The sequence below is a fragment of the Cupressus sempervirens genome, chromosome 1, assembly GCF_028749045.1.
Source record: "Cupressus sempervirens isolate cs-2001-9-10 chromosome 1, ASM2874904v1, whole genome shotgun sequence".
Classification (NCBI taxonomy): Eukaryota; Viridiplantae; Streptophyta; class Pinopsida; order Cupressales; family Cupressaceae; genus Cupressus; species Cupressus sempervirens.
The window spans coordinates 642074600-642218778 of record NC_143118.1 but is presented as its reverse complement, the minus strand read 5'-3'; the positions used below and the strand labels follow the sequence as shown (position 1 = coordinate 642218778).

General features: G+C 34.8%; 1 protein-coding gene across 1 annotated transcript; it reads right to left on the bottom strand.

The window, feature by feature from the left end:
• Window positions 1–64716: 64716 nt before the first annotated feature.
• LOC149579552 (F-box/kelch-repeat protein At1g80440-like) lies at window positions 64717–128395 on the bottom strand. Its single transcript, XM_089810160.1, has 4 exons — window positions 128013–128395; window positions 127773–127876; window positions 66258–66522; window positions 64717–65968 (listed from the first exon to the last, which is right to left on the bottom strand). The coding sequence occupies exons 3-4, from the start codon at window positions 66474–66476 to the stop codon at window positions 64985–64987; spliced, it is 1203 nt and encodes a 400-aa protein (XP_089666286.1). The 5' UTR covers window positions 66477–66522; window positions 127773–127876; window positions 128013–128395; the 3' UTR covers window positions 64717–64984.
• Between the last annotated feature and the right edge of the window lie 15784 nt (window positions 128396–144179).

The window sequence follows — 144179 nt, the reverse complement described above, 5'->3', positions numbered from 1 at the left end:
GCTTTACTAATTTATCTTGAATTGTATCTACCTTCATGTTCCTCCATCAAATCTTGTATTTAGGTTTGTTTCAACAATCTTCCTTACATTCTTCTCATTTATAGGATTGCATCCCTCATTACTTAGTCGTGTGACCTTGTGAATTAGGTCATTATCAATTGTGACATGTGCATCTCCTATCCAAAACATTTCATCATGTACCCTACTCAGAATGATTTGGGTCCATTCATGATTATCAAACCCTATATAAAACATATACTTCACTAGGTTTAACTCGTTCAAGTGTACATACTCATACTTCAAAGTTAGGTCATTATTACACATGAATCCTAAGTCCTTGTGTATGTCTTCATCTCCTATATGCTCAATCTTTCAATGGATATAACTTCTAATATCTTCAACATGAAGTGCATTCTATAGGATTTGTGAAAATGCACCTAATAGATCATCCACAAGAGAAAAAAATAGATGTTCTTGAATACATATCTCAGTCTATCACTAACATCATAAATTTACTATCTAGACATTGTATCCCTGATTGTATGCACTGAAAACTTAATTCGAGCTCTATAAGATACCTTAAAATTATGTTTAGGGCTTTTGCAACTTTGCAATTTAAGAATCTCTTTTTGCACTCCAAATTGTTGTCAAATTTCACTTCAATTTTCTCTAGACACTTTGCATGATCAAATGGTACTCACAATCTTGTTTGTGATCCTTAGGTCATTTCAAATCACACTACACATGAAATGCGTATCTACCATAAATTCACAAACTATCTCTATTTATGAGTAACTTTTTTTTCTTTCTCAAATCTTCCTAAGATTGTATCTGTTCTTGCACACTCTACCATAGCTTCCTTTCTATGTCTTCAATCTTTTGTTAACCATGCAAATTCTAATCCTTTCTCTATCATTAGTTCTTACCAACTAATGCATTTTCTCTACTGCAACTTCTCAATTTAGATAGGATGAATAAAAAACAATTGCTGACTTTAATATCTCATCATGTGCATTGAAATATTCTTCCTCCAAAATTGTATAAGAACTTTCTGGATCCTTATCTTTCACAAATGCTTCCTTTAATTCATCAACATGTTCCTTGATTGCTTCATTTTGATTGTTATCACTTCCATTTCCATTCCTTCTATCATTTCTATTATTGTACCTTCTATTATTAGGATTTCTATTGAAATTCATTCTATCCATTCTACAATATCTCACTATGTGTCCAAAGTTATTATATTACAAACATACAATTGCATTCCTTCTCTAATTGGTTCCATTCTAACTATTAGGTGCTCTACAATTCTTGCAATGTGTCCAATTTTTTACACTTGTAACACACAAGTTGTTTCTTTTCTTAATTATATCTCCCTCCATCTTTAGGTATGCCCTATGATCTCCCTCTTTCTTTACCTATAGGGTTAGTGTTCCTAAACATTCTACTATTTTCATTATTACCATTAAATATAGGTTTCTTTCAATCTATTGCTTTATTTTCATAATCATGACAATTATAACAATATAAATTACTAATAGGTTTAAAAGACTTACATGTACAATCTCTTTTCATATGACCAACATCATTGCATATGAAAAATCTACCTCTAGACTCATGTCTCACTTCCTTGGGTGGTTCATCTTGATTAGGTTTATCAACTTGCTCTATTTTCTTAGATTCATCATGTTTTGCTGACAAATCAACTAATTCAATCTCTTTTGATGATTCAATAGTTGTGCTTGATTCTACCTTACTCAGATCAGATTCTTTAGGAGATTCAACAATTGGATCTAGTTCTCTTCTGATTTCAACTTTCTTGGTTGATTTCTCTCCTATAAGATATCCAAGTCCTGTATTATCATAAGAAGGTCTCTAGTGAAATATTTGTTCATCAATCTTCTCACTATTGAAATAAAGTTTTTCTAATTGTTGCTTAGCTTGTGTCAATTCTCCTTTTACAATGATATTGTATTTTTCTAATTCTATATACTCAATTTTAATAGAATCTAATTGAGATGTTACTTGACTCAACTAGGATCTAAGGTTTGCATTTTCAGATTTTAGACTAGGTTCACTCTTACTACCATCTTTCTTAAGAATAAACTTAAGTTCAACAATTTTTAGCTCATGTTTCAAGATCTCATTTTCTTTCTTGAGATTTCCTACTTCATCATTGTCATTAATGTGCACCAATTATTCCTTGATAGTTTTTAGATCATCAATCTTGTTCTTTAGTTTGCAAATGTAAACTTTTACATCTTTATACCTATCTTTTAGGTTATCTCTTTCTTTTGTAAGAAGGTCAATCTATTCAAGAGCTTCTTCAAGATTTCTCTTTAACTATTCCATATCCATAGGGATCTCACTCAAGTTGATAAGCTTCTTCAAAGTAACTGGGCTCTGATACAAATTTTTAGAAATAGATAATACTGAGAGAGGGGGGGTGAATTAATATTCTACAAACTTTTGCCCATAATTGAATATTGTTCATTACTTTATAACTTGCATATGAAAGTAAAACAACAATGTTGACTAGTAAATATAACCAATACACATAGAGAACTCATAAAACCATTATTTATTAACTAGGGAAACCCTAGCCAAGGGAAATCCCTAGTGGGGATGATACCCACGAGATGATTCACTAAACAAAAAGGATCTTGTTGAGGATCTTATTGAGGATATTGACCCTATTAGGAGTCTATGAAGTACATATAGTGTCTTGAGTCCTTATTAGAGGACTAGGCCTTGTTAAAAGCCTCAACCTTGTTAGGAGTTGCTTCAACCCTATTAGAAGTTGGTAGATCAAATACAATGTATGTGTTATGCTCAAAATATTGGGGCAAAAATACAACAAATTTTTTTTTAAAGTTAAATAATCCACTACATGCTATACTGAATAGGTCATGGAAAGTTTTAAAAGGAGTAAAAGTGAGTTTCAATTACATTTCATAAAGATGCAAAGTTGACATTCTATCCACACTATATGGGTTCAGAACATTTAAATCAAGGTGTTATAGGAACACCAAGATTAGGTTTACTAAACCCTAATTGTTGATTAGGTCAACCTTACTTGACAACTTACCATTTTGAAATAGTATGTTAATTAAATTTATTAATATAAATTAGGTTATCAAGTTATCTCATATTCATCTAGTGTATCGGTTCCATCTCCTACGTAAACCAGTTTCATCATTTTAGAAAATTCATCTAATTAACTTATTACTTTATTTTCCATTATTAAAATAAAATTTTAAACTAGTTAAAATCATTAAATATTTATTATTAAATTATTCATGATATTCATTTCATCCCTCAATCATATTTCTCACCTGAATCAAGAAATCAAACTATGATTCCTTCAATACCTCTTCATTCCTATAACCCTTGAAATCTGAATTGAATGAACTTTTAAGTAAATGTATAAAAATATTTAAATACAATATTTAAATTACCTTTCAAATAATAAAATATAATTTCATATATTAAATCAACATTTAATACCAATCCAACCTTTAATCCTAGTTATCTATCATAATTTTCTACATGCAACCCTAATCTGATTTAACCTTATTACTAACCCCATAGAATAATGTTCTTGGTTATTTATTCAACGTCATTTAATCTATTAAATTCAATAATAACCATGAAAATAAAATCATAAATGTGTAATAAAATATTTAAATATCAAATGTCCCATAAGAATAATAAAATTAAAAATAAATTCTAACATATCACTTCTAACCATATTCCTAACATAACTAAACTTGTCCCTTACTCCACATTCATTTCAAAAATAATTAAATATTTAAAATGAAGCAAGATTTACAGCTTATTTATAACCATTATATTCTAAAAATTAATCTCAACTTTAAAATGTCCTATAGAAAGAAATATAAAAAAACCCACAAACAACCATAACATTAGTCTTCTAATTATCTAACTAAACTTACTTTATATTCTACTATCTTTTAATCCTTCACCTTTATTAAATTTTAAAGAAGCTACTAATTGGATCTACTAACCTAAACTAATATTAATTATCTCTTAACAATTTCCTAACTACTAATTAAATCCAACTAACATAATGTAACTAATCATCCCTAACTAACCCTCACCTACTAACATTCTAACTTACCCTTAACCCTTCCTTTCTAACCCCATGACTTGGGCAGTTCCCAAGATTCTTAACACTAGCCAAGGCCTTTTTTGCTGCAAGCCTTGTCCCCCTCCACCCCCCCAAGTGAATGACAAGGCCTCCAAAGATGAGCGCCTGGAAAAGGAGGAAGTGGGTAAAGTTTGAAGAGCTTTATTATATTTTTTTTTCTACTTTGTCTTTTCATTTTATTTTTTCTTTAAGAAAAAACATTTCCTACCTCCTTTCTCCATGGAAAAATTCCAAGTGGGCTGAAAATGTATGCATGTCATAAGGAAATTGAATTGGGATAACCCAAACACCTTTTTGGAGTTATGACGAAAAGTTTATTAGGTGAGGGAAAAGGATAGAATTTTTTTTTTATAGGAGATTATTTAAAATGTTTAAGGATTTAAATTGTGACATGATGTCCATCCAAAGTAATACAATATAATACCTTTATGAATGTCAAGGGATTTTGGAAATAAATTATTTTTCCCTATACAAAGGATAGCATCTAGGTGGATGTTTTGACAATTTTGAGAATTTTTGGAAGAAAATTTGCATAAGATTTCTAATCAAGTTTTTGGCTATTTCTTCACTTAGGGAACATTATATGAGTGAATTTTATAGACCTACGGGGATGCTTAATAGTTAAAGTGTGTATTCTAGAGTTGAGTTCAATAATCTTATTTCATTACCATTAAAATATATTAGGTGTTTTTTTTTAATATGCAAAATACATAGGATGCAGTTACATTTTAACATTGAATATACTTAGGAGTTTCATAATACATTATTTTTATTGAATTGTAAACTCCTTGTATTACTTGATATTCATTTGAATGCAATTCCCTCTAACACATAACCATAATCAAATTGAAAACTTTGTATAACTTCATTATATATATTACAATTGATCATTTGCATTTAGAATGAATTTTTAGTACAAAGAATGTCATAAGAAATGAATTACTTTTTTTCTTTAAACATAAGTGCACTAGCCACTTCACACACACACACACACACACACACACACACACATATATATATATATATATAATATAAAAACCTGATTAGGACTCAATCGAGAAATAAATAGGGAAGAAAACTTGATATCATTGTCATTACAAATATAAAGTTAATAATGAATTTTACATTAGGATAATTTTCCTAAGGAGAAGTCTTTGTAGCATTTGACTCAAGAACACCAAAATTCTAAATCTAGTTTTGATCCATAGTAAGGTATCAACTAAGCAATCTACAAATTTACATAAAGATAACCATGGAGAACCGAAACTGACTAGGTGACATTCAAATTCAAACACATAGACACATTCAAAAAACTAATCCCATCCCAAGTTTTCACAGCAAGTTCCATAAAGAATCAAGACTAAGGAGAAGGTGTATTTTTCTAGGGTAGGATATGTCGATCACAACACCAAAATATATGCCTCTTCTAGGGCTAATAATCACAAGAACTTTTGTTCCTTCACTCCTTATCTCCCTAAATATAAAATTGTTTGTATTGATAAGTAGGGGCCCATAACACCCTACTTTATCACTCTCCTCATCATGAGGAGAGACTCTGCACTAACCCAGAGTCCAATTAAGGCCCTCCTCCTGTACATGATCACTTCTACCCTATCTAAGGGTGAGTAATGCTAATACACCCTTAACAATTTTCCCCATAAAATAAAATGGGAAACAAGAAAGGAAAACAAATAAGATACCCACAATAAATCATCTCTCACATGTTTCATCACACATACAAAATATACACACATGAAAGAGGTTTACTTAAGCAAATAAAACCAAAGCATGAAGAACAAAGCCATGAAGAATCCTACCTTCACAAATGGTTATGGCAATGGAGTTTTTGAGAAGAGCTAATCCTTCTTCCTCTTCAATTCCAAGCTTAACTTTCTCTAAATGTAGAAAATGGGTGAACACCCTTCAACCCTCCAAAATGAAAACTAAATATGCTTTTAAACTCACCCACCTAAAATGAAATAACTCCATACATGACTTAATCCTTCTAGGGTCTTCCCACTTGATCCTACCATTAAGAAAACCTTTTAGGAGAAGTGTAAACTTGACTAACCTTATGGGAATGTTCAATTTTTGCAGTAAAGGAAAAATGAGATATTTGAAGGGTCATAAAAGTTAACAAAAGGGTCTAAAAGGGTAGAAAATGTCCCCAACCCATACACATACCCCTTAGACACTTGGATTGCATTAAATTTGGCCTCTAGGATCATTTTAGGACCTATTTAATTGGCCTAAAAATTTTGATCTTTTAAAACCTTAAAAATTATATTTTTCCACTAAACCCTATTTAGGGTAATTAATCTAGGTTATAACTAATTAGTCTTAGGTTACTAACTTAAGAAATCTTAGATTAATGGGTTACACTACTAAACCTAATTAATATGATGATATACATACAAATTATGAGTGTCAAGTGACACCATAAGATTCATTGTTACGTGATATTAAACATGATACACACATTCAGATTATGATACAAATAAAATACAAAACAATGGGGTCTACATCTCTTCATTAGAATCAACCTTGGGTTTCACAGATTGAACATAGGGCTGATTTTTTATCCTTCATTAGATCCCATGGTTAATAATCCTACACACTCAATTCACACATTAGTAGCTCGACAAAAATCACATGCATATATTTAAAACTCATTTGGATAATCACATAAATCAAAACATCAAACTTCCATTTAAATAACCTTTATCTCATTTTCTCACACATTGAGTTAGAAATGGTTGCATAGTTACGATATTTAACATATTCATAATTATGAATCATTTACTAAATTATATCATCATAATGCATGTCTACACATAAACATCAAATAACAAGATTAAGCATTTTAAAATTAAAGCATCACATTACATAAAATAATATAATAATGTCTAGTCCATCAGATAATTTTTCAAGATATCAAGTCATAATGTGTCAAAATAAAATGTATTAGATGTGCTATGATGGATCAGGGTGAGGCCTCACAATATGCAAGAAGAGCTCACTTCCCTAACATGCATTTGTACAATAAAGTTCTTCACAAGAATAAATATACATATAATACTTTCTCACTCTTGTAATCTTCACTTTCTCTAATCATACATCAGATCTTGCATCACATAAGGCTCTTACAACTTTCAAGTTTTCTATACAATCATTTGCATATCATATATCATCTCATCAACTTCACATTCTTTGCGCAAGATGAGATCTATACTTATACTTTGCAAATTAATAACTCTTTGCTCAGTCATCCTTCATGTGTTCACATATTTGATATAATATAAATAACTTATGGAATAATATCCACAAAGCTGTCTGATCATGACTTCATAATTATTTTGTTACAAAAATAATCCCTTAAGTCATACAACTCAATTCTCTGCTATGCTCTATTTTGCTTTGCCAAATACCCATACTAGTATTTCAAATTTAACTTGTGTCATACTATATGTACACATTTGTGCACTTAACTATGGCATCATGGCATTGTCATAAATTCATCCTTAGCTATGCATAAGCAAATTCAAAGTGTGTCATTTGTACACATCGTATCTGTCTTTGTGCTACTATAAAATATCTAACACTTTGACAATTTTTTAACTCTAAATATATAAATGAAATATTGAATATATATTTCCATAAATTACAACACTCAAGACATATTATTGACTATATTTCCAACACATTTAGACTTATCCTTCCTTCTCTCTATACTTATTTTGTTTTCTACTTCAGTTTGCTTCTATTTACATACACACTCAACATTTTGATCCTTAATAGAGAATCCTAGAAAGTTCTAAATTAGGATCAACAATCAATATTTCATCTTTTTTTAATTTTTCATTCTAGTTTTCTAATTGGTTAATATTTTTTTCTAGTGATTAATGTCATCTAAAAAAATGCATAATCTCCTTCTTAGTTGTCTCTAAGATCTTTATGTCATGTAGAGGTCAGCTAGAATAATTTACATAAGTGTTTGTACAATTAAAAACTCATATGTCAATACTGGTTTTTTCAGCACTTGAATATTCTAATGCTTGGTCATAACTAACATTCATATTGTCACTCATCATCTACTCACTCAACATATTAGGTTCACTTGGCAATAACTTACTTTCTACTTGCTATGTCTCAATTGTGTTATTGGACTTATATCCTTGCTCAGTATCAACTAGGCTTCTCATAAACCTTTGACTTTCTTGGCATGAGAAAACATGTCCTTTGTAGCTTGGCCTTATCTGAATGGCTTGGTCAAAGTGATGACCATCCAATGTTGCCTTGGAAATGACTAATTGTTAGACACTAGTAGAAAAATTAGGCTTCAAGATCAACAATCTCCCCCTTTTACATTAGTGGAAAAATACTTTGTCATGACTTAGCTTTCCATGCAAAAACTAATAATACTCCCCCTAAGACTGTAATACAGTCTACAAAAGAAAATAAAAAATCTCTATTATATAGTATATATTGGTAGAATATATAGTCCACTAATATAACTAAGAGTGTGGGGTGAATCATTTATCCAACTTATAACACAATTATCAACCTTTAACAATCTTAACCATATGAGAAATATAAATTGAAACCACAACAAGATACGCATACACAATAACACTAGATATGTTAACTAGGGAAACCCTTTATCAAAGGAAAAACCCCAATGGGAATAGTACCCACAAGATGATGTACTAATGTAAATATCCCTCGTTAGATGATAGACCCTATTAAGAGTATGTTACAACATTTAGTACATACGAGTCCCTGTTAGGAGACTTTGAATCCATGTTAGGAGATTCCAACCCTATTAGGAGTTGTGTCAACTTTGTTAGGAGTTGTGGGAGATAAATGGACCCATTGCCCAAATAGCTTCAGGGCAAGACCAATGAACCCACTATCCAAGTGATCTTTGCATTATTCCTTGTAGAATAATAGAATGGTATTGTACTATTCCTTCCTCTTTCTCTCTCCTATCAACCAGGCCTCTTATTATTTTGATCTTGTAACTAGATCACAAATCTCACATCTAATAATCCCTTGGATCTCTTACACACATTCAATAAGCACTCTACTCCTTTTTGAACTTCACACTTCTTGCAACAATAGATAAACTTTACAATCAAGGAAAACATCTTTCCTTTATACCATATCTTCATAATAATTCCTTGATTGGCCTTGAGGCTTCCCCACTTAATTATAATAAGATAATTAATTAATTACAATTACAATAGTACTGTTGGCTCATAGTCTATACAAAACTTCACACATGTGATACTAAGGCTTGAGCATTCATTGATGTCATCCATTGATTATCCTCTATCACTTAGACTCTACACACTTGACCACATCATTAAGACACTATGTCAGATATGTTCATAACTATGCATCACCAGATAGTCAAACCATTGTTTGTACCATCAAGATCTATGTTTGTTGCTCAACTAGTCTTTATAGAAACCATGTTATGTTGGCATCAATGACAAACACAGTCATGAATGCAACATGTCAATACTCTCCAATGCTCAGGATACTCCTCAAAGTAGTATCATTAGATTCGTGCTAACAATCTCCCTCTTTGGCATTGATGGCAACATTGATGAAAAAAGATCTAAGTTCCAAGAATACCAAATAATACTATGTTGTTGCTTCTTTCTTCCTTTCATGAATCTTTCTAAATCTCTCTAAAAGGATATCTCTCCCCCATACCTTAGGAGATGTTTTTCTCATGCATCATAGTCTTCCCCATTGGCATCAATGTCAAAGGCCTCAAACACATACAAAAGTACCAATTGTTATAACTATATCTTTAACTATTCAACCAACTTAAGTGTCCAAAGACACTATTCAATAGAAAATACTAAGAGTCCTCAATGACTCAGTACATACCAAATACTCCCCCATACGGGAAGCATCAACATTCAGGACAGGCTAACAATAGTGCTCTATATCACTGAACTAATGCACTCTCTACATCTTCTAATCAAAAGCACATAGGGGCATAACCCAAAGCATACCTCTCAATTACTCAAAAGTATCATTAGGAAAAGGTTTCATAAAGATATATTCAATCTAATCTTAAATACTTACATACTCCAATATGATCTTCTTTTCTATTTCTTTCTCTCTTAACACATGATACTTAATATATATATGATTAGTCTTAGAAAGAAATACAATATTCTTAGACATACTCACTATACTTGTGTTATCATGGTAAATGACAATAGGTTCTTCAAACTCAATTCTGATATCCTTCAACATCTGTTGCATCCACATAACTTGATTATCGTTATTTGTTGCTGCAACATACTCTACCTTAGTAGTGCTCTGCAAAATACAATCTTGCTTCTTATTTAACCAAGAAACCAATCTTCCTCCAAGAAAGAATGCTCCACCATTGGTGTTCTTTTTGTCATCTATATTGTCTGCCCAATTTACATCAGTGTATGCACATAGAGTGAAATCACTCGATCTATCATACCAAATTCCATAGTCAGATTTCCCTTTCATATATTTGAATATTCTTTTTACTACTACAAAATGATATTACTTGGGATCAGCTTGAAATATAGATACAATCCAAACTGCGTTTGCTATATCTAGTCTAGTGCAAGTCAGATACTACAAACCTCCAATCATGGATCTGTACTTCTTCTGCTCTATTGTAGGTGTCTCATCTTTGTTGGATAACTTGTGACCAATTATTAGAGGTGTACCAATAGGTTTACAACTTTCTAAACCAAACCTTTTCAACAAGTCTTTCAAGTACTTAGGTTGTGAAATGAAAATACCATCACTATTATGTACAATTTGCAATCCTAGGAAAAACTTCATTTCTCCTATCATGCTCATTTCAAATTCATTCTTCATCTCTTCTAAAAATGTATCACTTGCTTCATCATTACCTCCTAAAATGATGTCATCAACAAATATTACAATAATCAAAAAACTATTTTCAACTTCTTTCAATTACAAATTATTGTCTTTTGTACCTTTAGCAAATCCAAGCTTTGCTAAATAACTATCCAACCTTGCATACTAGGTTCTAGGTGTTTTCTTTAGACCATATAAATCTTTCTTTAATTTTCATACCATGTCTTTTCCTTTTGATAAAGGAAAACCTCTAAACTACTCAATATATACCTCTTCCTTAAGTTATCCATTCAAAAAAGATGATTTAACATCCATCTGATAAACCTTGAACTTCTTATTTATTGTGTAAGCTAGGAATATCCTTACTACTTTCATTCTAGCTATAGGTGCATATGTGTCCTCATAGTCTATTCCTTCTTGCTATGAATATTCCTTGCATACAAGTCTAGCCTTGTTCCTCACAACTTCGCCTTGTTCATTCATCTTGTTCCTATATACCCACTTGGTTCCTATCATATTCTTGTCTTTAGGTCTAGGAACTAACTCTCATGTATCATTCTTCAATATCTGATCCAATTCTTCCTTCATTGCTTGAATCCAATGATCATCTTTAACTGCTTCATCTATGCTATTAGGTTCAACTTGAGATATCAGACATATCTCCTTATTTACTCTTTTCCTTATCATCACTTCTTTATCTTTTCTTCCAATTATCTACTGAGGAGGGTGATCCTTTTTCAAATTCCTATTAGGGGTAGGAGTTGACATCTCAACTCTTATCTCTTCTCTTAGTTCAAATCTTTATTCTCCTCTTTGCTCAATAGTTAGCACATCATTCTACAAATCATTGTTAGTCTCAACAAAAACTTCAACATTTTCATGGTTAGACTTTGTACCAACAATAGTTACCAAAGCTATCTCTTCTACTACTTCCTTTTTCTTAACTAATTAAGGCTCATTATCACAATCATTTAAGAATATTTCCATACTTGCTTTAAATTCTTCATCTTCATCAGAAAATGAACTCTTTGTAGTTTTTCTTACTCTTATAGGACATCTAGATGCATAATGACCAAACTCTTTACATGTCCAACAATAAAAAATTCCCATACCTTTTGGCTCTCCTCTCATAAGTAGATCAATACCTTCTTTTATCTTAATGTCTTCTTTGGATCTAAATACATCTTTACTTTTGCTTCTATTCTTTTGTATGCAACAAAAGGCTTCTAGATTTCGAAACTCAATGCTCAATTCTTTACACATTTATCATGTCTCACAAAGAAGCTCCATCTTTTGGGTGTCAAAATTTCCCCATCAAACTTAGGATTATCTTTTCTGAAATGACTCACCATTAATCTCCCAAGTCTATTAAGCTTATCCTTCAAGTACCTAATGCTTTGATACCAATTGTTAGAATATATAGTTTGCTAATATAACTAAGAGAGGGGGTGAATCAGTTATCCAACTAATAATACAATTATTAACCTTAAACAATCTTAACCATATTATAAATATAAATTGAAACCACAACAAGATACACATACACAATAACACTAGATATGTTAACTAGGGAAACCCTTGATCAAAGGGAAAACCCTAGTGGGGATGGTACCCAAAAGATGATGTAATAATATATATATTCCTTGTTAGAGGATAGACACTATTAGGAATCTGTTACAAAATTCAATACATCTAAGTCCCTATTAGGAGACTTTGAATCCCTATTAGGAGATTCCAACCCTATTAGGAGTTGTGCCAACCCTGTTAGCAGTTGTGGAAGGTAGCTGGACCCACTGCCCAAACAACTTTAAGGGCAAGACCAATGACCCCACTATCCAAATGATCTCTATATTATTCCTTGTAGAATAATAGAATGGTACTATATTTTTCCTTCCTCTTTCTTTGTCCTATCAATTGGACCTCTGCTCCTTCTAATCTTGTAACCAAATCATGAATCTCACATCTAATAATCCCTTGGATTTCTTACAAGCATTCAATAAGAACTCTACTCCTTTTCACACTTTGTACTTCTTGCAACAATAGATACACTTTAAAATCATGGAAAACATCTTTCCTTTATACCATATCTTCATAATAATCCCTTGACTTAGCCTTTAGACTTTCCCAATTAATTAAATAAGATAATTAATTAATTATAGTTACAATAGCACTCTTGGCTCACAATTTATACAAAACATCGCATGTGATACTTAGGCTTGCACACTCACTGACATCATACATTGACTTTCCTCTATCATTTTCTAACTATGCATATCTTCATTACACCTTAGATGTAAGATAGCCAACAACCATTAGGAACTACTTACCCAATACTATGTCTCTGACCTTCTCTCTATAAATTAATTACATCTTTTGTACATCTTTGACTTAGACTATGCACAACTTGACCATGTGATTAAGACACTATGTCAAACATGTCCATAACCATGCATTATTAGACAATCAAACCATTTTTTGTACCATCAAGATCTATGTCTTCTACTCAGATAATCTTTATAGAAACCATGCTATGTTGACATCAATGATAAATACAGTCATAAATGCAATGTGTCAATACTCTCCAATTCTTAGGATACTCCCCAAAGTAGTATCATCAGCATTCATGCTAACATATACATATCTAAAATATCTAATGTTATTCCATGTGATAATGTTGTCTCTAATTTTTTTCATCTTCTATATTTCCCTTTCTCTTATGTGTCATGTAGATATTTCTCCCTTGTTTTCTATAGACATTTCCCCCTTATTTTTTCACTTATGAATTTGGACTTGTTTGGGTGAGCTTGTACTTATCAAAAAATACTTGATGAGTAGCCATATTTTCTTTAAGTCCTGTATTCCATTTGTCTTTAATGGATTCCATAACTTGAATGTGAATCTCTAGCTTGGTAGCTAGATGAATTAAGCTCCCAACACTTGAAAAATGTGTATCTTTCTTCAATAGACTTTGAGCTATAGATAATTCCCTTTGAATGATCTCCAAATGTGGTAGTAGCATGCATTTTCAATTTTTTCATTGTGCCATTGTCTCTAGCCAGTAACTTGGCTAACCTCTATTGACCAAATGTCAACTTATTATATGAAGGTGAGCTTAAACATGCATCCTTTTTCAATGAATGTGAACATGCCTTCATATCTTCCTAAATCATATCAATTGATCATTAATTATCCAATGTGAATAATTCAACATCACAAAGTTTCATATATAAAGAATGAATAGGCTTCAAAATTTCATGCAGTTGTTTGACTAGTTTAGAAAGTTCTACTTGCCTATTTGTAAGTTCCCTAGAGACTCTCTCCAAAACTTTGTGTTCTAACTTCTTCTTATACCATTGCATCAGTTTATCATTGGTTCAATATCATTTTCTTGAACTTTTTCAATTGTGTACACTAGCTAATCCAAAATTGGATACTGACTATTAACGTTAGTGATTCCAAACACATCAACAAAAAATTCTTTAATGGTATGCAATACCTATGATGCAGGAGCATCCTAGGCTTCCTTGTAGTCCTGCACATTTTTTTAGTTTCTAGTTCCTATTGAGTGCCAATTTCTAATGTGTGTCAAGTTCTAGTGTGTGTAGAGTTGTCCAATGTGTGCCAAGTTATCTAGTATGTGCCAAGTTACCCTTCATGTGCCAAGTTACCCAGTGTATGTTGAGTGACCCTTCATGTGCCGAGTTACCCAATGTATGTTGAGTGTCAGCATTTGGATGTGATTTTTGTGAGCTAACTTGAGGGACTTATTTTGATTGCAATATTAATGTTAAGATCTTTTCTTAGGATGTGTCTTGAATGGTTGTTAGGTCGACCTTCCTATTTTGTATGTTCTAGAATGTTCTATAAGCCATTTTGGCAAGTATAAATAAGGGTCTTGTTGAGTCTTTTGGTAGTGAAATTTTTGGGGAGGAAGTAGATGCAAATTTTAAAGAGCTAGGGTTGTGGCTTGAGAACTAAAGGATCTCTTGGTGGACCTACAGGTACAAGTGTGGATTCTTCTTAGTGTTCTTATCCAATTGTGTATCTAGGCTAGCTAGGATTAGATTTGTAAGTTGGATCTTGTGGATCTTACAAAATTGATTTTTGTAATTGTTGTTTGTAGTTGGCCCTAACCCAGAAGACCTTACAGTCAGGCATATTGCATGTAATCATTTATATCTATGAAAAAAGAGTTGTGAATTGGTATCAGATCTTGCATTATTTTTGTTTTGTGTTGTGTTTTTACTATGTGGTTTTATTACTGGGGGCTAGGACATCTCCTTTGGGGATTCTCCTACCTTACACTACATTACGTGGTATCAAAGAGAAGGTTGTTCCTGAGTGTGTAGACAGATCACCAAAGTTGAGGCAGTTTGCACCAAGACTTGGGTTGAAGAAGGTTGATCTTGCAGCTAATTGATCATCTTGATTGGTGGATTTTGTTGCTTAGGGTTTGCTAAGTTTTGGAAGATGCCTCCAATAATATTGGAACCTAGGGAAATTGTTAATCTTAGTGATGTTGTAGAAGAATGGATCTCATAGAAGATGAGAGCAGATTTTAGATCTAAGATTGCATTAATGAAGAGTGACATGATTGCTAAAATTGTAAGTGCTCTAAGAGGTGTACCTAGGAATATGGGTACTAAAGGAAGTTATGAGGAAGTTGCTAAAGACTTTGAAGCTACTTGATCTAGTGGTGAGGCCAAAATTGATCATATGGAGAGACCTATGGGAAATAAGGTTGGTTAGTTTTCTAGACCTAGATCTCAGTTCAAGCTAAAGCACAAGATGGAGGTTTCTATTTTCTTAGGTACTTTGAATCATAAAGACTTGATTGATTGGATTGGTGAATTGGAAGACTACTTTGAACTTGAGGATATTAAGGATCTACTTAAAGTAAGGTTGGGACAAAAAAAGTTGAAGGGACATGTTGCTCTTTGGTGGAAGGAACTGCAAAGAGACAGAGAAGAGGAAGGTGAAATGAAGATCACTAGATGGAAATTGATGGTGACTAAGTTGAAGGCTAAGTTCATTCTTGGTGATTATGAACTTGAGCTATTCAAGTGGTTACAAAATCTAAAATAGAAGGATATGACTATGAAAGATTATATAGAGGAGTTCTACAAATTGACTATTCAGTCTGGGCATAGAGAATTGTCAAAAGAGAAGGTAGCATAGTATATTAATTTTAATATTTAGGATGAGGTTAGTATGCTGAATATTTCTTTAGTTAAGGATTCTTATCAGTATACTTTGAGAGTAGAGGAGAAGCTAAAGAGGAAGAATCAAGGTAGTTCCCGAGGGAAGGAGAAGTAGGATAGTTCAGCACAAGCTAAACTGAAAGTAGAAGGTGAAAGAAAACCTGTTGAATAGAAAAAAAGGGCAAGTGGAGGTGGGTTCAAAAATAATTTTTTCAAGTGGGGTTAAGAAGGGCATAGATCTTTTGAATGTCCAATTGGTAGGACAACTGCTGTTGTAAATGAGGTTGAAGTCCAAGACAATCAGCCTGAGCAAGGAGAAAGTTTGTTGGCTCGATGAGTACTAGTTGGTGAGAGGGAATTAGATCCTTGTCAAAGGACTAGTTTGTTCAGACTTGTTGTAAGTTAGGTGGTAAAGTTGGAAAGGTGATTGTGGATGGTGGTAGTAATGATAACCTTGCTGTTGAGGAGATGGTTTAGAAACTTGGTTTGAAGAGAGTAAGACATCCTTATCCTTATAGGATTGGTTGGTTGCAAGGTGAACATTCTTTGGTAGTGAGGGAGCAATGCCTTGTTGATTTCTAGATTGGGAAATATAAGGATCAAGTGTTGTGTGATATTGTGGACATGAACAGTTGTCATGTGTTGCTTGGTAGAACTTGGTAGTATGATTGTAGGGCTATGCATGATTGTGTCAAGAATGTGTTTACTATTGAGAAAGGTGGTAGGAAGTTTTCCCTAATTCCTTTGCAAAATGAAGAGCTTGGTAGGAGGAACTTGAGTATTGGTAGCCAAGTTGAGTTGGTAGATCTTGACAAGGTTGGAGATTAGTATGGAAAGTAGACCTATAGCACACCTCAGATGGATGTGACGAAGCAGAAGAAGAACAAGGAAAGGAGTGTACAAGTTGAAGATTTGGAGCATATGAATATGAAGAACCAATTTGGGATTTATGTGTTGAATCCTAGAAGATGTTCTTCTAGCTATTAGAACATCTTTGTGAACCTGGGGTGTCTAATGTAGGAGGATCCTAGGCTTCCTTGTAATCCTGCACTTTTGTTTAGTTTCTAGTTGTTGTCAAGTCCCAGTTTCTAGTGTGTATCGAGTTCCAGTGTGTGTCGAGTTGTCTAGTGTGTGCCGAGTTATCTAGTATGTGTCAAGTTACCCTTCACATGCTAAGTTACCAACTATATGTCGAGTGACCCTCCATGTGCTGAGTTACCCAGTGTATGTTGAATTACCCTCCATGTGCTGAGTTACCCAGTGTATGCTGAGTGTCAGCATTTGGACATGATTTTTTTGAGCTAACTTGCCAGACTTATTTTGATTGCAATATTTATGTTAAGATATTTTCTTGGGATGTATCCTAACCATTTTTGGGTTGGCCTTCCTATTTTGTATGTTCTAGAATTCTTTGTAAGTCATTTTGGCAAGAATCAATAAGGGTCTTGTTGAGTCTTTTGGTAGTGAAGTTTTTGGGGAGGAAGTAGATGTGAATTTTAAAGAGCTAGGGCTACAGCTTGAGAACTAGAGAATCTCTTGGTGGAACTATAGGTACAAGTGTGGATTCTTCTTGGTGTTCTTATCTAGTTGTGTATCTGGGCTAGCTAGGATTGGATTTGTAAATTGGATCTTGTGGATCTTGCAAAACTATTTTTTCTATTTGTGGTTTGTAGTTGGCCCTAATGCAGAAGGCCTTATAGTCAGGCATATTGAATGTAATCAGTTATATCTATGAATAAAGAGTTGTGAATTGGTATCACATCTTGTATTATTCTTGTTTTTTTTTGTGTTTTTGTTGTGTGGTTTTATTGCTGGGGGCTAGGACATCTCCTTTGGGGATTCTCCTACCTTGCACTACATCAACCTACTCCTTTTTGTTCTCTCTTCTTAGATGTTCTTTCTTTTCCTTATGAATAATCAAAGTTTTCAACTCTTAAATTTGTTCCAATGTCAAATTATTTAAGTTATACATGGGTAAAGTGATGACCTCATCTAGACTTATTGACTCTTTTGTCATCTCATCTAATTGTGTCACTATTTGAGATCGAGGGATTGTATCATTGGGTAGTGATATCTACAATTGTTTACCCTTTTCAATTGATCTAGATACATATTCATGCTCATGTTGAGTAGAAATAACCTATTGTTTAGGTGTAATAGTTAATATCTTAGCTAACTTGGCACTTGGCAGTTGTATAAGAGCTTGTGTAGCCTCTTGTTCTTTAGGTTTCTCTCATTCTTTTATTGTTTCTTTCTCTTTCTCTTCTTCAACCTTCTCAACTATATGGCCAATTGGGATACAAGTAAATTGTGCAAACATAATTATATCCTTTCCTTGTTGCTCAACACTTGTATTAATAGTAACTCATGTAACTATTAGTTTTGGCACTTTCAATCCATAGATAATACTTGATTAGCAGTAGTATTAGATTGGTACTCGGTTGAGATGTATCTGATTCAACATCTTTCATGTGTTCTTTAGTCAACAAATTTTGATTTTGTGGGGATGAATTGGGAATGTCCTCAATTGTGACAACATCTTATTGTTCACACCCTTCTACCAATTGTCTAATTTCCTCTATAAGTTTTGTAACTTCTATTGCATCATCTACTTCTTCCTTAACTTATCCATCTCTTTCTTAACCATCCTCATTTTCCTTATGAACCAATGGAATAAGCAACTCAAATTCTTCCTTTCATATATATATGCTCTCTTGCTCAACTTCATGAGATTTATTCATCAAAATTTTATAAGCCCTCTCCTTAGGCATAAATTTCTTCACAAAATCTTTCAAGGCTATAGACATATGTGTCTTCCCTAAATCTTGCATTGTTTGTGCTAACGTGGTCTCCCTTATCTATCTTTCGGTGGGTAATGCCCACTTCCACTTAACATCAACTTTATCATACAATTTTTTAGGAATGCCTTGTCCTAACTCTATAGGTGTAGATTTGAATTGTATCATCATATCTATCATTTTTTTTTCAAGCTTCACTTGGTCTTCTTTACTTAAAGAATCAAAATTAATGTGTTTGAATCCTATAAAACTCAACACTAATTCACTAGTCTCTTGACATAACTTATCTAAAGTTGTTGGAGGAAGTCTTGACACAATATAAAGTTCTCTAAAATCATCAAACTTTATTTCTTCATCATCTTCTTCCTCCTATGTTACAACCAATTTTCTCTTTTTCCCTCTTAGGTAGGTTCTACTTTGGTGAACTAGTTGGTTTTTTCTTTGTTGGATTTTCTTTTAGTTTAGGAGCTAGGGGATGAGCTATCTTGGATCTTGTAATTGTTCTACTTTTCAGCTCTTGTTGTGTAAAAACCTCCTTCATGCCTTTCTTGAGATCTTCTTTAACCTTTGGATCAACAATTATCATTTTTTTGTTCTTTTTTGCCTTGGGCTTGACAACATCTAGCTCTTTTCCTTTAGATTCCTTGGCTTTCGAATGGCTCAACATTCACAACAATATCCTATGAAAAAATTGCAATCATTCCTATTGTGACTTCATCAACATTTACCCATAAGGCATCGGCCTTAACCACACAACTCTATGTAGTACAACCTAGGCATAAACAAAATTTGTGTCTACCATGAAACATATATAATCAAAATACTTATCTACAATAGATTTAGGAATCCTTATACAATTTCTCATTTTATTGATGAATTCCTCAAAATAGTTATCCATAATCATCTCAAAATTTTCTCCTAGTTGATTTATCAAGTCATCTATTTTCTCCATGGCTGGCCTACTCCTATCCCATGCTACTATGTTGACAGTAGGCAATGAATTTTGTATGTAGAAAAATATAAAAATAAATAGGGAGCCAAACTTACATGATGTATTCTTCAATTTTCTTATAGATCCAAGATTCATTCTCAATTTTTGTAGTTGCAGCTTGGCAAGATCATAACTATAATCCTTTTTAACAATTTTGTAAACTAGATCCACTTTAATGCACCGCACACTATTCAGTCAGCTTGATTGATAAAACTTATGTGCAATCACTCACTCATACTAAAAATTTGACAATAGGTTCATCAATCCCATTAATTGACATACCTTTCCCATTCCATTTATCTTTTTTCAATTTCTCAACTTTATTTCATGTTGTGCATCTCATTGTCTTCAGTCTATCTAGGGTATGGTATCTTGTTACTCAGTGTACAATGGCCTTGTTGATCTTAATAGGTCTACCTTACAACCATACCTTTGTATCATGAATATGGCTCAACACAATCTTTATCCATTCTACTTTGAAGACTTTTAGAAAACCTAGGGTAGGGGTAAGCCCTTTCTCAATGACAATCTTATACTCAGCCTTTAATAGTCCATTATCACACAACTTCTCATAAGCTATTCTTAGCTCAAAATCTTTGACTTTTCTAATTTTTCTCATATAACAAGTTCATACATCCTAATTTTTTATAACGTTTGATGGAAGTGATGACAGAGTGCCAATTTCATCTTCTATTACTTCAAAATTTGAACAATCCCTCAAATTAGGTGGAGGACACTAACCGTTCCTCACAATTTGTGTGTTTCTCTCCTTCAACATTTCACTCATGGTTGAAAATTTAGATGATTCCATTTCAAACTATGGTTTTAAAATAAAATTTTCTTTGACAATCTCATAAAACAACTAGCTCAATAAAAAATAATTATGTATTGAATTATATCAAATTGCCAACGTCACATCGTGATTCACTTGTCACTAAATTTTCTTTGATCACCTCTCAATCTCTTATGCACTTGAATTTTTTGGAATAAGTATACGGGAAACAAGATACTAAGAGGGGAGTGAATTAGGATCTTAAAGTTTTGACTTCAAAACCAATTCCATTAATTCATACCTAATTCATCTCACAGATTTATCGATAAAATTGTAATGCTAAAACATAAATGAAGTACATCACATCCATAAAATTTCAACACATAACACAATGATTTAATTACCCATAAAAACTTCAAGATGAAGGTAAAACTAGGATGGGAATGAAACCCACAAATCTTCAATATTGCAACAATAAAGTTAACCTATTAAGGTTACAATGTTTGATCATAAAACATGATCTATCCTATGAGGGGTTTTCCCAGTTAAAAGCTTAAGAGACAATTAGGTCTCACCTTGTTAAAGGATTTTACACTCACAACAAAGTAAGGACCATGTTAGGAGATTTATATAGGCCTATTAGGACCACTCTATTAAGAGATTTACCCTATCTCAATTACAAAATAATATATTTGGTACCTAAACCTCGATTTTCTTTGTAAGCTGATCTTGGGTCTCCTCTTTCCTATATCCTTGATTTGATTATCCTAATCTAAATCTATGTTCAATCCTTCATTGCTTCGATTTCTTTTTGTTGGATTTGTCTTTGAAACTTTTCCTTCACTCCTTCACAAGTTTCTAGATCTTGATCAATGACTTAAACTTCACCATCTTTTATTGTTTACATCCCTTTTTCTAATTGGTTGAATTGTATGCCTAGGGATCACTAACTTCTACAATGACATGTAATATTCATCTGAGCTGGCTCTACAAATAGAAATGTCAACCAAAATGAATTACATATGAGTTTGTGCCATTACAAACTCTTATATCAAAAATAAATTACTTAGCACTTGAATGCTCTAACGCTTGGTCATGCATAAACCTTTATGTTGTTATTTACCTTCTATATAACTATTTTCTCATCTCTTGATAACTTTTCAATATGCCCAATCTTCATTAAATTGCTTGGCTCACACTTCTGCTTGGCTCGCATATCTACTTAGTCTCTACTAAATTCTTAGCAATCACTAGCTTGCTCAATATAAGTGTTGTATTCTTGTCCTTAGCTAGATAACTTGGTTACAGTGATGACCTTGTAATATTACCTAGTAAATGACTTGCAAATAACTAAATGTTTGGATACTAATTGACAACATAGGCTTAGAGATCACCAATACCCCACTTTGACATTAGTGGTAAAAACACTTTGTCATGAAATCATTTCATTCAAAAATGTGTTCTCCCTTTGAGACCAAAAATTTTATTTTGTTCAATCTAATATACTTGATCTGTGATTCTTATCTCCCCCTTTGTTCTTTCATTCTTTCTCATCATTCCTCCTTTATCTTCATTCCTTCATTCCCCCTTGTCTTTTTCATTGATCAAACTTGGGGCTTTTGGGGCTAATTGATACTTCTCAAAGAATTTTTGATGACTTGACACAATTTTGGAATAGCCACTATTCAATCTTTCTTGTACCTAATCCAAAATCTAAAATTGAATCTCTAGCTCTGCAACTAGGTCAATAAATTTTGCAATGTTTGAAAAAATTGTCTCTTTCTAGAAAATATCTCTAGCAATAAAGATTACCTTTAGAATTATCTCTATATGTGGAAATAATTGAAGTTGAATCAATGCCAACTTGTGCCTTATCTTTACACTTTTAGCTATAATCTCGGCTAACATCTCTTGACTAAATGTTAGTTCATTGTAAGAGAATGAGCTTGAAATCATGTTCTTGCCCAATGTGAGAGTATTATCTCTCATTCTTGCATGCAATAGCTCTAATGAGTTTGTTGTGTCCACTGTAAAGAAATATATATCACACAATTTTACATATAAAGAATTGGTAGCCTTTGAAATTGTTTCTAATTATGTAATAGATATAGAAAGCTCATATTGTCTTTGTACAAGTTCATGTGAAACTTTCTGTAACACTTTATGATCCATTCTCCTTTTAGACAATTATATTAGCTTCTCATTTGTCTTTATATCATCTATTTGAATTTTGTCAACTACATATACTAGCTCATCCAAAATTTCATATTAATTATTTACGTTTTTAATTCTAAATGCATCTGTGAAAATATCTTTGATAGTATGCCATACATGTCTTCTCTTATGCTCTCTTTTTAGCCATTCTTATTTGAACTTATGGCAACAAGATTTGTAATTCTTGCATTTTCTCTAATGTGAGATTATTCAAGTCATATGTAGGTAAAGTAATTACCTCATCAAGATTCACTAACTCATCATTATCCTCCTCTACATAAGTTGCATCCTAAGATCTAAAGGGTGTATCACTTGGTAGTGATAGTTGCAATTGCTTCCCCTTTGCACTTGATATCTCCTTAGGTTGTTTCATTGGTGTAGATATCACATGTTTCATAGGCATCACATGTGTTGGTTCTGCAACCTTTGCACTTGGCAATTGAATAAGAGCTTGAGTGGAAACTTTCTCTTTATGTGTGACTTCATCCTCTGCCATTTTAGAATCTTTCTCAAAATTTATGTCCTTATTCAAAATTTTCATACAAATTGGTGGCGTATATATAATTAATTCCTTACCAAGTTTTTCAACACTTGTAGCCTCAATAACTTGTGTGACTACAGCATCATCATTCTTCTTGACTTTAAGCTTTTGATATTCAACTATCTATAACAAAATTGGGTTTGAATAGAGTTTTCTTGAGTCCTTCATTAAATCTTGAATTTTCTCTTTAGTTAGTATATCAAAATTAGGTGGAGGGATGTTAGTGTTATCCTCAATTGTAACAGTGTCCTTTTGTTCATACCCACTGACACATTGCTCAATTTCTATTGTCAGCTTGGCCACTTCTTGCTTATAATCATCTTCAATTTCTATAGCATCTCAGCCTTACCTCTCCTCTTATTTTTGTGTAAACACTCCAAATGCTTCTTTCCAAACTCTTATATTATCTTGCTCAATTTTAGGAGCTTTATCCTTCAAAATTTTATATTCCATATCCCTCAACATAAACTTCTTAATAAAATCTTTAAGAGCTATAGAAATGTGTGTCTTCCCTAAATCTGGCATAACTTGTGCCAATGTTGTTTCTCTTATTTTCTTTTTAGTGAATGATACCCATTTCCATTTGGTATACACTCTACTGTACAATCTCACTAGAAATCTTGCCCCTAATTTAGGGGTGTATGCCTAAACTTGACCATCATATCAATCACAATGATTTTAAGTTTAACTTGATCATCATTGCTCAAAAAATCATATTGTATTTCCTTGAATCCTAGAATGCTTGTAGATTCTATCAATTTTTTAGATACCTGATCTATAGTCATTGGAGGGAATCCTTTTACTACTTTTAGTTTTCTAGTCTCATCAGACTCAATTTTTTCTTTATCTTCCTCCTCTTCTTGTGCAACAATCAACTTCCTTTTCAGCTTTTCTTTCTCATCTGCCTACTTCCTTTTCTTTGATGGACTCCCAAGTAATAGCTCAATAGGTGGTTGTGCTAACCTCCTTCTGCTGATATTAATATTTCCCTTTGGCCTCTATGATGTCGCCATTTTTTTTACATTTTTCTAGAATTCTTCCTTCAACTTAGTTCAATTATAATAACCTTTATCTGTCTAGTGGCTTTTGGCTTCACAACTGCAATCTCTTTTCCTTTTTCTTCCTCAGCCTCTAAGAGTTGTCCAGGTCCTTCTATTTGTTCCATCTCACTAGCCTTGATAACATTTCTTTTCCTTTCCTTTCCTTCCTTAGGTGTGTCAGCATCTATAGTTAGCTCAACAATAACATTCTCATATTTTCCAAACTACTCAACACTAGCATCAATATCTTTTGTTAATAGTGCAGTAACTGATGTCATAACATCATCAACATTTACCTCATAAGGCATTGGCCTTTATCATGCTACCCTTGATAAAACTACTTGTGCCTATACAAAATCTATGTCCGCAATGAAACATATTTCACCATAATATTTATCTACAAAAAACTTCGAAATCCTCACTTTAACTTTGAACTCTTCAAAATAGTTTTCCATTACTGCCTCAAAATTTTGTCCCAACCTATCTATTAGGTCATTTAACTAGTCCATAGTAGTCATATTCCTATTCCATCCAATCCCTCCAATGGTAGGAAAATAACTTTGTATATAGAAAAATATGTAAACTAACAGAGAACCAAACTTATAAGATGTGTTATTCACTTTTCTTACTACTTCTATGTTCTCTACGAGTTGATGCAATTGCAGCTCAAAAAGATCGTATGAATGATATTTCTCCACAATTTTGTAGCCCAAATCAACTACTACACAAGGTATGTTGTTCAATTTTCTCAATTGATAAAACTTTTGTGCAATCACATGAATAGAAAATTCAATTAATGGATCCTCAATGTTATCTATTGAGATTCCAGGACCATTCCACTTCACCTTAGTTAGGTTCTCAATCTCGTTCTTGGTTTCACTCCTTATTCTCTTTGGTCGACCCAATGTAGGGTACCAAGTTACGCTTTAAATGATTTCCTTGTTAATCTTTAATGGTCCACCTTCCAACCAAATTTTATTGTCATGAACCTGATTGAGCACAACGTTGATCCATTCAATCTTTAAAAAAATTGTAAAACCCAGGGCACAGGTAAGCCCTTTGTCAACAACGATCTTGATTTCATCTTTCAAAATTATATCAACACATAGATTTTCATATGCTACCCTAATTTCAAAATGTCTAATCTCTACAATCTTACATTAGTAGCATGATCTAATGTCTTCCATAGTCAAGACTCTAGGTGGAATTGATGACAATGCTCCAACATCATCAACATGGGTTTCATTGTTAACTAAATTTCTAGAATTGGGTTGAGGCCTTTGATCATTCCTAATGATTTTCTCACTACTATCCTTTATCATTTTACTTCCTAAAGCCATTTTGAACTAAGATTTGAATAAACAAATCTTTCAAAAATACTTTACTCAGCATAGAGAGTAATACTTACTTCACTTCACAAATTCATTGATAACTTGATGAGGTTCTTTTCTTTTATTGTTGAAATTGATTCTATTTCCTTTAAATCCTCTTGTAAGCTCTTTGATCACTTGGTGAGTGAAAATGAATATCTAATTTTGATAAATACCTTTGATCTTTCATTTTTAGGTTTCTAATTAATGTTCTCATACTTAGATAGTGTATGACAGCTAGCTTGGTCTACCCTTTAGTTTGGTCATGATTATTCACTTGGTCATAACCATTTTACTCAATCGGTATGCAATCTTCCTTGATCACTTGATCTATACTTCATGGCTCAATCAAGATAGATCCTACCACTAATGCTTGGTACTTACTGATTTTCTAATTTTAATAGTTCTTGCATCTTTATTCATGCAGATATAACTCTTTGTTACTTTTATGATAGGAACTTATGTAAAATATATATTTGAATATACGGTTCCTACATACCTTCTTTCTTTAGTGAGATGTGGTGTGATCACCTTCTCCATTAGATTGGGTGATCACATTGTCTTCTTCTCTTTTGCTTCTAGCTCCATGTCTTCTTTCTTTCTGGTTTTTCATTTCCATTACTTGGTGTTAGTGTTGGTATCCTAGTTTTGCAATACTTACTGATGTGTCCAACTTTGAGACAACTAAAACATATTATCTCTCCATTTAGCCATTTCTTGTAATTTCCTCTTAAATCTATCTTGATACAATTCTCTAGAATGTGTCCATATTCTCCACAATAGTAACAACTATATCATGTATTGTAATCCCAATTTTTGGAGTTGTCTTTCTTTGTTGTATGAGTTTGTTTTTCAAGTGACTAGAGTGACTTCTTCTTAAGTCTACACTCATAATCTCTATGCCCAATCTTTTGACAATTGTAGCAATGACCTTTGAATCTAGGTACCTTTCTGGTTGAGTCATTGTTCTTTGATATGCATTCATGTGTTTGGTGTCCTATCTTTTTGTAATTGAAACAATTATCACTTAACTTAGGTTTAGAGATTTTCTTACCACTTTTTCCTAGAAATATTGGTTGTGTGTCCAATTTTCCCATAGTGATGACATGTATGTTTTCCTTTAGATTTTTCATTCTTTTTTTCTCCACTTTTAGATGATTCTTCTTCTTCAATAGTTGAAGATTCTTTGTTGTATCCAATTCTAGAGGTGTATTTTCTCTTGGTGACTTCATCATGTCTTCAAAGTTCTTGATTTCTTCATTTGGTTTGTTCATCCTCTCCATTTGTTCCTCTCCATTTCTTAACTCATTTTTCAATTGCTCATTTTGTAACCTTAGATTTTTTATCTCCGCATATTTTATATTTTCTTCTTGATTTGCAATTACCTTTTGATTTATCATATTAAGTTGATTGTTTGTAAGATTTTTTACTTCAAATTATGTTTCTTCAACTCTACTATCTATCCACCTTTTGTCTTCTTCAGCCATGAGCTTATCTTCCATTGCTTTCTTCTTTTGTTCAATAGCTTCACAAAGTGCAACTAGTTGAATTTCTTGTTTTGTCTTGAGATCTTTTACTTCCTTCACTAGGGAACTATTCATCTCTAGAAATTATGTCATTGGTTTATCTTTATTACTAGTTTTTCCATTCTTGAGTTGTCCTTTTATATCAACTTTTGTGTATTGAGTTTCATTTATTTGTATAGTCATCTCTCTTCTTCTCTTGAGGGATTTCCTTAACTCCTCTTTTGTTATTTCCAATTGTTGCAACATAGTCTTGATTTGAATTAACTGATTTTCAATGATCTTTCTCATCTTATACACTTCCATCTCCATGATTTAATCCTCTCATGTCATTAGGTTTCTTGACAAGAGAACTGGGCTCCTACACCAATTATTGGAATAAGTATATGGGAAACAAGATATTGAGAAGGAGGTGAATCAAGATCTTAAACTTTTGACTTCAAAACCAGCTCTATTAATTCATACCTATTTCATCTCATATATTTATTAATAAAACTATAATATTGAAACATAAATGAAGTACATCACATCCATAAAAATTCAACACATAACACAATGATTTGGTTCCCCAGAAACACTTCAAGATGAAGGTCAAACTAGGGTGGGGATGAAACTCACAAATCTTCACTATTGCAACAATAAATTTAACATGTTAAGGCTACAATATTTGATCATAAAATATGATCTACCCTATAAGGGGTCTTCCCTATTAAAAGCTTAAGAGACTATTTGGTCTCACCTTCTTAAAGGATTTTACACTCACAATAAAGTAAGGACTATGTTAGGAGATTTGCATAGCTTGTGAGGACCACTCTATTAAGAGATTTACCATATCTCGATTATAAAATAACATATTTAGTACTCAACCATTAGTTTTCTTTACAAGCTAATCCTGGGTCTCCTCTATCCTATATCTTTGATCCGATTCTCCTAATCTAATATCTCTATTCAGTCCTTCATTTCTCTAATTTCTCTCTAAAACCTTTCCTTCAATCCTTCACATGTGCATACTCCTTATGCATTTCAATATTCTTGCAATCATCTCCTTCCCTCTCTCATGATTCTAGGGTTGAATCCTACTTAAATAAATGTTCTATGAAGTTTCTATACCTTGATCAATGGATTAAACTTCACCATCTTTTTCCATTTACGACCCTTTTTTGGATTTGTTGAATTATATGCCTAGAGATCATTACCTTCTACAGTGATGTATAATCATCATGTGAACTGGTTCTATGAATAGAAATATCAACCAAAATGGTTTACATATGAGTTTGTGCCATTACAAAATCACATATCAAAATTGAATTACTTGACACTTGAATTCTCTGACACTTAGTCATGCATAGACCTTTATGTTATTATTCAGCTTCTCTATAACTATTTTCTTGGCTCTTTATAACTTTTCAATATGCTCAGTCTTCATTAAATTTCTCGGCTCACATATATGCTTGGTCTCTATTGAATGCTCAAAAATCACTATCTTGCTTAGTATAAATGTTGTATGCTCAGCCTTTACTAGATAACTCAATTACAATAATGACCTTGTAATCTTTCCTAGTAAAAGAATTGAAAATGAGTTAATGTTTGACACTAACCCAAAACTGATATATACCTTAAAAAATTTCTAATTAGGTATGCAAAAAATCTATTTTTCCTCTAATAGGTGCACAATAGTTGTGTCAACCTTTGGTGCCTCTTTTCAAATACTCGATCACTATCACCTTGCTTGATTAATACCAATTCACTGTGCCAACACATCAACTTGGTTGATGTAAGTTCTCAATCTATATTCCAATTCTTGGTCAATATAGACTACGTGCATTACTAATGCTCCACACTTGATAGTAAAACATATTTTATTTCCCAATACTTCTCTCAGATTGGTCCTAATGTATCTTGATTCATTTTGATAAGGAATTTTAAACAATGACTTGTTAGGAACTGATATATGATATTTCATTAAGTATATAGTCTCTTACATACCTTTTTTTTGTTAAGTTAGATGAGGTGTGATCACTTGATCCATTGGATTTAGTGATATCATCTTTTCTTTCTCCACTATCTATTTCCATGTTTTCTTTTCCTTGACTTTCCCTTTCCCTTTATTGTTTCCATTGTTTGGTGTTGGTGTTGGGTCCTATAGTTCTTACTAACATGTCCAACCTTAAGACAACTAAAACAAACTAGGTTTAAAATTCAACCATTTCTTATAGTTACCTCTAAGATGTGTCTTTATGCAATTCTCTGTAATGTTCCCATACTCTCCCCAATAATGAAAATTATACATTGTGTTGTAATACTAATTGTAAGAGTTACCTTTCTTAGGTGCATGTATTTTCCTTTTTGATGTGTAGTTAGATTTTTCCTTGGACCTACATTCATGAGCTCTATTTCCATATTTGTGACAATTATAACAATGTCCTTCAAATCTAGGTGTAGTGGGTGCATCACTTTTCTTTGATTTAGATTCATGTGCTTGGTGTCCTTACATCTTATAATTAAAATAGTTACAAGTAAACTTAGGTTTAGGGTTTTGCATACCAATTTTGCTCTTGCATATGTTAGCAGTGTGTCCAAGTTTACCACACTTATGACAAGTAGGTTTTCTTTTGGATTTTGCATTTCTTTATCTGCATTCTTTAATGACTCTCCTTCCTCAGTAGATGAAGAGTACTTTTCATGTCCTATATGAAAAGTATCACTGGATGGCCTTGGTGATCTCATCATTTGTTCAAAATATCTGATAGCTTCACTTGATTGTTCATTCTTTCTAGTAGTTCTTTCTTAGATCTTAACTCGTGTCTTAGTTGGTCACTTTGTAATCTCATATTTGTGATCTCCATGTCCTTTATGTTCAACTCTAAATTTTAATGAGCAATTGGTTCATCATGTCCAATTGATTGTTTGTAAGCTTCTACACCTCAAATGATCTTTCTTAAAGTCTGGCAACCATTTGTCTTTTTCCTTCTTTAGCCATGACTCTGTCTTCTTTTACTTTCTGCTTTTGTTCAGTCACTTCATATAATTTTACTAATTGAATTTATTGTTCTTTCTTGAGTTATTTGTCTAGAATGTTGTTCTTCTCTAGCAAATCTACTATTTTTGCATCATTGTCATCAGTATTCCCACTGTTAAGCAATCCTTGTGTATCAACCTCCTTATATAGTGTATCATTTTGTTGAGTGGCCATTTATTTCCTTTTCTTTAAATATTTCCTCAACTCTTCTTTTGCTCCTTCAACTTGTTGCAATATAATTTGGATTTCAATCATCTAGTTCTCAATGATTTTTCCCATCTTCAAGATCTAATCCTCTCAAGCTGTTAGATTTTTCAAGAGAACTAATCTCTGATACCAATTGTTGGAAATTGTAAGAATTTGACTAAGACAAGAATGAAATGCCAAGATCTAGAAGCTTAAGAGATAGCACAAGAGAGATAAGATATGATCAAATGAGAATGGATTAATTGGATAATTGGATGAATACATCGTAGAAGTGCCTTGTATATAAACGCAACTGATATGTCTAGGAGTCATACAAGAGATAAGGATAATGACTAAGCACATGTCCACCAAGAGTAGATTGTCCTCCATCGTGCATGAATGTATGTACAACAATGAGAGGATAAGAATATAAAGGTGTATCTCATAAAGATATGTAGTAGACAACATGTGCTCAATTGGAATGCAAACTACTGTGTTGTCAACATGACAACTCATATGAATATGCAAACTCCTAGCTGTCTATATGATAGCTAATATGAATATGCATTATCCTAAATAAAATTAAGTAAAGTATAAATAGTAAATACTTATTTACACCGACACCCCCCTTAAGTGCAACTTAGGTAAATATACTTAAGATCACAAAATCTAGATAATAATGCAAGATGGGTCCCAACTACTAGGCCATGTTAGGTACCCATGTACAAAATGCAAGTGCAAAACTTATGCAATGAAATCTCTCATAAAGTGGAGAAAGAGGGAAAACCACATGGGAAAATCCCCCTTCCAAAAAGAGAGATAAGTACAATAAAAAAAATGAGACCAAGTAGCCACCCCTCAATGTAGAATGCACACTCGTGGTAGATTCTCTAGTCTTGATTTAGAAATTGCTCCATGAGTGTAGAACAACATTTCTCCCCTTAGGAAGAAACAAAAATAAAGGTGTATGAAAGAAGCCTCTCCTATCTATGGAAGAAACCTCAAAATGTATGAAATCTCTAAATCCTACTCTAGTGTCGCCATCTTAATACTAAAAGGTGTCTCCTCCAAATTAAGTGTACTATGTCACTCTACTAAAAAAGGAAAATCAAGATCAACTAAGGATGAATGTAGAACATGTATCAAAGACTCGAGTGTCTCCTCTAAAGGGAAATTGACCTTCTCCAACTGTTGTATCAAAGGATCTACCATCATATCAACCTCAAAAGATTGATCAAGTAGAGAATGATGATGAGGGTCAAAGTGTTCCCTCACAACAACTGAAGAAAGATCATCTTCACCAAAGAGAAGATGAATTTCATCAATACTATCTCCCAAATCTACATTGTAGGACTCCATAAACAAATTGGAAATGTTTTTCAAGTAGTCATCTCATGGAACTAAGTCTAGAAGATAATAAATATTCTGTTGCACTGAATCATGTGAATCCATGACTATATATGAATACAATCATCATCAAGAACAATAGTAGATCGAATATCAGTTGGAGAAGAAGCAATGGATGGCTCAAGAACTTGATCACATGTGAGAACACCCAAGTTCAAGTAGCCAAAGGTCTCCTCAAAATCTGAATCATCACTAGAAATATGATCAAAATCTATTGGAAAATCACTATCATCATCATGACCAAAATTTGGGAAGTAGTATAGAAAAGATGCATGATCAACCACCCCTGTAACAATGATCTGTCTAGTCTCCAGGTCTCTAATAAAAATTGAATCAAATGTGAATTCCACAATCCTTCTTCTATCTCCATGAGTGAGTTGATAGATGGAAAGAGGATTATGACTTAGGTGAGCTATGCACAACACATCTTTGAAGTATCCCTCCCCTTTATCAATAGTGCCTTTCCCAACAAAATTCATGTAAGTATGATTTCCCATCAAGATAGGTGGAGTATGACAAGGATAAAATGATGAAAACATAGACTATGAAGATGCCATATGATGAGAAGCCCCTGAATCTAGAAGCCATCTCCCTGAATCTTGATTTGAAGTAGCTACTAAGGCTTGACATTTTCCCATGTGATCCTTTCCTTTATCAAAATCTAAAAATGAAGAAGAGGGTGAAGTAATCATTCTTGAAGGTAGACTAATTTTATTCTTCTTGAGAAAATTCTTGAGTTCATTAATATCCTTCTTGTAACAATGATGTTCTTCATGTCCATTCTTCTTGCAATATGCACAAGTAAGAAAATCCTTCTTGGATGATTTACCCTTATTGTTGGAGTTGTCTTGTAGTAAGGAAGATTTTTGTGTGGAGGTAGACTAATGTGTAGAGGAAGATTGTTGTGTGTCATCTTTTGGCTTGGCCTTCCATTACTTTTACTTCTTGTTATAACTTTTACCACATTGATTTCCTTGATTCCCCTTATTAGCTACCAAGTCTTTGGACTTGGAAGACTAGAGAATTCTCACACTCACTAACTTTTCATGTTCTAAGACCAACATTCCTAAAAATGACTCAAATGAAGGCTTAGTGAAGGCACTTCCCATTGTTAACTTGAAACAAAAGCTGCATATTCAAGAGGAAGATGAGTCATTACATGTTTGATCAACTTTTTATCCTTGATGGGTTCACAACAATCCTTAAGTTGTGCCCTATACATGTCTACTTTGATAAGACAATCTTTTATGGCATCAAAATTCCTAGGATCCAATTTGAGAAGATTGTCCTCAATGGTGTAGGCCATATCTTCATCTACTATCCCATATAATGCTTCAATTTTATCCCAAACTTCTATTGGATTGGTAATGTTTTTGATGTGATATTTGACAGGATCTGAGATATCCTTTAGCAAGGTTCTTAAGGCCATCTCTTATTTTGATTTCCAGTCTTCTTTATGAGATTCATCAGTATCTTCATCAGGTTTCTTTGCAACACCCATTACATAATGTAGTAAACCTTTTTTCATTTAATAGTTTCTTTATCTTTTCTTTCCAAGTAGCATAATTATGTGGTGCTAATTTAGAAAAAGAACTCATAATGGAAAATATAGAGCACAATATCAAAGAGATGGAAGAACACAAGACACACACCCCTTTCACTCAATCAAAGAATCCCCACCCAAAAAAGATGATTTGGCATTTTATATTTAGTGCATGTATAATTGACCACTTGTTAAAATAGACCAAAGTAGACTTTTGTTTTTTATGGTTACAACAGCAACTATGAAGCTATATATGACTCAACAAGATAAGACACAAGACCTCTCAAGGATCTAATTAATTACAAAATAGGCCAAAAATGACCAAATGCTAAAATTACTATGTCCACTCAAAATTACTCCAAACTGATACCAAATCTAGTAAGTGCACAAAATTTATGCACTTTAAAAAAAATAGCACATGAATATGTGTCCATATGAGCCCGGACAAAGCCTTTGAAGTTGTAAAAATTGAGATTTTCTATTTGTAGAAAACTTCAAGAAGAGAGATCACAAAATTTTACCCCAAAAAAAAAAAAAAACTCAAAAAAATGAGTTTGTATGAGGGAGATATCATTGTTTGAAAATCACCTCTGTAATTATTTTTCCTGAATCACCACTATCGCACCTCAAAAAATCAAATGACTCTAGATTTCACCTCAAATGTCTGATTTTGATGAAACAAAATTTGATTTGGGGTTTTTCTGACCTTCTGAATGTGACGCCAACATCTGATTTGCACCAGCAAGCTCCAATCTTGACCTGCAAAAAAAATTCTCTCCAAGAGCTATGCAATGAAACTCCTATGGCTCTAAAACCATGTAAGAATTTTCCTAAGGCAAGAATGAAATGCCAAGATCTAGAAGCTTAAGAGATAGCACAAGAGAGATAAGATATGATCAAATGAGAATGGATTAATTAGATAATTGGATGAATACATCATAGAAGTGCCTTGTATATAGAGGCAACTAATATTTCTAGGAGTCATACAAGAGATAAGCATAACAACTAAGCACATGTCCACCAAGAGTGGATTATCCTCCATTTTGCATGAATGTATGTGCAACAATGAGAGGATAAGAATACAAAGGTGTATCTCATAAAGAGATGTAGTAGACAACGTGTGCTCAATTGGAATGTAAACTATTGTGTTGTCAACATGACAACTCATATGAATATGCAAACTTCTAAGTGTCTATATGATAACTAATATGAATATGCCTTATCCTAAGTAAACTTAAGTAAAGTGTAAATAGTAAATACTTATTTACACCAACATAAATCTTAATGGGAAACAAGATACTAAGAGTGGGATGAATCAAGATCTATAATACTTTTCTCTGATAAAATAATTTACACCTAATCCATCTCATATCTTATACCATACAAATATAAACATGTAATGCTGAAATGAAATTGATCTAAGCATGATTTCCATGAAAATAATCAACACATAACACAATGATTTTGGTTACCCATGAACACTTGAATATGAAGGTAAAACTAGGGTGGAAATGAAACCCACAAATCTTCATTGTTATGACAACAAATTTAACATATTAGGGTTAAAATTTTGATCATATTAGATGATCTACCTTATGAGGGATCTACTCTATTAAAATAATTTGAGACTATTAAGTCTTACCCTATTAAAGGATGTTACATTTATAGTAAATTAAGGACTATGTTAAGAGATTTTAAATAGGTCTATTAGAACCACTCTATTAAAAGATTTTCCTTGACTCAATCTATTAAAACTGATTTAGTACCTAACCCTTTGGTTTTCTTTGAAAGATTATTATGGATCTCTTCTCTTCAAAATCTCAATCCGATCTACTTATCTGATATCTTTGTTAAGTCCTTCACTACTCTAGTTGCATTGTTTGAACTCCTTTTAAACTTAGCCTTCCTTCGCTCTATACTTAGTTTTTTTGCTCCTTCACTTCACCTCTATTTACATACATGCTCATCATTATAATGCTAGGGTTGGATCCCTTCTTAAACAGATAATCCTAGAAAGTTCTAGATTAGGATCAACAATCCATATTTTATCCTTTTTCCATTTTCCATTTTGATTTTCTTGTTGGTTAATCTTCTTATCTAGGGATTAATGTCATCTGAAAAAATGCATAATATCCTCCTTAATTATCCCTACGATCTTTAAATTTCATGTAGAGGTTGACTAGAATTATTTACATAAGTATTTTTGTAATTATAAACTCATATGTCAATGTTGGTTTACTCAGCAATGTTTTGACACTTGATGATAACTAACATTGATGTTGTCACTCAGCTTCTACTCACTCAACATATTTTGTTCACTCTAAAATAACTAACTTTCTATTTGCTTGGTCTCAACTGTGTTACTTGGCATATATGCTTGCTTGGTCCCAACTAGGGTGCTCGACAACCTTTGATTTTCTTGGTATGAGAAAACACATCCTTTGTAGGTTGGCCTTGTTTGGATGGGTCATTCATACTAATGACCATCCAAAGTTGACTTGGAAATGACTAAGTGTTAGACACTAGTAGGAAACTTAGGCTTAGAGATCAACAGTTTTCACATAGCATGGTGAGGATATTATCCAATTTTTGCTTAATTACTCTTTGCACATCTCTTTGTTTGTCTAGGATTTCCTAAATAATCTTCAGAGCGCATGACTTATTCAAAGACAAGGAAGAGTATTGGATTGATGTACCAAGTTTCATTATTTTTTGTGAGAGGTTTTCTTGAACCAATGAAAGATAGATGTGGTTTAAGAAAATGATGTAAAAAATTGTGAGCCTTTAAGTGTTTTGATAACCAGTGAATGGAAACCTAGAGAAAAAACTAGTGGTTGTTGTATGTCAAGACAAAGTAGGGAATGTTGTGTAAATAGTTAGGGAAGACAATAGGAATAATCATCAATGGTGAATTCTAAGGATGCACATACTCCTAATTGTCTACACTATGAAACTTGTTGTGCTAGAAAGGTACAAAAATTTCCATACTCATTAAAGTTATGAATATTGAATGTATCTAAGAAACAAAAATAAAACAAATGATGAAAATGAAATCCAACATGTATTTGAAGGTCATCCATGAAATGTCTATGCTTCTTCCACTCCTCTACTTACATTGAAAAAAAATTTCAAATTATAATTATCATTATTATTGATAGTAAATAAGGGAAAGATATTTTTTAATTTATTAGGGTATGTATAATTATTTTATAAAATAATAAAATAGACACAATTTTATGAAATTTTATTTAAATTGTTTACCAACAAGGTCATGTTATGTTTGGAATACATTAAAGGAAGTGGAATATCTAAAGGGATATATAGCCATAGAAAGAGGTAGATATCGAAGGGGGAAGCATGAGAGAAAGAGGTACGGAGAGAGTGATAAAGAGGAAGACATAGATAGAGATGGACATGGGTATGGAGGAGAGCCCTATATATGTATAGAAGGAAAGGGATAGATAAAAATGGGGGAGATAAGGATGGATAGATATGGAAGACATAAATATATATAAAGGATACATAGGGAAAGCATGCTAGAGAGGTATACAAATTAGAGAGAGAGAGAGAGAGAGAGAGAGAGAGAGAGAGAGAGAGAGAGAGAGAGAGAGAGAGAGAGAGAGAGAGAGAGAGAGAGAGAGAGATAAATATAAATATATAAAGAAGAGATAGTGACACATAAACATATAGAGAGAGGGGTGAGATATGGGAAAGAAATATGGAGATGTGGAGATTTAAAGGTATAGGAAGGGGATAATTAGGAGAGATGGATGTATAGAGAGATAGAGATAGACCAAGAGGTAAAGATAGAAATAGATCTATAGAGATAGAAATGGATACATGGAGAGGGGGAGATAGCTAGGAAGATATATAAAGAGATATAAATGGTGAGATAGATTGATTGAGAGATAACAAGGATGAATTAAGGGATATTAAAAAAATGGAGAGAGGGAGAGAAAGTGGGGGTGGGGGGGAGAGATAGGGAAAGATAAGGGTAAAAAGAGGGTGAGGTATAGTGGAAAGAGTGTACGGAGATAGAGAAATGAATGAAGATGGAGATTGAGAAGAAGAGAGATATGGAGAGGGGAGAGGAAAATATGATGGAATTTGAGAAAAATAAATAGAAAAGTAAAGATGATCAACAAAGATATGAGATATAGAGAGGATGAGAGGGAGATACACATAAAGGGAAAAATGCTTGATTGACCTTCCATATGTCTATGGCATACCCATTACACACTAAGGTGTGATTGCTAGAATAAATATCATTTATCTTTAATTTTATTAGACCACAATATTTTTTGTAGGGATGAAAATTAATTTTCTCCAACAAAAAATATCAAAAAATTTTGAGCATGATGTTAGTACATTAATATTAACATGTGATTGACAACTCATAATGAGAATTATTAGAGAAGAAAAAAAAAAGATAAAATACATTAACCATAAATGTAGATGATCTGCGGTACAATACATCGTACAATAAAGCTACAATTTCAATCCAAATAGCTCAAAATGGATCTTATATGTCCTTTTCAATATTTAGAACAATAAAATTAGCTAAGTTATGAGATAGAATTTTAAATGAAAAATAGAAAAAAAAATTAATTTCATCCTACTGCTATCATTTGAAATGGTTGAGTACCATAAGCTATTATAATTTATGATCAAACAAATAGATAATATATTTTAAAATAATTTAAAATATGTTTTTAAATTTTTAAATTTTAAGAAATGTTTATCTTCAACATTTCAAGCAATACAATAATAATTTAATATATTAATAGTATTTTATTTTTTCAATCTTAATTATTTTAATAATTATTATATTATAATATACAATAATATTATTATTTAACTTCTATAAATGTAATAAAAAAATTAAGACTATATATTATCATTTTTTATTTTAATTAAAAAATATTATAAAGTATAACTGATTTTATAACTAATTCATTAGAAGTAAGAATAGTAGGCAATACTTGTTTTTGGATTTTCAAACTTAAACTTTATAGTATTCTATGTTTGAGTATTCCATATATGTAGAATTTTTAATCTCCCCAATAGTTAAATTACTTTTAGAAGTTATTAGAAGTTGGTGAAAATGCATCAGACAATAATAACTTTAAAACAAATAGAAAAAACACACATTAAAAAATTTAAAGTTATTTTTCATAATTATTTATTGTTATTATTATTATTAAAATTGAAATGATCATATTGAACATTTAATCACAAAAACTTGCATACAAAATTATTTTTTGAGCTCTACAATTAACAACAATCTGCATCCAGATAAGAGCACTTTCAAATAAGAAAAATAGTTGGAGCAAAAAAAAGTGAAGGTGGGATCAATGAAATTTGGAAGGATTTGTAGGAAAGCATGTATATTTATCATTGTTAAAAAAATTGTGATTGTAGATTTGTCTCCATTTTAATCAACAAAGGTTGATAACAAAGAGATGGCAGAAATGACACAATGAATTAAATGAAAGCCCTTATGCTCTGATTTTTTAGACTGTCAGGTAAGTCGACATTGAGAAAACCCTATGCCCATTTTTGATTTCTCAAAAATTTGAAAGGTTTTTATCATGATTTTAGATCAATTAATTCAATAACAACAAATCTATTTTGATCACAAGAAAATCTTTAGCATCATCAATTGCTATTTTTATAATAGCATGTAAATGTCATTTACTTGATTCTTTTTGCTCATGGTAAACATTTAATAGCTGTCATCCATCCCTTCTTATGGTGTATTCTAGAAATTAAGTCTGTAGAATTATAGTTTACTTGATCTGCTAGTACCCTATAATATGCCAGAATTAAAACAAAATGATTTTTAGAGACCTATTGACTATTTAAGATGGAATTTGATGATAGCCATTGACTTTTTTAATCTAATATTATTTAGTTAACCATAATATTTTTTAAAAAATTAGAGGAATAAAATTCACATTGCATTATAGTAGTAATGATTATTTTCTATAAAAGACATAATAAAATAATAATAAAAAATTAGGAAATAAAAAATGGCAGTGATAAGTTACAAGCATCGAAGATTTATCTATATAAAAAAAAGGGGATTTGCCCTAAATTTTGCATGTAAACAATTGACGAATTTATGCAAGGGCTTCAAGGGGCTCTCAAAAAGGTTTCATTTGGATGTAGAGGGAAAATTATGCAATACCTAAAATAGTTCAATTTGTAGGATATGGCTACTTAAATAGATTCTCCATCCTTCGAGAGAATGATTCCATCCACTAACATAGATATGCAACAAATTTCATGGATCAAAATAAGTGTAATCATAAGGCATTTCAAAATCCCTTTGTTGAGGATATAATTGGTGATTCAATAATGCTATACCCTTCAAAACTTCATCATCATGACATGGAAACTTTAAGGAAATAAGAATTGTATGTCACATATCAAAGAAGGAAAAAATGAGGTGGCCTCTTCTCTGGAAAACTCTATGAATCTAGTAAATCAAAGACCTCCTACAAATTTTCCTAGGTACCATAAGAAATGCAAACAAGTATGTCTTTCTCTTCTATCAATCTCAATATTTTCACCTATTAAGTAATGGCCTTAAAGATGGGTGTGTTGAGGTCTTCTCTCATAGATCTAGGAAGAGAAGATTAAGTTTCTTTGATGGGAAAAGAAATAGACCCCTAGCTAGGTTTTCTATGGCTTGGGGAGGAAGGCAATCAAAGAAACGACCTAATTCCTTTGGCCCCCTCTAGAATTTAGAAATGGTGGATAATAAAACTTGACCAAGCCAGATTTCCTAGGACCATAGAAGGAAGGAATCCCCAACTCAAGGACTCTTGATAACTGCAAATTGCAACCAAGAAGGTGAGAAATAGGAATGGGATGAGATCTATATATCATAGCACTCAGTAAAATATGTTCAAAGCATATGCCAAGATTTGGGATTATTTTCTCGATGGATAGTTCTAGGTTTGAAGGTATGTCTTGTAGACAATTGACTTAAAAAACTCCTAGGTAAGCATATTAACTTAACAGTCATGGAAGCTTAATTCATATATTTGGCTTGTGACAACTTAGATTTAAGAAATAGACTCTTGTATGGGGAAACCCTAGTTTGGAATGATTACCCTTTAAAAAAATTAGAATGGACCCCCTTCTTCAATTCAAAGAAATTTGATAACTTTAAAGTAGAGAAAGCTATCCTACTTCCAAATATAGCAATTGAATTTCTAGTTAAGGATACACTTAGGATCATAGGTCATAAATTAGTATCTTTTGTAGGAATGATAGAAATTGATGTAGATTTCTCTAGTCCAATTATTATAGTTACAGTAAATGTAAATGTTATTGATTTTAAACCTCTAGATATTAGTATTAATGGCAATATTATCTCCATTGAGCCAAGATTCATTGAGGGCCTCTTTAGATCAGAATTAGAACTAGTAGTTTCTCTACCTCAAGATGTTTGTAATCAAATTCACCCTAGGGCTAATCCAAATATTTGAATCTCACTTAATGAAAAGAGTGGTACTTTCTCAGTTTACCTCATGGATGCTTTGCAGGAAGGAGAGATTAGGGATTTCCCTCCCCATCATAAATTGATAATTATCAGAGTGGAACATGATGAGGAAGAATGTCCCTCACTGCTTGCATCTTTACAAGAAACCCACTTTAAGGAAGGAGATAATATTATTCAAGATTTAGATGAGGATGAGGAATTTTCCAACAACTTGATCCCTCCAAAGGAAGTACCATGTGAGACTTTGGAGCAAAAAGAAGTAGAAGTCAATATGTTAATTGAAGCCCTAAATAACATGGTAGTGGATGACCTAATGAATTTATTTTTTATGAGATTTTTGATGAAGAGGAAGTGAAGCTATAGAAATCTATTCTAATCTATAAGATTCTGGGAGAAGATTAAAGGGGAGAGGAATTACTCTCTTCCATTCATAAGGAAGTATTAGATTTTAAGAACCAAGAGGTGTTTCTAAGGATGATCTAGGACCTCTAGGTTTAGGAGTTTCCCTCCCAAGTAGAAGGGATTCATATTGTGTGAAAGTTTAAAGGGAGTGAAGATGGAAATCCTTGCAGCAATTGTAATCCAAAGATGGGATAGCCAAGGGTTGAGTTGAACTCACTAATATTATTCATGCAGGGAAGGGGAAGGTCCTTCCCACATCACCATAAATATCATAACATGGAATGTTAAGGGCCTCAATACCCCTAAAACGTAGTGGCTTCTAAATTGTTACATTTCTACTACTAAGGTTGACATGATTCTTCTTCAAGAAACAAAAATAAATAGTGAAGAGATGGGTAAATTTAGTATATCTTTAAGTTGGAGGTACATAAGGGATTTCCTAGTAGAAGGTGCCTCAAGTGAACTTGCCTTGTTATGGGGCCCAAGGAATGTCTTAATTTCTTCCTTATAATTCCATAGGAACTAAATTTGTGGTTCAGCTAAAGGTAAAAGATCGAATATACGTTATAGGATTTTTAATGTCTATGGTCCAATCAAGAATCAAGACAAATCTAGCTTATGGAAGGAACTAGAGGAGAGGTTAAATTTAGAAAGTATAGGTTTATCTATCCTAGGTGGGGATTTCAATGCTATCATTCTCCCTCTAAAAAGTGAGGGTATAAATTTCCTTTCCCTAGCATTGAAGGAGCTTTCTAAGTGAGCCAATAGGCTAATTTTATTGGAATTGGAATGTTCAAATGACACCTTAACCTAGAATAATAGAAGTAAAGTCTTTAGCAATATCATAAAAAGGTTAGATAGGTTTCATATTCATGGGGATCTGCCAAGTTTTCTCATTTCATTCCATTCTAAAATGAGACCAATATCAAGATCAGATGACTTTCCTGTCAAACTCAAAATCTTGGAAGACAAATGCCCCAACAATTATCCTTTCAAATTTGAGAAAATGTGGCTTAAAGATGAAAATTATCTCAAATTAAACAAACAATGGTGGGAGGAAATAGAAGTTTTGAGTTCTAATCATTTCCAGGTTGTTAGTAAGCTAAAAGTTATCAAACATAAATTCAAGGAGTGGAAATTAGATTTCTTTGCTAATATATTTGATGATAAGCTTACTCTAGAAGAAAAAATTGAATCCTCCAATAATGAAGTTTTAAAGCATGGGATGGGAGAATCTCAATTTTTGGAAGAGAAAAAGTTGATGTAGTAGTACGAAGAAGTTCTAGCCAAAGAAGAATTCTTTTGGAGGCATAAATTGAGGGAGGTTTGGTTGGAGGTAGGTGATAAAAATACCAAACTCCTTCATAACAACTCTAAACAAAGAAGGATGTTGAATCAAATAACGACTATTATAGGGGTGGCTGGGAGTACAAAGAACCCTTTTGATGAAATCAACTTGGAGGCAATCTCCTACTTTGAAGGAATCTACAATAGTGAGACTAGTTCTAAGTTATCTTCCCAGCAAGTTGTTCTTTAAAACATCCCTAAACTTGTCTCCAAGGAACAAAATAAGCTAGTATTACAGAAAAATTCTAAAACAACAATTGAATCAACTCTTAAACACATGCATCCAGATAAATCTTTAGGTCCATATGGATTTCTTGCCTTCTTCATCCAAAAATGTTGACACTTTATTAGAGACAATATAACCAAGGCCTTGGAAGTGTCAGGAACTCTAGAAAATTGTTGCATGAATTTAATACTTTTATTTCTCTTATCCAAAAGAAGGATAGTGTGGAAAATTTTAATGACTTTAGACGTATTTCTCTCTACAATACTCTTTACAAAGATCTTGGCTTCTAGACTCAAAAAGATTTTATATGACCTTATTAGTGAGGAACAAATGACTTTTGTCCCACGTAGATATATATATGATGTAATTATCATAGTAAAGGAATCTATTCACTTAGTTTAGAATAACAAAGCCCCTAGTATTCTCATCAAGTTAAATATTAAGAAGGCATAAGATAGGGTAGATTGGCAATTTTTATGCAAATATCTAGAAGCATATGGTTTCTACAAATAACAAATAAAATTAATCATTGAATGCATTTCAACTACAAAAATATATATTCTAGTCAATAACACTTCAGTAAAAAAAAATGAGCATCTCTTGAGGACTAAGGCAAGGGGACTCAATTTTGCCCTTTCTCTTTACTCTAATGGCAGATGTATTAGAAAGATCGATCTCTCAAACTAGGCCCCTAGAGGAGATAAAGGGTTTCCCCATTACTAGTGACCTAGAACCCACTACTCACCATCATTTTTTTGATGAAACCATGTTATATAGGGAAATATTAATAAAGGAGGCCTTAGCCTTCAAAAACATCTTGAACAAATATATTGTAGTGTCAGGGCAGGAAATTGCTAAAGAAAAATCTAACAATTTCTTCTTTAACACTAAACCTAAAATGATTGCGAAAATTTGAACAATTTTGGATTTTAACAAGGGAACTTTGCCCTATAAATATTTAGGATTACTTCTAAAATCAAGTTAGCATTTATCTAGGCTTTGGGATCCTTTCATTGAGAAATTGAAACTAAGAATGGTAGAATGAAAAGGAAAGTAGCTCCCTTCTGCAGGGAGGAAGACCATGGTTTCTTCTTTCTTATTAGCTCAACCAATATATCAACTTTCTTATGTAGATATTCAAAGTGGTAAAATGACTGAGATTAATGGTTACCTTAGGTCCCTTTTTTTGGCAAGGAAATGCAAAAAAAGAAAAAGAAAGTTCCCTACTCTCTTGGGACCAGGTTTGCAAATTAAAGGAAATAGGGGGAGTGAATATTAAGAACATCAAACTTCAATGGAAGGCTTTAGGAGCTAGGTTAATCTAGAGGATGATTAGGTTCCCTAATATTAAGTGGGACAGGACATTGTCTTATAAATACCTTTCTTCTCCTAATCTAGTCAATTTGTTTAGGGAAACTAACCCCCATAAAGGCTTAAAATTTTGGAATTTCCTTCTTAAATGTAAACCTATTTTTTAGGTTAAACTAACTTGGAATCTTTGGGATGGTAGGGATGCTCTTTTCTACCATAATTCCTAAGGAGGATATAAGGCCCTGAATCTTTTTCCCTTCCTTTCTCTCACTAAGATCTATTTGGAATCAAAATGGGGCCCGTGGGCTGAGCTAAAAATGGAGAGATTTAGATTCTAAGGATATTCCTTGGGAAGGCAAAAAAAACTCCAATTAATTCTTCACTCTAGGAAGATTTCTTTCAAGGAGGTTAAGGATTCCCTAATTTGGGATGGAAGCAATAATGAAGAGTATAGCTCAAAAATGGGTTATGGGATTTTGTAATCTCAACAAGTATTTTCAAAATGTCTTCTTCCTCTTAGGTTGTGTTGGGACAAGTTTTGCCTTCCTAAAGTCATTTTCTTCTCATGATAGTTCTACACAAGAGGGCACTTATAGAGGAAAGAGTTAGAAAGTTGGGCTTTCAAGGCCCTAGTAGGTGGCCTTTGTGTGAATATGAGGAAGAATCTACCAGTCATCTCTTCCTCCCTTACTCTTCCTTCTGTTGCATTGCCTATGCTCCCAACTAGGCTTTTTTGTGGCTTTCCCTAGTTCTATCACTAGTATGCTCGCATATTGGCCCCTCTTAAGATCAGACAATATCTTTCATAAACTTTGGATCTCCTCCCCTTCCATAGTTCTTTGGGAACTATAGAAGGAGAGGAATTGAAGAATTTTTAAAGACAAAAGGATCAATGTTAAACAATCGATAATTAAGATGGAAATTTCAATCATTGAATTATCAAATAATAATTTGTTTAACTCAAACATGAAAACAACCAAGATGTCTTATTGGGATGAGAAGATGTGTGGTTGATGGAATTTTTTAAATATCCTCTCTTTCTTGGTAAGGGGAAAACCCTAGGAACATCTAAAAGGGACGAATGTGGATGGCAAGATTTGAAGATAGGATGGTTCAAGCTCAATTTTGATGGAGCTTCACAGGGAAACCTATGTAAAGAAGGCATAGGATGTCACATTCATAGTGTTAAGGGAGAAGAAATAGAAAATATAATGAAATATATAGGGGAGGCTACAAAAAATTGGGAAGAAATTTTAACTTTAGTGGAAGGACTCTCTTTACATAAAGTGTTGGGACTAACTAAATTGGAAATAGAAGGAGACTCTACAATTATTATAAATGCTTTAAGAAAATGCTCTCTTTTTTATTGGAGGTTAGATGCGAAGCTATCAGAAGGATTAGAACTTTGTAAATATTTCAATAGAGTATTATTTAACCATATTTATCAGGAGGGGACTATGAGAGAAGATGACCTAGCAAATTTGAGTATTGAATATTCCCTTGCAATCAATTAAGAAATATTAATAATCCAAACTTTAGTCTTTTAGTGGCATATTATTATCTCTAGAATTTATAAAATTTAGTACGGGGTAGCATAAATTTTATATCTTTATTTAAATAAATCCATTTCTCTTTTATCCATGTAAGATCCCCTTTATATGCATATAAATATTCTTTCTAGAGGGAAAGTATTGCTCGTTTGATGGCATTAAAATCTATCTTTGTTAGGTAACAGGAGATAGCCAGTAGGACTTAGAAGATTAATATCATCATTAAATTAAAAGGCCCTCACTCTCAAATTTCCTTTGATGAACCCATAACAGGTATTCATCTTAGAGAAGCCCTCCTAAACATGCACTTTTTAGGATGGGACGTCACCCATCCTAGTACTACTCTAGCCTAAGTGCACTTCACTATGAAGTTTCCTCCATGGCTAAACCTAAAGCTTGCAACCCCATTTGTAAAACCTTCACCAAGCTTTGTTCCTCATGAACCATTCATTAGAAATCCCCTTACACTCATCAATTGATAAGTAGGAGATAATTTCCTTAGCAAGTCAAATTGTGATATTGCTATCAGGATTTAACTATGTGATTTTGAGTCAAACTCTGTAATGATCCCATTTTTAGCTCTCACGTTCTCCAAAGTCTAAGTGGAGGATAAGAAGAAATTAAATTAATTTCTTATAAAGTCATTCAATTAAAATTAAAAGGTGACTTTGTATTTAATTAATTTAATTATTAATTACAAGGGAGTAGCTTCTAGGGTATGTATTAATTATTGGAAGGACGGAAGCCTCTCGTGATTTAATTAATGATTGCCACAGGGAGAAATTTCTAGAGAACACATTAATTATTGGAAGGAGGAAGCTTCTAGCTCTTGCAATTAATTAATGTTTTAGTTCCTTCTAGAAGGATGAAGAAAAGGATAAATAGGGCTGAAAGTCTCATTGTTGATCATCAGATTATTGTATTGGATGATTATGACTTGCATTTGATAAGAGCTTGGATGTGTGAATCACACTCCTTTTTGGCAATAGAGGACGTTCGTTCTCTGTTGTAACATTCTAGACGTCATTCTCTTAGAGTTTGGCCTTTGGAATACATCTCTTTGTACTTGATTGCAGCATTTTTAGAATTAATATAATTTCAGCAGTTGATTCAGCTTTTGGGCATTCCTGGGTGTCCATTACAGTGGTATCAGAGCTATAATTCATGCCATCCTGTGGAGCTCTTTTAGGGAATTTGGAATAGCGAGATAAAGGGAAAAGAGTTTGACAAAATGTATACCAGTCCAAATCAAGAAAATGCAATGCTTAGGTTACTTAGTTCATTAGAGGAGGGGCAATAGATGCAACAGGAGCATAATAGGCGAATGGATATGATGTTGCAACTTATGGCTAGACAGATGGGCATCAACGTTGATGATTTGTATGTTGCTCCAGAGTAGAAGGTAGTTGATTCCTCAAGTGGGATCGAGACACATATAGAGCCAGCCAGTTATGATGTTGGTGATATGGATGTTTCAGTGAAATCAGTAGAAACATGTGCGCAAAGTCAGGAGACCACATATGAAGCTTTGTCGGGAGATGGTTCTACAGTAATAGTGGGATTAGGAGAACATGAGGATACTACCATATCAGCAGCCACTTTTGTGTCAGTTGAACCATCCAATGAGGAGTTTAATGGTATAAATGCAGTGGTTGATGTATTTTCTAATGAAGCCACACATGTTGATGATTATGAGTTTTCACCATCTACAAAGATTCAGTTTTCTGTTGCAGCAGTTGGGAAGAAGAGATTTCATAGATCTTATATGGAGTTACCTTTTGGTGACATTCTGACTTCTTCACCATCAACACAAGTATTGGGTGCTAGGTTGTACGACATGTGGTTGGTCCTAATGATGTTGATTTGTAGTTGGTTTAATGTCCACAAGGATGTCACATACTACTTCAATTGGGATCCGGGTGGAGGTTGGAGTTCATTGTATTGCCAGATTGCTTGAGGACAAGCAATTTCAAGGAGGGCGGATTTGTAATGATCCCATTTTTAGCTCTCACGTTCTCCAAAGTCTAAGTGGAGGATAAGAAGAAATTAAATTAATTTCTTATAAAGTCATTCAATTAAAATTAAAAGGTGACTTTGTATTTAATTAATTTAATTATTAATTACAAGGGAGTAGCTTCTAGGGTATGTATTAATTATTGGAAGGACGAAAGCCTCTCGTGATTTAATTAATGATTGCCACAGGGAGAAATTTCTAGAGAACACATTAATTATTGGAAGGAGGAAGCTTCTAGCTCTTGCAATTAATTAATGTTTTAGTTCCTTCTAGAAGGATGAAGAAAAGGATAAATAGGGTTGAAAGTCTCATTGTTGATCATCAGATTATTGTATTGGATGATTATGACTTGCATTTGATAAGAGCTTGGATGTGTGAATCACACTCCTTTTTGGAAATAGAGGACGTTCGTTCTCTGTTGTAACATTCTAGACGTCATTCTCTTAGAGTTTGGCCTTTGGAATACATCTCTTTGTACTTGATTGCAGCATTTTTAGAATTAATATAATTTCAGCAGTTGATTCAGCTTTTGGGCATTCTTGGGTGTCCATTACAAACTCATTGACCCATCTTTCATGAGTAGTGATTCAACATGAATCCATCTCTCATGAAAATAAATGGAACACCTAGCACTCATTGGATCTAGGTGATGCTCACAGGGGTGAAGCACTGAGACTTCTTAGGAGGTCACCCATCCCAGTACTACTCCAGTCTAAGCACACTTAACTATGAAGTCTCCCCCATGGTTAAACCCAAAGCTTACAACCCCATTTGAAAAACCTTCACTAGGTGTTGTTCCTTATGAACCATTCATTAGAAATCCCCTTAAGCTCATCAATTGATAAGTAGGAGATAATTTCCATAGAAAGTCAAATTGTGATATTGTATCAAGATTTAACTATGTGATTTTGAGTTAAACTCATTGACCCATCTTTCATGAGTAGTGATTCAACATGAATCCATATATCATGAGAATAAGTGGACTACTTAGCACTCATTTGATCTACGTGATTCTCATAGGGGTGAAGTACTGACACTTCCCTAGAGGTCACCTGTCCCAATACTACTCCAGCCTGAGCACGCTTAGCTATAGAGTTTCCTCCATGGTTAAACCTAAAGCTTGCAACCGCATTTTAAAAACCTTCACCAAGTTTTTTTCCTTATGAACCATTCATTTGAAATCCTATGAAGCTCATCAATTGATAAGTAGGAGATAATTTCCACAACAAGTCAAATTGTGATATTGCTATCAAGATTTAACTGTGTGATTTTGAGTCAAACTCATTGACCCATGTCTCATGAGTAGTGATTCAACATGAATCCATCTCTCATGAGAATAAATACAAACTAGGATTCTAGAAAAAATAAATATTATGAATACAAACTAGTATAGGATTCATAGTGATATTCCAATGATGTTTCTAGTTATGGCCAGTTTGATTGGCATTGATAAAGGAAGCATGAATATGATGGTTAGACATTTTTTTAAACTAAGATACTTAGGGAATTTGGAGAAAGTTCTAGATAACATGAGAGAAGACCTCATGATTTTCAAACCATGTCACTATGGCATTCCCCAACATGGAAGAAAGCTAGTTTTTCTCTAATTGATTATTTCTTCTTTTGATCGGACCAAAGAATTTGAATGGTTTCCTATTATTCATAGGAATTTTTATTTCCTTGTCTATTTTTTGCATGTCAAGAAGACTCGAGTAAGAAGATGGATGGAGAATTATGTGGTAGAGGAGAAGATTGGAACATGGGAAAAAATAGAGGTGATCTTGGAATGTTTGGAATTTCCACCACCAGAGGAAGAGGAGGTTTCAAAAATAGAGGGCTCCCCATCCTCCTCTCATATGCCTGTAGACTAACATTCCCTCCTTATGTTCAAATGACTACTTCAATATAATGTCTTTAAAAATATTTTGGCCTATTGAATGGATGGAATGGGAGCATTCAAGTCTAGTATTACTATTTTTAGTAATCAAACATTATGTTCTTATCACTTTGTTCCAAACTCTTTTCTTCATTAAAAGTTTCTATTTTTATGGTTTTATTAACTATATCTATTGGTTTATGTTTTCTTACCCTAGCTCCCTTGATTTATGATTGTTTGTTTCTAAATTGGTATACATTTCCTTAAGTATCTTTGCATACAATCATTATTTGTAAACCCTCTAACCACCCAACAAGTAGCATGAGTATTGGTTGGTGGTTGGATATGTGTTTTTCAGGTAGCTCTAGAAGAAAGGCACACCGTTCATGAGAGGATTATATGGATCATCCCTCGAAGTTATTAATCTTAATATTTTATTGTAATCCATTAGATATCTAGTTCTATATAGGAAAGTACTGAAGGGCTATCACCCAACTTTGTCTTCTCAATACCCCTTGAGTTGGGTTGCATATATTCTATTCAACTTAATCAATGGCTTTAGCCTCTTGCTTATCCAAAAGAAAGAGTCAAAATTATCATAAATTAGATTGTGCATGTGTGATAGTTAAATTATCTATCTCAATGAAGTTCTTTTATTATTTCTTTCTATTTTACATAAAACTTTGAAAAACCCCAATCTTTTTGAAATTTTCTTCTTTTAAATAATTATTTAGAGAATTTTGTCTTCGAATAATGGTTTCTTTAATTTTCAATAGTGCCTATACAAATTTTAGAAAATTGGTATACAAATATTACAACATTTAATTGATCATCTCATCACATTAGACAACTATTTATTATCTTTTTTTTTTTTTTTATCAATCTATTAATAGGTGGAGATATTTAGTATTTCAACTATGTCTTATTTGTTATTTTTTAGTTGAAAATATAACTAATAAATATATTATTATACTGATATATTTACTTATCTCTACTTTCATTTTCATCTTATATCTCTATTTTCCTTCATTTCTAACTATTGGCAGGAACTTTGATGCATTGTGTCTCTTGTTGATCTATTGGAAGGGTGATTCCAATGAGCACATATAATTAAATGGAATTCTTACACTTAATAATGCATGTCTAAATATTTTTTTCTAGATTAATTTTAATGATCTGAAATTGGAAAAAGCTTGGCAACAATAATTACTTGATGATTTGTTTTATTTGGTCCTTTGACAATAATTTTATATTAAATTTTAATGTATATACAGATCAATAATACCTATGAGTATAAGGTAAGTGTCTACAACACAATGGTAAATTGTGAGCCTCTTATCTAGGAGGTCATGGGTTTGAGTCTACTCAAACCTAACTAATATTAAGACCTTATGAAAACTTTAAAAATGAATAAACATTTCTAGATGAATAATAATTTGTAGCTTTCCTCATGGATCCATGTCTCTTATTTAAAGTCGTGTGTATCACAACCCATGACACTTGAATTTTGTTTACTCCCTCTTGATTACTCAAATCCATACTTGGATCACACCCACACATAGTAATTAACTAATAAGCTAAGAATAACTGAAAATGCATTGATTTATTCATACTCATCATATCATGAAATAATGGAGCAACTTGAAAAATTATTCAAAATGTTGGATTCTAATTTAACAGATTTGGTAATACTAGGAGATAGCAAATAAAACAATACCTAGGGGTTAGCTACTTCCCATGATTAGTATATCCTACTTGGACGTGGGCCAACTAACAAAGTACTGATGCTTTCTACACTTTAGGCATTGTTAAGCCAAGGTGGGTCAACCTAGGATTTGACAATTATTATATAAAACTTTAATCCACATATCCCTAAAAAGAAGATTTGGTCTTAAAACTTCTTGTAATTTCAATTCAGTGACAAACTTACAATAGCCAACAATAAACTTGACAAGTTATTGCATCAAGTACTGACCAACTTTATGCCCCATTGTAACAACAATATAAAATGATTTGGATCTTAAAGATTATTTCATACAAAGCTAAAACTATTTTGCTTGATTCTTCGACTAATGACCAGTGCCTAATCCATTCTCAAAAAAGAGTCAAATCAATCAATAAAAAAAGACCTATTTAATTGACTTGCAATTAAATGTATCAGCTATTGATCTCCAAATCCTCTAGTTATAATAACCCTCTCATACTTATAATGACCTTATCCTTCCATAGAAGCAGTTACTTAATTCTTTGAAATAAAAGCAACAATGAAATGATATACAATTGATTTGAATTGCATATGAACAAATTGAAACTTATTTAATCATCCACAAAAACACAAAGCATGAAAATGGAGACAAGATTTTGAGACATAGATATCCCTGCAACACTCTTTGTATTAATCTCTTTGAGAAATATACATATGTTTGATTTGATACTATGACAATATGTAAGATTAATACTAATCTTTCTGTTAACTTCAAAAAATTTAAGAAAACAAGCTAAAACATCTTAAGACTTAACAAAAATAGGACCGATTCAAATGAAAATTTTTATTCTAATATTAGCATTCAGACCCTTCTTCCCAGTCTTGGAAATCCTTTTATAGATAAAAGGATTGCAACGAGATTCATATCTAGGAAGACACATGTCATTATATGATTTATTACAAAATAAGCTATAGAGAAGATGAAATATTATTTGACAAATATTCTCTACAACTAAAGTGATTTGGGAAGTAGCTCAAAATTTGATAATTGGCATCTTCATATTCAAGTATAGTCTTTGTTTGTAGTGCAAGTGTATTCACAACAAGTTACTACAAAGATAAGATACCCTGGTATGATTCCTATCATTCACCTATTTCTTTCACACTTGTCTTCATCATCTATCCTCTAACTACTTCCCATGTGCAAGGCCTTGATCTCACCAATTGCTTCCCACACATAGACTTCTCTCTTTGTTAGTCGTTCGGTGCCTCTAACTACATTTGGATCACTAACAAACTTGTTCCAACTAGCATTTGTGATGGCCTTTGATTCTACAAAAAAGTTATTCATATCCACTTCCACTTTGAACATTGTGTCAATCAAATCATAAAATGAATCTTCATTAACATCCTCGACAAAAATTGTTGCAACTTTCTCTAATGTCAAAATATGATCAAAGGATGTTGACAATTCCTACCAATCTTTCAACTTATTTTCTTCATCAACAATGGAGGGAATGAAAATATCAATACCTTCATTCATCATCTTCATTTTTCCTTAAATTTCTTGCAACTTATTTGTAAAGAAACCAATTAATTCTTTCACCATCTCTAATTCTTATTTTACAGTGAATATCTTATTAGGCAATTCTAGCTTCTTTACCATCAATACAATTAATCTGTCAAAAAAATGAATGTATGGGCCCCATTAATTGAAAATAGGGACAACCATGTCAAGGCATCATTGAATACATGTCATGCACCTTGTAAAGAGATGAAAATATTGTAGATCTATTGAGATATTATTTGCAATACCTCTAGTCTGTGAGAGAGTGTTCCTTTCAATGTCTCTACCTTTACTTGATTGTTTTGACTTGGCTCCATCATAGAAGTTGTATGTCCAACTTCAACAAGCTTTTCTTCAAAGGTTGGGGCAATTGGTTTGTCTATCCATTTAGGCTCTTCATATTTTTCCTCATCTCTTGTACCCATGCTCTACTCTCCTCCTAAGCCCTGAGTTTCTCTTTCATAGAGACAACTACACTTTCCAGTTTCTTTTACTTTACCCTCAAGCTCTTTAACCCTTTGATCAAATACATAGCTCCTCTTGAGTGCTTCTTCATACAACTTCTTGGTATTTATGTATTCTTTTAATGTTTGTGTAATTTGGTCTTCAATCTGATCAACCTTGGCCTCATTCATAAAAGTGAAATGTTTCATTAAGCTAGAAATCTCCTTAACAGTAGTTGATTGTAATCTCCACACTAAAACAATGCCCTAAGCTATGTCTTGTATATCCATTATCCTAGACTTATTTGATTCAAGAGAAGTGCTCCACATATCCAGAACCTCTTTGTAAGCCTTGTGCACCAAATACCTCATATGAGACTAATTTTTCCTACCTTCTAATTTGATCTAGCACAAATGCTAATCCAAGATCCTATCTAGGTACAAGTATCATTCCACTTTTCTGCACGAGGTCGCTTGCCTCATCTATTGTTATTTTCTCACCATTAGGGTCATATGCCTATAGCTTATCAACAAGCTCTTTTTTTCTCTTCTAACTCCCCTAGCTTCAATGTTAGTTTCAATTCATTTTGTTTGACATTGTATGGGAATCTTTTGAATTTCTTTGACTTGATGAATTCATCATCCTCTAAGAACCTCTTAGCGTAGATGATTCTATCATCCAGTCTTGTAGCAGTAAGCTCCATTTCCATAAAAGAACTCTCAACTGCCTTAACCCTCTCTTGTAGGAAATTTTGCCTACTATCAGAAATTTTTTGAGTTTTCTTGGGCATTAGCCGCAAAGTGGTCTCCGTAATGTTCTCTGGCATGTGCATGATTTTATTTCTTTTATTGCCTTTTCACACCCATGTAGATGCCTCAGGTTGATCATTTGTTTCCTCTAGAACTACATCTGGTTCAAGGGAGTCTAGGTTTACTCTTTCCTCTTCTCCCAATGGGATCTGTGGCAATTGAGACATTATATGATCATAATTTTCTAGACATTTCTCCAATCTAAAAGGATAAGGAATATCAAAATAAAAACCCATGAAGGTGAGATCATGCTTTTTAAATTCCTTCTCCACCCTCTGAATATTCAAGCTTTCTCAACCCTTCCTCCATGTCACTCTAAATCAGATTATTTTTTATTAACTCTTCTTGTGGAAATTAACTCCTAATTATCTATGAGAGTGAAATTTCTTATTTCTTTCATGTTCTCAGGATCATAGATCCTATAAGGAGCAAGGGATAGGTTATATTGCCTTAAGAATTCATGTATTTGATCTAAGGATTCCTTCCCAAATGAAAAATCACCAATTTTAAAACATTTGCATAGGAAATTCCCTTTGTATAACTTAGGGCCTAAGTATTCCCTATCTATCATAATAATTTTCCAAATGAATTCTACTATCCCCAACTTAGTAGGTATGTACTTTGGCAATATGTGTGGGGGTTGAGGACAAGTAAAAACTCTCATAACTAAAATAGTTTGAAATAAAAATACATCCCCCCACATGGTCTAGTTTATAATCATCAGGCAATAAGGTAGGCCTCAACACTCCCAGAAGTAGAAGCTAAATTAGTTGCAAGCTATAATGCAGAATATGCACCAGATGCGATCCTCAAGAGTTCACTATCGGTGGAAGTCGATGTCCCTGGATGGAGTGAGCCCCTACCCTACAATTCTATAGGCTATGGGCACCTTTGGATGTGTGGACAGAGCTAGTAGCAAAGGCATGGGTATAGGCAGTTAATTGAGTCTTCTCAAAATATCTAGAACTCTAGCTTGTGGGACACCCAACATCCTCATAATAACATAGCTGAAATTATTAAAAATGACACATAACTGGAAAAAGAATAGTGTTTATCCCATACCCAGGTCCAAAGTTGAACTAGCCAATCACCATCAAGTTTGGAAGTCTAATCAATGAAATTGGAACTAAAGTAGCCAATGTTCTTATATAAAATCAGATGTATTAACAATGAGCAATGGTGGAACTTGAAATTCTCCAATTCCCCTCTCTAAGAAATTTCAATCTTTTATTGGATCTTCTCAATAATATATCTCACATAATCATACTCAATATTTGTAAACTAATCCTGAATATTGATAGTCATAAATTAACTCCTTCATACACAACATATGAACCATCAATTCCAAGTACCTTATGCAAGACATAGATTGTATTTTGAAAATAATTGCGAAAGCAATTCACTAGGAGCATCTTCTCTACCTTCTATGGTATCTGTCCACGAATTTGAGCTCACAAGGAATATGATGCCATATTAATTTTCCAGTGTAAAACTTGACATTTTTGTCAAACTTTTCGTGGAACCCTTTAATATCGATCTCTACACTCATTTGGCCTTCTAGCCCAAGTGCTTCAAGGAAACAGGCACGATCCAATGTACATAGCATGCTCCTATCATGCCAATGAAAGGATTTTGTTACACATTTGTAGGAAGTAATGAGAACCTTCAGCAAGTCCACATCCACATACACCTCTAGAAATATAAGCTTCGCTGAATTTATTTCCCATGGGTTCAAAGTTGGCAGCTTCACGAATTTGTTACTATAAAAGAACATGAATAGCTCATAACTGTTGGTCCCTGGGGATATGGAATCCCTGCAATAAGAATATGGATCCCTAAAATCATAATCATTTGTTGAAATATCATTTGAGGATCCAAGGAAGAGACAAATCCATTCCTCTGCAAACTTATTAGGTTTTCTCTACGTAGTCTTGACTACTTTCAATGTTGATGGCTAAGTGACCTCTGCTCCTTGGATTGACCCTCATCACCTCTGGCTTCAGATGTCTTAACTATAAATAATCTCTTTAGCACTAAAATTCACAAGAAACTCCTCAACAATTAAATGATCTAGAAACTCTGCAACTCGAAGATTTGTTAGCTCGACAACTAGTACCCTTCTCTTTTAAAGGGAATGTCTTTATGAAGGCATGTGCTCCATCAACTTCATTAATTCCATTTATGTCTACATGCACGAAGCTTTAAAGCCTGTGGTATTAGTGCCACTTCATAATTTGGTAATGTTAACAGCTAGCTGAGGAACCCTTTATTTTATATTCAAACTCTCCAATTGGTTAGAACCCTCTGGTCACTTTTGTTTTCAGTGAAATCCTCCTATGCACTTTGTCCTGTTAGGGTTTCAATCATACACTCAATCAAATCTTAGTCTCTTCATAACCTCATGAATTTGAAAGCAACCAAATGTAGAAACCCTTTGATCTCACACTTTCCCTGAGTCGTAGCATCGAAAGACTTGATGCTTCATCAATATTACAACCTACGAAGTTACACTGAAGACCTAAATTTAGACTTAGAAACCATAACTTACGATCCTATGCACAATACTTGAACGTAAAGTTGGGAGACACCTTTATGCCTGCAAAAATAGACTTACGAATTTACGCCCAAGACCTAAGCATAAGGTTGGAACACTCGATTATCATTATAGAATTGACACTCGTGACTTCACGCTCAACGTTGTATTGGGAGATTGGGAGAATATATAGGATATTATATTTGACACTTCCAACATCCTGCTTGTGAATAAGACCAAGGAAATAATAAGGTGTTGACTATAGTATGAGATATTTTTCAGTAGGAAAATAACATGGTCACCTTTCTTGAACACTTAACCCATAACTTTAAGTTATAAAAGATAAATTAGAATAACATACGAAAAGGGTTTATTGACTTAGGGTTTTTCTTCTAAAATCTTCACAAGACAATACATGAAACACTACTTACACATATTTCCCTGATTTTCACATCTTTCAAAAAAAAATTTGCATAGTGGAAATACAGGCCATCACAAATGACCCTTTAACTTTTGTGCCTTAGACCACTTATATTCCTAACATATATGTCCCTGAATAATTAAGGCCTTTGTTTAGCAAACTCTATACAGTATATTCCTACTCTTTTGTATCCATAATAATAGAATAGTTCACATTGTAAATGTTACCACATATTTTAAATATTCCATGTAACATTCTCATCATTACTCATATCATGGAAATGTTTTTTTTTTACTTCAACAATTACATATTCAACCAGCTAAAATTATCAGAGAGAATGAAATTGATGCTAGTTGCATCCATTACTATCACACAAAAAAAATTTAATTATCACCAGAATGAGGTACTTACCTCTCACCATGAGACTTGTTTTATACCTCTCTTCTTTTAAACCCAAGATCATATTAAAATCAATATAAATCATCAATACAATATAACATCACATACAAATAATCATCAATTTATGATCATCATTCAAAACAAAATATTCCTATTCATTGTATCTTCCTTAAGTAGGAGAGCCATACTTAAAACATTTGACCATTCTAAGTTAGTAACAAATATGCCATATTGTATTTTCAATTTCACCATATACGAGATTCAAGAACATAATTACACTATTCCATTTGAGAAACATAATCAGATTTAAGATATAATCATAAAACAAATATCTGTATTATCAAACTCAGATAAAATGCCTTGAGGAAATTTCAAAATACAAATTATTTTTGTTGATCTATAAGTGGGACCTCGCACCATCTCATTCATAGGAATTTTGTATCATATAGCTTTTGTTTAGTTGTACAGATATATGTCTTGAGTCTTTAGCATATCTATGGTTCTATAAAATTAGGGTTGGCTTAAAATATGTATGTGGACAATGATAGTCCTATTTTGCTATTAACTATTTTTTTGGTACAATTTGTAACTTTCATCGAGTAAACAATTCTACTCCACATCCAATCTTCAACGCAAACTTAACACAAGTATAAAGAAAACTATGTGCATTGATGAATATAAAATATAAAGACAAATTTATATACTTGGTATATCCTAGTAGTAACATTCTTCTAACCTTATTCAATTTCAATGGCATTTGCATATTGGGCAAACAGATGGTAGGTCACAATCTCCAACAATTGCTTATGGTGAATTGATGGGATCTCTAAAATGGTTTATATCAAGTTTATAAGAAAATCCTTTGCTATCTCTAGAATTATTACAAATGAAGCTCATACTTCTTGTTTGAGATAAACACAAAGACAATACATAGTTAGCCTACACGTAAGATTACTTGCATTCTTAAATCAATATTACATATCTAAGTGATCAAAGATGCATAATTACTGCATAAAAGCAAGATGCTCTACAATTATATGACTAAAAGTGTATGCCATTTCCAACAAACTACATACTCACACATCAATTATTCTTTAATGTGGCCAATTTTAATTTGATTAACACTAAAAGAATTATATGCAAATACAACTCCATAAAGGAACTAGAATAAGATATTAAAGGAGACTTAAAGTTGTCAATATAAATGTATGTATCCAATTCTTTGTAGGTAACTTTAAAATTAAAGTTCGTATTCAACTACAACATTACTATTTCTATTAAGACTACAATTAGCGTTTGTTAAAGCAATGATTTTATTCTTGTCATTTAAGACATGTCATTGTTTATCTTAGATTTAGCAATTGTAGCAAATCAAAGTCAATGTCAGAAGCTTTTCTATGATAAGATTGCCACCAATAGTTGTTTTGGAGGAATATTTAGATACTTTAATTTATGACACAAAAACATCCAAAAAAAATCAATTAGAAAGGATGGGGATCAAAAGTACCATAAAAATCCTTCTTGCTGTAAATACAAAACATTCTCTTATCACCAATGTATATATCATGTAAATAGGGTTATGCCCACATTGTTTAATATTGAATCAAAATCTAGTCGAGAGATTTTCATTACTTTGTTCTATCCTATCGGCGTTGAATGGTGAATAAATTTCAGTGTACTATTATTTTAAAATAATCAATAAAAATTTATAAAAATCTTATGAGTTCAACCTTTCCCCAATCCGAAAAAATTTAATAATATATTTAGAAAATTAATATTTATTTAAGATATTTTAATATCATATATTTTATATTTTGCTATCATATTTTATATTTGATATTATTATTATTTTATTGCGTAAAAATATATGATGTTTTACCTACATAGAGGATTTCCTTTTAGTGTTTGTTTTTATCAATACATAGAGATGCATGGTACTTCATGTGAGTTAATTATGGCCAAATAAGACTTCAGTTAACAAAGTTTATGTTAAAACAACATCAATATCAAGTCCTTGTTAGACATCTTGTACTAGGACAACGTTCGATTTTAGAAACCTGAGTTTACTAAAAAGACGTAATTCTGAACCAGCGAGCTATTTCCAAAATTGCTAGCGAACGATATGAAATTCACGCTCCAGATCAACTACTTAACCACAGAATAATTTAAATCTGATTCCCAAGCTCTTTAAAGTTATGAATCTGAAAGCAGATGATTTCACAAAATATTGAACACGACTCCTGAGAAAGGACCATAACAAAAATTGACTATCTTAATGTATTTTTCTTCTTTATTGAAAAACAATTTAAGTGTTGCTTGATCAGACGCATCCCAATCTGCCATACATTTTTATACAAACAAGACAAGGCTGCAGGAAAAATGGATAAAGCCCATAGGCATTTTGACGACATTTATCCTTTCGACACATGAACATTTTCACAAGTGACGAACAGATCGAGAGAACAAATTTATGTTTCTAAAGAAAATCATCTCCTTAACAAAGCTACAAATTACATTCCAGACTTGAGCGTACAGAAAGAAAAAAATCTACAATTAGAAGTCAAAGCTTGATATGAAAAGCTTAGGAAAACACACTAATGAATCCCATATCATGAAAAGTGAAATGATGGTTATTTTGGTATGCCGCAAAAAATTATTACTAAGTTATTTTGGGAAATCATCGAAAAAAAAAATCTACGCTAATTTAAAATAGCTGAACAAAAACTAAACCCACTTGATCCAAAATTCCCAAAGAATAAAGAGGAAATGTAGACCAAAATACAACTTTTCACACTGACAAGCCTCTGAAAACATGACCAAAGGTAGCTTCTAAGAGCTAGGCAGAAATGAATTTGACCCAAGACCCCTGACAAAAAAGGTAAATCGTCACAGCTAAATTCAATTAAAAATTTTAATTCAAAACTTCTGACATGTATATAGAACATTTTTCTGATTCTGGTGCCAAAGATAATTTTCAGCCAACTTCAAATCGCCAAAGAGAATTTAACCTAACAAATCCAGAATTCAAGTTGAACAATAGATATAGATAATTTTCAGCCAACTTCAAATCGCTAAAGAGAATTTAACCTAATAAATCCAGAATTCAAGTTGAACAATAGATATGTTTTTTTATTTTGGCGTAAAATCTTTTCTTTTCTCAGAAAAACTTCAGAAAATAACATAAATCTAATTTCAAATACCTGAAACGTGAAGTTCTCAAGCTGCTAAATGTATTAGCTCTTCCCCAACATAAGTAACTTTGCAATTGTGAAGAAATCTTAGTCTCAGGATTAATTCTCTCCTGAGGACTATCAAAGCTGCCTCAAATCACAACATACAACTCAAGCTGCTATCTGACAAAAAATGATTCTATAATAACGGAATAAAAAAATTAAAGCTCTTTAAATATTCATAGAACTCTTCTGAATTGTTCTAGATATTGAAGTGCCAACTAGTCACTACTATACCTCAAAAGAGACCCATGACCCAATAATCAAGTCTTATAAAGAAATAAACGAACTTCAACCTCTCACCAAAAGCATTAATTTCTCTACAGATATTAGGCTTTTTTATGAAATACTGTGACAGCACTTAGCAACGCAAACAAAGCCACGAAACTGTGTCCTACAAATAGCTAGCAGTCCCAGATTTAACAAGAACCAAATCCACATTTTTAAAGTGAGTGAATTTTCACACACAAAATGGGGCAATTAAATTTAGCCAGGGGTCTAGATTTCAATTTATGCCAAAAAAATGAAATTTGAAACTAAAACCAGAACATGCAATCCAAATCTCTTACCAGAAATAATTCGTTACTTCGCCAAGCCTTATTTTTATATTTATTTTTCTGAAATCACTACAAACAAAAGGATTTAGCTGGACATTAAATAGAGCCATGCATCTTCATCCTGAACCCACATTTGTAAAGAGTTCATTTTTTCCACACAATAATGAAAGACTTCGCTTGGCCAAGGATCAAGGATTTTCTTCTTTATGCTAAAAGATGAATGTTGATAAAAATAAACATGGAAACCAAATCTCTTACCGGCAATAATTATCATTTTTATTATCTGAAAGTGCTGAGACAAAATGATTTAACAAGGCATTAAATAGAGCCATAGAAGTCCGTCCTATATGTCTAACATGTCAGGTTTGGCAAGATCAACAACTTTATAAACTTTTTTTTATCTTAGGTTCCCACAGACATTTCAACAAGTTTTTCTGGATAAGACTTTGTTACTTTTGCACAGTATTCCCCTTATACTGGCCCACATGTCGCATATCAAGCACTCTCTTGACCTGCCAGATAGGATTCTTATACATTGCCTGCTTGTGTTCATCAAGGATCGACATGGCCAGAATGTGACCATTGATATAAGACCTGTCTAGATCAAATCATGCCATGACCAATCTCCTCCACTTCATTGAATTGAGGTTTCAAATGCAGTGAACCACAGCAAAAAAAAAATCACTGTTTCCAATTTCCCCATCCACCAGACCCATTCAACTAGCCCCCCATTGCGCCCGACCGAGAATCCCTTGAAAACCTACCCTGAAAACTTACAAGTTTCTCTTCCAATTTTGACGAGACACATAAATTTCGTTCGTCAGCTTCTGGAGACTTTAGAACACTAACAGTATTCCTTCAAATTTTGGAAGGGAACCACAGAAAATTTGAAATTTTGTGTCTCCCAATGTTAGCCCCAAGAAACCCTGAGTTTCAAGTTCTACAACTTTTCAAGTTTCCACTCGATTCTGGATAGTCCAACCTGAGAATTTTGTAAAGTTAAAAAAAAATTGTAGATTTCATATGAGACACCCTGAGAATTTGTAACTGCATCATTTTTATACTGATTTTGGCCAAGTACCCCTAAGACTTCAAAAATTTATCTCTCCTCCAAAATTAGGCAGGCAAACCATGACATTGTGTAAATATACCAGTCTTCTGCCAATCTTAACCAGAATAATCCTGATGTTTTGTAAACTTACAGATTTTAAAAGTTACCAGTCTATAAATGTAACTCTATACATGCTTTTAAATGTAACTCTACAGTCTATACTGCACCAAATGAAACTAGTTAGAGTCCTTGATAGATCCTATCCTATCAATAAATGTATAAAGAAATTTAATTTATGGAAACTATCCTATCAAAAAACTAGTTGACACTCTTAATCATTTTAAAGTTACCAATTTTGGCTGTGTAACTCTATGGTGTTAATCTTACTAGTTTACTGCTGATTTAACTGGAGAAACACTGATACCTTGCTGTGTGCTTCTTGGTCTCTTCACCCCAAAATTTAGCCAAGAATGTAATGTACATATATCAAATTTGGGAAGCAACTGCACAACTGACTAAGCATGCCCACGGAAAGAGTGGTTTGGTGGGGGAGGGGGGAACCATTTCAGCAACACCATCTGGGTCTGTATTCTACAGCAGAGAAATCATTCTATGTTGCAAAGCAAACATGGGCAACGAGCAATCCAAGTGCCAGCAACATCCAAATGAATGAAACTCCAAAAAACTCAATCACCCACCAGTTCCCAGCTTCTAAAACTAAAAATTTGAATCTTAATGGACAATGCTAAAACTCTAGGAAAGATAAACCTGAGCAAACAGAACAGTGAGGCATCAAAATTTTGCATTGCAGATCAAAGGTTTTAATATCTGTGAATTTGTTCTTTGATCTGCGTCTTGCAATGGCTATGTAGTTACATGTGGTGAAATCCCAAAAATCAACCAATGAATAAAACTAACAGGGGAAACCGACAGTTAAGATAGATTACATCATCTTGCATCATCTTTCCAACAGTCCCTACTGTTGTTTTTTTAAAATAGCCAGGGTTCACTTCAAATAAGAACACCTTCGGTGTAAAAACTAAAATTTTACGTGCATGGGCTCACTGCGTGCAATTTGCTGGCAACTGATTTCATTGGCACATAGCACAGCAGGTGACTGACTATATCTGATATTTTTAACAGGGTTACGTGGTCCTAATTATTTATATGCGCAGTTTCTATTCATTATTTCGAAGCTTTCTCTTTTGCTTTATGACTTCAACCTTATTTCCTACATTTTTGGTCAAATCCGAGGGGCCGTTGGACCAACAGACATGATAGCACAATATGAATTTATTGATAGGATAGGATCTATCAAGGACTGTAACTTGTTTCATGTGGTGCATTATGACCTATACACTTTTTATGTACTGTTTTTCATTGACAGATTCTACAATAGTTGGGCGCGTTGAAATGCAAACTCTTAACCATGCAACAATTGCTATGCATCTGAAATTCTTTATGCATCTACTTGACGATGATCTGGATGATGATCCTGATTGTAAGGCTCAGGATGGCATTCTTCTTGATGACAGTATAGGGTTTGGTAGTTCAGATTTATGATTCAGCTCGGACTGCTGGATAAGGAATGCCCATCAGGCAGTTTTATTATATTAGTTCCAGAGGGTACAGTGTATTGGAAGTCGTTAACTTCATAAAACAGGTTGCTCACTTCAAATAAGGAAAGCCTTCGGCATTAGTTATATAGTTTCCATATATTTTCATTAATATATGTACCTTGGCTTCATAGTGAGCCTTGTTTGAAGATCCACCTACATCTAGATTGTCAAAACAAAGAATGGACAATATTCAATCAAATTTATAATTTTATAGTTATACCCAGTTTTCCAAAGCACACAATTGTCAGAGATATATAGAGACATCTGCAACTCAGACAAGAACAATCTCCTACAAATGTGTCAGCCGCAAAAGTACTCATAAATGAATTATATTAAGATATTCTGAGCCAATAAACATTTTTTTAATACATCAAATTTAAATGAAAATTTGTAAATGCTTCCATTTCAAGAAACTGCATTTTTAAGTTGATTGACAAATCATATTCAATGAAAATGATGAGGCTTACCATTATACAAGTTTAATTACAAAAGTATAACATATATTTCAGATATATAAGCATGATGATATCAAAATGGTTACAAAATAGTGGAAAACCGTGTAGATAGCATCTGATACAAAAATAGGCAGCAAAGATGAAGGCATAAAAGCCTAAGAAGCATGGTTGATTTTTCAAAAATTTAGGTTTTGTTGAAATCAACTTTAGGAAACTTAAAACAATCAAACTTTTACATTAACAGCTACCGAAGCCTGACCATAAATGTCCTTTGGCCTCTGAATCCACCTCTCAGAAATCATAGTTCCTGATTTTGGAGGCTGACACATAAAAAACTCTTTGTTGCTTATAGTCAAGTCCTATCAAAAATATCTTGTCCTGCCATATGGTACCACCAAGCGAAAAATAGTCAAAACATGATGGAAAGTGTCCTTTTTTCCTCCATTCATTTTCTTTCCAATCATATTCCTTCACTTCATCTTGAAAGTAATATAAGCTACCAAATGTAGCTACACAAAACTCAGGATACCATCCACTTGTCCACATATTTTTCAATGTTCTCCACAGTCTTGTATTTGTGTCAAATATTTCAACATCACAATTATTGTGGCTTATCACATAAAACTCATTGTTGTTGAAAAAGCCTTGACATTGAAACATTTCTTGTTGCATCTCAGGAAGAATCTCCCACTTGTCTTTGTCGACATTGTAACACATTGCATTTTTACTACCATGATGCCCTCCAGCAACATATATGAGTCCATCATGAGGTGATACTGCACAAGCAAATGAAGAGTGGAGCACAGGCATATCAGAGCCTTGCTTCCATATAGACAAAGAAAAATCATAGACCAAAACAACATTAGTAGACTTTTCTGTATCTTGTTTGTGAAGCCCCATAAAAACCAGTTTATGGTTGATTGAAACACAACGAGAGCCCATGAATTCAAAACGATTTCCAGATGGGAAAGAAGTTGCCACTTCCCATTTATCTTGGACTGGGTCATATATAGTTACCACTTGACCAGGTTCATAATATCGAGTTGAGAATGTAGGGATTGATTCCCATTGACCATGTTTATGATGTGCATGTCTTTTATCCAAATTCTGAATCAAACATAGAAGCTCCTCATACCTCCCAAATTTCATTCTATCTTGATAGAACTTCTGGTTGTCAACCATAGCCTTCCAGCTTTTGCAAACACACATAAGCTTGTAATGGGATTTATAAGTGACTCTTATCAGTATTTCTCGGACTATTTCTTCTGGAAGTTTCTACAATCACAAGTAAAATGCCATATTCAATCTTTGACAAAAGAGTACAGCATTGAAAACTGGTCAAATATGAAATAAAATAATTTTAAAAGTATCTAATTTTTTTTTTTCACTTATGGAAATCTGTTTTTACATATACAGAATATCCTATCAGTTTATAAAATTTCAAACAAAATGTTCAAAAGTATTTTAAAGTGTATTTTTCACGTTGCATGCATATTTATTAAGCACAATTATTCCAAAACAATTCTTACTCTGCAAAGATTAGATTGGATGCCAGTAATCTCACATTTATTGGTCTAATGACTGCTACAACTTTGCGGCTATTTGATTCATGGGTTGAATAATAATTGTTGAGAAAGATTTGAAGCTTGCTGGATTGTTGTGCATTGGCATTCAATCTCAATTCTTTATGTGGTGAAGTGCTGAGGCGTAAAAGCTTCCTGGGCCTTGGCTCGGTGAATTTCTCTCTCCATTCCTCCATGTTTCTCAATCTGTGTTTCTCCATGTTTTCAAAACTCCAGTCCTCTGTATTCCTCAAATGTCTATAACTCCTACATTTCAAGAAACATATATTTTAATAGTCAGTTTACAACAGGACATGAAATAATGATTCTTATTCTTAAAGTTCTTTAACTAGCACCTACACTGTTCAACAATGCAGTGTGTACACCATTATGCAAAGCCATTGGGAAGTCATTAATAGACAGTACCAACAACAAAGACAGTTTTCTCAAATATTCTTGTGAGAAAATATTTATTAATTTGTTGCATGACGAGCAAAGTCTTCAAACAATGAAAGTAATGCCAATCCAACCATAGAGCCACGGAGAGATAATAAAATTTTCTTTGGAAAAATCAACAAAACTAGTTCCAGAAATTTTCTTTAGAAAGAAAATCAAATTTTGTTTGCAATTTGTTGACCAATATTTTCAGTTGACCATTAAATGGAAACTTTTGCAGTTTTCTAAGGGAAATATTGGCAGCATGGCAAGTCCTGATTAATCATAATTTTTCCTAGCTTCTACCTCAACTCCCTATTTCTCTTCATCTCATGGTTTCGAATTTGTAACCACATTCAATGGTACACGGAAAATCAAATAGGCTTTGATACCAGCATAAAAATTAAGTTGCTAACTCAGAGTACAATTTACTTATCTATAAAAGCAAAAATTGACAGAAGTTAACAAAACAAGCTTGGCAAAGAGTAAATTGCTGAACATAAACAAAACAAGATTGGCATATAGGAAATAGCTGGACATAAGTTATCTTTATTTCAACTAAGAGCTTATATAATATGGAAAAACTTTATTAAAGAGATGTATTCTGTCATGCCCCTGCCTTGTAAGACAGACTGTAGCTTTAATAGATGACATCAAGGCAATAAATTCATGGAAACTCAAAGGAGGCCGACCTTACAATTAACCCCAGCCAACATAATTAATAGAAATTCAAAAGGGCCATTCTTGCAAATAACCCTATGTGATATAATTAATGGAAATCCAAACCAGAATAATATTCCTTTATATGTTGATATGCTAAGTCGTCTATGTTGGCAGCAATTAAAGGCACATATATATTGCCTAGGTTAATGTGGAGTTTCAGTTTATCAATGGGAAGCGATCAATAGTGCATAAGCTGTGATTAGTGATTGTTAGAAGACAGCAAATATGATTATGATGACTGATCAGGCAAGTACTGTACACTTGTCATGTATCGTGGGGTTTGGGTTGACTCATCAAGCATTTCCCTAGGTTGACTTATCAAGTATATTTTAGGGCTTACTTATTAACCAACATTGGTAAACCACCTAAAGGCCTATAAATAAGAAGCGGTGGAATGTAAAATGTAACAGAATGCAATTTGCTCTTCACTAGATAATAAGATTGGACATTCTGTTTGGTGGATATAGCCCAAGATTGGATAAACCAAGTTAAATCTCTGTATCTTCTGTTATGTGTGCATTATTCCTTTGCATTAGTGGTCATATTTGCATGTAACTGTTATATTTTTGTTTTTTAATTCTAATAATGTCCCCTTTTTTAAATAGGATTTAATAATGATAAAAAAAATTAAAATTTATAAACATAAAAAAATAAAATTAAACAGTTCGATGAATGGTCAAAGACTCAAAAGGCATGAGATGAAAAGTAGTGACTACCTCAAACAAGAGATATAAAAGGAAAAGGAGAATTACATTAGTAAGGAGGACGGAGGAAGGAAGAGAATATGGGAATCACAAACAAATTAATAGAAAAAAAATAAGGAAGTGACTCCTACAAAAGTAAAAAGTTATGAAGGGTTGTGAATTATAGAAAGTTGTGACTCTCCCGAGGGGTAGAAACGATGAACGGTTAGTATTCTCTCAAAAGGTTGTAATTAGGAAAGATTATTTCCATCTCAAAGGGAAGAAATGATGAAGGATTGAGAGTTTGTGACTTTTAAAAGGTTGTTACTCTCTCAAAGGGCAGAAATGAAGTATAACTCTTTTGGAAGGTGAAAATTGTGATCAAATGTAATGCCTCTGACCTCTCCACTTTGGGATGTGAGAAAATCCAAGAGATCAACTAATCAGGAAGGATAGGATATTGTATTAAATATTTCATCAATGTCTCCATCAAACAAGAAAATTAACTATTTAATCAATCAATAAATAGCAGGGCATTAAGGGCAGAAATGATGAACGGTTAGTATTCTCTCAAAAGGTTGTAATTATAAAAGATTATTTCCATCTCAAAGGGAAGAAATGATGAAGGGTTGTGAGTTTATGACTCTCAAAAGGTTGTTACTCTCTCAAAGGGCAGAAATGGAGTATGACTCTTTTGGAAGGTGAAAATTGTGATAAAATGTGGTGCCTCTGACCTCTCCACTTTGGGATGTGAGAAAATCCAAGAGATCAACTAATCAGGAAGGATAGGATATTGTATTAAATATTTCATCAATGTCTCCATCAAACAAGAAAATTAACTATTTAATCAATCAATAAATAGCAGGGCATTAAGGGCATTGACTTGCATAATCGCCACCTAAGGAGAATACCAATATAAAGAATAGTTGGTAAAATGATTAATTACACGAAGAGGTGTGAATGGCAAGAGGCATATTGGTTCACTGCAACTCATCATTTTGTTTTAAATATAAGTCTTTCATTTCTCAAAGAGGTGGTGGGGAGTGAAAAGCACAAAAATACTGAGAGGGGGAGGGGGTGAACCAGTATTTTAAAGCATTTAAAAATAGTAAACAAAGCTGAAAGAGAACATGAAAGACAGGGACAAAAATATTTATCCCGTGGAAACCCTATTGGGTAAAGACCACGATACACTAATCTCCAAAAAGATGGGCAACAACCCAGTACAAACCAGAGCTGCAAATCTTAGGCTCAACCATTCACTAGGCAAACATCATTCTCAGTAGACAGAGGCAACTACCTCGAAAGGGCTCCAACCCTTAACAAGTGTGAATGGTAAGTTCAGATTGTACACAGAATAGGCTCCTGTTTTACCAAGGATTGGCAAAACACTGCTGCACTGCTGAGAGTATTTGGGAAACTTTTCAGTAGTAATGAAGACCGGTTCCTGCTCCTTCAAGATCACTATGAGTGAATGTAGATGAAACTAGAAAATCTTCAGGATATGCCTCCAGAAGAAGCATCTCAGTTTTCTGAAGTGGCTTTAACTTAAACCAGGTTAGCAGCCTGCTGTCACTAGAGCACCAAATCCTCTATCTAAAATCACTTAGTTCCCACTCAGCATGGCACAACAAAAACTTGACCTCCTCTCAACATGTATGTATCACCATTCCCTCCTCAGCACACTACACTAATTTTGATCCCAAAAACTTAGAGACAGTTCACGTGTCTCTCAACCATCTCTGCACAAAAATGTGCTTCTTTTCTGGAAAACTACATACTCAATACACTCACCTCTCCAAGCAAACACTTGCTACTACCAATTAGACACCGCCTGCAAAAAGACAACTCAATAATACCAAGGACGTGAATTTCCTTTCTGGCATCATGCGATTAACAACAGTACACTGTATTTTTTTTAAATGATATTAGATCTCAAAAGCAATATTCACCCCCGAACGGCACTACCACTTTTGTCTTATCCGCCGCTGAAAGTTTTCCTCGGTATAACAAACTTCTCGATAAATTCTTGACCACCCAACCTTGCTATTTCACAACACCTACTATCTCCCTCATCCTTCATCCAAAAATTTCCACCACACATACCAACAGGAAGAAGTTCTAAAACTTTTAAGGGTCCCATCGGCAAGGTCAGAAAGCCAAAAATTGTCTTATGTGAAATTCTTGAAAGAACAGACACGATACTGTATGTTTGAATCCCTGTATTCAGCATCACATCACGATCGGTCATGCCAATAGTCTATTCCTTTTTGCGAAACTGCCATCAGACCGGGAAGATACTCCTTTTTGTGCAGGATGCATAATTTGTAAGAACTGCCAATAAAAATGTTACTCACAGGCTTATGCGCAGACACACATGCCAAAAATTCTGAATGTAACGGTTAACAGGATGCACAGGTACTATTAGTTAAGCAGAAAAAAAACGTCTATGCAGGACAATCAATAGAGCTCCATTTTGGAATTAAATTCTGCAAAATTAAATTTGAGTATGATTCTTGTGCAGTAACTCAAACTGCCCACAGCCGTGTATCCATTCCTATGAAGAGAATATTCCTGACAAAAAAACAGCCTAAAGGAAAACATAACAATGAGTGCTACCTGCCGATTTGACGCAAGCCACAGGTTACAATGGTAGAAGAGGTTCAGGCACAATAGAAAAATGACAGTAAAAAAGGCAGGTAAGCCTTATGCAGATCATTTTTATTGTCCAAGTGGAGAGTTCACAAGCCACCAAAAACTGACAAAAATGGTCATGAGAAGACTTCGATTCCAACAGGAGTGCAGGGTGAGTTCAGGGATGACACATCAATTTCCAGTTCTTCCTGTCGCACACAAGACACATGGCACAACCAAAAACTTGATTGCCACCAACTATCAGATCATCAATGAAAAATATTTACACAGAGATGGACCATTTTTAGTCTATTATTTGCAAATACAAATGAAGAAATCAGTCAAAAAAAAAGCAACATATCATTCCAGCAGGGGGGGAATTGGATCTGCTTGCAGAGACCCACCTCAAGGGCATAGTTTGATGCTATAGTTTGAAGGTAGGGTGGGTGGAAGGGATTGGGGAAGGTAGCAATGATGACTCAATTGATGAACAAGAAGCAGATAAGCATAAACATGAGAAATCTAAGAAGAAATGGCACAGAAGACATCAAAGTGAAAGTGGCACAGTGAGTGAGCCTTCTTCATATTCTTCCTTAGAAGAGGAGTATAAAAGGAGGAAAACGAGGAGCAAAAGAAGAACAGGAACACAAGGGGCAGTTACTGATTCATGGGACGAATTTGGCATTATAAAAGAAATTGATACATGGAACAAACAACTGGAGTTCAGTGCATGGTTGCAAGAAGTAAAGGAGGTGAACATGGAAATAGTACCAACATGGGAAGAATAACAACTGTTCAAGGAGTACATGGAGGATTACAATACTGCTACTTTTCCATCAAAGAAGAATTATGACCTGGATGCATACAACTGTCAAAAAATGATCAAAGACATGAAAGAGTGTAAGAAAGGCAATGCAAAAGGAATGCACAATATTTAATGATGAAGATGAACGACGACAAGAAATAAGGATGGGGCGTTAAAAGCAGAAAGGGGCTGAAAGTGAGGCACTGCAACTTTCTATGCAGACTGGAACAAACAATTGGAGTTCAGTGCATGGTTGCAAGAAGTAAAGGAGGTGAACATAGAAATAGTACCAACGTGGGATGAAAAACAACTGTTTCAAGGAGTATATGGAGGATTACAATACTGCTACTTTTCCATCAAAGAGAAATTATGACCTAGATGCATACGAATGTTGAAAAATGATCAAAGATATGAAAAAGAGTGTATGAATGAATGAAGGATTTTAATTACGCCCATGAGACCATCGGTCTAAGGGACCACAGATCAGAAGCATTAATCCCAATCCTTTTCCAAATCCAACCTTCTACTATGAATCTTGACAATCAAACCAGTAGTCTGTCGTATCTTATCATCATCGAACAAACTGTGTAAGCTTATGCCATCTCCTAAGTTGACCTTGTATTGGGCCCGAATATTCTCATATGCCTTGCAATCAGTAAGAAAGTGTCATTCCGTCTCAACCACCCCTTTTTTGCAAAACCTGTAGATCCTCTCCTCCCACTCTTCTTTAGGCTTCTCGCATCTACCAGTCTTGCATCTGAGATGATGTGATCCAGTCCTCAACTGAGCAATTAACATCCTAGCCTTACTATTAATAGCTGATCCCAGATATGCTTGATCCCAATGCCCCCTAGAAGGATTGAAAACATTGATATAATGTGTCTTTTTCCGACCCATGTTAAGAGACCACATGGCAGTTTGGAATTTTCCCATGACAAACTTCTTTATTTCCGTATTGGTGGTAGGGCACTCTTGCAACTTGATATTCCACGTGTACAACCACTTTATGTTTTGTTTCATCCAAGTCTTCTTCCTATGAGCCAAGTCCTCTTTCATTGCAATTTTGGGCCAACGTTCGCTATCCATGTTGTCGTGTTTCCTTAAATAACTTATTAGCCGACTTATGGCAGCCGCCTCCAATGGATTCATGCCAGTTTCCACTAGCAAGATTTCATAAGATACAGAGGCCTGAACCTTGATATTAGTAGTGATTAGGTGTTTCTGGATCCTCTCTAGTTGTCTCCACCCACACTTTGCCATGCTGACCCCCCCATACCTCACAACCATAAAGAACAATTGGAGTGACCAGCAAACCAAATAGAGTTTTTCTGGTCTTCCTGTCCCATAGCTTGGCATTTCTACATCTGTTTTGCAATAGATATAGTGCTTTCCATCCCCCTTGTATCCTTTTAACTCTACAAGTCTCCCAGCTGAGTCTGTGGTTGAAGTCAATCCCTAAATATTTGTATTCTTTCACTTTTTCTAATGGGCTGCCTTCAAAAAGAAAATCCAAGTGATCCTCCTTTCTTTTCAAATAAAAAATCATGATTTTTCTCTTGGAATTGTTCACCTGCATCACCACTTCCTAATAGAAGTGCTCTAATGCCTTTAAGTGATCTTTTAATCACTGAGAAGTTTTTGATATTAAGATTAGATCATCCAAGTAAAGAAGAAGCTTCACCACATAACCAGCTAACTAGACCCCTTCCCCATCAATTTCATCTAGCCAAGCTTCTAGTTTATCAATATATAAGCCAAACAAAGTGGGGGATAACGGACATCCTTGCTTCACACCAATATCACTCCCAAAACACTCAGGCATTCCCTCTTTAGTTCTGATTTTTGCTCTAACTTTCTCATAAAGTCTATGCGTTGTTGTTCTGTATACATCCACAATGCCTAATTCTTCCATTCTTTTCCATAGCTTGTCTCTGGGCACTGTATCAAAGGCTTCCTTGAAGTCTACGAAGCAGAAAAAAGCTTTTCCCCCCTGGCTGTCCCATACTTTCTCTATCAATTGCCTAAGAGTGACGCAATGATCAATAGTAGAATGTCTTGGTTTGAAACCTGCTTGTCCTTTTGCTCTCTTTCCTTCCATTTCTGCCCATTTTCTGATCCTATGTTCCACCATGCTCCCAAAAAGTTTTACGAATAGCGGGTTGACCATTATAGTGCGGTAATTAGATGGGTTGTTAAAATCCCCGCTCTTGAATAAAGGTATAACCACACTAGTGGTCCAATCATTCGGAAAGCCATCTTGAATGACCTTGTTAATGATCCTCATTATGTGAGGAGTTAAGAGATCAACTCCCCATTTCAAAAATTCAGCTTGCAGCCCCTCTATGTCACTTGCCTTGCCATTTGCTAACTTTTTTATTCCAAGTTTGATGTCCTCCATTGTGAAGAGCTCGGAAGAAGAGGCCACCACGGGAGGTGGTTCTTTCTCCTCAATGCACTCATAAAGTAACTACACATATTCTAACCAATGAGTAGCAGTGATACTGTTTTCGTTTTGTTCTTTCCTTTGTTGCAGTTCTTTCCAAAAGTCTTTGGGATTGTGTTTGCTTAGGGCTAATAACTCCTCTCATCTTGCATTTACATAATCTCTTTTCTTTGATTGAACCAACTCGGTATATTTCTTCTTGTCCTCTTTGTTTGTATATTTGTCTTTCAAAGATCTCTAGGCTGCCTTGCACTCCTCATCATACCACAAGTTAGCAAGAAAAGTATTTGTAGCCCTCTTTTTACTGCGAGATCTTTTACATTCTTTTGGAGCTTTGTGAAGAATAGGGATAACCAAGTTGATGTGTACATGTTCTCGATCAGTGTTGATCCATTTATTCGTGCTATTTGTGTTTGTCTCAAGGAATTGTTGTTTGGGAGAAGCCCTAAATATGTCCTTGTTTGTTTGATTTATGAGTATTCTCCCACTACTAGTGGCTGCCTTTTCCATGTGGAAGTCATGTTCATTATGCAAGTTATACAGAACCAAGTCCAAATTAAAATAAAAAGAGAGATGATTAGATTTTATTTCTATAGGAGCTTCCACAACATAGAAATCTATCACTCCAGAAATCCAATTTTGAGAACAAATTGCATAGTCCACCACGCTCTAACCATTGTATGTTTTGCACGTGATATCCCCGGATGTTGGCCAATTACTCATGCCATTGCAAATAACCATGCCAAAAAGACTACACATTCCCAAAAGTTCTGCCCCGAAATGTGAAACACCCCCTTTGTTGTCTTGAGAGGTTCTCTTCCACGAATGTTTGTCATTTTCTTCTAACCATAAAGGGTTATCCTCTCCTTTTATGTTCAATTGCAACGATTGATTATTGGCTGTCCTAGCATTAAGTCTTCGACAAGCATAATTACCCCTGACTTGCTGAATAGAGATGTGTCCTTTTTTAATGAAGCAAATGGGTCTTCGCTGTCCAAGTTTTGTCTCTTGTACAGTTTAGAGTTCTTTGGAGCAAAATAGCAAGTAGCCAAACTAAAAAATAGTTTCATTTATAGCGACTTGTAGCCATATATATTGTTTATTTGAGTCTACCTTTACAAGTTTTACAAATTTGTCCCACTTCTCCTTGATAAGCACTATAATTCCCCAATGACCTTTCCCTATATCCTTCCCTTTGTTCCAAACTAAAAACTTCCTGAAACCATTGAAATCTGAGACCTTGCACCCTTCATGCTCATGTGTTTCAACTATGATGATAATATCTTTCCCCTTTGCTATGGGGCCCAGACCAAGACCTCTTCTCCAAGATAACCTCTACAAGCATTGACTTAGGCTTAACCTCCCAACCTTAGACCATACTTATTCCCACACAATCTATAGAATTAGAAAAGCCCTCTCTACCCCGGGATAAGGCTTGGGATACTTTTAGTCCAACAACCTGAGCATTCCGATGTTTAGAATGTCCGCACAGTTATGGACGCACATGTCTGAATAACTAGCACCACTGACATCAAATGATCTTAGATGGTAAACATGCCTTTAAACGACCTTGGCCAAGGTTTTTTTGATGGGTTCAATGACTTGATCACCACTGCTTGACTTGACAATAGGGGAACAACAATGTGGATAAGCATGAGCTATTAAATAAAATTATTTAGATTTATTGTATCATATCTGATTTCACTTCCATGTCATTGCAGATTCCATCTCACCTCTTCACCTTTTCCATGGCTATACAACCGATGAGTCCTAGGTGCTCGGATCTCAAAGCAATCAGCTCTGTCTGTTGATTCATGAAAATTATATACTTCCAGCTTTTCACAATATATGATTTGAAAAAATATTTTCTTTAAGACTTGCAAAAAATAAATATCATTCGATTCTGATTTCCAGTGGCAAAAATAATTCATGATTCCATGTCATGGATACTTTAATATTATTTATGGTAAACAACTCCCTAATGTTACTTAAGTGTGATGAATATAATTTGCAGTTTACTGCTAAGGTAATCGAAATGCAATAACAATTGTAAATGGAATTATAGCAATATTTGGAATTTGATTAACCACATGACTTGGTATAATCTGGAAATGTTTGGAGTCTTGCTAGACGCTTGTGTATCAGCTCTTCTTCGAATTGCTTTCCAGGCGTAACCACAATGTGAAAATACAAACACGACTTCAGCAAGGAAAGAATAATATAAGGCAGACTGGAACACAATTGGCACTATTATAAAATGCAAAGGTATCGAATGGTAGAAAAAAAGAATTGGGAATGAGAAGGAAGTCGGGAATGAGAAGGAAAGTCGGGTGCTTGAAAAAGATGTCTTCTACCTCTCTTGACTCCTTAATAAAATGAGATGTTACGTCTCTTTGGCTTCCAAGAAGCCATAACATAAAAAGAATATCTTGGCTTTTCAACGCCAAATAAAAATGCCAAATGTTTCAATCGATTTCAAATAAGAATTAAAGATGGAAAAAGATTTGGGGGTTATAAATTGAAAAAAAAAAATTATGGTTTATATCTATCTACATGCATGTAGATATAATTATGGGGTGACATCATACTATTATAAAAGAAATAATAATATTATGGTGTCATTTTATTCTTATATCTGTGTATATACATAGATATTAATTATAATTATATGATGGAAAGGTCAACCAAAATCCTTTGAGGTACGCATTATATTTTAATTAAATTATTTTATGTTTTAAAATGTTTACTTAATAGCTCATGCGGGTCCTTCAATTGTATCCTGAAGTTCAAGTCGCTAGGTCCTTACCAAGGCAATTTAAAGTCATACCAATCATCCTGATGATTGGAATAAGTTAGTATCCCATTCTGTTGATCCCGTTTGGCAATGTTTCCCTCCTTCATCCTCTCCTGCAATCACCCGTGCAACATTTCCACAATAATAACAAGTTCCATAATAATTTTCATATTAACATTTAAAAGAATTTAATAATTTAACCATAATTCCAAAATCAAGCAACTACTAAACATCACATGACAAATAATGGATAACGACCATCTTCCTTGAACAGTTAATACAACAGGTATAAATAACTACCTACTACACATGATTATGAAAGAAAAATCCGTTCACTCTAACGGCTATGAGAAAATTTTAAATTAGGTCAAAATTTGGGATGTAACATACCCTCCCCCTTAAATTTTTCATCGTCCTCGATGAATATCACAACAAAACTTACCCAATATCTATTTAGATTATTTCAAGAAAGCAAAGGTTCAAGCTCTAGCTCTGGAGAAAAGATGAGAGTATTTTTTAAAAGATTTCGTGATAATCTTCCCAGGTGGCATTATCTTCTGCATATTGATCCCAGTGGACCTTGCACTGAGTCACCTCTTGATTTCTTAAGTGTAGCTTACACACCTCAAGTATTTTGAGTGGTTCTATTTCCACCACCCCTAGTTCTCGCACCTGTAATAGGTTCCAATCAATTATATGCACATGATGAGTCGTGTATTTCTTAAGGTATGACACATGGAAGACGTCATGCATCCTTGCAAGAGCTAGTAGTAGGGCAATTTTGTAGGCTACTGGGTTCATATCTTCCAATATTTCAAAGGTCCCACATACCTTGGGGCTAACTTGGCATTCTTACAAAACTTGATAGTACTCTTCTGAGGTTTTACTCTTAATAGCACCTATTCTCCCACTAAAAATTCCCTAGGTGTTCTTTTTACATCTGGATAACTTTTCTATCTGTCATTGGCTTCTTTCAATCTCTGACGAATTTGGATTATCTGATCTTCCATTTCCTTAAGCATTTCAAGTCCAACAATAATTCTATCTTCCAATCAATTCCAGCTCACATAAGTTCTACATTTGCAGCCATATAGAGCCTCAAAGGGGACCACTTTAATGGTGGATTGATAGAAATTGTTATAAGAAAATTCTACCAAGGGTAAATACGTTTCCCACTGGTATTGCCAATCCATACAGTAAACTCTTAAAAGATCTTCTAATACCTAGTTTACTCTTTTTGTTTGACCATATGTTTTGGGATGATAAGCTAAACTAATGTTTTGTTTAGTCCCTAATGCTGAAAATAATGTTTTCCAAAATCTGGAAGTTATCCTAGCATCCCTATCTGAGATAATTTTCTTTGGAACTCCATGCAATCTAAAAATTTCCTTTATGAATTTATGAGCGATTTCTGGTGCTCCATCGGTTAGATTTTCTCGTATAAAGTGAGCAACTTTTGTCAATCTATCTACTACTACCAGAATGGTATTGTGTCTATTCCGTGTCATAGGTAATCCTTGTACAAAATCTATGGAGATTATCTGCTATTTCCATTCTGGTACCTCATTTGTGTGCAAAAGATCGGTTGGGTATCGATGTTCTGCTTTTACTCCTTGGCATTCCAAGCATCCTGCAACAAAATATGTTATCTCCCTTTTCATTCCTTTCCAAAAATATAAAGGTTTTTTTATATCTGACAACATTTTAGTTACTCCAAAGTGTCCTGAAAATGGAGCTTAATGAGATTCTTTCAAAATCATTCTCCGAAGTTCAATTTTGTTTGGTATGTAAATCCTGTCATGATATCTTAACAATTCATCCTCTTCCATCCTAAATTTTGAATACTTGGGATCTTGTGGGTCTCTGATAAGAGCTAGGCTGATCTCTGCATAGAATTCATCATGCTTTATATGTTGTAAAATCTGGTCCTTCAATCTGAAATTTATAGTAGCCATTACAAAAATGTGTCTTCTCCTAGTTCAGGCATCTACCACTTTTTTTTCCTTGCTCTTGATATAACTTATGTCAAATTAATAGTTTGCTAAAAATTCCAGCCATCTCCTTTGTCTAGCATTAAGATTAGATTAAATAAAAATATATTTTAGGCCATGGTGGTCGAATTGTAGATCAAAAGGTTTTCCAATCAAGTAATGTCTCCACATTTGAAGAGCATGAACAATAGCTGCTAATTCCATATCATGATGGGTGTAATGTTGCTCGTAATTCTTCAATTTCCTAGATTCGTATGCAATTATCTGCTCATCCTGCATTAGCACACCTCCTACTCCTCTTGATGAATCAGTTATAACAACAAATTTCTTTTGTGGGTCAAGTACTCTTAATATTGGTGTTGTAGTTAACATTTCCTTCAAGCATTCAAAAGTTGATTGACATTTTTCCGTCTATACAAACTTCTTTCCCTTTCTCTGAAGTGATGTAATCGGGTAGGCTATCTTGGAGAAATTTCTAACAAACTTCCTATAAAACCCTGCCAAATCCATGAAACTTATGACTTCTATCACATTTTCAGGTATAGGTCATTCTTTAATTGCTTTGATTTTTGACGGATCTACAACTATTCCCTGAGCTGATATAATGTGTCCTAAATATTGAATTTCTTTTTGATAGATAGTGCACTTAAACAATTTTCCATATAATTTATGTTCTCTTCACCTTTGTAAGAATTTTTCCAGATGTTTTTGATGTTCTTCCTTGTTCTTTGAATAGATTAGAATATCATCTATAAAGACCAATACAAACTTATCTAGGCAATCTTGGAATATGCTATTCATTAAGTTCATAAAAATTGTTAGAGCATTGGTTAACCTGAAAGGTAACACTGTGAATTCATAATGCCCATACCTGGTTCTCAAATGTAGTTTTGTGAATATCTCTGTTCTTAATACGAAGCTAGTGATATCCTGATCTCAAATCAATCTTTGAAAATACTGTAGCACCTTTCATTTGATCAAAAAGGTTGTCAATTCTAGGGAGTGGGTATCGGTTCTTGATAGTAACCTTATTGAGCATTCTGTAATCTATGCATTATCTCATAGTTCCGTCCTTCCTAACAAACAATATTGGGGCTCCCCATGGTGATACACTGGGCCGAATCAGTTTCTTGTTTAACATATTTTGTAATTGTATTTGCAACTCCATTAATTCTATGGTGGTCATTCGATATGGTGCCCGAGAAATGGGTTCTGCTCCTGGTAACAAATTTATGGTAAAATCAAAAACTCGGAATGGAGGTAGATTGGGGAGTTCTTTGGGAAACACATCCTGATAATTCTTTAGGTAAGGATATTTTTCTTCAAAAGATTTCTTTAATTTTTCTCTAATTTCCCCATCTTCAAAAATGTAATCCTCTACATATATGGTGTTTATAGGATTTCTCATATCTTCAACTCTTACTGCAAAAATCTCGCAACCTTTTCTTCCACATTTCTTAAGTTGCATGACGAATATCTATTTTGATTCAATTTCATGTTTAATCCCTATAATGCTTGCAGGTTTGCCTTGGTCATCCAAACAATCTACAGTTTTAGCAAGACAATCCACCTTGGCCTTACGCTCACTGAGCCAATTAATGCCTATAAAAATATCGTAAGACCCAAGAGGTGCTACATACAAAGTCAATTCAGTGGAGAAATTCAGAAAATCAACCCAAGCCTCAAACGGAGAAATTTGAAAAATCAACCTGAGCCTCAAATAGACACTACTCTACCTTAGCCCTTGACTGGTTTACATACTCAACTATCCATGGTTTTGCCATAAAACTAGATCTCTTTGGAAATCTACTTAAAAGTTTACGCAATATAAAACATTAAGAAGCTTCAGTATCAATTAAAATAGAGACAGGGTTCCTGTAGATCTTACCTGGAGTTTCAATCGGACCTATCTGTTGTTTTGCTTGCCTATTGTCAAGGGCTGCATGGAACCTTTGCTACTAAACATGTTGTTGTGGAAGGGGTGGTCCGTGCGGCTGGTTGGTGGGTTTGATGGGACATTTATTAGCATAATGATCTCCCCCACAGTTGTAACATCCAAAAGGTGGTGTCGTGAGGTTTTCACATCATCGCCCGAAAACTTTTTGGGGACCCCCTTTTTTCGATTGCCCTAGCAAATTTGGAATGGTCCAGAGGTTTTTGATTTGAAAATTCTACACCTTGGATGCCTTCGGGTCAGGAGGGATTTGATATGGTTTATTTTTCACCCGATGCAAAACTTGATTTTCCGAAACATGTAATTTTATCCTTAGGCCAAAAGGAATTCAAAAACAACACTTTTTTCAATGGTTAAAATGAATACTTGGCAGCATAAAATTGTAACTTTTTGGACTTGGATTTTTTTTTTGAAAATTTGAAATAATTGTATAAGCTTGAGCATTTTCAAAATGAATTTATTAGATATAGTCGTTTCAGAAAATATTGAATTTTTTTGGTGAAAAAGGAATTTTTTGATAGTGGAATTGAATTTACAATTTTGATTGCTAAGAAAAGGATTTATTTTGCTAAAAATTTTAAGTATATTGCAAAATTGAAATGGGATTAAATTGCAAAATCTCATTAAATTGGTTGAAAATTAGCCTAAAAGATTTTAGAAATGTTAAAGGAAGTTGGTAATTTGGAATTGAAAATTGATTTTAGGTTGCTAAATTCGATTTTAATGATATTTTAATTGTCAAAACGTTATTAAATGAAAATTTTGACATCTCCTAAGCTTACCTTGTTTCTATTTTGCAATTTTTTATCAAAACTAGCAATTAATGGGCCGATTTCACTATGGGCAAAGTAAATTTTAAATGTTGCATTTAAATCTGGGCCATTAATTAAGTGGCTAAGTTAATTTTGTCTTCCCTCCAGGTAGGTCGACCTACTTGGAGAGGCAAAAAGTGTGGTATAAGAGGGGCTTCCTCTCCTCTTATTTTCTCTTTCATTTTTTCTCCTCCTTGGATGTGCAATTTTCCTCTAGAGGCTAATTTCAAACTTGGGCGATTTTGGGGCAGATTTTCCTTTTTTTGGTGGCATTTTTCTCCTTCTTGGGCGAATTTCTACCCTAGGGCGATTTTGGAGTAGATCTGATTTTTTTCCAGCTTGGGTGATTGTTGTCGGGGCTGATTTCTCCATCTTTGGCAGCGATTTCTCCTTCCAGACTTGGGCGATTTTATTTGGTGAAGAGGCTATATGATTTAAGGTCTGATTTTTGGCAGGCGTGGACAATTTCAAGGAAGTCAAAATTCTGATTTTTGCTAGGGCATCATTATTTGCAAGGATGATTGAAATTTCTAACATCTAATCCAAACTTGAAGAGAGTCCAATTATTGGTAAAAGCAGATTTAAAGTAAAATTCTATTCATTTTTAGAGGTGAAGATTGGTTTTGAAGGCGGATTCTATTCCTAGTTCTTGCTTCACTCGTTTCTCTTATTTTCTTCTTGCACTCATCATCCACCACTTCATTATTCCATTGATAGGCTGAAGTTGGGAGATATAAGTGTAGATTTCATGATAGAACACTTGGAGAGGTAGAAATAAGCTAAACCACCCTACGATTGAAGTTGAGAGATATAAGTGCAGTCCATCCTAAAGTAACGAAGACGCAGAAATAAGTGGTAGTCCCACCCCTAGGATTGAATTTATGAAATTGATAAGTGTAGAGATAGGACTTGGAAAGGCATAAATAAGCTAGATTCCATCGATAGAAAAAAGGTCGAAGATTGATAAGTATAATCCATATCATTTAGAATGAAGGGGAAGAAATAAGTGTTTAGGATGGTAGATGTTAGTGCAAGCAAAAACCCAAAGAGAATGAATACCAAAAAAGACAAGGAAGACATGATGCCTAAGACCACCTTCTTCTCGAAAGTGAGGCAAAAAAGTGATACCAATATCGGTACAGTTAATATGATACAGTTAAAGGACATATTGAAGGAAGGGCAATCCCCCATGGTGAAAAAAATTTACAAGAGTGGAATTGTACACGCGGCGGCTTTTCCTCCTACCTTGCCTTGCTCGGAATTGGTAATGGAATGTGCATCCCGGTTTGATATTGTTACCAAGTCCATTTTTTATGTAGCAGACAAGTGGTCGAAGAAGTATTTAATATTCCCCAGTATAAAAGCATGACAATGGTAATGATGATCAGGCGGCCAAGTTATTTTAGGATAATCAAGAGGCTTACTTCATTCATCTAAAGAAAAATTAGTTACATGAAGGCAAGGAGGGAGTCACCAGGTCATCAAGGCTCACCAAGTCAAATTTCAAATCAAAATATGGCGATCTTATTGTGCTTCTCAGCCGAATCATGGGCATAGCTCAAGGTATGCAATTCGAGAATTGATGAAATTGAAAATGGAAAGAGAAAATTTGATTGGGCTAGAATCATAAGTGAAAATTTAGAGTTGCAACTTAGGACAGTACAAAATCAAAAGCAATTTTATATGAGATCTTATCTTTTCTATCTGATTGCGACACTATATGAAAATCTTGGACTTAAGGCCTTAGGAGTGATTGGCAATGGGTCGGGGTAATGTTTGGTGCATGAGTGCTACCCACAGTTTCATTTGCACAACACCAAAGATTATAAGATGTTTTATGACGCCTTTTCCATTAAGACAGTAAGAATATTACAAGGGACACCTACTAGAAGGCTCTCAATAGAAGCAGAAGTAAAAGTTAAGAAGTATGGGAGTTGGTTCATCCAAATTCCACAATTTACATATATTAGAGTAGCAAGAAGTACAATTTGTCCCAAGAGACTTCCAAGGTACTCACCCGACAAGGTAGTTTTGATGGAGTTGGCTAGGCAACTTGAGCATTATGACAAGATGATAAAACTTAAAGGTGAGACAGGGATTACCTTCTCAGTTGGAATAGGCAATGATACTTGCCCCAATCCTGGTGCCTTTGTAACTGCGGAGAAGGAATTAGAATGGTATCATCTAAGACGGTATAGAGCAAGACAAGGATTCGATCCTAATGGTCTTATCAATGCATCTCACGAAAACACATTCAAACATATTCCTACTATAGAAGATTTTTGGGCCAATGTACAGGATGACTTTCATGTGAGGAAGCTAGCTTTCTCAAAATTGTCAGTGGACATGATGAGGGCAATCAGATGGAGAGGCCTTGACATTTCCAATCAGTTGGAAGATGATGAAAAGGTGCTAAGAGAAGATTATGATACAGTAGATGGAACAGAATTAGGTCCAGCAGATTTGGATGATCATTAGGATCTTTCCTTAGAGGCAGTTACAAGGACAGTTGATTTACACACTGAGTCATGGTACAATGAGAAGTTAAGGCAATTACAAAGTCAGAAGATATGCCTTACTTATGAGAAGATGAAACCAAAGGAAGAAGGTCCAGCAGAGTCAATCAGACAAAAAGGTGAAGGCAATAGACAACAACAAAGAACAGTTAAAAGTAAGAAGAGAAATCTAAAGGTTGAGAAAAGTAAAGAACATCTAGAACCTCCAACAAAGAGACGAAATGCAGCACCATCAAGGGAGAGCATAATTGAGGCTAGAAGCCAAGAGGATAATACAAGTGGACAAGAGGCCGCAATGGAGGTGAGCTCTGACTTGGAATCAAGTGGTTATAGCAACAGTACTGAGTACTCTCCTCTCTCAAAGAACCAACATGGAGATGATGTGAAGGTCACTAGTGAAGAAGAGGATAGGCCAATTGATATTGAGGAAATAAGCCAGGCGCCCAAGGCCGTTGGTGATGCTTTGCTAATCGAACCGAATCCCGATTTGGAGAGATGCATTGCACTGCTATGGTTAAGGAAAATGCTTATGCCAAGAGGCGAGGTAGTGACTGTCCGAACAGTTGAAGATATTCAAGGGTTAGTGGAAAAAGAAGATAGCGAGAAACATAAGAAAATTGTAAAAACGGTGGCAAAGGTAATCAAGAGCGATGATGAGGGTCACCGAAAAGTTCAGATTGCTATACCAAAGGTTAGCAAGGCAGTAGATGAGATCATAGCTCACAAGTATGAGATACTAGAGCATAACTTGGGAAGAATCACGGATAACATGGAATGTGAGGAGATCCAGGAAGGCATGGTTTCAATTAGAGAAAGGTTGAGGAAGGCAAACGAGAGGATTGTAAAGTTGGAGGCCAAAAACAAGTATTGGAGAGATTGCTAGCCTATCCAACAGTTGCACCAAGAAGCCCTTCCTCAATATAGCGGGAGCAACATAGAAGGGATATCGGCTCAGCTGCACGAAGTCAAGGATTGGATCACTGATATAATTCAAGATGGGCAAAATTTCTTGCCTTCCTTTATCTCGACATTCAGGTCATTGGTGGCTATTAGAAACAAATTCCAAACATTTGAAGGCAAGTGGAAGGATTTCCTTCCAATCAAGGACCTAGCCATTCCCAGGCTACAGGCATTTATTGACTTACCGGAGAGATATTTGAAAAGGGCCAAGTTAGTAGATGAAGGAGGAATGAATACAGTGGAGTCTTGGTTTGTTGCCTTGATAATCAGATTAAGGAAACTTGAAGACATACGGAACAAGATTGCACAGCACAGCCCAGGCATTGATACTTCCATTTCAACCATGATGAGCGATGTTGGGGCTGTACTTGATTTTGAAGATATCAAAAAGAAGAATGTCAATGAGATAGAATTTTGATCAAGATTGGATGAGTTGGGGAAGGTTGCCATCAAGAAGAAACATTTGGATACCCTTGCCTCCCTCAATGCCTTTATCAAATATGCGAAAGAGTATGAAAAGGATCATGAGAAGACACTGCAAGCAGCGAGCAACATGATGAATTCAGCTGAGCTCAAGATGAAGCACATGCTTTGCCCTCCTATGAAGGAAGTCAACGACAGGCTAGACAAGTTCATTGTTTTGGCTAAAAAGATGAAGGAAAAGGGTAGAATTATATTAGAAGATCATTTGATGTAAGCCCAAGTGGCAAATTCTCCTTCTTCTTGGGTAGGATAGGTGTCTGATTCTAATTGGCTACCATTTTGGTTCCTTCTCATTGGTTGTCACTTTTCCTTTTTTTCATTGGTCCATTGATGAGGTGGTGTCTTCTCATTGGCCAATGGGGTGGCAACCCTAATTAGGATTTTTAAGATCTAATCGGGATCGTTGATTTTGCCTCTTAATCTCTACCGTTGGTTGTAATTTTGGCCTCTATATAAGGCCATTTGCTCTCATTTGTAAAGGGTTGAAGAAAATTGTTGCTTAAGATAATACCAAGATTGCTTCTCTTTATCATTGTTGTGCCTTACATGGTGATTAAGAACACTTGGTGTTATTGCATTGTTTCTAATTCCAATAGTTAGAGTTAATTACCATTGAAGTTGTTAAAGTAGATTTTATTTCAAGAAAGTTGTTAAGAGTAATTGTAGATGGATAGTTGTATGGTGATATTAGTGGATATTTGATAGGGATCTATAAACTAGGCCATTAGCATCCTAGTGGCTGGTTGGGAAGCCCTGTGTCATAATCTAGTCTTTTTCCCTTGAATCATTGCATCTAGGTAGAGCCACTGATAAACTTTCATCAAATTCGATCCTTGTCCATTTGTTAATCTTTTCATTCATAGCAGGGGTAGAGCAAAAAGTAGTTTAGTAGTTGGAGTTCAATCGAGAAGGAAGTTAGGAGCATAATTGGCAGACATACCCTCCACAATCATCACCATCAACATCATTTGGCACTCATACACTTTACCAAACCCAGACATCATCACCATCACACCAAAAGTCCAAATTATCCTTGAATGAACAATGTAAGGCTGCCTGCATGATTAACCAACAAATTACATTAATATACTGAGTTAGTATCCACAAGTGTAAGGAACACTGGAGTTTTTCTCATGTCTTCATGAGTATTTACGTTTCAAGAGAGGGATTGAGTGTTTGACATTCCATGTCAAGTATTCAATTGTTATATGTAATGTAGTGGTACAAAACTAACATCAACAGGTAGCCCCTTCTTTTCATTGCTCTTATTATTCTTACTTGTACTGAAATTACTTTTATAATCCTTGATTCCATTTTCTTTTTATTCTAGCTTGCTAAACTTATAATTCTTAAACTGTGTCTTCTGAGATCTAGTATCTATACTTTCTTATTCCAATTTATTTTCCTTCTATTATCTCGAATGGAGTCATCTCTCTTGATTTTATATTCTTGTCGGACATCCTTCTCTAAAGCTTCTTCCATGGTTCAAGGAGTGAACATCAATTGCTCCTATTCTATTATTCAGATCTATGATGAATTTCCGCACTTTCAGATTTTTGTCTTGTTGATATGGTAGTACATACTTTAGTAATCGGGTAAATTTCTCCCAGTACTTGTGTACGGTCATATCTCCTTGCTTTAGGTTTTCGAAATCCAACAATTTTTTGTCATAAAAGGTTTGAGGTAACCAACAATTCCTAAAAATGGTTACAAATTTTTCCAAAGTAATTTCAGTGGTTTTAATGTTTTACTCAACCTTGGTGTTTCCCCACCATATAACAGTTTCTCCAATAAAGTGGTATATTCCCCAAACTGCTTTTGAGTTTTTTAAAAAGTTCCTAATTTCAAAGTATTGTTCCATTTCGGTTAACCAAGCCTCTACATCCTCTCCGGATTCAAAACCAAAAAATTTGGGCGGTTTGATCTTTTTAATATCTACGGACAGATCGCTCACTATTTTTTGTTTCTTTTGTTTTTCAGTTTGATTGGGTGAAGCTTGTTAGGTTTTCTTGTTGTGTTCTAAGACTTCTATCTCTGTTCTTGGAGGAAGCAAGGATTGCATTTCTTCTTGATTTTGCCCCATCTGGGCTGCCATCTCATTCATTCATTTTTTCATATTATCCAAGTTCAATTGTGTTTCTTCCAAAATCTGAAGTAATAAATCAGTGAATGATTGTGTTTTCATGGACCATGTCATGCCCTGCGACGTTCTCATCGTTGCTCATTTTGTTTGTTTACCAGTTTAACCTAGAAATTTACAAAATTTTGTGTCAAATTTTATTGTATACATATTTTTTTTAAGTGTGACTACAACATATTAAAAAAAAAAAGTTTGCGAGTGAATATAACATACGAATAAACCAATTTATTTAATTAACGTTAATACTTTTCATGTTGCATTCATGGCAGTCTTATTTACAAAAATTTCCTCTACTGAGGATGTTTACATTATGGAATCTAAATTTTGGTTCTCAACATTCAGTTTTGATTCAGATTTGTACATATCCTGCACCATCCAAGATCTGTGGAAGTGCATAAGAGAGTTGCCCTGACGAACATTCCAATTTTGAATGAGTTTGTTCTTATATGCTGCTTTACTAGCAGAAGTCCACCCAACTCTTTACTTCTTCATCCGTTGCAAGGCCTGGTTCAAAATTTCATTGTCTTGGGGCGTAGAGTAGCAAGCGTAGTCGAAGTTTGGAATATTTTTAATTATGGTTAAGCATAAGTCAATGCTTCTCCTCTTACCGAAACTCGAGGCTTGCACAACCAGCTAAAGACTCACCAGATATTACTTGTATGATTTCTATTCTTCTTTTCATGTTAAGCATTTACTTTACTTGTATATAGAAAAAAATAGTTAATTGTTATTCCAATTATTACAGATAATCATTGATACAATTATTTCAGCGAATCGTTATTATAGTTATTACAGTTGATCAATGATATAGTTAATTCAGTTAATCGTTATTATAGTTGATCATTGATACAGTTATTTCAGTTAATCATTATTTTAGTTATTTCAGTTGATCATTGATACATTTATTTTCATTTAATCGTTATTATAGTTATTACAGTTGATCATTATTCCAACTGATCAGTGATATAGTTATCTCAGTTGAACATGGTTATTTCAATTAATCGTTGGTAGTTAAAAGAAATTAATGTCCTATGAAAAGGAATTCAGTTATTTGTTCAATGATTTGTTGGGAAAAACTCTTTATAGATCATCTTTGTTTTGTTATGAAAAACCATTTGTTGCATATGGTATCAAAGCACTGGGTTCAATGCTGAACCTAAGGCACACTACCTTCCATGTAAACTTGAAAATTCTTAGAATAATTGTATCGGATGCAAGTACGTAAAACACCCCGCAAGAAAGTGTGACATCTCATCTTCTTGTACTTAATTAAAAACATGCCAAACTTCAACTACATGTGCTGCTCTGTGCCCCAAGACAATGAAACTCCGAACCAAGCCTTGCAACGAATGAAGAAGGAAAGAGTTAGCTGGACTCTTGCTAGTAAAGCAACATATAGGAACAAATTAATTCAAAATTGGAACGCTCGTCAAGGCAACTCTCTTATGCACTTCCATAGATCTTGGATGGTGCGAGATATGTACAAATTTGAATCAAAACTGAATGCTGAGAAGCAAAATTTAGATTCCATTATGTAAACATTCTCAGTAGAGAAAATTTTTGTAAATAAGGCTGCCATGAATGTAGCAGCAAAAGTATTAAAGTTAATTAAATAAATTGGTTTATTCGTCTATTATATTCACTCGGAAACTTAATATGTTGTAGGCACACTTTAAAAAAATATGTATACAATAAGTTGACACAAAATTTTGTAAATCTCCAAGTTAAACCAGTAAACAAACAAAATGAGCAACGATGAGAACGTTGCAGGTCATGACATGATCTATGAAAACAGACAATCATCCACTGATTTATTACTTCAGATTTTGCAAGAAACGCAACTGAAGTTGGATAATATGGAAAAAAGAATGAAGGAGATGGCAGCCCAGATGAGGCAAAATGAAGAGGAAACGCAATCCTCACCTCCTCCAAGAACAGAGACAAAAGTCTCGGAACACAACAAGAAAACCTCACAAGCTTCACCCACTCAAACTAAAAAACAAAAGAAACATGTAATAGTGAGTGATCTGTCCATAGATATTAAAAAGATCAATCCACCCAAATTTGCTAGTTCTGAATTTGGAGCAGATGCAAAGGCTTGGTTAACCGAAATGGAACAATACTTTGAAATTAGGAACTTTTCATAAACCTCAAAAGCGATTTGGGGAATATACAACTTTACGGGGGAAGCTGCTACATGGTGGGGAAACACCAAGGTTGAGCAAAACATTAAAACCACTGAAATTACCTGAAAAAAATTTGTAACCATTTTTAGGAATTGTTGGTTACCTCAAACCTTTTATGACCAAAAATTGCTAGATTTCCAAAACCTAAAGCAAAGAGATATGACTATACACAAGTACTGAGAGAAATTTACCTGATTACTAGAGTATGTACCACCATATCAACAAGACAAAAATCTAAAAGTGAGGAAATTCATCATGGGTCTGAATAATAGAATAGGAGGAGCAGTTGATGTTCTCACTCCTCAAACCATGAAAGAAGCTTTAGAGAAGGTTGTCCGACAAGAATATAAAATCAAGAGAGATGACTCCATTTGGGATAATAAAAGGAAAACAAACTAGAATACATAAAGTACAGATACTGGACCTCAGAAAAAATAGTTTAGGGATTATAAGTTTAGCAAGCTAAAATAAAAAAGAAATGGAATCAAGGATTTAAAAGTAATTTCACTACAAGTAAGAATAATAAGAGCAATGAAAAGAAGGGCTACCGGTACCCACTCCCTAGAATTGACGACCTTTTTTATCAAATGAAAGGTGCTATAGTATTTTCAAAGATTGATTTGAGATCAGGATATCACCAGCTTCATAGTAAGGATGAAGATATTCACAAAACTACATTCAGAACCAGGTATAGGCATTATGAATTCACAATGTTACCTTTCGGGTTAACCAATGCTCCAGCAGCTTGTATGAACTTAATGAATAGCATATTCCAAGATTGCCTAGATAAGTTTGTACCGGTCTTTATAGATGATATTCTAATCTATTCAAAGAACGAGGAAGAACATCAAGAACATCTAGAAAAAGTCTTACAAAGGTTAAGAGAACATAAATTATATGGAAAATTGTCTAAGTGCGCTTTCTATCAAAAGAAAATTCAGTATTTATGACACATAATATTAGCTCAGGGAATAGCTGTAAATCCATCAAAAATCAAAGCAATTAAGGAATGACCTATACCTAAAAATGTGATAGAAGTCAGAAGTTTCATGAGTTTGGCAGGGTTTTATAGGAAGTTTGTTAGAAATTTCTCCAAGATAGCCTACCTGATTACATCACTTCAAAGAAAGGGAAGGAAGTTTGTATGGAGGGAAAAATGTCAATCAGCTTTTGAATGCTTTAAAGAAAAGTTAACTACAACACCCATATTAAAAGTACCTAACCCACAAAAGAAATGCGTTGTTATAACTGATGCATCAGGAGGAGTAGAAGGTGTGCTAATGCAAGATGAGTAGGTAATTGCATATGAATCTAAAAATTAAAGAATTACGAGCAAAATTATGCCCCTCATGATCTAGAATTAGCAGCTATTGTTCATGCTCTTCAAATATGGAGACATTACTTGATTGGAAAACCTTTTGATCTATGATCCAACCACTACAGCCTAAAATATATTTTTATTCAACCTAATCTTCATGCTAAACAAAGGAGACAGCTGAAATTTTTATTGGACTATGAATTTGACATAAGTTATATCAAGGGCAAGGAAAACAAAGTAGCAGATGCCTTAAGTAGGAGGAGATACATTTCTGCAATGGCTACTATAAATTTCAGATTAAAGGACTAGATTTTACAACATCTAGAGCATGATGAATTTTATGCAGAGATCAACCTAGCTCACATCAGAGACCCACAAGATCCCAAGTATTCAGAATTTAGGATGGAAGAGGATGGATTGTTAAGATATCATGATAGGATTTACATACCCAACAAAACTAAACTTTGGAGAATGATTCTGGAAGAATCTCATTTAGCTCCATATTCAGGACAACCTGGGGTATCTAAAATGTTGTCGGATATAAAACCTCTATATTTTAGGAAAGAAATGAAATGGGAGATAACAGAATTTGTGGCAGGATGTTTGGAATGCCAAGAAGTAAAAGCAGAACATCGATACCCAGTCGGTCTTTTGCAACCAAATGAGGTACCAGAATGGAAATGGCAGATAATCTCCATGGATTTTGTACAAGGATTACCTATGACACGAAATAGACACAATATCATTCTAGTAGTAATAGATAGATTGACAAAAGTTGCTCACTTTATACCAGGAAATTTAACCTATGGAGCATTAGAAATTGCTCATGAATTCATAAAGGAAATTTTCAGATTGCATGGAGCTCCAAAGAAAATTATCTCAGATAGGGATGCTAGGATAACTTCCAGGTTTTGGCAAACATTATTTTCAGCATTAGGGACTAAACTAAACATCTGTTCAGCTTATCATCCCGAAATAGATGGTCAAACAAAAAAAGTAAACTAGGTATTGGAAGATCTTTTCAAAGTTTACTGTATGGATCAGCAATACCAATGGGAAACGTATTTGCTTATAACAATTCCTACAAATCCACCATTAAAATGGCTCCCTTTAAGGCTCTATATGGCCGCAAATGTAGAACTCTTGTGAGCTAGAATTTATTCGAAGATAGAATTATTGTTGGACCTGAAATGCTCAAGAAAACGAAAGATCAAATAATCCAAATTTGTTAGAGATTTGAAAGAAGCCAATGACAGATAAAAAAATTATGTAGATGCAAAAAGAACATCTAGGGAATTTTTAGCGGAAGAAAAGGTGCTATTAAGAGTAAAACCTCAGAAGAGTACTATCAAGTTTGGTAAGAATGCCAAGTTAGCCCCAAGGTATGTAGGACCCTGTGAAATATTGGAAGATATGAACCCAGTATCCTACAAAATTGCCCTACCACCAACTCTTACAAGGATGCATGACATCTTCCATGTGTCATACCTTAAGAAATACATTACTCATCATGATCATATAATTAATTGGAACTTATTACAAGTGCGAGAACTAGGGGTGGTGGAAATAGAACCACTCAAAATACTTGAGGTCCGTAAGCTACGCTTACGAAATTGAGAGGTGAGTCAATGCAAGGTCCAGTGGGATCAATATGTAGAAGATAATGTCATCTGGGAAGATTATCACGATATCTTTTTTAAAATACCCTCATCTTTTCTCTAGGGCTAGATCCTGAACCTTTGCTTTCTTGAAATAATCTGAATAGATATTGTTTAAGTTTTGTTATAATATACATTGGGGACTTTAAGGGGAAAGGGATGTTACTTCTTAAATTTTGACCTAATTTTAAATTTGCTCCTAGCTGTTAGAATGAACGGATTTTTCTTGCATAATCATGTGAAGTAGGTAGTTATTTATACCCGTTGTATTAACTATTCAATGAAGATGGTTGTTATCCATTATTTATCATGTGATGTTTAGCAGTTGCTTGATTTTGGAATTTTGGTTAATAATTAAATCCTTTTAAATGTTAATATGGAAATTATTATAGAACTTGTTATTATCGTAGAAATGTTGCACGTGTGATTGCAGGAGAAGATGAAGGGGGGAAACATTGCTAAACAGGATCAACGGAATGGGATACTAGCTTAGTCTAATCATCAGGATGACGAGTATGACGTTAAATTGCCTTGTTAAGGACCTGGCGACTTGAACTTTAGGATACAATTGATGGACCCGCATGAGCTATTAAGTAAACATTTTAAAACATAAAATAATTTAATTAAAATATAATACGTACCTCAAAGGATTTTGATTGACCTTTCCATCACATAATTATAATTAATACCTATGTACATACACAGATATAAGAATAAAATGACATCATAATATTATTATTTCTTTTATAATAGTATGATGTCACCCCATAATTATGTCTACGTGCATGTAGATAGATATAAACCATAATTATTTTTTTTCAATTTATAACCTCCAAATCTTTTTCCATCTTTAATTCTTCTTCTTATTTGAAATCAATTGAAACATTTGGCATTTTTATTTAGCATTCAAGAGCCAAGATATTCCTTTTATGTTTTGGCTTCTTGGAAGCCAAAGAGACATAACATCTCTTTTTATTAAGGAGTCGAGAGAGGAGGAAGACATCTTTTTCAAGGACCCAACTATTTTTCTCATTCTCGACTTCCTTCTCATTCTCGATTCCTTTTTTCTACCATTCAATACCTCTACATTTTATAACAGTGTCAATCTTGTTACAGTTTGCCTTATATTATTTTTTCCTTGCTGAAGTCGTGTTTGTATTTTCACACTGTGGTTATGCCTAGAAAGCAATTCAAAGAAGAGTTGATACATAAGCGTCTAGAGAGACTCCAAACATTTCCAGATTATACCAAGTCATGTGGTTAATCAAATTCCAAATATTGCTATAAGTCCATTTACAATTGTTATTGCATTTCGATTACCATAGCAGTAAACTGCAAATTAAATTCATCACACTCAAGTAACATCAGGGAGTTGTTTACCATAAATAATATTAAAGTATCCATGACATGGAATCATGAATTATTTGTGCCACTGGAAATCAAAATCGAATGATATTTATTTTCTGCAAATCTTAAAGAACATATTCTTTCAAATCACAAATTGTCAAAAGTTGGAAGTATATAATTTTCATGAATCAATAGACAGAGCCAATTGCTCTAAGATCCGAGCACCTAGAACTCACCGGTTGTATAGCCATGGAAAAGGTGAAGACATGAGATGGAATCTACAATGACATGAAAGTGAAATCAGACATGATACAATAAATCTAAATAATTTTATTTAATAGCTCATGCTTGTTCATATTGTTGTTCCCCTATTGTTAAGTCGAGCGGTGGTGATCAGGTCATTGAAGCCATTAGAAAAACCTTGGCCAAAGTCGTTTGAAGGCATGTTTTCCATCTAAGATCACTTGATGTCAATGGTGTCAATTATTCAAACATGTCCGTCCATAACTATGTGGACATTCTAAACACTGAAATGCTCAAGTGGCTAGACTAAAAGTATCCCAAGTCCAATCCCAAGCTAGGGAGGGTCTTTCTAATTGAATAGATCGTGTGGGGATAAGTATGGTCCAAGGTTGGGAGTTAAGCCTAAGTCAATGCTTCACCGAAAGTCGAGGCTTGCACAACCAGCTAAAGACTTACTGGATATTACTTGTATGTTTTCTTTTCTTCTTTTCATGTTAAGCATTTACTTGTATAAAGAAAAAGATAGTTAATCGTTATTCCAATTATTACAGATAATCATTGATACGGTTATTTAGTTAATCGTTATTATAGTTATTATAGTTGATCATCAATGTAGTTAATTCAGTTAATCGTTATTATAGTTGATCATTGATGCAGTTATTTCAATTAATCGTTATTTTAGTTATTTTAGTTGATCACTAATACAGTTATTTTCAGTTAATCGTTATTATAGTTATTACAGTTGATCATTGTTTTAGTTGATCAGTGATATAGTTATCTCAATTGAACATGGTTATTTTAGCTAATCGTTGGTAGTTAAAAGCATTTAATGTCCTATGAAAAGGAATTCAGTTATTTGTTCAATGATTTGTTGGGAAAAACTCTTTACAGATCGTCTTTGTTTTGTTATGAAAAACCGTTTGTTACATATGTATCAGAGTGTTGGGTTTAACACTAAACCTAGGACACACAACATTCCATGTATACCTGAAAATTCTTACAATAATTGTACAGGATGCAAGTACGTAAACTACCCCGCAAGAAGGCACGACATCCCATCTTCTTGTACTTAATTAAAAACATGCCAAACTTCGACTACACTTGCTGCTCTATGCCCCAAGACAATGAAACTCTGAACCAGACCTTGCAACAAATGAAGAAGGAAAGAGTCAAGTGGACTCCTACTAGTAAAGCAGCATATAGGAACAAACTAATTCAAAACTAGAATGCTCATCAAGGCAATTCTCTTATGCACTTCCACAAATCTTGGATGGTGCGGGATATGTACAAATCTGAATCAGAATTGAATGCAATTGAATACTTGATATGGAATATCAAACACTGAACCCTCTCTTGAAAAGTAAATACTCATGAAGAACATGAGAAAAACTCCAAGGTTCCTTACACCTGTGGATACTAACTCAATTATATTAATGTGATTTGTTGGTTAATCACGTAGGCGAGCTTACGTTGTTCTTTCAAGGATGTTGGACCTCTGCTGTAATGGTGATGAAATCTAGCTTTGCAATGTATGCTAGCACCAAATGACGTTGAAAGTGATGATGGAGGGAATGTCCACCAGCAATGCTCTGATTTTCTAACTTACTTCTTGAATGAACTCCAACTACTTAACTACTTGTTGCTTTACCTCTACTTCTATGAATGGAAAGATTAGCAAATCGACGGGGATCAAATCTGATGATAGCTCTACCTCCATAGATGCAATGATTTAAGAGAAAAGGGCTAGATTACCACGCAAGGCTTCCTAACTAGCCGCTAGGATGCTAATGGCCTAGTCTATAGATCCCTATCAAACATCCACTAATATCACCATACAACTATCCATCTATTCTTACTTCTTAACTTTCTTGAAATCTACTTTAACAACTTCAATGAAATTTAACTCTAACTATTGGAAGTAGAAACCATGCAATAACACCAAGTGTTCTTATCACCATGCAAGTCACAACAATGATAAGAGAAGCAATTTTGGTATTATCTTAAGCAACAATTTTCTTCAACCCTTTACAAATGAGAGCAAATGGCCTTACATAGGAGCCAAAATTACAACCAACGGTAGAGATTAAGAGGCAAAATCAACAATCCAGAGCGAATCCCAGAAACTCTAATTGGGGTTGCCACCTCATTGGCCAATGAGAAGACCCCACCTCATCAATGGACAATGAAAAAAGGAAAAAGTGGCAACCAATGAGAAGGCACCAAAATGGTAGCCAATCAGAATTAGACACCTATCCTACCCAAGAAGAAAGGAGAATTTGCTAGTTGGGCTTACATCAAATGATCCTCTAATATAATTCTACCCTTTTCTTTCATCCTTTTAGCCAAGGCAATGAACTTGGCTAGCCTATCCTTGACTTCCTTTATGGGAGGGCAAGGCGTGTGCTTCATCTTGAGCTCAGCTGAATTCATCATATTGCTCACTACTTGCAATGTCTTCTCATGATCCTTCTCATATTTTTTCACATATTCGATAAAGGCATTGAGGACGGCAAGGGTGCCCAAATTCTTCTTCCTGATGACAACCTTCCTCAACTCATCTAATCTCGGCCCAAACTCTGTCTCATTAATGTTCTCCTCTTTGATATCTTCAAAATCAAGTGTAGCCCCAACATCGCTCATCATGGTTGAAATGGAAGTGTTAACGCTTGGGTTGTGTTGTGCAATCTCATTCCGTATCTCTTCAAGTATCATTAATCTGATGATCAAGGCAACATACCAAGACTCCACCGTACTCATTCCTCCCTCATCCACCAACTTGGTTCTTTCCAAATATCTCTCTGGTAGCCCAATAAATGCTCATAGCTTGGAAATGGCTAAGTCCTTGACTGGAAGGAAATCCTTCCACTCCCCTTCAAATGTTTTGAATTTGTCTCTAATAGCCACCAATGACTTAAATGTCAAGATATAGGAAGGCAAAAAATTTTGCCCATCTTGAATTATATCACTAATCCAATCTTTGATTTCATGCAACTGAGCCAATATCTCTTCTATGTTGCTCCTGTTGTCTTGCGGAAGGGTTGCCTGATGCAGTTGCTCGATAGAATGGCAGTCTCTCCAATACTTGTTCTCGGCTTCCAACTTTACAATCCTCTTGTTTGTCTTCCTCAATCTTTCTCTAATTGAAACATGCCTTCCTAGATCTCCTAACATTCCATGTCATCTGTGATTCTTCCCAAGTTATGCTCTACTATCTCATACTCCTAGGTTACAATCTCACCCACTGCCTTGCTAACCTTTGTTATAGCAATCTGAACTTTTCAGTGACCCTCCTCATCACTCTTGATTACCTTTGCCCCCATTTTTGCAATTTGTTTATGCTTCTCACTATCTTCCTTTTCCACTAACCCTTGAATATCTTCAACTGTTTGAACAGTCATCACCTTGCCTCTTGGCATAAGTATTTGCCTTAACCATAGTGGTGCAGTGCATCTTCCTAAATCTAGATTCGGTTTGACTATCAAAGCATCACCAACGACCTCAAGCGCCTAATGACGGCCTCAAGCGCCTGGCTTATTTCATCAATATCAATTGGCCTATCCTCTTCTTCACTAGTGGCTATCATATCATCTCCATGTTGGTTCTCCAAGAGAGGAGAGTACTCAGTACTATCACTATAACCACTTGATTCCAAATCAAAGTTCACCTCTACCGAGACCCTTTGTCCACTTGTATTAACCTCTCGGCTCCTAGCCTCAATTATGCTCTCCCTTGACGATGTTGCATTCTATCTCTTTGTTGGAGGTTCCTGATGTTCTTTACTTTTCTCAACCTCCAAATTTCTCTTCTTGTTTTTAACTGCTTTTTGTTGTTGGCTACTGCCCCCACCTTTCTGTCCAATTGACTCCTAGACCTTCTTCCAAATTCATCTTCTCGTAAGTAAGGAGTACCTTTTGACTTTGTAATCGTCTTAACTACTCATTGTACCATGACTCAGTGTGTAGATTAACTGTCCTTGTAACTGCCTCTCAGGAAGGATCCTGATGATCATCCCAATCCACTGGACCTAATTCTGTTCCATCCAATGTATCATAATCTTCTCTTAGCACATTTTCATCATCTTCCAATTGATTGGGAATATCAAGGCCTCTCCATCTGATTGCCCTCATCATGCCCATTGACAATCTTGAGAAAGCTAGCTTCCTCACATGAAAGTCATCATGTGCATTGGCCCAAATATCTTCTATAGTGAATATGTGAGATGCCTTGATAAGACCATTAGGATCGAATCCTTGTCTTGCTCTATACCATCCTAAATGATACTGTTCTAACTCCTTCTCCACAGCTGCAAAGGCGACAGGATTGAAGCAAGTATCATTGCCTTGATAAGACCATTAGGAGATGCCTTGAATGTGTTTTCGTGAGATGCCTTGATAAGACCATTAGGATCGAATCCTTGTCTTGCTCTATACCATCCTAAATGATACTGTTCTAACTCCTCTGCAGCTGCAAAGGCGACAAGATTGGAGCAAGTATCATTGCCTATTCCAAATGAGAAGGTAAGCCCTGTGTCACCATTAAGTTTCATCATCTTGTCGTAATGCTCAAGTTGCCTAGCCAACTCCATCAAAACTATCTTGTTGGGTGGGTACCTTGGAAGTCTCTTGGGACAAACTGTACTTGCTGCTACTGTAATATATGTGAATTGCAAAAATTGGATGAACCAACTTTCGTACTTCTTAACTTTTACTTCCGCTTCCGATGAGAGCCTCCTAGCAGGTGTCCCTTGTAATATCCTTACCATCTTCATGGCAAAGACGTCATAAAACATTTTATAATATTTGGTGTTGTGCAAATGAAGCTGTGGATAGCACTCATGCACCAAACATTGCCCCGGCCCATTGTCAATCACTCCTAAGGCCTTAAGTCCAGAATGTTCATATAGTCTCGCAATCAAATAGAACAGATAGGATCCCATGTAGAATTGCTTTTGAATTTGTATCGTCCTTAGTTGCAACTCTAAATTTTCAATTATAATTTTAACCCAATCAAATTTTCTCTTTCCATTTTCAATTTCATCAATAAAATAGTACATCCAGTTCTCGAATTGCATACCTTGAGCCATGTCCATGATTCAAATGAGAAGCATAATAAGGTTGCCATACTCTGATTTGAAATCTGACTTGGTAAGCTTTGACGACTTGGTAACTCCCTTCTTGCCTTCATGTAACCAATTCTGCTTTAGATGAATGAAGTAGGCCTCCTGATTATCCTAAAAGAACTTGGTTGTTTGATCCATCATTACCATTGTCATGCCTTTATGCTGGGGAATATTGAATACTTCTTCAACCACTTGTCCGCTAATTTTAGCCAGCACTCTCTTCCCTTCATCAAAAATGATGGACTTGGTCACAATATCTAACTGGAATGCACACTCCATTACCAATTCCAAACAAGGCAGGATAGGAGGGAAAGCAATCACGTGTACGATTTCACTCTTGTAGATCTTCTTCGTCATGGGGGATTGTCCTTCCTTCAATCTATCCTTCAACTATACCATGTTCACCATGCCGATATTGGTATCACTTATTCGCCTCACTTTCAAGAAGAAAGTGGTCATAGGCATCATGTCTTTCTTGTCTTTTTTGGTATTTGCTCTCTTTGGATTCTTGCTTGCACTAACATCTACCATCCTAAACACTTATTTCTGCCCCTTCGTTCTAAATGATATGGACTACACTTATCAATCTCCAACCTTCTTTCTATTGATAGAATCTAGCTTATTTCTACCTCTCCAAATCCTATCTCTACACTTATCAATCTTTAGACTTCAATCTTAGGGATGGGACTACCACTTATTTCTGCCTCTTCATTACCTTAGGATCGACTACACTTATATCTCCCAACTTCAATCCTAGGGTGGTCTAGCTTATTTCTGCCTCTCCAAATGTCCTATCATGAAATCTACACTTATATCTCTCAACTTCAGCCTATCAATGAAAATGATAAAGTGGTGGATGAAAAGTGCAAGAAGAAGATAAGGGAAACGAACCAAGCAAGAACAACGAATAAAATCTGCTTTTAAAACCAACCTTCACCTCAAAAGATAAATGAAAATCTTACCTTAAATCTGCCTTCTACCAATAATTGGGCCTCTTCAAATTCAGATCTGATCTCAGAAGTTTTAATACTCCTTCAAAATGTGATGCCCTAGAAAATGAATTGCTTGCAAAATCTGCCCTCAATTAGAATTTTGACCTTCTAAATTCGCCCACAATTGCCAAAAATCAGACCTTAAATTGCTTTGCCTCTTCACCAAATAAAATCACCATAGTTGGAGGAAGAAAATCGCAGCCCTAGGAGGAAAAATCAGACCCCAAAAAATACCCAATCTTGCAAAGATCGGATCTGCTCCTCCAAATTGCCTTAGGGCAAAAATCCCCCATCCAAGGAAAGAAGAAATCACTGCCAAAATACAAAATTAGATCCTCAAAAAATTGTTGCCAAGGAGGAATTTTCCCAACTGGAGGAAAAAATCACACAACCGAGCAAGAGGAGACGAAATGAACGAGGAAATAAGAGGGGGGAAGCCCCTTCTTATATCCTCCAATTGATCTCCAAAGTGGGCCAACCTGCCTGGACGAAAACAAAAAATTAAGTTAAACCTCCAAAGATGGCCCAGATTTAAATAAAATGTGAAAATAACTAAGCCCCATAGTGAAATTGGCCCATTTAATTGCCAGTTTGATCCAAAATTGCAAAATAGAAACAAGGTAAGCCTATGAGATGTCAAAATTTTCATTTAACAACATATTGGTAATTAAAATATCATTAAAATTGAATCTAGCAAGCCAAAATCAATTTTCAATTCCAAATTACCAATTTCCTTTAATATATCTAAAATCCTTTAGGCAAAATTTCAACCAAATTAATGAGATTTTACAATTTAATCCAAATTCAATTTTACAATACACTTTCAATTTTTTTAACGAAATAAATCCTTTTCCTGGCAATCGAAATTCAAACTCTAAATCCAATTTCACTACCAAAATTTCTTTTCACTGAAAAATTTCAAGATTTCCAAAACAACTAAATCTAACAAATTGATTTTGAAAATGTTCAAGCTTGTACAATTACATCAAATTTTCAAAAAAAATCGTCGAAGTCCAAAATCTGCAATTTTATCTTAGCCAGATATATTATTTTAACCATCGAAAAAATGTTGTTGTTGACTTTTTTTGGCCTAAGGACAAAATTAAATGTTTCGGAAATCAAGTTTCGCACTGGGTTAAAACAAATCAAATCCACTCCTGGCCTGAAGGCGTCCAAGGTGTAAAATTGTCAATTCAAAAAAAGCCTCTGGACCACTCCATAATTGCTAAGGCAACCGAAAAATTCCCAAAAATCTGTGAAAATTGTCAAGGCTTGCCCGAAAAAGGGGGTCCCCAAAATTTTTGGGGCGATGGTGTGAAAACCTCACCACAATTATGAGGGTCCACTTCAACATTGGCTTGGTTGTCAATCTATTTTAGATCTACTAACTTGTCTTCTTCCCTAACCTCAACGATTTCTCTATCATCAACCTTGTTTGAATTGTCAATGATTTCTCCATCTTCAAGCCTCTGATTGTCTTGAGATTTTTGGTTTTCTCCATCGGACGGGGCAATTAAAGTCTTTTGCTTGTCCATATCCTCTGGTGTTTGTATGACTTCATCCAATAGCCACTTATCAATCTCCTGCTTTAGACCATTGTTGAAGAGAATATTATGTTGAGATGGCGGATACTTCATTCACAAGTCTATAAAATCTTTGAGAGAAATGTCCTACCATCTACCAGTAATCCAATCTCATTTGATTTGCTTCAATGACTCAACCAAAGTGGGAGTTCGCACCTCATGTCACTCTGCCCAAGGCCTTGTACCCACCAAGAGGTTCAATTTATTAATTTGGACCCCATATTTATTAATTAAAAGAATTAATTAAAGTTCCTTTTATTATATTATTTAGATTCTATTACCCATTAATTAATTAAATTTATTTAATTATTACATTATAATTTAGGGACATGACAATGTAGAATGCGGAAATAAAGGAAGACAAAAGGTTTTGCCTAAATTGTCGATTCAAATACCACTAAGAGAACTAAAGAATTTGGCATGCAACTTTGTCTAGAAAGCCATATCAGATGCAAATTGCCCTTCCTCTATGGCCTATATTGAGATGTCCACGGAAAACCAAGCTGTAATTGCTACATCAAATCAAAATAATATTGAGTCTTCCCATGTTTCGTGAGATGCAGTATCATCATCTAATGGTCAAATTAATTTGGAGACGGATGGGATCATAGCAAATTCAAATCAAGCCCCGATTGAATCCCCTTTGGCTAAGGCCAAGGTTAATGAATTGGATTGCCAAGATGAGAAAATGAAGAGTTGGAGTCAAATGGTTATGAAAGGGAAAGTTTTGAGGATGATTTGGGTATAGGAGAAGATGAATGTATATCTCAATCCAGAGATAATAATTTGGGATTGGTGAAATTTGTTAATAAGACAAAAGAGAAAAACAAAGAAGCAACTGAAAAGAATTGTGTAAGCATTAGGAAGATCCTGAAAAGTACCAAGGGAGGAAGCCCCCTCCCTTGGGAATCAATGAAGATAACTTATTGAAATGTGAGGGACCTCGGGACCCCTAACAAGCACACTTGGTCAAGTGTCAATCATAGGTTCTTTCAAGTCATCTTATATTTCTTAAAGAAATGATGTTTTCAACAAAAGATTCTACTAAATTCCTGGTCTAGTGTCAATGGTGGAGGGGTTTCTTTTAAGAGTTGTGAAGGTGCTTCGAGAGGGATAGGAATGATGTGGAAAGAAAAGAAGCTATCAATTGGCAAGCGGAAGTTATTAATGTTTAGTCCATTAATTATGATAACAACAATAAGGAAGGGCATGGATATATAGAAAAGACATAAGATTATCCTAGGAAAACCCTTCCACTTGAAGGGAAAAACCCAGCCACACCACATAAATCACTTTTATTGACAATAAAATGTTCAGGTACAATTCTTTACTTGATTGTAATTGTCACCATATACTGGAGAGAATCTTCATATATCATAAGAAAAGGTCTCTTCAATTTTCAAATTCAAGTGTTTTCATATCTCCAAATGCGTGCCTCTTCGCATGGCACATATCTACATGTAATACAATTTTGAATATTATCATAAATAACTTCTTTAGTTGAAGATGACCATAACAGTCATATGTCTATTTCATAAGATTAGAGATAAAGATCCTCTATTGCAACTAAAATCTTCAACACTCCATCTTAGCAATAGAGAGATCTTTAGTATGGCAGGCACAGATAGATGCAGCCAAAAAATGTCAATGATAGTTCTCATAAAAACATGTTATCGCAGTATAACATTATTCACATGTTATCTCAGTATAACATTATTCACCATATAAGCACATCAAATTAAAGTCATGGAGTCACACACATGACTTCCACCATGCCTACTTGTAGAGGGTGGCTCACCATACTTGCTTGCAAAGGGTGGATCAAGGGCTTCCACCTCAAACTTCTCCTAGAGAAGAATGCATTTCCACCATGCCTACTCGCAGAGGGTGGTCCACCATAGTTATTCGCAAAGGGTGGAATGAGGGCTTTCACCCTAGACTTCTCCCAGAGAAAAATGCATTTCCACCATACCTACTCACAGAAAGTGGAGCAAAGGCTTTAACCTCAGACCTCTGTCACAACGAAGACATCATTAACACATGTATAAGGATTGAGATTCTTTCTCAATAGAGACTCCCTCTCAGTAGGGACAACTTGATCATCATAATAAGATAGCTGATGTAACCTCCCTTTGAAGATAAACATCTCACTCTATATATGTATCATCATGGCAATATTTGCATCTCATTGCTTCTTGTTTCACCCTACAACCAAGAGAGATATTAATGACTCATAAAATCAATTATATTAGAGATCTATGTTATAAGCATACACTATTCCTAGTGATATAACAAGAATTCAAGATAGAAGACTTATCTCTTTCCATGCAACAACATTAAAAAAAATAAGAATCAACAAACAAAACAAGCATCTTCCAAAATAATCTGAACCAAGAGGTTGTTATGATAAGATATAGCACAGATGAAATAACTCCTCAATACACTGCTCTTTCTAGGAAGCAAGAACTTCAGATTTGAAGGCAGGTTTAAAACTAGTTGTTAGAACATCAGATACATTGAGATGTCTCTGTCAATACTAAAGGAAAAAAAATGATCGGTACTTGATCATCTATAAAAAACCAATACTCTACATATATTCTTCAGTCACAAAATATGATGTCATTTTCTCCGCCAAAGTTCTCTCACAATCTTCTGATTAAGTCATCCCACATACAAGACTTGGCACTGAAAATTATAAAGAGCCGAAAGCTGAAAAGACATCACCATTAGCATTAAAGAGTCAACAACACTTGCAATAACAAAATGATAGGAATATTCCAGCAATGCCACATCCACACAAACATGAAAAGAAACCTATACACTAATGCACATCATATTCACCTGAGCTAAAAATATATGAAAGGTGAACGGAACAGTTACAAAAGAGGCTATACAACTATAGAATGACACCTGACACCAACGACAACATACAAATCTGAAACACGAAACAACTCCTGATAATAAAATGCATGTGCATAATAATCTTTGGTTGCTGTGATTTATCACAAGATCTTCTGCTGAACTCTCCACTCGACACAACACTTGTGCAAAGTCTATTGTTCTTTAAAAGACCTTTGCAGAGCATCATTCTGGTCATTCCTGAGACACACATCTATGTTCCGCCACTTGAAATCTAGCCAGATGTGCTAGTGCACCTACCCTGACTGCGACAACAAGAAGACCCCCATGGAAGCCCTATGCTCCCCAGATTGCACATGTTGAAACCCCACAAAACAGATGACGCTAGAGATTCAGTATTAACTGCCACGAGACCAGGTTACAACGTCCCTTCAATGATCCTTCCCAAAGGATACCAACTCTCATAATCAAACCAGTTCCAGAATTCATAAACCCTTTTTCTGTTAAATATCACTGCCTTAACAACAACAAAAAGTCCTGTCCATCAACTAACCACAAAAAAATGATGAAGAGATCAAAATGAAAAAACACCAATAGACATCAGGCATCAAGAGACAAAAAATAGAGTAAATGCCTGACAATGAGGAAGAGAAACCGAAGCTGACAAAAAGTAGAGATAACTGGAGACGGGAAAATATGAAAATTAGGAATCCTAATAACAAGAGACATCATACAAAGTTGAATGCCATATAATACGAAGCAGATACATTATCGCTGCCACATGATTATTGAAGACAAGAAAGAATACATAGCACAAAAGTTCATCTATGCAACTTGAATGAAAAAAAAATAAGAAACAAATAAACTTACCAAGACTGACGTTACAACTTGAATGGTTCTAAAATTACATATATTTTATGATAAAACAAAGAAACACACCTCCAATCCTAAAAACACCACTAAACATAATGGTGGCTACCTGTATTAACAAAATGACATAAAAAACTTCCATGACAGCAACCATGAGGACCCTAGGTAAGTCCAGAAATGATGAAGACAGCCCAGAGAGAAGATGACCACAAAGAATCAAACAAAACATAATAGGAGAGATAGGGATAATGAAAAAAAAATGAACATGTCATTGAGCACACAATGCCAGGAAACATTATGCCAGATGCGTCAGATGCCAATAGGTTATCCACAATGGCACAAGAACCTAAATTACATACAGACACAAGGGAAAACAGATTGCTAAAGGAATCATCAACCAAATACGAACAAGAGCAATCTGGAGTGGAGAGATTGAATGCAAGGATACAAAGACATCTTGAATAACATCAAAAAAAATTGACAGAGAAATGAAAGATGCCAAAGAAAAATATAATAGAGAGGAGATCAAGCACGCAGAAAGGAACATGTGATGAGATCACAATCGCTGCTACAAATCTTAACATACCCTCATATGTGTAGAAACCTGGAAAGATCCAAACAACAGCAGAAAAAAATAATATCCAATACACCATAACAGTAAAATAACTTTGCTCAAGAACAGAGCATACTCTATTTTGGGGACAGAATCATGATCTTTTATTAATCTAATTGAAGGAAATTATTACAAAAGGAAAGACTGTATACTGCTTGGAACGCAAGTCTTTAAATTAAAAAAGAAAGCTAAGATAATTGCATTATCCATGCCAATGATTACGGATGGGAGAAGAAGTAACTAAGACTAAACTAAAATGCATCCAAAAATATCATCTAATGCATGCCATATGTACAGCACGCTTCTTGTTTAAACTACTCCTGAAATGAAGTATTCTAGAAATTATTTGTAGAACGGTGGAAATGGAGCGGTGGAGCTGGAGTTTGAAGTGAAGATCTCAGCATCAATCTTCATACTCCCCCTTGATGCTGAGAGGACTCACAATCTGATCTCTGAGTACCAAAAACTGATCTTGTAACTGCCTTTGTGAAGATGTCTGCAATTTGCTCCTTTGTACTGATGTACTTCAACTCAACCGCTTTATTTTGTACCAAATCTCTGATAAAATGTTGTTTAAGATCAAAGTGTTTGGTCCTGCTATGATGAACCGGATTCTTGACCAATTTAATGGCGCTTATGTTGTCACAAAAAATCACAGTAGGCTGAACCTGTATATCTCCAATTTCTTCAAGAAGCTTTCTAAGCCATAAAGCTTGTGTGCCAGCTGAAGTGACCACAACATATTCCGCTTCTGTAGAAGAGAGAGCAACCATACTTTGCTTCTTTGAACTCCATATAATTAAACCAGAACCCAAAGAAAAACAATTACCAGATGTAGATTTTCGGTCATCCAAACAACCTCCCCAATCTGAATCACTAAAGCCAACAAGCTCAAACTTATTAGAAGAATAGTGAATGCCAAAATCTACTGTGCTTTTCACATACCTCAAAATTCTCTTGGCTGCCTTCATATGTTCCTCTAATGGATTTGTCATATACCTTAAAACCAATGAAACTGAATAAGCAATATCAGACCTTGTGTGAGTTAAAAACATCAAACTCCCCACAATGCTCCTGTATGATGTCTCATCAACAATTTCAACACCATCATCTCTACATAATGCAACTCCATGAGCAATTGGAGTGAAAAGAGGTTTACAATCAGCCATATCAAATTTCTTCAACATATCTTTTGCATATTTTTCTTGACAAATAAAAATTTCATCTTTACCTTGATAAACCTCCATGCCAAGAAAGTACTTCATGAGACCTAAATCTTTCATCTCAAACTCATTCATCATAGCAACTTTAAATTCATCTTTCATATTTGAACTACTACCCATATATAACAAATCATCAACATACAAACTCACAATGAGAATATCATTACCTTCTTGTTTGTAGTAAAGGGTAGGTTCACTCTTACTTCTTTGAAAGCCATTCTGCTGAAAATATCCATCAATTCTTGCATCCCATGCACGTGGTGCTTGCTTGAGGCCATACAAAGCCTTCTTCAACTTGTAGACATAATCTTCTTTGCCTTGAATCTCAAAACCTTGTGGCTGTCCCACATATACCTCTTCTTCTAAGTACCCATTCAAGAAGGCACTTTTCACATCCATGTGATGAATACTCCATTTCTTTTGAGCTGCAAGAGAGATTAGCATCCTAATAATTTCTTGTCTTGCTACTGGTGCAAAAGTTTCTTCATAATCAATGTCATACCTTTGAGTGAAACCTTTAGCAACCAATATTGCCTTGTGTCTTTCAACACTCTCATCACTATTATACTTGGTCTTATAGACCCATTTTATGCCAATCTTCTTCTTCTTATGTGGAAGATCTACAAGCTCCCATGTTTCATTCCTATCAATGGAATCCATCTCTCCATTCATTGCTTGCATCCAAACCTCATTAGCACATGCATCTTCAAAACATGATGGCTCAAAATCAGCTTTAGCAAGTAATGCAAAATTTACTGTCTCACCTATTGGATCTTCTTCATGTGCTTGATTTTGACACCTCTCATAAATACCACTCAATCTTCTTACCTTCCTTGGAGGACTTGAGGATGGACTTGCTCTTGGGATTGGTGAGGGGTTTCTTGGTGGGCTTGGTGATCTTGAAATAGAACCATTAGCTGGCTGCTCGTTATCATTATCAGCAATATCATCATCATCCAAAACTGATTTTGGCTTTCCAACATGTTTTTGATGACCATAAACTCCCCCTTCATCAAAAATCACATCTCTTGAAACAACAATCTTATTAGTAATAGGATTGAATAATCTATAAGCTTTACTTTCCTCACTATAGCCCACAAAAATACATGATTCACTTTTAGCATCTAGCTTTTGCCTATTCTGATCAGGGATGCGAACATAAGCCAAACAACCAAAAACTTTAAAATGATTTACATTAGGCTTTTTCTCATACCATGCTTCATATGGACTCATCTTGTGTAGGGCACTTGTAGGACTCCTGTTGAGAATATATACGGTTGTAGCAACTAAATCAGCCCAATAAGAATTGTTCAAACCCTTGGTTTGTAACATGCTCCTTGCCATTTCTACCACAATACGGTTCTTCCTTTCAGCCACTCCATTCTGTTGGGGTGTGTATGCAGTTGTGAGTTGTCTTTTGATGCCATTCATCTCACAAAAATTTTGAAAATCGTTTGAGCAAAACTCTCCTCCTCGATCTGTTCTCAAACATCTGATTGTGTTCCCTTTCTCATTCTCTACACGAGCTTTAAATCTCTTGAATGTATGAAAGGCTTCATCCTTAGTCTTCAAAAAAAATACCCAACACATGCGTGAGTAATCATCAATAAAAGTAATGAAATATGACGACTTACCCAAACTTTGTGTTTGCATTGGATCACAAATATCTGAATGAATAAGGTGAAGTGGGTATTGGGCCTGCCATGCATTGCCTTTTGGAAATGATTCCCTTGAATGTTTCCCTTTTGCACACCCTTCACAAATCTGTTTATGCTCTTCAACCTTAGGCAATCCAAGAACTAATGCATTTGATGTTAGATTCTTCAAACTATTGAAATTCAAATGGCCATACCCGAGATGCCACAACCAACTTTTATCCTCATAAGCCATATTGACAAGTTGATTATCATTTTGACCAAACTTCAAAGGAAACATCCTATTCTTTGTCACAGGAACGGCTGTAATCACTTTAATTTTTTGATTCTTATCATAGATAGTACAGTGCATGTTCTCAAATACCACTCTATAATTCTTCTCACATAGCTGCCCAACACTCAATAAATTATGCTTTAACTTGGGAGTATAATAAATATCTTTAACACTTTTCATACCTTCCTTTGTCTGAACATCCATGGCTCCTTTGGCCGCAACATCCACAGTATTGTTATTACCAAGGGTAATATTGGATCTGTAACTATCATCAAGCTTTGAAAATATTTCTCTGTTACCAGACATATGGTTAGAGCATCTAGAATCCAAATACCAAACATCATTCACATTACTTTCACCTTTCCTATAACACAAAAACAAATTACCCGAGGAAGGATCCTCATCTTGTTGGGCATAATTTGCATTATTGTTACCTAATTTCAGTCTACACTCTCTCTCAAAATGTCCATACTTATTGCAATGATAGCATTGGATGTTCCTTTTATCAAATCTGCCTCTACCTCTTCCTCCTTGAGCACCTCCTCTTCCTCTAGATCCTCTTGAAAAATTCTGATTTTGGCCCCTTCTCGAGCCTTTGTTGTTGTTACTATTGCTGCTAGCACCATCGTTCTTTGAAATTTGCAATTGGGAAGCAAAAGCCTTCTCATTAACACTAGTAGATGTGTCCCTTATTCTATCCTCATGTGATATAAGAGATCCAGCCAATTCATCATACTCCATGGTAGCTAAATTTTTGCTTTCTTCTATGGCAATTACTACAATATTCCATCTTGGGGTTAGAGATCTTAATACCTTTTGTATTATTTGCTCTTGAGCAATAGATTCACCCAAAGTGGCCATTTTATGAGTCACATCTTTCACTCTCACACAGAAATCTCCCACACTCTCTGTCTCCTTCATCTTCAAGTTCTCATATTCTCTTTTCAAGGTTTGTAGCTTCACAACCTTGATCTGATCATTGCCATGGTAAGCATCTTTTAGAGTCTTCCAAGCCTCTTTTGTTGTCTGTGCATCAGCAATTCGAGGAAACAAGCTCTTGTCAAGAGCCCTCTGAATGTGAAACAATGCCATTGCATTCTTCTTCTCAGCTTCTTTCTTCAATCTCCTGTCATTAGGTTGGAGAGTATTCCAATCTGCAGGCTCTTCATATCCGGATTCAACGATCTCCCAAAAATCTTTCCCAATCAAAAAAGTCTTCATCTTGATTGACCAATATTGTTAATCAACTCCATCAAATTCTGAGATTTGCAAATTGTTTGCCATGCTGCTGTCTTCCAAACACCTTCAGCTCTGATACCAAATGTAGAAACCTGGAAAGATCCAAACAACAGCAGAAAAAAAATAATATCCAATACACCATAACAGTAAAATAACTTTGCTCAAGAACAGAGCATACTCTGTTTTGGGGACAGAATCATGATCTTTTATTAATCTAATTGAAGGAAATTATTACAAAAGGAAAGACTGTATACTGCTTGGAACGCAAGTCTTTAAATTAAAAAAGAAAACTAAGATAATTGCATTATCCATGCCAATGATTACGGATGGGAGAAGAAGTAACTAAGACTAAACTAAAATGCATCCAAAAATATCATCTAATGCATGCCATATGTACAGCACGCTTCTTGTTTAAACTACTCCTGAACTGAAGTATTCTAGAAATTATTTGTAGAACGGTGGAAATGGAGCGGTGGAGCTGGAGTTTGAAGTGAAGATCTCAGCATCAATCTTCAATATGTTGTTATCCAACCTCTCTCTGATACCACGTTAATATTTAGTCCAAAAATTATGATAACAACAGTAAGGAAGAACAAAGATAGATACAAAAAGACACTCAAGATTATCCTGGGAAAACCCTTCCACTTGACGGGAAAAACCCAGCCACACCACAAAAATATTACATTTATTGATAGTAAAATGTTCAAGTACAATGCTTTACTTGATTCTAATTGTCACAATGCAATCACAAATATATATAAGAGAGACTCTTCATATATCATAGTCGAAGGTCTCTTCAATCTCCAAACATAAGTGTTTTCATATCTCCAAATGCATGCCTCTTCGCATGACACATCTCTACATGTAATATAGTTTTGAATATTATCGTAAATAACTTCTTATGCTGAAGACGACCATAACGGTCATATTTCTATTTCATAAGATCAGAGATAAAGATCCTCTATCACAGCTACAATCTTCAACAGAAGTTGGATAAAATTGGATGGAGGCAGTGGTGTATAGCCTGTCACTTAACATAACCTTTATTGCTATTTGTGTCTATGGGCCTGCCCAAACATTTGAGAAGGCCTCCGCATGGACAGACATTCTGAAGTTTATGGTTGAAAAGGATAGATTTTTACTTCATTATGGGTGGGGACTTCAATGTTGTGTTGACACACAAGGAAATGTTAGGTGGAAGTAGCGAAAAAATGCAGGCTATGATGGGCATTTTGAACTTTGTGGATAGCACCAGCCTGGTCGATGTGCAGACTACTAATGGAATATATACCTGGAACAATAGAAGAAGAGATTTTCTAAACGTTGCAGAGCATCTGGACAGATTTCTAATCTCCCCAGAATGAATGAATAACCTGCTCACAATTGGTGCTAGATTCATTCCAGCTTCAGCCACGGATCATTTTCCAAAAGATCTTGAAATCATTGGCAATAATACCAGTTTAAGGAAAAGTTTCAAATTCAAAAATATGTGGTGGCAAGACTGCAACCTGGTGCCTTTAATCGAACCTTGGTGGAAGGAGTGCAAGATTGGGGGTTCTTGTAGCTTCAAGTTTGCTAAGAAGTTACAGTATGTGAAAGATAAACTTAGGGAATGGAACAAATCTGATTTTAAAATTATTTTTTATGAGAAAAAATGAATCAAAGTACTTACAGTATTAAATGAGGTCATTTAATGTGGTATGTTCAAGGTTGACTACGAAAAGGATAGACCCCTTAAGGAAGAACTAAAAGAGATTTTTTAGAGGGATAAATCGAGGGAAACATGGTCAAAAGCAGGTGACTCAAACTATATTTCTTTCATGCTTCGGTTACCACTCGTAGGATGTTAAATAAGATAGAAGAAGTTTCCAAATCTGATGGAGGCAAGGCATCAGGATTATAGATGTTGGAAATGAGGTAGCATACCATTTTACAAGGATCTTGGGCAGCAACATCTCATTGCATAATATACATACCAAACTTGATTATATATCAGCTATCTTAACAAAGGAGTATAACAAGATGTTATGTGATCCAGTTTCAGTTGAAGAGGTCACAGTTGCTCTATTCCAACTTCAACGGGATAAGGTACCTGGTCCAGAATGCTTCCCAGCAAATTTTTTCAGCTGTTCTGGCATTTCCTAGGAACCAACATATGGAAGGTATTGGAAGATTTTTGAAAACTAAGAGGTATGTAAACAACATTAACAATACCATTGTTGCTTTAGTGCCTAAGAAGCTGCAATCTACTTCATTCAATGACTTTAGACCCATATCTCTATGCAATACAATTTACAAGGTAATAGAAAGTGTTCACTAATAGCTTGAAAGAGATAATGAATACAATTATATCTGAAGAACAGTATGCCTTTACACCAGGTGTAGATACTTCAGACTGTATAATCCTCACAAACAAAGTGATCCATACAATGAAATCAGAGATCTTAAGAGGTATGATGATCAAATTGGATGTACACAAGGCATATGACAGAGTTGGTTGGATAATTTGTTGAAGGCCATGGCAAAGTTTGGTTTTTGTTCGCATTGGCTTGAGCTGGTTAAATTTTGTATTTCCTTCATGCATTTTTTTATCTCTCCCTGTGGTGTTTTATTTGATTTCGTCACTGCCTCTAATGGATCGAGGCAAGGAGATTGAGACTTCCCCTTTCCTATTTACAATCATGGCAGAAGCCATGGGCAGAGCCTTCAAAGTTAGAAAGTGTTTGGGTGTTGAAAAGTATTCAGTTTGGGGAAGGCTGCAAGGCAATTACCCACACACAGTTCGCTGATGACACTTCTTTGTTTGGGGAAGCAAGTATTAGGGAGTGTGAGCAAATAAAGAAGGCTCTGACCAAATATGAACTGAAATCTGAAATGAGGCTGAGCAAATAAAGAAGGCTCTGAACAGAATGTGAACTGAAAGAAAGCTGAGCAAATAAGTCCATCATCTACTTCTTTAACATTAAGAAAGTAGTGCAAAGAAGGATTGCAGCGATTTTTGGGTTTTTCTATTGGATTACTTCCAGCGAAGTTTCTTGGAGTGCCTATCTTTGAAGGTGTGTGTAGGTCCAAACATTGAGATGCTATTATGGAAAGGTGCAGCTTAAAGGAAGCTTCTTGGAGATCAAATTGGCTCACTTTATCTGGTAAAATGACAATGATAAGATCCATTCTTACTACCATGCCAATTTATATGATGTTGTGCCTTCCAACTACACATAAAATTGAGGCAAATGTTGAAACTGTATTTAAGAAGTTTCTAAGAGAAAGCTCAAGAGAGGAAAAGAAAATTCCTTTAATCAGTTAGGAATTTGCTTGTAAGTAAAATTTTGATGGGGATGTTGGCCTTCATAGAATAAAGAGACATAACCTTGCATTTGGGGCAAAATTGATTTGGAAAATGTTCAGCTCTCTGGATAGTCCTTGGTGTAAGGTTTTTCAAAAGTAATATCTCGCTAATCCAAGTCAGATTTTGACAATTGCTAATATTCCTGCACGGGTAGCATCGTGGAGATTTTGTGCAGCTCCAGAAACTTGAAAACTAATTACCTTTCTTGGAAAATAAAATAATGGTGAAACTGCTCAATTCTGGTCCGAGTCCTAACTCTTGGAATAGGTAAAAAGCCTGGCTGAGTGCTTGGATATACAAGAATACATTGAAGATATAATTACGAAGTTTGGATTAAACGTATGCAACTATTGGAAAAGGGATGAGACTGCTGGAAAGGTTTTTGTTGGTTGGATAGTGTTGTGAGAAATTCACACCATCACCCAATTTCAAATGGGGGCCCCATCTTTTTGAGTCAGCCCCATCTTTTAGAGGTTTTAGGTGGCAACAATTTCAAGTCTTCAGGCCCTAGAGGAGGAGCTTGATGAAGTCAGGGAGAAAGGATTATGTTATGAAGTCAAATTGATAACTGAATGGAACACCTTAAGGGGCAGTTCTGAAAGGATCAGTGATCAAAAACAATTAGGGTAAGAGAGTTGTAAAATACTGTAAAATCCTCAGGTAGGGGCAGAATCCACCCCTACCTAGGATTCTTAATCCTCCTAAGCATGACATTTCCGCCCAGTAAACAAAGAGAGATCATCAGGACACCCTCAAACTCCCCTTCACATTGTGAAGACTAAAAGATTTATTTTTGGTTGCCCAATACGGATGAGATGAAACAAAATAATGAGAGTGAAATGTAAACAATGTATCATAGCGAGTTTGAAGAAGATTAAGGGAAATTCCTTCAGGGATGGGGGATTCTGCCATCCCCCAACAATGATTATCCTCTCTATATCAAAATTCCTCTTCCCTCCTTCATTTCTGCCTCCCCTTTAAGATGGGTAGATCAGATCACGATGAGACCAGGAATTGACAAGGGTTTGGTAAAAGGTAAAAACATAAGAAAGTGAATAAGGTTTGGTGAAGATTCAAAGAGGTGTGCTAAGAAGGTGATTTGGAGGAGACAAAGTGAGGCGAGGAAAACCCTCTAAGACTGGCGGATGCTGCCATGTTTTGAGGAAAATTCCTCTTGGCCACTCAAAATCCACTTGTGATTCAGACTCAACATAGGTACAACCTTCCCCAAGCTGGCCTTGCAATATGAAAACAAAGGAAGGTAAGAGAGAAGATTGAATAGTGATATGTTGGGGCTAAATAAAAGAAATAAAATCCTCAAACATTCAGCATTTCCGCCCACTTGGTATAATCATTGCCCCCCTTGATTTCCACCATGTATTGAGGTGATGAAAGCATGGAACAAGTTTTACATTCAACTGAGGAGCAGCAAAGAGAAGTAGATAGTAGGTGGTGATTAATTTTCAAGGAAAGATCAAAAAGAAAAATCTTTTAGAGGTGGTGGATTCCACCACCCTCTAAGGATTATTTATTCTCGAGGGCCCTTGAATTCCGTGCTTACCTTATGAAAAAGAAAACAATGAAAAGGCAATTTGCATGAGGAGTTGAGGGGAAAGTTGAGGAGACCATGAATTAATCCTAGCCTATGGGTAGAATCCGACACACCTTGAAATGTCCACACCATGAAGAGGTTCCCGCAAACATTAGGAATCAGACATTTTATTGAGGTGGGGTGATTAAATGTTTAAAATCAATATCCTCCCTCAATCAGATCAGCCTATAGAGCTGAAAATAAATTAAATTAAATAGTTTCTATTGGCTTATAAGAGCCAGGTCGGCCAGCATGGATTGTTGTGTATTTCAAATCTCAATTACCTATATAAAGAGGAAAAGCAAAATCATTTGATGCCAAATCAAAATAACTCATTTCTAAATGGTAGCGAGTTACATCATAAAAAGAGTCACTAAAATCTCCTTGGATTGGAAGCAATTCTCCCCTTTGCAACAGCAGATCAACACAAGGAAGGTGAAATTTCTTGTAGAGCAATAAATTTGGGCACGGTAGATGTATAATGAAGCAAGGTGCAAGAGAAGATTGAGAGGTGATATGTTGGGGCTAAATTGGAGAGGAAGAATCCTTGAACATTCAGCATTTCCTCCTACTTAGTAGAATCCTTCACCCCCTTAATTTCCACCTTGTATTGAGGTGATGAAAGCAATAAACAAGCTTTGTCTTTCAACTTAGGAGATATAAAGTAAAGTAGATAGGAGGTGGTGATTAGTTTTCAAGGAAAGACCAAAAAGAAAAATCCTTTAGAGGTGGCAGATTCTGCCACACTCCAAGGATTATTTATCCTTAAGAGCCCTTAGATTCTGCCCTTACCTTATAAGTAAAGCAAACATTGAGAGGTGATTTGCATGAGGAGTTGAGGGTCGAGTTGATGAGACCATGAATTAATCCTAGCCTAGGGGTGGAATCTGACACATGGCCAGGATTCTCAATCCTGGCTACCTTGAAATTTTCACCCCACGAAGAGGCTTGATTTTACTAAGAGAGTTAATTAAATATTTAAAATCAATATCCTCCCTCAATCAGGTCAGCCTTCAGGGCTGAAAACAAGTTAATTTAAATAGTTTCTATTGGCTTATAAGAGGCAAGTTGGCCTGTGTAGACTGTTGTACATTTTCAAATCAGTTACCTATATAAAGAGGAAAAGAAAAATCATTTGACGCCAAATCAAAATAATTCCATTTCTACAAGGCAGCAAGTCACATCATCAAGAGGTGGCAAAATATCCTTGGATTGGAAGAAATTTTCCCCTTTGCAATAGTAAGATCAACACAAGGAAGTTGAAATTTCTTGAAGAGCAACAAATCTAGGTGCGTTGAGTAGATCTCCTTCGGTTAATCAAATCTAAAGGGCTGTAGGAGAAGTATAAATCTGGGTGTATCACACATTGCCAAGCTCGTTTAGGGTAAAAAATTTTGAAGGATTTCATTTCAGATTGCAATGAGAAGATTATTTTGTCAATACTAGATTCAAGATGTGCACGAGAATGGTAATTTGGTTTTAAACTTGAAGGAAATCCACTTTTTTATTGTTTATGTAATCTCTTCTCATGTAAACTTCATGATTTCTTTCAACCATTCTGTGGGTTTAATGCTTTCTTCTTGTTTTGCATAGTGGACTTCAAGTAAATGCAGGGAGGTAGTTCAAGCTAGAAGACTTCTACATGAGAAGGAAGATTCAAGCCAAGATCAAGGAAATCAAATCCACAATTAGAAGAAATTTTTCATCAAGTTGAATTTCCTCTGAAAATCCAAGTTGCCTTTGAAGGGTTCCAAGTGTATGAGGGATTCCAACACCACATGAAGATATCATCTAGAAGTTAAGGATACATCAGGTTCAAGATGCAAGTTCAAGTCAAAGCAATGAGAAAATTTCCACAAAAGAAGATGAAGAGGATTTGAGAAGATGAAGCAATTTGGGATACACCATTACTATTGAAGGCTTGGCAATGTTGAGTATTAGAGGTTTTTTCCCTTCACCAAACGATTGATCAAGTCTAAAGGATAAGGATGTTGAGGGGGCACCTATTTGTCTTCTTCCAATCAAGAAATTCCAGTTACATGTATTTCAATTATATTATGTCAAGTGTACACTTTTCTCATTGGTTCTCAAAAGCAATGTAATTTTCTTATTGATTCACAAAGTAATGCCTTCATGTAATTGGTTGACAGTTTGACAACCCCAATTAGGATTTGTAGAGATAAATCTTGGCCCTTGATCGTGAATTGACCTTGGTCCTTCATTGTAATTGAACATCTATAAAAGGCCAAGGCCTTCTCATTTGTAACAGTTAGACAATTAGAAGGTTGGAGATTGTAGAATATTAAAATAGAGAGGTAAAAGTAGATGTAGGCTAGCTAAGGGGGAGACTTGATCAAATTATTCATGTAATGCTATCAAAGTGATAATAATTCATTGTTGGTCTTTAGAATGGATTACTTAATGTTGCTTTGAAGTTGTACGAAAGAAATCGTTATCACTAATAGACTCCCACTTTACACCTATACGTTTGGAAATGAAGGGGGGATCCTAAAATGTAGCCTCCCTTTTAGGTAAAAATCCGATTAGCACAACCCAAGTATATGTGAAGTAACTTCAGATCTGTAGAAACCCAGTGAGACTGTACAGAAACTAGAAACAGACCAAGATCTGGAAACCTGAGAGTTGAACCTTTTTGCTGTAAAAAGTTGGGTGTTGTAGGAACAGGTCAAACTTGGTTTGACCTATACTAGTATAGGTTTAATGTGGTTTTACCTATACTAATATAGGTTGAATGTTGTTAGACCTATACCCAGGGGGGTTGAATCCGAAGGTCTTGGGGCTATGCCTGTAATGGCACTCCAAATCTGCATTTCCAAATTCGATTCTCCACGAATCTGCACTTGCACACAAGAAAAGAGGCAATCTTTGGGGGAAAGAATCTTTCCTTGGTCAAACCCTTGCATAGGAATTAGCCTTGAAATAAGATAACTAAAGCATGTAAAACAAGATAAAATGTAATTATTATCTTGCTTGTCAAACCCTTGTAGATGGATCCAGATTCATTATATCCACAAAGATGTATACTTGCCTGAAGGTATGTTGAATGTTGGAATATAAAATGTAGGATGTCTTCACTTATGCAATAGATCAATACTTGCTCAAACCATAGATCATGGATGTATAAATGCTTGATATGGAGAATGAATGAATGAAAGATTTTTAATGACGTCCACAAGGCCATAAGCCTAAGGGACCCACATAAAGCTCCTAGTCAGACTGATGCGATTTCTCCAACCTGTCTCTTTTATTGTGAATCTACATAAGTAAAATGGCCCCCTTGAGGAGTCTTGGTCCTTCGAAAAGGTCTTTTATGTTGTTCACTTTTAATGTTTCCTTGTGTTGGCTGCGAATGTCTTCGTATGTTGTACAATCCTTCAGATTGTGCCACTCTGTTTCCACCACACCCTTGCTACAAAATCTACAAATTCTGTCCTCCCACTCTTCTTTAGGGACCTTCTATCTACCAGTTTCACATCTCAAACGGTGGGAACCAGATCTCAATTAAGCGATTAGGATTTTTACCTTTCCTTTGATCTCGGCTCCTAAATATTCTTTGTCGTCATGTTCTCATGTGGGATTAAATTCTTTGACATAATAGGCTTTTTTTCTACCTAGCTAGTTTGCCCACATGACAGATCTGATTTTTCCTGCCACCCATTTTTTTATTTTAGAATTATTTTTCGGGCATTGTAGGTAGTCAATGTTCCACTTATTGAACCATTTATCACTTTGTTTCTTTCATGTCTTCTTCCAACGAGCCAGTTCTCCATCAACCACCCTATTAGGCCAGCGATGTGCATCCATTTTACTCACCTTTTTTAGATAGCTCAGCAATCTAACAATTGTTGAGGCCTCCACCGGAAACATGCCCACCTCCGCTAAAATAATCTCGTATGAGACTGTGGATTTGATTTTGAGATTTAGTTGTGATGAAGTGTTTCTAAATTCTTTCAATTTGTCGCCATTTACGATTTGATACGCCGCTCCCCCATACCTCGCTGCCATATAAAATAACTGTTGTCACCAGCAACCCAAAGAGGGTTTTCTTAGTCTTCCAATCCCATAACTTTGTTGTCCTAAACCTATTTTGAAGAAGATAAGATGCCTTCCATCCCCCCCTGTATCCTTTTTGATCTGCATGTTTCCCAACTAAGCCGGTAATGGAAATTTATCTCCAAATATTTGTATTCTTCTACAATTTCTAGCACTTTGTCGTTAAATATGAAAGTGCATTGTTATTTTCTCATCCTCAAGGAAAAGACCATGATCTTGGTCTTAGAAGTGTTGACCTCCATCCCTACTTCCGTGCAAAAGGTTTAAGTTCTTCAAATGTTCTCTTAGCCCCTATGCTATTTTAGCAATGAAAATGAGGTCATCGGCATATAAAAGAAATCTAATCACATATTCAGCCAGCTGAATTCCCTCTCCATTGGCTTTGTTTAGCCATTCCTCTAACTTGTTAATATAAAGGTTAAACAAGGTAGGCAATAATGGGCATCCTTGTTTGACCCCTATGTCACTGCCAAAGCATTCTAACATGCCCACTTTGGTTCTGATTTTCGCTTTAACTTGTTTGTAAAGTTTATAAATAGCAGCTCTATACTCTGTTGGGACCTCTAATTCTTCCATCCTATTCCATAACTTATCCCTAGAGAGGAAGAAGAACGAAGACTGGATGTAGATCTCCTCCCTTGATGGCTAATTCTTTTGTCTTGTATGAAGAAAGAAGCTAGACCTATGGAAGAAAATGTTTGATGAATGGATAGATGGAATGGCTTCAATGAATGCTTGCTTGTTTGAACTCTTTTAGTGATAGCTTGCCTGAGGATGCTTGAGATCTTGTAGTTGTGTGTTGTTGGATGTGAAAATGAAGAGGAAGCCTCCTTTTATAGCGATTTTGGGGTAAATTTTTGCATAGGCTGACTCCATTAGGTAGGAAAATGAAATACTTTGCATCAGGCCCTGAAACTCACCAAAATTAAATCCCCGCGGTAAAGGTCAAACCAAGTTTGACCTATACCTAAAAGGGTTAATTTCAAGGTAAATCTTAAAGTTTCAAAGGAAAACGAAAAGATGAGTGGGAAAATCAAGTGCAAATGCATCCAAAATCAAGAAGAGCACTAAAATGGAGCCTAATAGGTCCTGGAGCTTCCAAACCAAAAGGTAGATTTCTTTTCATGTTGTTTAGAAATTGCTTAGTTGGATGAAGGAAATTGTGGATGTTTACTTGCTTGACTCAAACAAAACTAGGCTTCTAACCCCTTACTGATTCTGGGTGTACCTGTGTGGTTAACTAATGATTGATGGTGTGTATCTTCAATTGATATCCAATCTTTAGTTTGCATCCATTTGATAGGATTGAAAAGGAAATATTGATCTGAAAACCATTTAAGCATACCTTAGAAGCTTGCACTAGGTGGGTGGATTCGCTAAAAAAGCTACATCTAGTAGAATCCAAGTTCATCCATGATTGCTTGCATTCCTAGTTGGAAGTAGAAGTACAAGGATAAGTTGAAGTGGAAAATGGGGAAACTAAGTATATTTTCATTGCGCATTGTGAAGCTAAATCTTTAGAAGTGCAAGTGGTTGATATCATTGAATGAATAGCATAAGTACCCTAAGTGATTATCAGCAAATCAAATTATTTCACTAAGTAGGTGTCCACAATTGAAGGGAACCTTGAAGCCATTTCATGATCTTACTTTGCAAGCTTAGTATGAGATTATTCAAGAGAGGATTGAGTATTTAGTGTTCCATTCAGAAACATTGGATGTTTGATTCTATTTATTGCAGTGGAAACAAACCTCACATCAACAGATAGATACCAAGCTTTTGGATCTCCCAAATGATCTTGAAAATCAGCTTAAGATAGAATTGGGTACAAAGCTGATGGTGCTATGTGAAAGGGATGTGTACACAACTGATCACTTATTTTTAAATTGTGAGTTCATTGATGAGTGCTGGAATTGGCTTCAAAGTATACAATTATGGATGGGACCTAGACCTAAATGCTTATTACAGTTCTTACAAGGATAGCCTAGGATGTGTAGAAATGCAATGTGGGCTTTCATTTGGACCGTTGCTCCTCGCTCATTTGGAATAACTGGAAGGAACAGAACCGTAGAATTATTGAAGATAAAGAGATGTCTTGTGAGGCTCTGATTACCAAAATTAGGAAGGAAATTGTAGAGATGGCCAATGCTGGAATTAAAATCAAGGACACCAAGTTCTCCAAGTGGGACAAATGGATTCAGAAGCAGTGGGGATATTTAAAAGGCCTGCATTGCCACTGTCCAAAAACATGATTGATCGTATGCAGGTAGTATGGCACTGGCCCAAACTCCACAGATGGAAATTGAACTTTGATTGGGTAGCTATAGCGAATCCGGGATATGGAGGCGTTGGATGTATCATTCAGAATTGGAATGATGAATGTGAATGGACATCCTCAAAAAGATTGGGTCTAGTTTCCAGTAATGAAGTTGAATTCAAGGCTCTGATACTGGGCTTAAGATTGTGTAAAGATAAAGACATTCGAGTTGTCGACATAGAGGGGGATTCACATATTTGTATCCAGGCAGTGATCTGTGGTTCAATTCCCAATTGGAAACTGAGTAATTGGGTCCAAATTGCTAGGGATATTCTTTGGATTTTGAAGACTATACTTTAAAGCACATCTACAGAGGGTCTAACAAGGCTGCGATCTGATTGCTAATGTTGGGGTTTGTCAAGAGGAATCAATAGTTTCAGGTTCGGATATTACTCTGTGGCCTAGATTCCAAGGAATATCACTGCTTGAAACAGAGTAAAGCTTCATGATAACAATGAGCAGCTTTTGCAGATTGTAGTGGTAGGCATATACCCTGCTCTGTCATTTCTCCCATAGCTGTATGTGTTAAGCTGGTTGTGGATTCCGAGATGGGCATTGAGGCATCCAATCTAAAGATTGATTCCAGTTTTGGTAATGATTCAGGCTGTAATCTCTGTCTTTCACAGAAGTCTGTCAAATTGAGAGTCAAAACCAGTCTGGCAAAGTTTATCTAGTGTTACAAAAGAACTTGAATGTGCTATAAAGAGATGACAGAGTAGCATTCCAATCTACAGGGTGAAGTGTTTGTGGAATGTTGTGAGGATGTAAGAAGATGGTGCATCAGTTCGGTTTTGAGCTGCATGTGTAGGGAAGAATTGCTCTTGGCCAAGTGCAGTAGATTATTTAATGCCAATCAGAGGGTGTGGGGGAAATTCAGGAACTTGTTCGAGTTTGCCTAGGACGAAATAGTCATTGTTGTGATGGTTTTTCCTCTGTTTACTAGCTGATGTCGCTGATCTGAAAGAAAGCATCATTGAGAAGATTGATGGTTTGGTTCAAGTTTTGCAAATGCAATCACTGATCCGGATGAGGGGAGTTCTGTTCACATTCTGGGTATTTATTTTAACAGCAATCTCTGTATAAGGGATAAGATGGGGTCTAATTATTTACCCCTGGCTTCTACTAAAGGGTGGGCTGCAATTGAAAAGAAGAACTTCATTGTTAATGCTTGGGAGGTATACAAGATAGGAGAAATCAATAATAATTTTGCCCCTCTAAAGGTTGTTAGATTTGGTGCATAATTGGTTGGTGGAGATTGACAACAAATTGGCTGGAATATGCAGTGTCTTCACAAATCATTAATCGTGTCTCGGCCTCTAATAGATTTAGTTGTGTTTGATCTCTGATAGATTTAGAATTTTAGAGGGCTTTTGGCACTGTGCAGATGTATCAAACACTATCCCCTTTTTGATAGCACCCATCAATAAAAAATATACAATTAATTAGATACTTATAATTAACTGTATAATACAGGATAAGTATATAGCCGAGTTGGTGTGAAGGTAAGTCGTGAGGTTTAGTGTTGGGCTAATGATCTCAGTGCTACGCATCAACCACAGTTCGAGTCACTCTAGATTACAAACCCTTCAGCCCATAAATGGGACAGGTAAGGTTGATCTCACTTCTCTTCCTAAGGAATCTATTGCTTGGGAAACACCTCTAGGGGGGTGCTGGAAATGTAATTTTGATAAGGCTTCAAAAGGGAATCCAGGGCCATCTGGGGCCGGTTTTATTATCAAGGATGAGAAGGATGATCTTATTGTTTTGTGGGCAAAGGCTACAGAATGGCACAAATAATGTTGCTGAAGCAAAGGCGGCCTTGTTGGCAATAAGGGCATCTAAGAAATTAGGACTGACAAAATGGCACATAATAGGTGATTCCTTAATAATTATTAAAGCTATTAGCAAAGGATCTTTGAATGCATGGCAACTTCAGAATTACATTGCCAATATCATCCAAGAACTAGCTTCACTAGAAGACTTCAAAATTTCACACATTAAAAGAGAAGGAAATCGTGAAGTCGACAGAATGTCCAACTAGGCCTTGAATTTGAATGTTGGTGAAGTTAGAGTGGAAAACTTCCAAGAATTAAACATACTTGATGGTGAGGAAATAATTCCAAATTGATAAAATGATCGTTTTGAAGGTAGAGAAAAGAGGACGAGCTTTTATTTTATGGTGTGTACCACAAAAAATGAGGAGAGGGTGGATCATCATTACACAAGTAAGTACAACCGCTCAATGGCCTTATTAAATTGAAACTTTTTCAGGAACTCATAACCACAAGAAAGCAGTGAGTTTTTTCACACTGACCTGTGAAAACCAACAACATTCATTTTTTGAGAAGGCTAAGAAACAACGTTGGGAGCGGTTGTTTGAGTTCAGACACTAGCTACTCAAAGAAGTGGCCGCAGTGTTTTTGGGGAGATGTTCTTTAAGGTGAAAAATCAGCACAGAATGAACACAGATGTCTACTCAATGATAATGGCATGGGGCATTCAGCTAGGAGAATCTAAACCCAGGGTTAGATTTGTGATGGAGAAGTTGGTGCCGGCTAAATCAAGGCTTGGAATGGAAGAAATTTTGCATTTCCCCATCCCAAAGGTGGGAGTGTGGTTGAGAGATAATGATTCAAGTATTGAAAAAGTTAAAAGGACACTTTTAACTTCTTTTGTGCTGTCCATCGAGCATCAGCGACATGAAAGGCTTAAACAAGCTTGGTTGGGGCGGTACCTTCTTAAATTGTTAATTATGGAGCATGTTTATGATGTACATGTCGACGCAACGAAAGCAATGGTTAATTGGCGCCCAACAAATGAGGCAGCATTGATGATAAACTTGCAAAATAGGGCTCAAAACCTTCAAACATACAGGATGAAGCATGGCCAAAGTAGAAGGTAAACACGATTATGGATGAAAGAATTTGCGGGATTATGCCACGAGCCCTAAAAGATGACATGAGAATGTGGGTGATGCCTTCATTGTGTTTCTTGTAGGAGCAGTATAGATTTCAATGGTTATCTCTATTTTTGTTACGATAAAAATAAAACAAAGGTTAATTTTTGAGAAATGTTCTTGAAAGGGAAGGTGGGCTATGCTTGGTTTCTATCATTTCCAAAAAGTATAATCGTACTTCTTATCAATTTTGAAGCAGGTTGAAGACATAAAATGTATGAAAAACAACAGGTCTTTCAAAGGGCCAACCCCTGATTGTTGAAGGCGGGTTAGGTTATATGTTAAAAATGCATTTGACGGTGGAGGAAATGCTGCTGCAATTGTGAGTTTTTGAGTTCACACACAGTCCTGAGACAGGCTAGGAAGTTTTTGGAAAATGCTAAATGAAGGGACTGAGTTTCAGTTTGTCTGTAGGTTCATTGTCACGAGGAGGCTCTGGTTTTAGCTTGGAAAGTTTTTTAATGCATATGGATGAGAAATGACTTGTTATGGTTTAGGGGTTGGATATAATTGCAAGATGTAAGCACTTTGTAATTTTTGTAATGTTGTTTAGAGATCTGTAAATGTTTTGGAATGTAAACTGAAAAATTGATCCTTGAAAAAATGAATCTGAGGTGACGCTTCGTAATTCCCTTTTTGATATTAATAAAATCTATCAAAAACTATTACCGAGGAAAAAAGAATTAACTCTATATATAATAATTTTAAAAAATTATTAATCGTAAATTTGAGATTTTATAAAAGTATCATTAATCATAAATTAGAGATTTTATTTTAATTTTGTAATATTATAGTAATATTGTTTTAAATTATTAACTAGTATAGTATATTGAGGGATGTATCTATTGTGAAGCTTGAAGAGAATTGAGATTTCCTATAGACGCAATATTTTTTTCATTATTCTAGTTAAATTACCTCTCTGGAAATAACAAGACAAAGCTTCAAATTTATTTAGGATGGTGTTTCTATTTAGCAACCTAAAAGTATATGCAATTGATAGTTGTTTTTTAAATCAGTCATGAGAAAACTTACCTGTATACAATCATGTGATTACGGACATAAATTCCCGAGATTTTTTGAAATCTCCCAACTATTTTACATAATTTTTTAGATATATGAAGTATGCTATTATCTATAGAACAGCAGAAAACAATGAAGATAGAAAACTAAGGATATTGTATCTAGGTCACAAGCTCTACAACTCAACTCACCTTAGATTGCATACCTATTTGTCTCCCAGTATATGTTGCTTCTTAAATTTTAGAGCATAGATGGACGCTTGCATTAAGTTGTACAGTGGCTTAACCTTGCTGCTATCTATCATTTCTATACTGAACATCTAAGGTCGTGCATACAAACAACTCCCACAGAAACCTCAGAATTTCAGTTGAGATGACTGCATAGTATCGTATCACTTGTCATTTCCCTCTATCTAAACAAGAAAAAAATTCTTACTTTGTCCTATAACTTTTTTAAGAAAAAATATTTGTTATTCTAGACAAAATAGCGTGAGAGCGACATATCATTAACAAGAAGGTTACATGAAAATCTTGTGCTGCAGAGGCTAGTAAAGCAAATATTTTAACAAGTCAGAAGATTCTAAAAGCCTATATTCTTCAAAAAATAATAATTTCTGGAAAGGCGCCTGCTAAGATGGTGGGAATGCAGTAAGCAAGTCATTGTTGATCAGCAGAGCCTGATCTCTTCGAAAAATATTCAACTTACACAGCAAGAGCGCAGAACAAGCATCCATTAAAGTTTGTGTTCCATCTTTTTATCCAAAAAATTGAATAGCGGACAGCCTTGTCTTCCACCACAACCCTTCGTAATTGCCTCCAATAATACTGTAAGTGATATTCCCTTCTTATTTTAAAGGATGATAATTTTACTTCTTTCTGTGCAGATGCTTAAACAGCACTCATGTTATTCCAGACTGCATGCTTTAAGAATCATTGCTGATCCTCAAGCAATCTCATGAAACTACGAAAACCCACATAGCCAACTAGGAATGGAATAAAAAAGGTACAGGAAGGTGTGATCCATAACTGCCTAGGGCATCCCCTAACATCAAAATATGAGCCCGATTCCTAACATATGTAGTCCTACCCAAGACCTTGACTTACATACATTTGAACTGTCACAACTGACATATTTCTGACTTAAAACAAAGCTAAATAAACATAGCTAACATGTGTAGTCCTATTCAAGCACTTATCTTACATATAATACATTTAAACTATCACAACCCAAATATTTCTGACTTAAAACAAAGCTAGATAAACATAGCTAACATGTGCAGTCCTTTCAAGCACTTGTCTTACATACATTAGGTTTAAACCGTCACAACCCACATATTTCTGACTTAAAACAAAGCTAAATAAACATAGCTAACATGTGCATTCCTATTCAAGCACTTGTCTTGCATACATTACATTTAAACTGTCTCAACCCACATATTTCTGACTTAAAACAAAGCTAAATAAACATAACTATATACAGTCCCAGTCATACAACTGACATGCATTCAATAAAGCACTCGCGCTCACATATTCCTCGTACTGATGCACAGCAAAATAAAATAATAACTGGTTTTATAGTAATTGCATGCATTCTAACATCAAAACGAACGGATACTAGGGGCAAAAAGACGGATTAGAGAAATGCCAAAAAAAATTGACCTGAATATCTTCGCAGATGGAGCTCCAGAGTATCAAAGGCGCCCAAATCCTCTTCGTAGCAACTGACTGTCCCAGCACGGACAGAATTTATGCACTTTGACAAACTGTTATGAATTGCATCCAAATATCCGGATAAAAGAACTAAAATATTAAGAATGTGGAAATGGCTGTACCTTTGGGAAAGTTAAACCAAATCAGAGCCTTTTTCTTTATTAAAAAAAGAGATTAGCAGAAACTTACGATCTTGGTTCTACAAAGAAAGCATCCACCCAGAGATAATGTCTAACAGGATGCAGTTGAATATATTGATTTCAACATCGCCTTGATATAACCCAAACCATGAAAATGAACTTTAGGAGAATGCAGCAACCTTTTCACATTCAGGAATCGGGAGTAGCTAAAATATTTTAAAAACTCCACGGAAGCAATTAAAAGGAGCAAAAATCAACTCAAGGGCACCGTCTGTCCACTAACTAAAACGAAATGCCTGCACCCGAGTCTTATTGCATCCAATGCATGGATGCTACGCTGACAAAGCGTTTCTGACAGAAGCTGATAGAGTTGTCAGTAACAAGGTCTACATACAAATTTGAGGGGTCCAGCATTCTGATTGAGGGGTCCACAAGACACAGGATCAGTGCAGGGGCAGATTTAAGGGTTTGGTTGGTAGTCTTAGCAACCGGTGGGACCATCCAGTACTAAAGACTTTGATATTGGCGGGCTTCCAGATGATGATTTTACTTGATATGGTGTCTCTCTCTTTCAGTGGGCTCCAGCTCGGTTCCATTTGAAGACAACAATATGTGCCTCCAATAGGCGGACAGGCAGATCCCAGGTACGCCTTTTCCTTTTATCTTGCATATGATTTTGCACCTGTTCAGGCTCCTTTTGTTTCTTCTCCTGGCATTGGTAAGTTTACAACAGTAAAACACTATTAAAAACATATAAACAAGGCACCGGTGGGAATGATATGGTCCTCATGGACGGAACAAACGGGGAAATCACAGATACATCTGCAGATAGGATACTTGTAAAAGTATCATTGACTGATCAACCTATGATAAGAGAGGAACAGTCAGAACTAGATGACCTTACATAACACAGGATCTGATAGTAACAGGGTGGCAGAGAATCAGATAGTCAGGGCACCCGTAACAGCAGAACAGCAAACTAGTTTGAAAGAAGCTACGAAACACGACATCTCTGACAATAGTGGCTTGGTCCTGACATACGGAGATAGCTTAATGCACAGCAGCATCATCAAGTGGAATCAAGGGAGCTTCCTCATTATTCCAGAACCCTCAGCCGGACACACGAGTTCATTCAATCTTGGAGGGACAAATGGTAATTTACCCACAAACACTTTGAGCTTATCACAAACCAGCGGACCACTCACAGGAGGCAACTACATCTATGTGAATGCCAAACAATATAAAAGAATAATTAGGCGGAGAAAGATACGAAAGTTTAAAAATGCAAAAAGAGGGAAGTTAGCAGCTTTACTTCCGAAACCGATTCCACAAACCCCAGGTAGCACAAGGGAGGGAGAACAAAGTCTGAGGCCGACTGAAATCTCTAAAACAATTGAGCAGTTTGATAATATCAGAGATATTAACGGTAAAGGGAAGCCAGATAATTCTCAGGTGATAGACATGGTGGAGGATGGGCTACCGAATAATTACAGCCCCACAAGGACACCTATGACGTGGTATCCAGACATTTTTGTGAATGATTTAGTAGCTATGAAGGAAAGGGTGTGGGCACTTGAGGAGAAGAACCAAATAGAAAGTATCACAATGAAAAGAGTTACTGAAGATAACTGGAAGCTGGCAGCGGAGGTCAAGTCACTTAGAGAACAAATTCAAAAATTGCAATTTAATATGGAAAAAGGAGAGTATGAATTAATATTGTTGAAGAAAGAAGTAGGGGAAAAGAGGACAGCAGCAAGTACTATGGGAGAAGGAGAGGCTACAGAAGCAGACAAAAACTCGCAAATGAAAAATATACAAGATGCCATGGCCAATATGGAAATAAAAGAGAATCAACTTAGAGAACAGATTGAAGAAGTTAGATCATGGGCCAACATAGTAAAGGGGCCAGCAAACACTCCTATTGACAACATAGAAAAACAAGTTCGGAGACAGATTAGAGAGGAAAAAGAAAGAAATGAGAAAGCAACAAATATCGTTGTCAAAGGGCTACGAGACTATGGAGAACAGGAGAAAACAACGGATTTAGTTAAAGACTTCTTTAAAGACCAATTAGATTGGCATGGAACAACCATACAAGCTCAAAGAATCGGAAAATGGATTAGAGGAGGCAAAGATAGACATGTTAGAGTGACAATGAAGAATATAGGAGATAAAAATAACATTTTCAGCAAGAGGAAGTTTCTTAGAGGCACACGCATATATCTTGATGATGATCTCACCGTAACTCAGCAAGAAGAAAGGAGGAAGGAATGGGAAAAAGTGAAAACAGCAAGAGGAAAAGGCAAGTGGGCGTGGTTACAAGATGGCAAAGCCCAAATCAGCGACAAAATCACACGCAATAAATAGGAACTCGGGCCCACCCAGGAACATTTAACTATAGTTAGCTGGAACTGTAGAGGTTATCCTTGGAGAAGAGGACCTAGGTTAGGGTCGATAGCTAAAGATAATGACATCATTATGCTTACCGAGACTCATGAGCATGATGGATGTAGAGTTCCAGATTTTGAAGGATATAAGAAGGTATCACTGTGGAATGAAAAGATAGATAATGGTAAGGGGCATGGAGGCATCACCGTTCTAATAAAAGAAACTTGGAGCAGATTTGTAAACTTAGAGAAAAAAGATGTAAACAAGCAGTATATTTGGATAAAAATAACAGAGAATCAGATTTCTACAAGGGTGGCTATATGTTACTTCGCTCCAAAAGGCTCAAAAATATATAAAAAACATAGGTTGGATCGAGAAGATCCGTTTGTTGCGCTAAAAAAAGACATAACAGCCTTTAGCTCTTTAGGGGAAATAATGTTAATAGGGGATTTCAATGCTAGAACAGCAAACAACCAAACTCTCAATCTTAAGGAGAGTTACAATGAAAGCAGAGATCCAGTTTGGCTCGAAGAAGAAGGGACACAAAAATGGGAAAGATCTTCATAGGATAGCATGGGAAAGATTAATCATTTTGGTGCTGAATTACTAGGCTTATGCTGCCTATACAACATGGTTATATGCAATGGTATGGAAAAGTGGCCTAAATCAGGAGGCATCACATGCAAAAGACACAATGGACAAAGTGTTGTTGATTATGTTATATGCTCGCAAGACTATGTCGCAAAGATAATTAACTTTGACATAGAAGATTGCCCCATGGAGTTAAAATCTGATCATAACCCCATCTTGATAAGGGTGACTACTCACTTCAAAGATCAACATATTGTCCCAAAACTTTTACAGAAGAGGAAGATGATTCCGACTGGCAAAGTTTTAATGACACAAGAAAACCATGATACTTTTCAAGACTCTCTTTTGCGGCTGTCTAGGGTTCCGAGAAACCATCTAGAGTCTGAAAAACAACATTTCATGGACAAGGATAATCTTGTTCTTACTATCATTAAAGCATTGGAGGAGTGTAAAAGATCTAGGGCCACAAAAGAAGCCAAGAACACTTTTCCGGCCAATCCTTGGTTTGATGAGGAGTGCAAAATGGCAAAAAGGAATTGGAAAAAGAACATGAACAAAGAAAGTAGAAAAGAGTATAATCAACTGATTAAAAAGAAGAAAGAAGAGTATGTGAACAAGAGAAGAATAGAGTTGATTAATCTTGGTAAAAACAACCCCAGAAAATTTTGGAAAGAGCTTCAGCAGAGAAAAACTCAGATAGTGAATAACATAACAGGAACCAAATGGCTGGAATATGCCAAGACTCTCTACGAATGTGATCTAAGAGAGCACAGTATCATGGAAACAGAGACTACAGGGGAGTTATTCAGTGAAAATGATATTATTCAAGGCATCAAAAGGTTAGCTGTTGGTAAAGCGCAAGATATAGATGGGCTACAAGCGGAATACTTAAAATGGGGTGCTGAAATCCTCACACCACACATCACTAAGATTTTCAACAGTGTCAATAGAGAGGGTTTCCCTGTAAAATGGACTACAAGTGTGGTGATCCCACTCCACAAAAGTGGAGATATAAACAATCCTTCTAATTACCGAACCATCATGATCAATCCACTATTTGGCAAGTTATTTGGTAGTTTGGTAGAACAAAAAATCAGCAACTGGGCTGAAACAGAAGGCAAACGTGCAAAAGGGCAAGCAGGCTTTAGACCAAAACACTCTACTATAGATCACGGCATCACTCTCAGGCATTTGATAGAGAAAGTTTGGGACACTCCGGGGAACGAGGCTTTTTGTTGTTTCGTGGACTTTAAAAAAGCTTTCGACACAGTGCCACGTAATAAACTATGGGATAGAATGGTAGAGCTGGATGTCCCTAAAGAACTTACGTCAGCGGTTTACAGATTATATGAGCAGGTCAAAGCTAAAATCAAAACGACAGAAGGGTTATCAGAAGATTTTGATAGCAACATCGGGGTTAAGCAAGGGTGTCCGCTTTCTCCCACACTATTCGGGCTTTATATTGACAAGTTAGAAGAGTGGATAAACAAGACCAATGGTGAGGGGGTGCAGTTGGCCCACTTCGTGATAAGATTGCTCTTATATGCAGATGATCTCATAATTCTTGCTAGAACAGCTAAAGGTTTGAAAGAGCACTTGAAAGCACTAGAATTTTTTTGCCATGATGTAGGAATGCAAGTTAACACTAGCAAAACCAAAATTATGATCTTCTCACTAAAGAAGAATAGGGGCATACAAGACAAGTTTCTATTTGAAAATAGCCCCCTTGAGATTGTGGAAGAGTACAAATACTTGGGCATCGATTTTCATAACAAACTCAACTGGGATACTTGTAGATCGAAAAGAATCCAAGGGGGCTGGAAGGCGTTATACTCTTTACAAAACAAGTGCAGGAACGCAGAATTATAGGATTGGACAACCATGAAAACTCTGTTTGGTTTGCTGGTCACTCCGGTTATTCTATACGGATGTGAAGTGTGGGGCGGTAGTATGTCCAAACAGAAATGGCGGCAAGTAGAAAGAATTCAAAAACACTTTATCACATGCAATCTTAAAGTCAAGACCACAGTTCCGTATGAAATCCTCTTGGCGGAGGTGGGTTCCTTTCCATTAGAAGCCGTCGCATTGACCCGAATGCTAAGCTATTTAAAGAAAACTCAAGGTCTAGAAACACATCGTTGGCCCAAGTTGGTAATAGAGGAAAAACTTGTGAGGCGGAAAAGCACATGGATGAAACAAAATGACAAATGGATGCAAAAATGGGATATCAACATCCAAGCTTGCCCGGATAACATTAAAGAAATAAAAAAGTTTGTCAATGAAAAATTTCGCAATATTCTGTGGACAAGACACATAGGGAGGAAAAAATCTTATTACATTAAAGAATTTAATCCCACTTCTAGTCATGATGAAAAGGCCTATATAAGGGCACCTATTAACTGGAAAGCAAAAATGTTGATGGCACAAATTAGAACTAGTTCACATCAGCTGCGATGTGAAACTGGTAGATGGCAAGTTCCAAAGGAAGAGTGGGCAGACAGAACATGTTTATTTTGCAATATGGGAACAGTGGAGACAGAGCAACACTTTGTCATGGAATGCTTGGCTTACAACGACATCAGATCTGATTATACAAAAATTATGCAGAACAAGGACTTCAACTATTTATTTGAGGAAGATCAAGTGAAGAGAACAGCGGAGTTGATTATCAAAATTCAGAGAAGAAGAGACAAGTTAACCAAAACTTTGCAACTGACTAGTTTGGCTCCTGACTCGGGAGGGCGATTGCATGGGTCTCATAGACTACTTTAGTCTCGTGGACGTCATTAAAATCTATCATATCATATCATATCAGTAATGCAAATCCCCTCTGAAAACAATTAATTCAAATTTGTTTTATTTACGCGAGAGGCTTTCTACAGGAGTGTTGGTAAATATATTTAATTGTGAAAAAATTGACGGCTATCTACATGTCCTGTGAGATAAGTTGGCAGAGAGTACAAAACTTATGATTCTTGGTTTTATGCTCGATTTTTGAGGCTCATCCACCCAGAGATAATGGTGAATATGTTGATTCCAACATTAGTTTGATACACCCCGAACCTTATATTGGTATGACCCAAACCTTGCGGCTTCTGCAATTTTTATATCGAGAGGCCGACTGACTAAATGAGAATTGTTATCCATTATACATTTGATGTTGCTGATTATTATTATTATTAGTTCCTGCCTACACGGAGGATACTATTGCAATTGCAATTGTTGAATGTCATAAAAATCAAGTCAATTCTTTCGATTATCTAATAGAAATCAAGAATTTTTGTATGTCTCAACCTTTTTACAAAGTTTAATTTATTTGTATATTTATTGAAATATATAAATTTTATTTATTTATAAGTTGATTGGTTATTGTGAAAAATACTAGGGAGAAAAATAGTTATTCTCAATCAAAAATTAGGAAAAAATTGAATCAAGACCATTACTAATACAAATATCATAATATTATTAAAGTTGCAAAAAAGCATCTAGAACTTTGGAATAGTCTATAAGCTTTCACAACAGGAGACAATAGCCAACAGTGTTACAGAGACAACAGTATATACAGCATGGGAGTACAGAGGCAACAGTATCTAAGATCAACAGCCCTTCCCACCTCCCTTGCCAATCTCTAGCAATACTACTTACAAACCCCAGAAGCAATCAACAATGAGCAATCAATGTAGGATTGAAAGAAACTCTGAACAAAAATAATATGCATACCACTTGAAACCACAAAAAATCTATGAAAACCACCAACAATTATGCCCTAAGAACACTGTAACACAACCCCCTGGCCCTTACGTACAACACACCCATTCCATGGCATTGATATATTCATTTAGTATTCCTCTTACCCTAAGTCACACGTCATATAAAAATGTACGTGAACAATGTCTATATACCAAAAATAATATATATGCATGCCCTACCTTATACCTCTTTTCCCATTCTCTTCACTCCCTTGAAATCCATTTTTTCTTTACTATCCATCTCGCATCTTGTACAATAGTTTGCCAAACAAGTAGAATTAAATCATTTTGGAAAAAAGTAGCGGTTCAACATGTACAAAATTTGGCGCTTTGTCTTAGCTTAGTGCACCTACTTCTTATGTAAGAATCATATGAGTACACGGTTCCAATACCTCCAATCCCCTCATTCTTCCTAAGTTTCTAAAACTGTGGCGAATCAACAGTCATGACTTTGTTTTCATCTGGAACCAATTCGAATTCAATGATGCCCTCCCTAAACACCTCACCACATTTGCCTTATCAATTCCAATCTTCTTTCATCGATTGCTTCTCTCCTTTATGTCCTCCTTAGGGCTACAACGTGGCCCCCTTCGTAAATAGGAGACCCAATCTGAACTGAAGATTTGAACTGTAAATAGCTCATGTAATGCCTCTACTTCTTTAACTAGCTAGGTGTCTGGGGAATTTGTTTTTGAATCTAATAAAGTTGATGGAAAATTTATCTCCTCTAATTGAATTTTTTGAAGCACATTGATTTTATTCACTCGTCTAGGAGGATTTGCAGATTGAACTAGGGGAAAGGACCTAGTACTTGAACACCCTAACTTTGCGCTTATCAAAATCTTATGTGAAAATTTCAAATCACTCCCAATTTTCTATAGCAACTTATTTGGCGAGTCATCTACTTATACCTAAGCTTTTAAATCCACATCATCAATTATGATGCCACATTAGCATGCTTTTTGCCAAGTTGTCTAAAATAGTCCAAATAAAAAGTGAGACCATTGGTTGTGCAAAAAGGGTACCCATACTGCACAGCTGATGTGGCATCACATCATTGGTTACTTTTTAGATCAAAGGGTACATTTTCATTCATTTTTTGGTAATCATCATTATACTAACAACTTTAAAGTCCCAAGTATTGGTACAATGTTGTCAAAAATATTGGACATTAAGTCAGCAAGTGTAGGTATAAACAATTTCTATCACAACCATTGGAACCCGTTCAAGTACTGGGTCCTCTCTCCTATCACATAATTCATTTCTGAGGACTCGCAACAAATTTCTAATTTTCTGCAAAGACAAGCTGTATTTTGGTTAAAAACTTGAGGATGTTTGCACATGGCATCCATGCAAATTTTGCAAGCATCAGAATTGCTATCTGCATATGCGTGTCTATGCATTTACATCAAACATTTTTATCCCGCTTCATAAAGCTTTTTATGTCATGCTTGTATAGAGTTTGATTAATGTACATATTGAATGTAGAATTCTTTAGTAATGTCATCTAGATATTATTTTATCATTTTTAAAATTTGGATTAATTTAATTAAGAAAAAATTAACTATAATATATTTATGTTAATATTGTTGTTGATAGACAATATTTCAATAGAATATAAATCTTTTAACAATACGGTAAAAAAATCTTAATAGAACTTTCTAAACAAAATACAACTATGAAAAGAACAAGTTTATTTAATTTCAAATAAATATAAATAATTGTTAATTGTTATAAATTTATTATTTATATTTATCTTGAAAAGTAAAATATAAGAAAATATAGATATGAAAATTGAAATTAAAATTAATTGATGCTAATTCTTGTACAATAGGGGCATTACATTGCACTCATAATTTATATCAGACACTATTGACATTATTGGCCTTGCATATATGATGTTATAGCCTTCTTTATAGTTTTCAACAACCTCTTCAAATTAATAGAATAATATATCTCTTACAACATATTCCAACACCCATTTCAATGAACAAAATAATATGTCTAATATGTCATTTGCAATATTGTCCAAAGTTGAATCATATTTTATAATAATTATTAAAATAAAGTATCATAGTATAACAAATACATTTTATTTCACTTTTGCTTGCTTAATTTTATATGCATCTACTTGACACATACAAACACATTTGAACTAACAATAATTTCAAATAAAAATGAATTTCGTTATAAATAATTGTAACATACAAACATGTGCACACACATCAGCATGTTACTACCTCTTCTTATTCTATTTTTCTCCTTTCCTCCCTACACTAACTCCATCTCTATTTTTACTTACTCTTAACTATACACATGAGGCAGGAACTATGACACTTTGCATCTCTTGTTTTAGATCACTTTTGACTAAAATTGGCACTCGTGCATTTGCTTTCTTCTTCATTTAAAAATTTATGTTTCCCACTACCGTTTCCATTCACCCCTTCATCTTCTCTCCCACGGTGTAGCAATTAAAATATTTTAAAGAAAATAGATTGAATCTATGAATATTAGTTATTATTTTTCAAATTTTAGAGTGTAGGGAAGGCAAAGAGGGAGAAGGTCTCCCATTCTACTTTACATTTTCTATGGTGACTTTCGAGTGGTTTGGGTTTGGATTCACGAATTATAGTGTTTTTTGGGAATTGCAATGACTATTGTAGGGTTTTTTTTTGTGATTTGTGTGTGAGGTAGGAATAATTTTGATTAGGTTATAGTAGTGGTAATTCTGGAAAGTAAAGTTCTCTGTTAAGATTGATGTATTAGGTGGAATTGAAGTTCCTCAAATCCATGAATATCTAATATTTGGCTTGTTTATTACAAGCATGGGAGATGCTTCCTCTCAAATAGAAGGTTTCAAACCTTTCAAGGTGAATAGTTGTCTTCCAAGGAGCGAGATTAGGCATGTGCTTGTGATTCAATCGAATTCAGTGGACTTTAATTTGTAGATTTATGGTTGGTTTCCCTTTTTAAAGTTGTGGGCTCGCCACACGTAGAATCTTGAGGGGGGAATGGAGGTGCTTTTGGTAGCTCTAGGAAGTTTTCTCTTGCATGTCTTATAAGAGGGGGGAGCTATGCTTATAATCAAGTTTTCCTCTTTACCATGTCATGGTGCATTGGAATCAAGCCAACTAAGGAGCTTCCATCGAGGTTCATGTATGGGTAACACTTCCATAATTTCCTCTTGAGTTTTGGTGTGACGACATCTTCAATCTAGTTATCGCACAACTAGGGAGGGTGTGTGGTTCTTCACATCAAACTATGGAAATAAGGTAATTTCTTATGCTCGTATTTGTGTTGAAAGTGGTTTAAGTAATACAATACTAGATTATATAGAAATCTAGTTTGAATTAAACTATTTGATTCAATTGTTGGATTATGTAACCTTTTTATTTTGTTGTCAGGCGTATCATGAATATGGGCATTTTCAACAGATGTGTCCTAATTCTAAACATGTAGTGACTTCCACAAGGGTTTTGAATGTTTTGGGTGTCAGCAAGAAGTTTGATTCCACTCTTTGGCCAAAAAGTAGAATTGTTATTCCTATATTTTAAAGTTCATTTATTCCTATATTTTTAAGTTCATCATGTTTGAGCTCAGTATTTGAGGCACTTTGAGATTGAATCTTTAAAAAAATTGGTAATATAAAATGTAGTTCTTGAAGTCTACTTTTCCAAATATTTGGAGCCTACACAGTCTAATCTATAATGGGTTTTTTTGTCAAAATATTCTATAGATAATTCACTACTATTTATGTCCAAATTGTAAAACTTGTGCAAGTTGAAATGGCCTCCAACATTCAAGTCAAACTAGATCCAAAGCTTAGGTTCGAATGACCAAGGCGTTTCTCAATTTAAGCCCAAAGCAAATTCAAAGGAAATTTTCAAAATTCATAAAATGAGGCTCCTCTTATAATCATTCCTAAAGTGTATGTTGGCATATTAGACTTGCAAGAAACGGAGTTCTGTTATAATTGTTAGAATTTTTTAGAATAACTGAGAGTGGGGTGAATTAGTTATCCAAGGTCTAGATGTACAAATAAAACGTTTCATAGCTTAGTGAACCCATATCCATAAATCATATTCATCATGCATGTATCCATTAGATTATGCAATCACTTAAACTTGTACGTTACTGTCAAATCAACTTCATAGAAATGTAAGCATGAAACATAACAAATTCAATAACATATTTGACACAATGACTTTACGTGGAAACCCAATTTGGGAAAAACCACCAGTAAGATGCTACTACTTCTCACTCTTCTGAAGTGATGCCCTATGAAAGGCCAGCCTTGTTAAAGGTTATAATGCACACTGTTAAACATGACCTAATTAGAGGATTTCAATCACCCTATTAGGAGTGAGCCTTTTTAGAGGACTTTAGATAATTCACTTAGAATTTCACCCAGTTAAAGGATTTACAAATGACTGTTAGGTCAACCTTAATCCAAAGGATTTACCTTAGATAGATACAATGATTAGAGAGTAATAGTAGGGCTTGATTTGATAATAACTTACAACTCATTTTGCAGATTACATATATTTGTTTCAGTCCTCCATTCCACTTGGCTTTCACACACTTTAGCTCTGATTACTTGTCCACCCTTGAAGCATCCATACCCTTAAGTCTTCTTGCTTTACATGCCAATTGTAGACTCTATAATTTGGCCACCATATGAAACAACACCCTAGCCTCCTTGTCTTTCTTGGGTTCTCGCACCTGCCAACTGTTGTTTCATGCCTTATATCCCCTTATAAAGAGAAATTGATCTTTTTTCATTCATCCTCCATCATCCATTCTAGGGTTAGGTAGGATTAGGTAGGATTCAATGAATCTACCCATCTTTTCATTTCATTCCCTTCTAGTAACTTCTCCTTCAATTCTCTTTGAATTCACCTCAAAATGTTTCATCTTGAATTTTGTGCTAGCAACTCATCAAGATTATCTTCCACACAATCCAAGAAATTAAACTTGTTGGCTTAGATTCATCAAATTCATGATCTTTCTCAAAATGTTGACACTCAGCATTAACTTGCTTCTGATGCTCGACACAAACTGTGTTGCTCAACATCCACTATCAAATCACTTGACGTGAACTAAAGTTTACTAGTGCTAGCATTAACTAAACTTTACTTGGCTTACACTATATCACTTAGCTTACTCTAAAATTTGACTTTGCTCGGATCCTATTGATTTTCTGCTCGACGTGCACTAACTTTGCTTGGCACCTACTATCCACTCGGTCAAGCTGGACTTTGTTAGTGTATTTAACCTTTGTAACCTTAAGTAGATAATCAATGCACTATAATATCACTATCTTAACTAATCTTTGTACTCCTTTTCCATATCATAACTCAACCTTTCCTCTAGGTGCTATTGTTACCTCATTTGATCAAATCCTCTTCATCAATCAAACAAATGATAGTACTCAAATCATCTAAGCAATTGTCTTACCAACAAGTAGTAGGTTTGACATTAGTGACAAAATAATAATTGAAACACATTCTTATACTTGTATCAATCTATTTTCAACAATAAAATGGGGTGGAATTTTTAAAATGAAACATCCTTCCATTTTGAAACAAGATGGTGTTTCAAAAATAAAATGTCATCTCATTTCTAATGAGGGTGGCATTTTTTTACCATTTGAAAAAAAATACTATAACTTGAATTAAATTAGACCGATGTAAAAATTTATATTAGGACCCTTATTATGCATTAGGTCCCATTAGGATTCATTAGGAATCATAAGGGTTGTAATTGTTAGAAATATAAAATATTGAGAGGTGGGGTGAATTAGTATTCCACAAACTTTTGCCCAACTATGATAATCTTTTACAACCTTAAATATGCACATGTGATTAAACTGGAAAGTAAACATAGCAATAACACAATACCACTCATAAACACATTATTTGTTAACTAGGGAAACCCTAGCCAAGGGAAAACAATGGTGGGGATGGTACCCATAAAATGATCCACTATTCAAAAGTATCTTGTTAAAGATATTGACCTTGTTAGGAGTTTATTACACCTGTCTAGTGTTTATGTCCTTGTCAAAGGAATAGCCCTTGTTAGAAGCCTCAACCCTATTAGAAGCTAGTATTACAATTACAGATGGAATGCAAGATGAGCTCACTACCCTAATATGAAATTACAATGATATAGTATGTACACAAAACGTATAGATACAAAAATCTTTTTAATAATCTTGATATCTTCAACATCTGATTTGTTCTTTGTAGCTCTATGTATACAACTTCATATATATTGTCTTTTCTCTTCTTTAACACAAATTTTGCATCACATAACAAGTATATTTAAATTTCCAAAGACATCACACAACTTTGCATACAAAACAGGGTATCTGCAGGATCATGGAGGGCCAAAAAATGGCGATGTGAAAAAAAAATAGTCCAAAAGTGATTTCAGATTTACTCTGACTTTTTTCCCCCAATCCTAATACCATTGCAAAAAAAGCTACCTTAGCATATCGGGTATCTAATTATCAGATACCCAATACCTGTGCATAGGTTTAATAAAAAAAATTAGAACCCTATTTTGTCATTTTCCTTCAATATAACAGCCTTTGGTATCAAGTATAGGGTAAAAAAATGGGTATACGATAATATCTTGTCATTTTATCACTCCACCTTGCATCCAACAACAGGTTGATTCAATTTTTATTCTTTTTCAAAAGATTTTTTTTTTAAATTTAGGTTTTTGTAATGAAAATGGATTTTAAGTTTGATTTATAAATTGTTCATTCAAATTGTAATTATATGTTTATTTGAAGTATAGACAAGCATGGTAGACCCTAACCAACCTCCAAATAATCCCTCACCAAATGATGATCCTTAAAACAATCTAGAACCACCACTACCCCCTCAAAACCCTCCCTAAATTCAAGACCTAATTGAAGAAACTCTAAATCAATTAAGGGTTGTGTAACAAACATATAACACTATTCCTAGTTTATCTCCCATGCTAGCCACCCTTAATTCTATTGTGGGTAATATTCGTGTGATATAGCTCTTCATTGGCATGATAAGATGCACCACCGATTTGATGATGGCTTGGATTATGATGGGGTTGTGGACCTTAATATTAGTAAAAAGGAATTAACCAATGTATTTGCTTACCACAAAACTAGTAAAATAGTTGACCTTAAGAAACCAAAATTATCAATCAAATGGTGCACTAATGAGGCCATTCAAACTCATTTTTGGGATCGTTGGTGGATGGTTTTTGACAAACCACCACACAAAAATTTGGAAGTGCCCATATATTTCTTGGGAATATTATATGTTGAGTTTACCAAAGGGCTTAAAGTTAATTATTGGAGCATGACAACAAATATGGGTCTAGAAGGTGGAGCTCTATAGGATTGACCAAAAATGAAGCAAAGGAAAGCCACTACATTTGTCCCCCCCAACCTTAATATCTTTGCCCCTCCTCTAGTGCAACATCCTAATTTCATTGTTGAGGCTAGCATGACATCTATTATAGCCATTCATCATTTGAGCAATCTACTAGTCACCCAGACTAGGTCATTGTTGCCTCCTCATGTCGATCATGGTGGCACTAGTACATCTAGTAGTTCTTCACATGCATATGTGTCACATACTTGTGTTATGTATATGAGTCTTTGTCTGGGTCACATTACTGGTTCTGAGTTTCAAATTGATGTTGGGGATGATGGCACACTAAACATGGTTGTAGAGACACACACAACTCCTATGAGAGAGGAGGAGGGGCGGGAAAAGACATGGACTCCTTCTGTTATGGAAAGTCTATACATTTTATTATCATAGCATTGTTAATTTAAAATCAATATCTATATTTTTAAAAAAATTGACAACTTCATACTTGTGTACATTATGTGATTCATTTATGTCTAGCTGATGATAGAGGAGGACATGAGAGATTTAGATGTTGTCACACTTTCGACCATTTCATTTGGCCTTGAGACCTCTACACTATGTATTATTTGATAACTCACTAATTTCCTATTTGATATTGTATTTACATGATCTATCATCATCTTTCCCTCTTGTAGGTTCCACTTGTTGGTGGGGGATAGTGTGAGGGGGTTACGCCATCGGCCATTAATAAGGGGAAGGTATAAATGTTTTAAAGTTATTAAATGCATATATAGATAGATATGTAATTTTAGTTATTTTTACTAATGAAATATTATTGCATTGTTTATTTTATAGGGGGTGGCCTTTGATGATGCACATACCCGAATTTACCATTGCAAACCCTCTAGTATTTCCATTTGTAGTGAGAGCCTTATACTATGTATATTTATCATTTATTTGTTACTTATATTAATTTTCTTAGGTTATAAAGAAATGATTGTCATCATTGTAACAACGAAATTTTTAATTGTCTTAGGAAACACCTAATGCGATGGAGGGGGATCAATAGGGCTTTGTATCTTTGCTCACTCAATCAACATTTGTCGATGAGAGATCACCTAAGGTAAATTATAATTAGAATTTTTTATTATGTTATTAATTTATTATGTTATCATTAATAACATTATAGTTTAAGTAGTAGATCAATCTAACAACCATACAAACATGTTTAGGTCAGAATTAGCAAGTTGCATACTTTGTCAAGGACATATGCAAGGACTCCTAAGCAGCCAAGGAAGGCGTGGAGAGAGGTGAATCAAACTACCTTCATTATTGATCAACATGCATTTAAATAAATTTGTATTTGATATGTCAATTCATTTAATTAACTAGACTAACTTGGATTTTGTCTTTCTGGTTCATAGAAGATCTAGTGAGTTCAAAGAGTGCATCAAAGAGGCTCCATTTTGATGATCCTCCAACAACCTAGGATATAGTAGGTTTTTAGGGATGCCTTAGGGAACATTTTCATATGGCATATGCCACATTTTATGTATAAATTTTGATTTTATAGACATATTTTGATGGCATGCACCATATATTGTATAGAGATGTACATTTTGACATACACTTACATCGAATTTATAGATGATTATATAATTTGATATATTATATTATTGTGAATTATTGTGCATGTGTATTTTTATTGTGTATGGAATCTTATTTATTTTAATTAGCTTCATTAGAATCTTGTTAATTGGATTCTTGTTCATTGGAATCTTGTACATGGTTTATGAAACTATATTCATTTTAGTCTTGTTCATTAGAATCTTGTTCATGGTTTTTGAAATCAATATCACAATAATAGAAAATAATTGAACTCCAAATATTTAAAATCCCCAAAACCAAAATCCTTCCTTAAGAAAAAATAAGAGCTAGAAGTGAAGACAATCCCTTGAAATTTTTCAACATCCAACTAACCACAAACAAAACAACAAGGGCTCTAATTTATGAACCTCAAAGATCATTGCTCAAATATGCTTAGTGCACCTTTTGGGCAGTTTAATGTGTCATTCTCATGAATGCTCTAGTGACTCTGTGGATGAAACAGTGGTGTCACTA

What these genes read in the sequence shown, in the direction of transcription:
- LOC149579552 (XM_089810160.1), bottom strand. Translation starts at nt 66,476, where the DNA reads ATGGAGAAACACAGATTGAGAAACATGGAGGAATGGAGAGAGAAATTC. An exon ending in CAGTCATTAGACCAATAAAT is followed by an intron (nt 65,969 to 66,257) that starts GTGAGATTACTG and finishes TTGTGATTGTAG; the next exon opens with AAACTTCCAGAAGAAATAGT.